Source organism: Sphaerodactylus townsendi, linkage group LG06, assembly GCF_021028975.2.
Source record: "Sphaerodactylus townsendi isolate TG3544 linkage group LG06, MPM_Stown_v2.3, whole genome shotgun sequence".
In the NCBI taxonomy this organism is placed as follows: Eukaryota; Metazoa; Chordata; class Lepidosauria; order Squamata; family Sphaerodactylidae; genus Sphaerodactylus; species Sphaerodactylus townsendi.
Window position 1 is genome coordinate 41,547,256 of NC_059430.1, and position 144,179 is coordinate 41,691,434.

Here is a 144,179-nt window from a genome sequence, read left to right on the forward strand (position 1 = left end):
TCCCTAAGAAGATTCCCTCTAAGGACATGACTATGCTGGGGGAAGAAATATCTATCTACAGTATATGGATCCCTAAGGATTGTCATATGGCATATTTCTAATGCCTGTGGGGCACTTTAAACAGATGTACAGCATTTAATGTAATGAAACACATTAAAATGGTGAAATGGAGGATATTCCAATGGAAGAGAACTGCAGGGGGAAAAGAGACAAGCAGGGAATACAAAGTTTAATGCGAACACAGGTATTTGGAGAGCATAGATGCAGAGTCAGTAAAGTTATGGACATAAAAGAAGTTATAGAAATTCAAATGCAGTTGAGCAAAAAGAAGAAGCCAGTGAACTGAGTGCTATAAAGGAGTGATATCATATACCTGGTAAAGAGAAAATGTAAGATGGGGTCAGAAAATAAGAGATTGAGGATTAAGACTAGAAGTAAGAAGAACAACAGTACAATTTAGGGGGTTGGGGCAGCAACAGTCCAGATGAGCCGCCTGTTAAGTGGTTTGCTGTGCCATGACCAGCTCTGGGATAGCAGAGCAAAAGCCAGCCTATGGGCCTGGAATAGAGGTGCAGCAGCACTTGTGTGGAGGGGGTGTGCCAGGGGCCTTGATGTTCAAAACAGCTGCCATCTGCCAGGGGTGATGGATGACATGAGACATGAAAACGTTGCAGTTGTGTGCACAGCAACTTTATTCATCTTCAAACCATTGCCTTCTCTTGGCTGCTGACCATTCTTGCTCCACTCCAGAAGTGTACAGCATGGTTGGTGCATGTTGGCAGCGGCTGCAGGCTCATCCAGTACCAGCCACAGTGGCTCCCTCATGTGCTAGATGCATCTGCAGTGGGCCTAGTTGCTTAGCTTTGCAAATGGTGATGGGTGTCAGCTGCAGCCCGAGACTGCCCGCTGGACGCTTGCATCAAGCAACAGTACATCATGTGGTCTGGCATGGCTGCCTTGGGATCCAGGTCAGTGGCACTGGCACCACATGCCCAGTCCCTATATGGGATCCAGATAGCCCTGACTCCTGGACATCTTGCAACTGTTCCTTTCAATCTGTGCAGCCATGACTTTTCCTTTCCCATTGCTCCATTGGGGGGGGGGGGGGGCTCCCCTGCAATGAGATGACTCAGCCCTTAGAGGGGCAAGAGTTAGTCTGAATAGACCAGGGTCCCCCCAACACAGGAGTGGCCTGGTTGTGGCAGTCATGTGTTCTGGCAGAGAGGCCACTGGCTGCTGTTCAGGGGGCTGAGCTGGCTTCTGCCGCCTCATTGGCCAGCCACTTGGTCAGCTTCCAGAGCTGACTGCGGCCATGGAAGTGGGCCTGTGTCAATGGGGGGGTCCAGTAACAGCAAGGTCAGCTGCTGTCTGTAATGTAAACAAGTGCTTCTGGGTTTGGTCAGTAAACTCACACTGTTTTAAAAAGGAAACAGCTTTATTAAAGAAATTTAGAAGGATATTTATAATCAGAGTAGTTTAGCATTGACAGGATACACAGAAAATTAAAAAGCTAACTTTTTACATATTTACTGAAGTACCACACAGCATATTTGTTTTTGAGGCCTTAGGTTTTAAACCATAAAACAAGTTTCTCTCTGGCAGCAAAGGTAGGGGAAGGGAATAAGGAAGTGTGAAGGGATAACTAACTTGCGTTGAATACTCTTAGGGAAACACTGGCCATACTCTGATGGCCACTTTCAATCAATCTTGGGGCTGCCCTCAGCAAATTGATCAGATTACCCCTCCCAACTGGAAGTTCTCAGCTACTACAAACGATTTAATTAAATTGACCAGGGAACTTGTCCTTGAGATAAGCAGTAACTGAAAATATGGATTCTGTTCCTGGCAGAAGTTTACAGATGGCTGGAACTGGAAGATTCTTCTAAGATGGACACTTTTCACCTGGCCTTTTCCACCGTCCGATAATGCAGTTCTATGGGCTACGCCATGTTTTTTGCTGATGTAATTTTGGGCTAGAAAAAGTGGTTGCTCCTGTTATAAAAGGGCCCAAATTGCCGACTAACATCAGCCATGCTTCTAGAAACATCCCCTTTGGTGCTGGCGTGAGTCCCTGTGCTGGAGCTGCGCCACTGCAATAACTGTGCTGGTATTCCTGCGTCACGCTCCCATGCTGCTCCCTGACACTGACATATGTGCCCCAGTGCTGTCATAAATGTCCCTTATTCCATACAAGTGGCATTTATGCCAGGATCACATGCTTCGAATTGCAGTTCTTACGGAAAAATAATAAGAAATAAAATAGAGAATTCTAGTTTTATCGACCAACTGGGAGTAGTGAGTCTTGGCAAGAATGGACACATGGAGAACAGAGAAGTGAAGAATTGAAGAGGATTCCAAGAGTCTAAGCTTGAGGAAAACAAATAATATTATTAAGGACAAGAGAAAGTAATGAAAAAGAAGCAGAAAAGAAAAGAAGCAGAAAACTCAAGTTTTGGCAGAATTAAGTTATAGAAAATGGGCTTTCGTCTATTGAGAAATGATAATATAATAATACTGTAGGGCACATGGTATTTAGTAATTAGAACCCCATCGTGCCAGGGAGAGAGAAAAACAACAGATGGGGTTCCTTGTTCAAACTATGAGGTTGCATTTGGGGATGTATTTTCTTGCCAGAATCATTGCCCTTGGATACTTTTCATATGGCTGCCAACCAATTAAATAATGCAGTTCATTAGTCACACTTTAATTGGTTAATTAAATTAATTGAATTTAAATACGTTTGCCTTTTTTGAGGTAAAAAAGGGTGAGAGCATTTATAATGTCAAAAATGAAAATATCTCTAATGTTTGGGGTGGGGAATATATTTTCAACATTTTCATTCTGATGATGGTGAACAAAACACTAGCTGACAATGTCATTGTTTTAATTTAAACTAACGGGTGAACATTCAGGCAACGAGCTGAAGGTTTATCTTGGACCCTGTTTTTTGAAAAGCAGGTAAGAGGGGCTGCTGCCTTTTTCATCTGTGTTTGGTGTGTAGGCTTTCGTCCCTTCTATATTGGTTTGACCTTGCTATGATAGTTCAGACTTATATTGGCTACTGAAATGTGCTGTGCCCAGGACTGCCCTCGAGAACAGATCAGAAACTGTATAGAATACGTCTTCCTGTTTTATTTTATTCCAGTTTTCGCTAGTTACCTGCTTCCTCCTGATCTTTACTCAGAGTGCTGATTCTAATCTTTGAAGGCTTCCAGCGGACCCTGAAGTAACTTCTCTCTGCAATAAGGCCACTGTTCAACCTTAGTTCTGAATGGCTGGCTCCTTTGGTGATCTTATTGATACACCTGGTGAGAATTACGGTAGGGAGGACATGGCATTTTATCCCCTTAAGTAAGTGTGAGAAGCCATTTATTTTCTAATTTTCCAAAAGTGGTACATCTTAAAATCCTGCTGGACATTTCGTGAATGAATTTGTTGGATTTTAAAATTTGTTCTGATGTTGGTTTTCAATTGGATATTTTATATTTAGAACAGTTTATATTTTAAACATCTTTGGCTTCCAGAAAAGCCAACTATATATTTTTCAAATTAATTCTCATTTGCTGTATAATTAAACACCAGATTTTTCTGGGAAGATCATATTCAGAGCAGGTGTGAGTACTCTGGTCAGAATGGTGTGGATTTCCATATCTCTAAATCTAACACCATTTTCTTTATTGCCTTGTGCCTATTTCTCCCTTGTCATACTTTTAACTAGTTTTTTGAAATGTATGGTAATGTTTATATTGCTATAATCTCAGTTGTGTTATACCTACTACAGATTTTTTTTTAAGCTTTAAAAGCACTTGGTGGTGGGTGGGAGGGGAGGAATGAGAGGCCAGGGAAATATCACAGAGTACTGTACATTTGAATGTGCAGGGGCAATGAGAGCAATATGGATGTGGAGTCGGACCCATTATCCATGAGGAGCTTACTATGATCTGAAGTAGCATTCACTGTGCAGCCTTTGTTTCGGGGCATGTTTGCTGTTGTCACCCATTACCTTGTTTCCCCAACGCTTCTCGCCCTGTCTGCAGTGGAGCAGACATTACCCATTACGCTGGGGCTCAGCGTTTCTTGTTGCAAGGCTGAGTGGCATCATGTTCATTGCATTGGCAGCTCTGCCCTGTCAAACCCAGTCCAGCCACATGTGTGTGTTCCTAATGGATGTGATTCGACATCCCCTCCCTCCCCGGAAAAAAGCCTCATTTTACTAGTTCAATGACTATAAAAATTCAAATATCATATGCAGCATAAATTGCAATTTATTACTCCTTGGAGATTTCAGGGATGAGTGTTCTTTTTACTGGGGAAGCTGGAATGCAAGTGCTTATGCAACTGTAGCTGGAGAAATAACCTTGCAATCATATTGGTGCTTTTTTGGTGGGAAGGGGGGAGAAAAAAATCCAGTTTGAAAATATACAAAAAAGCATCTTTTTATGTTATTATATTGCAAACATTTAAATAATAAATCTGGAAAAGATTCCTTGCCTGCCACCTGACCACTGTTGCATGAGGGAGTGAAAAGGATGAAGCAAGGTAGGCTGGCAGTGGGTGGAGGGAAGATATTGGGGCAAAGCTGTGCTCACTGGCAAATCTGCACTCTGGTAGCAAAGTAAATTAGTCATGGTTAAAGTGGTGTTGCTTCGGATGGGGAGAATGGAATTGAAAGCAGGGCTCAGAGAAACATATCCATACAAAAAATCTTGCCCCAACGGACACTCACCCCTGCAGTGTGGCAGACACCTTGTGCATAATTGGCCTGGGTCTGCTATAAATTACATGAGTAAGTCACAATATTGTGAGCTCCGTATTACATATATTATGTGTCGTCCTACCAGTTGTTAAGTAATTGGGAAAAAATTGCTAAACAGAACACTGCAGCTATTTTGTCATGCAGTGTTAAACTGGGTGCTGTGTTTGTGTTAACTCCTGATCGGATGACAGAATAATCCACTTATGATGTCTCTTATCACAGTGCCTTTGTAGTCTTTCTCATATAATGCTGGATTTGTTTTGAATGAATTGTATTAACTGATTCACTAGATGGTAAGTTATGTCCCAATAATGTGGGATCAGGTTGCCTGACACATTGTGGCCTCCTCTGAGAATAGGTTGCTAACTAGGTTGCAAAATTCCTGGAGTTTTGGAGGTGGATCTGAGGAGAGGGTGAGGATTTGGGGAGAGATGGGACCTTAGCAGGGTATAATTCCAGAGTCTACCCTTCAAAGCATCCATGTTCTGTGCCAATTTATATTATACTGGTGTTCAGTTTTTTAAAGTATTGATTGGCAAGCATCTTTAGGCTGGCATAGAATTATTAAGATGACAGGCTGTTGTGGGTTTTCTGGGCAGTGTGGTCATGCTCTGGTAGTTTTTGCTTTTTGTATTTTGCTCGCATCTATGGCTGACATCTTCAGAGGCATGTCATGGTGAGATATGTTTCTCTCTGTGGCACAGTGTGGAGTGATTGTGTGGTGGGGTATATGTTTTGTCCACCTTGCAGGGAGGTAAGGCATATTTGCATGTTTCTGGGTGGAGTTAATTTTTAGTTGCATTTGTAATAATTCACAATTGCATTTGCAATCGTATTTACATTTGTAATTGCACTTGCAACTGCATTTGCATTTGCAATTGCCTATGTCTGGGTGGAGTTAATTTCTAGTTGTCTCACTAAATCTGGTTTTTGGTTTTGTTGTTTAGTATTCATAGCCAGGTTTTGCTGATTTTCAGACTCTTCCTTTTTGTTGAAATTGTCCCAGTGTTTGGGGATTTCAGTGGTTTTCCTGTGACATATAAGCTGTTGGAGTAATCCAGAATTTCTGTGTTTTCAGATAAGATCCTATGTCCAACTTGGTTTAGAGCGTGTTCAGGTACTGCTGACTTCTCAGGCTGAATTAGTTGGCAGTGCCTTTCAAGTTCTTGGGACATTAAGAGGCAACTGCAAATGCACTCCACCCAGACACATACAAACATACCTCACTCCCATGTGAGGTGGACAAAATATATCCCCCACCACACAGTCACTCTACACTGTGCCACGGAAACACATGCTTCGGAAGGTGCCGGTTATCGATGCAGATTAAATGTTAGGAGCAAAAACTACCAGCCCAGCCCCATGGCATTGCCACACAGCCCAGAAAACCCACAACAGCCCGTTCATTTCAGCCATGAAAGCCTTCAGCAACGTATTAAGGAAATGTTTTGTCCTCTCCCTCAACCACCATGTCTGCTATAAACTCAGAATATCTATGTTTTCAGGCTGAGTGAATAATGACTATAAAACACATGGGCAGCACGACCCTACGCATGCTTATATGGAGATGAGGGCTGGTGAATTCAATAAGATAAGTGCAAATTAAAGAAAAAACCCAATCCCAACCGTAACTTACGAGCTGCGGTAAATTAAATCTCAGCATTTCCTTCTGAGCGACCGTTTGTGATTTAAAGCCTCCCTAATTTCCCCAAAATTGGCTGCAAACTACAACGCAGGGAGTTCTGGGAAACCCCTCGAGGAAGTGACACGTTAGTGCGGTGCATGCTGGTTTGCTGATAGTAAGGCAGGTCAGGCAGAGGAAGGTACCGGGGAAAGGAAGAGTCGCCGCAGCATGACAGCCGCGCCAGTGTGGACCGCTCCGCTGGTGGCTGCAGAGTCTTGATGCCTTCTCAGCAGGTGAGGCGCCTTTTCCAGGATCTAGCGAGGCTGGTGGGGTAACAGGTCTCTCCTCCTTACGCACGATCCTTCTCGGCTCACATGGTACCGAACCGTCGGTTAGAGTTCTTGAATTGCACGGTAAGCGGCAGCAAAAGGGCTAGATAGTTTTCCAGCCGCTGGCTGCAAAAGGGATCAGAGCCGGAGACGGTGATAGAGGGGCCAGGCCCGAAGGAGACGTTCGCACGGGGGAATCCAGTGGATCTCCGAGGATCTGGCGACGAGTCGAACTTCGCCGGCTGTTTTTGCTGCCACTGAGGGGGAGGGCGGCTGCGGCCTGCCCGGTGCCGCCGCCGCTCGCGCTGCGGGAGTCGGCGGCGCCGGGCAGCCACTCTCTCTAGCTAAGGGCTTGGCAGCCGTTTACGGCCGCTGGTTTTGAAGGGCAGTTCCCAGCAGCGCGTTCTTGGATGGTCAAGAAAGACCGCGAGGCGCGAGCCTTTGGTTTTGCGAACGTAAATGGGGATGAGACGCGTGGTCCTGTTCATGGGAGAAGAGAAACTGGGCTTCCAACTTTGTGGGTTCTGTGGGAAAAGTAGAGATTGAGGCCCTCAGTATAAGGTTTATGCTGACAAAAGCGTGTGAGATTCTTTCTCCCCCTCCTCCCAATAAAGGAAGGCACAAAAAGACCGCGGCATACCATAGAGATAACATTTCAAACAAATAGATGCAGTTATAGCAATTGGGTGTCACTAAAGGTGGAGGTGTTGGGGCCTGGTTCTATCATGCTGGCTTTTAAAAACGTATCCTTCCTCTTAAAAATGCTGGGTGGTGTAAGTGGTTAGCTTCTCCATTTTATTTTGAGTGGGTTAGGCTGGGGCAGAGAAATACTGGCTCAAGGGCATCCACTGAGCTTTGTAGCTTTGGTTGGATGCTCTAACCCTACACCACACTGACCATCTTGTGCCTTGTGCACCTATTTGTTTCTTTCGAAAACCCACAGTGTAGTTCTGAGAACTACATCTTCTAAGGCCCTTAATTTCAGTCGTCTTGGAAGAATGTAATTCTGTTTTGGACTACATTGAAAATGCTTTTTTGCTTTGTGTGTGAGTTGGGATGGGTGGACAGCAGGTGCCTTTTTCAGTATTCATTTTTTCCAGCACCTTCCTATATTCCAAGCAAGAAAAAAGGATGGCAACTAATGCTGCTTTTGAATAAGCAGGGACTGAAGACAGTTTTATCACTTCTCTTTAGAATGGTTGCGTTAGTACACTTCCCTGGGGAGAAAATATTAAGGATCTTTTCAAGAGAAGCAAATTCAGGCACAAATAATTGCCTAACTGTCGCTCCCATCTCTGCCATGAGTATTGGGGCTAGGGATTTTCATTTTAGAGCATTTTGTTGTATGAGTCTCTCTTGCATACTATAATCAAGTGAACGGAAACCTCAGAGGCACCAAGCCCTAGCTGTGCCTGTATTGTGCTGAGGCAGACTGTCATCTTGTTGAACTGCTATAACATTTTTCCAAGTGGTGGTACTGAATTTAATTAAATGAAATAGATGTATTTTGTACAACATCAGACACAGTGCCCAATTGGTCTAGACTGTGAAAGCAACTCAATTGAGAGGGATCAGAAAGAGGGATATATCCTGCTCTTGTAGTTCATTTGAGTATATTCATGGGGGCTCAGAGCTGGGTAAGTATACAAGAGATTGAAGCCTTATTTTTTATTATAATGTCACTACAATCCCCGAGGAAGACAGCACAAGACAGTATTACACAATACTCTTAATACTGAACTTGTCCCTTGTGCCTCCAGCTCCCTGCTGCACATTTCACTTGACCCTGAAGCTTTGCCTTAAGAGACAAATTAAACACTTAAGTTCAGTGGTTCCATGATGATCTGTAGCAGAACCAACCATTGGGCTGTCATCTCTTAATGGCTGGATTCTGTTTCTACTGACCCCAGGAACTGCTTCTATTCTTCCTGGTATCTCATTATGCAGAGCCAATGGGATTTGTTTGTGGCATCAAATGTCTTTTTTGAGAGCTAATCTGGGAGTCTTGGGGTCAGAATATTACAAGATAAAGATATAATGGACAAAGAGTTTTGATGAGACAATGGTGGTCTTCAGCGCTCTTAAGAATTGTGATATATTCTATCCTAGTCTCAAGACTGACCAAGAGTGTTGTCATTTTCAGACAATACACTGCTGGCAAACAGATTAGGCATTGTCGAAGGCTTTCACAGCCGGATTCAACTGGTTCTGGTGGGTTTTCCGGGCTGAGTGGCCGTGGTCTGGTGGATCTTGTTCCTAACATTTCGCCTGCATCTGTGGCTGGCATCTTCAGAGGTGTATCACCCTGGGACATGGACAATATATACCCCAAACATTTCCTTCTCTCTGAACACAGTTTGTAACAGACTTCCCTCTGTGATACACCTCTGAAGATGCCAGCCACAGATGCAGGCGAAATGTGAGGAACAAGATCCACCAGACCACGGCCACACAGCCCGGAAAACCCACCAGAACCAGACTAGGCATTCTTATCAATTCCCCTACAGTGATACATTCTTTTTTTCTTGGAAATTTGCCAAAGTTATCTTACCAAGGATATCTTTTGAAACATTATGAGAATGTGTTCATTTGTTTTAGTTTATATTGAATTGCACTAAGGCTATACAAGGCTGTGCATTTATTTATCTGTCATATTTCCGTTATGCCTACAAAACAATTGCTTCTTCAGCCTTTGAGATTACGAGCTGTACCAATGCACAATAGTCTAGCTGATGCTACAGGAGCTTGTTGCTGAATTCTGCAGAAACGTAGAATTCATAAGCATTCTTGCAGTGACTCAGTTTCATCTTTAATGTTTAAGAATCATGCTTGAAAAAGAAAGCCCTGGATAATCTTGCAGTCTGCTCTAATAAATGTTCTCAAACATCTTCACATTCTTCCCAGACTGCCTTGTGAATGTGTTGCTGCTGCTATAATTGAGTATTCAATCTTTTTGTACCATTCAGATGTCTTGCTCTTGCCTAGGTTCTCACAAATTCCTCACATCTTCGGGGAGTATTTATAAGCCCCCCCCCCCCCCCAAGAAACACTGTAGTGTTAATTTTTTCTTTTCTGCTTTTCTCACATTCTTTGCTTTTGTGCTGAAAAACAGACTGCAAGATGAGGCCATTCAGTGGTGCTTTCTGTGATTTTTCATCACCTACATTCTGACAGGTTTATGTCCTACTTGTGTGGTTACTGCTGCTTTGGAATTGTAGGAACAGCAGAATGCAAATGGTAATCCGACAGTTGAGCTTTTTAGAATGCCGCTTGGGTAATATCAATATGTTGGATGTTCACCCTCTCAGCTCCAGGAGAGGGTTTCAGGTTTGTTTAAATGAAAAATGTTGCTCTTCTAGTTCTAACACACATGTGCACACGTACACACACAAGCTTTTTAAATAGAAGTCCTGTGGCACCTTATTCCAGTATAAGCTATTGTGAGCTTCATGCATCTGAAAAAGTGTACATCCATAAAATCTGATAAAAACTCATAAAAGTTCATGCAGAAATAAATTGTGTTATTTTTCAAGACGCCCCTAGATTTTTGTTTGATTTTGCTTCAGCAGACTAACTTGGCTTCTTAGTGTGCTGATGAATTCAGGTGCATGAAGTGCTTCACAATTCTTGACTTCTTAACAATTCTTTGTGGAAAGTCAGGCTGAGGGAAGGGTGGTGGGTCCAAAGGCCATCCAATGACCTTCATGGCCAAATGGGGATTTGAACCTGCATTTCCCACGTCTAAGCACAGGTCCATGACATCCTGGAGTTGCCAAAATTTATATTGGAAATAGTACCTATTTGTTGAAAAGACAATGTGCCTCTGCCCTGCTGCTCCCATAGTTCTCCCTATAGGAAGCAGAATTCTAGTATTGCCTTATAGCAGGTGGAAGAGAAGTATAGGTGAAGATAGCAAAAGAGAAGTGAGATTAGGAATAAAGAGTCTATATTGAGTGACCAATACAATTCTGAAGAGAGCATCTTGACTTCTGGTGTGAGATTTGGCTGCCCGAACTGCTTCAGAGCACAAGTTGATGAGACATAGTTGCTTTGCAATGGGAACTCCTGACAGTTTTAATTTTATTTACAGTCATGCTTCAGGAGAGGGGATTGGACCAGGGATAAAATGCTGGAGGACTGTTTTTCCAAACTAAATTCATATTTTAACTTCTCTAAAGCTACTACTTCTACTTGTAGCTGTTAAGATGCTGGTTTCATCTTTGATCTGGGAACAAGGGACAGCTGGGTGGCCAGAAAGCCCCCCCCCCCCAGTTATTTGCTTCTACCCTTTTCATTCCAATTGCCCATTTAAGAAGAAGGTCTTGTGCCAGAGGGACAAACAGTGATGTAAACTGGCGGAGGGAGAGGTATGGCTATTATCCTCTGTGAGTCCAGCCCTAACTTCCTGCAGACTTCAGTACAATGAAGCAGCCGCAAAGGATGAAGCCCGGCACTGAGGCTGCACCTCAGGTGGAATGCTCTCAAATGGCTTCTACATTTTCTACTATTTCCTGCAATTTACAACGCCGAATTTCATACTCCACGAGACCTTCTGCGCTTACAAAAAAAAGAATTAGAGAGCGTTTCCTTAAGGAGTGGCTCTCTGCAACTTTACCCTATCTGTCTTTACAACCACGGAGGGAATTTCAGCACAGAAGGAGGCAGCCATTTCCCGGCAACAACAGGATCTTTACAACCAGGAATTTCAGCACAGGAGGCAGGCTTTGTATTTCCGGCAACAACGAGATCAGCAAAAAAACTAAGCACAGAAGTGACGAGAGGCAGAAGAGGTAAAGGCGGGAATTTTAAATAGACTAAGGAATAAGGGAATTAAAAAAACCCAGCTCCTTCAAATGCTTTCTTACACCAATTTATGCTCACTTTGCCAACAAGATAGAGTGAGAATACTTCTTTTAAACAGATGCAAATTCTGATTTTTACAAACGCATCTGCCCTATGCTTTACTGAAACGCCTGGCTAAATGAGAGCATTGGAAGTGATAATATGCTGCGTGCATACCCGGGGTTTCAGATATTTACGAATTGCGAACAGGATTGCAGGAATTATCAGGGAAGAAAAAAGGAGGAGGATTATGTATATACGCATCAACAAAAGCTGGTGATCAGGACATAACAATGCAATTCAAAAGATTCTGTGATGAAAACTTGGAGGTCCTTACTTATTAATTGCAAACCCTTTTATTCCCCTCGAGAGATAAATTCAGTTGGTTCTGTTCTTTTTTGGTTTTACGTTCATCCACAAGCGTCTGTAAAAAAAAGGCATTAAGAGACTCCCATAGCCGATCCAGATTATGGAATGGCTGAAGCCAAAATACCCTGATTCACTGGTTATTATGACACTTTGCGGAGATTTCAACAAAGCAAACTTAAGGGAAGAGCTGCCAAAATACGTTAAGCATGTCAACTGTCCCCACCAGAGGCAAGAATATCTTAGACCACTGCTATACAACACTGAAAGATGCTTATCGGTCTTTACCACGAGCAGCTGTAGGCGATTCTGATCATTGCGCTTGATTCACCTTGTAACGCCTGCTTACAAACAAAAGATTTAAAAAACCACAAAACGGCAATAACTAAATCGGTGAGAACTTGGACTGAAGGAGGCAAAGTTAAAGCTGCAGAGCTTGCCTTGACTGTACTAGACTGGAATATTTTTAAAGACACCTCTTTTGCAGATTTGGATGAACTCACCAGAATGCTGTAATATCATATGTGCTCAGCTTCTGCAGCAGAAGATCTTTGTATACCAACCAGGAACTGGCGTATATATAGTAACAACAAACCTTGGTTCACAGCTAAACTTAAAGCAGTTGAAGCCGTTCCAAAGAAGAGGCCTACAGAAGGGTGATAGGAAATATGCAACTGTATAATCAGGCCAGAAATGTATTAACAAAGGAGATCAGAGCAGCAAAACGAAAACTACTCTGAAAAGCTAAAAAATCAGTTTTTTCACCAAACCGGAAACAGCAAACATGTGGAAAACTCTCAAAAAATATCACCTGCGGTTACAGCAAACCACCTTTTCCCAAGCTGAAGGAAATCAGCAATTGGCGAGCTGACCTGAATGTGTTTCTACTGTAGGTTTGAAAACAATCTCACAGTCACCTTTCTCTACAACTTACTCTATCTCCAGAAGCACCAACAATAGCCAAACTTCCTACAACTGAACCCATTTCATTGGGTTTACAACCCCTGGTGATCTCAGAAGGAAGTGCAAAGATCTATTTCCACAGACAACAGAAGCCTGGAAGAAAAGCACCAGGCCCAGACAAGATAACACCTTCTTGCTGTACGCCAAAGTCTGTTGCTGTCCAATGTGGAAACTACCCATTTTCACCCAAATCTTCAACAAAGCGTCACTGAGAGATGTGCTATGTTCCTTCCGCCATTCAAACACTCCCACTATTGCGTCCCAGTGCCGGAAAGAAGCCTTCCATCAAGGAACTGAAGCGACTACAGACCAGTTATCTAACATCTGTAGTTATGAAAACTTTTGAAGGCTAGTGATAGCGTACCATTTGAAAACCATCCATAGGATCCCAATTTGCATACCGGAGCAAAGCAGATGTCGACAGGCGATGCTGTTAATATGGCTTTGCACTATATCCACCACAGCATCTTGAATCGCCAAAGACTAGCTACACTGCAAGGGTCCTCTTTGTTACGACTTTAGTTCAGCATTCAATACTATCGGGCCTTGGGGACATTCTTCTAACCAAACTAAATCAGCTAGCAGTACCTGGTGAGCACATATTTAGCCTTAGGAAGTGGATCACAAGCTTCCTAACAGATAGGGAAACAGCAGGTGAAGCTAAGAAGGGAAAAAATTACATCAGAACACCTGTAAAATGAGCGCAGGGGGGGCCCCCAAGGCTGTGTACTTTCACCACTTCTCTTCTCTCTGTATACCAATGACTGCACATCTCAAGCGATCCATCTGGTAAAATACAGCAATTTGCAGATGATACAACACTGATTGGTCTCATTGGAGAACAACGATCGAGGCATACAGGCGGGAGGTTGAACAACTACAGCACTGCGATGGTGAACACCCACTGGAACAATCTAGAACTGAACACACTTAAGAGCCGGTAGAAATGGTACGGGTAGATTTCAGGAGAAACCACTCCATCCTACCTCCTCTCACAATGCCTAGGCAACACAAGTCATCAACAGTAGAGACCTTTAAGCATTTCTAGGCTCCATCATATCTCATGACCTAAAATACCGGTCACCTAATAGCTCAAAAAATGTCATCAAAAAGCACAACAAAGAATGTTAACACCTTTAGCCAACTCAGGAAGCTTCAAAGCTGCCCAAGGGGCTGCTGATACAGTTCTACTGAAGGAATCATTGGAGTCTGTCATCTGCACCTCTATAACTGTGTGGTTTGGTTACCTGCAATATACCAACAAGATCGACACCAGACTTCAGAGAATAATCAGAACTGCAGAAAAAACAATTGCTGCTAACCTGCTGCTTCCATTGAGGACCTGTATACTGCTGCTGGGTCCAAAAAAAAAAGGGCTGTGAAAATATTTACTGACCCCTCGCATCCCTGGACATAAACTGTTTCAACTCTTACACCCTCTACTTGATCGCTACAGAGCACTGCACGCCAAGACAACTAGACATAAGAACAGTTTTTTTTCCCGAGATGCCATCACTCTATTCCAGGCGAGCAACAAATAATTCCCTGCGATAATGTTAAACTATTTATTTATTATACTTTATTATATAAATTACTGCACTACTTTTTTTTTCATCATTCCCATATTACACCCATCTCCTCCCACTTATGACTGTATGACTATAGCCTGTGCTGACATTTTATTTTATTTTATTTTATTTTATTTTATTTTATGATTTTACATTTTATGTTTTCATTACTACTGATTGTTTCCTGATTGCTTACTAGACCTATATGACAATCATTAAGTGCTGTACCTTATGATTAAGTGCTGTACCTTATGATTCTTGACAAATGTATTTTTCTTTTATGTACACTGAGAGCATATGCACCGGAGACAAATTCCTTGTGTGTCCAATCACACTTGGCCAATAAAGATTCTATTCTATTCTATTCTATTCTATTCTATTCTATTCTATTCTATTCTATTCTATTCTACAAACTATCGCTGGCGTTGACTGTGTGCTCCTTACACTGTTAACTAGATGGTTAGCCTGTCAGGGAGTTAGTACTGCTTTGTAATTCTCAAATTGTCCATTGGATTTTTGACCTTTCTTTGTAAAAAAAGGGGGGGAGAGGTCTTTCATTTTTCTGTCCTTAATTGTTATGCTTCAATAAAACTTCCCCCAAATCTCAATCACAAAAACATCAACGATTGGGAAAAATGGTTTCCTAGAGGATTGTTAAAATTGGTTGTTAAAAGCAAATACAGTACAAAACTCAATACAGTTTTAACTGCCTTTGAGTCTTTTTTGAGGGCAAAGATTAAATTTAATAATATAACTGTAAATAAATTGCCATCCATAGTCATACATTGGCCTTAAATCTTGCAAAGGATACACAAAAATGTTTAAATATTAAAACTCTTAAATTATTCTACTGATTACAGTGGAACTTGGATGCATGGTATAAAACTAATGCACAGATTCATACTAGCTTTTGACAAGAAGTAACAAATCTAGATACTACAAATCCTGCATGTTTTCCCAAGTAGGATAAATAGTATTTACTTAATTACTTACATTATTTAAAACTCAACTTTCTCACTGGCATAATTTTATAATAGGATTCCTTGTTAAAATAGGATTCCTTGTTAAAATAATTCATATTACATAGTTATGAAAAAGTTCCATATACTATACCCTTTCTCAGGGAAAGATGTGTGGAGATGTAGCTCAAACCGCTATATATTCCTGTCTCCCCCTCCTCCCTGAGATTCTCTTTAGATTAAAGTTTGCATTGTTAAACTTTGGTAAAAGATCATGTATAATGCTCCAGACTGCTGTATAGCAGCACTTCTGTTCTGGCCACCATTTTGCGGGCTCCATGCTGCCACGGGAAACAAAATGGTGGATGCAACTGTAGAAAACTACAGCAATGGTAAACATAGCGCCTTAATCGCGTGATAATAGTTTCGACGAAGCTGGCGCGTAAGTAAGCTTCTTTAATCTTTAACGAGAATCTGCCCTACTTTACAATGCAATCGTGCGCTGCTGCAACTTTCTGTGAAGCATGCACGACTGCATTATCATCTTTCCCTGAGAACAGGTATAGATAGTGTTAAGATGCTTACAGAGTAGTTTGTCATTGTCTTCCCCAGTTATCTACAGTTAATCCTCAGCAAGCTCGGTACTCATTTTACCAGCCTTAGAAGGATGAAAGGCTGAATCAACCTTGAGCCAGCTACCCGAAACCAACTTCTGTTGAGTTTGAACTCATGTCGTGAGTTTGCCACTCTGTGCCATGGTGAGATAAGGGCAGCAAGATTTTTAGTTGCCCGGCACTTACTTTTCAAACAAAGTAAGACTTTCTACTGTTTTTCTGTATATTTGTTTGGGCTATGTCCTTGCGGATGACCAAAGCATAGAAACCTATATATTCTTACCTTAACTGTTCTGGACAAAAGTCCGAAGGATTGTATTCAGTCCTGACTCCTCGATTTTTGTCTTAGTGGTGAACACATTTTGCTGCGTTGAATTTCGAAGGCTAATACGCTTCTCCTAGCCTAAGTTCGTTATTACATTTTTCAGGGCTTTTGGTATGTGATGTGTGCAATGCAACCAGTTCAACTATTATATAATTATCTTTTATTCGTGATTCTTGCTGAAAGAGGAGTCAAATGAGGGAGGAGTAGACTTTCCTTTTCAAGAGAAATGTTTATGCCTGCCTGTTCCTGAACATTTTGAATTCTAGAATTCTTGGATTCTTTCCTTCACTTCTCTTCAAGCTGCTGCCCTACCCCAGCAAGTATGACTACTTCTTCTCTGGCATAATTTATGTTTCGTAATATCTACTTTTCATTGTTGTTGCTAATATCTCTGGGGCTTGTGTTACATTTTCAGATCAAGGTTGTGTAGTTGGGATCTCTAAAGAGTGTTTAAGGCACGATTGATCAATGTTAAGTGATCTTGCATATGTGTGAAAGCTTGTGCTGGAATTTTGCCATTGGAGTTCTGCTTTGCTTTGCATAAGCATATTTTCTTATGAACATATTATTTTTCAAGATTAATCCAAGGTCCATGGGTCCAGGATTCTTTCCAAGAATTCCAGTTATCAGGAAGTTTGAATAATCTGCTGGAAGTTTGCCACCAGATAACTGTTCCTAAGACATATGATTTATAAAAAGCTGTGATCTACTCTTCCCTCCCCTAATGGTAGAGGAAATAAGAACTCTTGAATATCTTCATATCACTTCACCAAATGTAATCCTTCTTGAATGGGAAAAATTAGGAACCAGCTCCTGTAATGTGAAGAGCGTGCAAGAGAAGACTTCGTTCCAAATGATCTATGCAGTCCTTAAAATGGATTTCTTGCATTTGTATACATTTTGTATTTTTTGCTCATTTTCAACTGCTACACCTTGCTTTGTTTTTGCTAGAATAAAGAGCTTTAGAGTACTCATTATTTCCTCATTGTAAAATTTGTCTTACATACAGCATAATCATTGCTTAATGGCATCTCTTCACAGTCTGGACTTACAGACTCCCAATGGTCCAACAGATCTTCTCTCACTAGCCAGCGCCATCTGTTTTGCAGTTTCCTTTGTGCCTCAGCAGTAGTGCATGCTTCTTCTGCTTCAGCATGGAGGATTGAGTGAAGTGCTTCCACCTCCTACTAACCAATATATTTTTATTTTGACTTTTAAGGCCTTACACGGCCTGGGACCCTCGTACCTTCAGGACCGCATTACCCCATATGTCCCTACTCGGCCTCTGCGTTTAGCAGAGGCCAATTTGCTGGTGGTCCCCGGCCCCTCAATGATGTGGCTGGCCTCCACTTGGGCCAGGGCCTTTACGCCCCTGGCCCCTGCCTGGTGGAACACTCTTCCTCCAGCTGTCCGGGCCCTGTGGGATCTTAGTGAGTTCCGTAGGGCCTGTAAGACTGAGTTGTTCCACTGGGCTTTTGGAGTGTCCAGCTGCTGATAGGTGCCCCCTTTACTCTCCCATGGGGTCCCTTTGCCATCTAAGGGCCCTAACTTTCTTTCCCCCTCTTTGGGAGGGTTTTAAAATGGGATTTTATTGCTGGACGCTGTTTTATTCTGACCACTGGGTTTTAATTTAATGGGTTTTTATTGTGTGTTTTATGAAGTTATGTTGTTCACCGCCCAAAGCCCTTCGGGGGTAGGGCAGTATAGAAAACCCATAAATAAATAAATAAATAAATAAATAACTAACTAAATAAATAAAAAAATAATCTCTGCATGAGGCACTGGACCTCCATAGAACTGGGGGGGGGGGGGATTAAAATTCCTATGTGGCAACCTTACGTTTTTAGGAATTTTGACAACTAGGAGTTCATGATTGCATCTACCCATGATTACTTGCTGAATTCCATATTAGATGCTTACTTGCCTCAACTCTTGAGACAGTTGGGCCTTACCGTATGGAAGTCAACACTTACTGGTCCGCATTTCTGAGGAATTGTTGGGAACTTCAGATGAAATCTCTGGCAAAGCATCAGATCCTCTCCCCAAGGATGAGTTTGGACAGTCTTCGGAGATTTCAATTGTAGCGGGTTTCAGATGCTCATTACCATTCAATGGCTTTTGGGGGTTGATGGCCTTCACCACAGCAGTGGTCGTACATGGCAGACTGGGAATGCGGACACTGCAGAATTGGTTTCTGCATAAATTCCACCCAGTTCGAGACCACCAATTCCTATATCTCTCAGATCTTGGTTGTGATGGTGTACTCAATGTAATTTTTGAAAGGGGTTCACCTTAGGGCCCCCACATATGGCCTGAAGCTATTTACTGATGCTTCACTACTTGGCTGGTTCGCTCATGTGGTGACTGTTCCATGCAGGAAATTTGGTCTCACTCTGATTTTCTGTTGCACATCTACTCTCATAAGGCTTCCATGAGAAAATCTTATGGAAGCAAGTGAAACGGTTTTTCCCTGTGGGCTGTTGAAATGGAAGGTTGATCTTTGTAAATTTACTGTTGGTCTTTGATAGTAAATTACTGTGTGGTCTTCTGTGCATCCCTCCTTCCCTGCTGTGGACTCTTCCTTCACCACTCTGACACTGGTAGGGGTTAACTTACCTGTCTGAAGAACTTGGTCTGAGGCAGCAGTTGAAGAACAGAGAGGATGGCTCCCTCCCCTTCAGCCCTTGTGACCATTTTGGTGGCCGTTACCATTTTGTGACCATTTTGGCTCCCACCCACGGCTCAAGAGGGAGGGAGCTTTTTGGAGATTGCAGGAACTCAGAGAAAAGCTTGTCACTCTTCTCTGTGGCAGGCCTGTGCATGCATGGTCACTATGTATGCCTGCACAAAAGACCACTTGATGGACAACAGTTACAGGTAAGTGCAATGCTGTTTTGCTGCATTAGGTCTCTTGTGGTCTTGGTACTTTGGAATCCATTTTAGTTAATTGGCCATACTATGAATCATATGTTTTGGTTTCATGCACAACCCTTTTATAGCAATAGAGAACTGTAGATAAACCCTCTTAGCTACCATAACTAGAAAACAGATTGTGTGGTTGATATGGCTGGGGGGCAGGAGTTAAAGTCTAATAACAGCGATGCATACATGTAAAATTATCCTTTGGGGTATGACCTGGAGCCCAGGACGCATGTATGTGTTCTCCTGAATCATGAAAATGATCAGCATATTTGTCATTCATTCCCTTCTTTTCTGTCTATTCTAGGACTTCAACAATGGATTGTATTCAAGTTTGCACTTTTCTCTTGATGCTGATATTATCTAGAGATATCACAGCTGAAAATCAAAACCCAGATTCAGGATTAGAAATCTGTATCCTTTTCTTGTTGTCTGAGTTGTGGCTTTTGAAGGGAGGATATAGGTATGAATGAGTGTGTGTTAATTCAGCAGGATCTCATTTATGATCAATAGGGAAGGGAGAAGAAACTATATTAGATTTGGAAAATATAGATTTATATTTATGTGTGCATATATTGTCAGTGTACACTGATTTTTTTCTTTAATGAGCACATGAACAAATTATATAAGATTGTAAGTACAGACTTTTGACAGCATCCAGAAGTTCATGTTTTCCACTGATTCCACCAGTAACCTTTGAAAAACGTCTGTGTCTAATCCTAAATAAGGCATTAACTGTATTTCCAGGTCTTTCTGTCTAAAGTACAAATGGATAGAAGTGGTTGCCATTAAAGAGGTATTGTTAAGAGCCTGCTTTTCCAAGGTAAGCTACATTCTGTATGATCAGTTCTCTGTTCTTGAGACATCTCTCTTCATGGATCCAAATATCAAATGAGTTTCCCTGTGTTCTCCACTGAGATAGGAAGACATCTTGAAGGCGGGTGATTCCCAATAGGGAGGCAGAAGAAAATGTTCTTAATCTTCCTGTTGGGCGTCACCCCCCTTCAATTCTTTTCCTTCCTCAGATAGGGAGAGCAGGGCTAAAGCTAGGCTCTAACTCTCTGCTGTTTATCTTATCTTTTTTCTCTATTCCTTTAACCTTTCTACATTTACTTTTATCTTTGTTCCCTATTTTCTCATAATCCTACCTCCATTTTTCTCTCTGCTCACCAGAAGACTTAGGGAAGACTTTTATACTGGCCCTTTAAGGCCATGCCAAGGAAAAACATGGGAAACAGAGGTGATTTCCCCACTGAGAAATTAAAGCTGGATACAACCAGGTTTCAAAAGAAACAGCACCTTTTCATTGTGGTTTCTCCCTCCATACCTTGCTGTCTAGCACGGTTTCGAGCAATGCAACACTTCCCACGATTGCGCGATCGAATGCGTGATCTGCTCAGTGGCTCCGTTCTTCCTCATCCTGATTGGCTGTGGCGCTGTGTTGGGGCAGGAATTTTTAAAAAAACTTTTTTTTTGTGCCGCTACATCACCACGCACATACGTAGATAGAATTTCTCTACCTGTGTGGGGAGCAGCTTTCTTCTGATTGGCTATTGTGTTGGAGCGGGAATGATAGCTGTTTTTAGCACTAAGTGGCTTCGACTTTTTTGGCACTCTTTACCCATGCAGCTGCGCTGGCATGAAAGTCTAATTTTAGTGTACAGTTGGCACAGAAATCATATTCCATGCAGCCATGTTTCAACGTGCACAATGCATGCGCAGCCCTTTTTTTGTTTCACGCTGGAGGCGGCTGCCTCCGGCGTGAAACAAAAAAAAGGGCTGCGCATGCATTGTGCACAGCCCACTGCACTCTGCGCTCTGATTGGCTGGAAGGCTTCCCCCTATGGTGGGAAAATAAACCTAGGTTCTGTCCCCTGATCCTCCCCACTGATCCGGCTTCAGCACATGTTTTTTTTGAAAAGGTGCACTTCCATGCAGGTTCTTAAAAAACACATAAGGGGGAGAAGGAGTGCCAGAACCAGGATGAATCCTTACTTGGCAGTTAAGCGGGTGTGTGTGTGTTTCTTGCTGAAACCTTGATATTTCACATGAGCATCACGTGATTAATTGACCATGGGGAATCGACCAGAGCCTTCACTACAGGCAGAAGAGCCTCCCCGCTGTCTTCTGCTCTGAGGAAAAGTGAGCCACCAAGGAGCACTCACTGCCTGGTTACCACTGGCTTGGTCAACCCGCAGGTGGCAACAGCATGGCCCCAAAGGCAAGAGAGGCAGAGAACCCGTGCCAAAAAGAAGCGCTGCATGTCTCCCATGCAGGGAGAAATGACAGGAGCCATCTTGCTGCCTAATACATCGACTTGCACTATTTTAGACCAGGACCACAAGGTGCCATCTTCTTCCAGAAGATCCTGCAGTCCTGCTCCTACTCCTGAGCTTACCAGAGGGACACTGCATGACTTTCTACTCATGACCCTGGGAACGTTACTCAGAGGATCAGAGAGAGCTTATAAGGCAGACCCTGTGGGAAGAGATGGTGGCTGTCTGTCCTAGAGATAGTATATAATCCAGACTTAATGGTAGGTCATCCCCTGTCCCTCCTCTTCTCCCCCTCTACTAATCCCCCAGTGAGAGACCCACAGGGAGGCTGATACCCACAGGGAGAAGCCATCCAGAAGTCTGGGGAAAGATAAACACCTCAGAACTGAAGTGCCATCTGACACTGAGACTGACCTTAGTGAAGGCAATGGAGGGTGGAGGGAGAGTTCATATCGAATGAAGAGACTGCACCTGTTGAATTTCCAGAACAGTCCCTCAATATTTCAAACAGGAAGACCTGCAGGATCTCCTGGTCAAAACCTTAACCACTTTAGACCTGCTGGAAAGGACCCCAAACTAGGAACCCTCCTCTTCCTAACCCCACATTAACAGGCATATTAGAGGGGAATAAAGAGTTCTTCCCCATTTTTGAGGGTTCTGAAAATTTGTTTCCATTTCCTATATTTTTTGAAAAAAACTGAAATGGGCTAAACCCACAACCATTGAGCATTTCCCACCCTTTGTAAAAAAGATGTATGCCTTGCCTGAGTTTGCAAACAGGCTGCTCAAGGCACTCATGATGCATGCTCCAGTAGCTGCCATACAGTCAGGGGGATTAGTCTCAGAAGATGGCAAAGGCTACCTCAGGGACTGAAAAAAGATCTGAATTTGCCCTAAAGAGTGCCCTATAGCTATGTCATAGCTATGGCAGTTGAAGCATTCACTACTGCTTCTATAGTGTCCAGGGTGGCCATAGTCTGGGCACACAAATTACTTCAGCTACTCCCTGACTCCCTGATGCCTTATTGAGGTACTAACCACATTCTGAAAGCCTCTTCTTTTGCAGCTAATGCTAGGCTTGATGCTTTAGTTCTTTTGTTGCGAGCCATGGCATGTTCCCCTGGCACACAGAAATCTGTGGCTGGGGGCTTGGCAAGCGGTTCTTTGTTCGAAAGCCTTTGTGGCTGCTTATCTTTTTCAGGGTGATAGGTTATGGAGCATCATTAGACCAGGTCCTTGTGGAGCCTTGAGATAAAATGAAGGCTATGTCCAAGTACATCTACAGATCTGAGAAGAAGTCTTCCTCTGGCACAAGGGTCAGCAACCTGTGGCTCTCCAGATGTTCATGGACTACAATTCCCATCAGCCCCTGCCAGTATGGCCAATTGAACATCTGGAGAGGTTGCAGACCTCTGCTCTGGCAGTATCTACTCCATGTTCTTCACCTGCCAAAGTGATTGGAGAGCCATTCTGGGTCTGAAAGTCCTGAACAACCTCTGCAAAATGAAGTCTTCATAGCAGTTTTGTAACATGTGGTACTTCTTGTAGTTTTCTGAAGTGACCTATAATGATATATAACAAAAAAGGATAAAATAAATCTACAAACCACACACAATCCAACACAAACTGGAAAAGGTTGAGGAAAAAAGGTAAAAATGTACAAATTAAATCTTGATCATTATACCATTGTATTCGTTTATTGGAAGATTAAATGTATTTTGACTGCTGTCTTGGTCAATAGTCATTTTAACAAAATTCTCTAAATGTATTTGTAGATTAAACTATCTTTAACACAAACCATGTAATAGTTTGCAGTTCCCATGTAGTAGTTTTTGAATGCGATTTTTGGTAAAAAGAACAACACGAGACCTTCTGAGTTCAAGCCATTGGTATGTCCTTGTGAAACTTGATGCAGTGATTAAAAGCCATTGCTGAAGTTACTTTTGGGAATGCATATTTTTGGAGGTACGCAATGTGAAAGGAAAACAACTTGAGAGGATTGTGTTAGGTTGAGAGGTAGGATTTTGGATATTCTGCATGTGTATCCTTAACCCAGGTTGCAGATAAGAAGCTGTTTGAAGTGAAGCGCAAAGACCAGATGAATGCGCTAAAGAACCTCATTGAACTCAACGATGTCAACCAGCAGTACAAGATCATAGACATCATGCTCAAGGGCCTATTCAAAGTAAGCCTTTTCACAACTGAGCAGGATGTTTACTGCTGGAAGTTAACTGAGTAGCCCCCAAAACACTGCTGTGAAGTTAATAGCAATAGTCAGAGCTATCTGGATTAGAGCAGATAGCCCTAACTATGGGACAGGGTGATTCCAGAAAGTTCTGATAGCGGCAGATTTAGGACCCAATACTTTCTCCACACAGCCCTCTTGCATCTGGGTTGGTGGTAGGAGGAATTGGGAAATTGAGAATCTGCCAGTTAGCAATTCCCTAGTGTTTAGTGTATGTTCTGAAGATTAGTGTGGGCCTTACAAAACCATAGGGCAGGGGTGTCCAACTCTGGGGTTTGAGATGTTCATGGACTACAATTCCCATCAACCCTGCTGGCATGGTTGGTCTGTGCTTAAAATTCACTGCAAGTGCTGCCTTACCAATGCTATCTGTGCATAATAGTATGTGGGAGGCTGCTTACATTGTCTGTTTCATAAAGGAGGGCCATTCTCTAAAAATTTGCTAGGGAATGGATCTGAGGGGTCCCGTCCCCCCCTGAAGTGACAGTGAGTGTTTTTTGTTTAGACTAAAGTTGGGTGTCTGAGTTTAAGCAAATAAAGAAGGTATTGAGCTGGCATTTGACAGGTTTGTAAATTAAGAGCTATATACCATGCTAGCACAGCTGGAACTTTGGTTGGATTGTGTTATGGTGGACTTAGCATCATAAGAAGAAGGTAATCAAGGCTATTTTCATTTGCCAGTTTTCTTTGGCCCCTGTCTGCTTGGTCAACAAGTTCAGTTTCCAGGATCATTTGCTTGGGAAACCCCCCCCCCCAAACAAACAAACAAACAAAACAAAACAACAACAACCCCAAGAGGAGTGCTGGAGGGGACTGAAAAGGAGGATTTTTGGCACTGGAGTTGGGGGGAAGGTGCTTTTGGCAGGAGCAGAAGTAAGCTGGAATTACTTTGTTTTGCAATGTGCAGGTACTTGAAGATTCACGGGCAATACTTATCGCAGCAGACATCCCGCCAGATGGGCCTTTCCCTCAGGATGAGAAGCTGAAGGATGGTGGGTTTTTTTCCTTCTAAAGCCTAGTTTCCCCTTCCATCATTATGTATCCCTTTAAGCCTGCAACTGTGAGCAGCTATTGCATTACAGCTCCCTTGCCTTTTTAGCTCCTTTTCCTCAGCCACCCCTGTCACTTCTGTTCTTGTGTGTCATCATTTCTGATATTTGTAAAGGTCTTGAGATGGGAATGGAGCCAAGTGGGGCTGCATAGCATATGGTACATGAAGCAGAACAGAATCTGGCTATTCCTCCTGTTAATGCAATGGAAAATTATTGCTTTTGGACTGGGCTAGTATTGTTGATTAGGGAGGGTGTGGGTTGCATGAGCCTGGTACCTTGGTGTTCGGATCCTGATAAAAATCTCTATGCCACATGCTGCAGGGATGTCAGCACTGTATGCTATATGCATGAAGATGTCAACCTCAGAAGAAAATGAGCAGATTTGTAAACTGAAAGGCAGATACTTAAAGGCTCTTTTAATGATGGTAAAAATAAGCAGTAGCTAAGGAAGTCCATATTGTTCAGCCACAAAACTGTGGTGCCATTTACCCATGAAAGCATTTTAAAAAGCAACATGCTAAAAATCCTTTAAAAATGAACAAGCCCTCAAATAGTGGCTCTATAAAGTGTGCCCTTCCCACAAAAGACTTTTAAAAAACTGCAATAAGGAAAGGAGAAAATTTGTGTTTTTTATGGCAGGCAGATGTGGAGTTATGATGAGTGGCAATAGTTGCATTTATTCTCATGGTAATATAGCCCCCCCCCCTTTTTTTTAAAAAGCAAGTTTCAGGCCTCTTGACTGAAGAAACAAACATTCCACTTATTTTTGTGCATGACATTTGTCTGCCTGTTTCCATGTCACAGAAAGTGTTTGTGATCATTACAGATTTTTTTAAAAGGAACTCCTTATTTTCAATATTTATTAGAGATGTTGCTATTAACTGAAGTATGGAAACTAGTAACTGGTCTCTCCCCTTGCTCCCCATTCCATTTCTCAAGTTATTTTTATCATCCATGAGACCTTTAGAGACCCTTAAATACCACTTCTGGTTCCGAGACAAATATTGACTGTAGCCACATACAGTCAATTTATCCTGTAATGCAAGAAATTTTAACTTTTAAAACTTTGTCCTTTGAACAAATAAATGCAAAAATAGTGTTTGCTTGAATAAGATTGCTGGTTTCCAGCCTAACTTTTTTCCCCCGCCTGTGACATATAACTCACCAGTTTGGGATGTGAGCATTTGAAATAGTTTCGCTAAGACTTCTCTTTTCAAATGTTATCTACACAAGATTGCACTCTCTTACTTGGGGTAGCTTAATCTGGAGTAGTTAAAATATGCTAACAGAACTTTTCCACACGTGACAATGTATGGAAGTCCTTGTATTATTGTGGCTGCCAATACAGGGTGGGGACACATGGGCTTCCAGATAGAGGGTTTTTCTATATTCTTCCTCATCTAGTTTTCATGGTGCCCTTGCATGTCACTTTTCCAAGGTTGGTTTTTTTAAAGGTAATTGATATGCCGATAATTGATAATAGTATCTTGGTATGACAATTACCAATTGTTAAAATAAAACTTTCAAAAAGGGTCCCTGGGATGGTGTGGGAGAGGCTTCTGTGATGACCAGGGAAAAGAAAATGGCTGTTGTGTGGGAAGGACCTAGAAAATCTGGTATTTCATGCCCACATAACTGCCAGCCTGGGTTTATTTCTACCTTTTCCAAAACATTGAGCAAAACAGGTTTGGCAAAGACTGCAGATAAGTCGAGGAAAACAGAAGTGGGGCATGAAAGCACCATGTTGCTGGGGGGAAACACCTGCTTCCAAGTAGCATCCAAGCCAAAGAATGCATGGGCAAGTGACCACAGTTGCTACTGTAGATTAAAATCCCTATTGTTGCTCCTACAAGTGCAGGGTACAGGAAAATGTTTAATTAATTCCTGAAGAGAGAAAAAAGGTTACTTAAAGTCTTTTTTGTGCCGTCAAGTCACAGCTGACTTATGGTGACCCTATGGGGATTTCAAGGCAAGAGACGTTCAGAGGAGGTTTGCTATTGCCTGCCTCAGCATAGAAACCCAGGACTTCCTTGGTGGTCTCCCATCCAAATACTAAGAAGGGCTGACCCTCCTTAGTTTCTAAGATCTGATGAGATCAGGCTAGTCTTGGGCTATCCAGGTCAGGGGATTTAAAATCTGCTAAAAAGTCAATCATCTGCTCTGAAATTTTGGGTTCCAGGAGACAAGGGACTGGTTTGATGTCTACCAGTGAGAGTGTGTTCTTATTTTTTCTCTCATTTATTCTTTCTCTTAGCATATTCCCATGTGGTAGAGAACACAGCTTTTTTTGGTGATGTAGTCCTGCGCTTTCCCAAGATAGTACACCATTACTTTGACCGCAACTCCAACTGGAACAACCTGATCCGCTGGGGAATTGGCTTTTGCAACCAGTCAGGTGTATTTGATCAAGGTGCCCACTCACAAGTACTAGGACTGGTAAGGCAGTGTGGTGGGTGGGTTTCTTTTGTCTATCATTTATTCTGTTAGGATGGATAGCAAGTAGGAGCTACTGGAAGTGAGCATAGATCCTGGCTTGCAGAAATTACCATATATACTCGTGTATAAGCTGACCCGTGTATAAGCAGAGGCACCTAATTTTACTGATCAAACCTGGGAAAACTTATTGACTCAGGTATAAGCTGAGGGTGAGGAAGGGAGAGGGCGCTCCTTATTTGGGCAGTGACATCAGGGGGAGTCACTGCCCAAATATGGAGCTCCCTCTGCCTGCCGGCTAGCTGGGCTTTGTCAAACCCAGGGGCAGGCAGAGGGAGCTCCTTATTTGGGCAGTGACTTCCCCTGATGTCACTGCCCAAATAAGGAGCTCCCTCTACCACCCCGGGTTTGACAAAGCCCAGCTAGCCAGGGTGCCTCGGGGTTCCCCCTTCACCCTCCAAAAGGGCAGCAACAAGCAGCTTCCAGGCGGCAGGGAGGTTGTCCCGCCCCGCCCCCAGCCTCCTTGTGATGGATAGAAAATGGTGACTCGTGTATAAGCCGAGGGGGCTTTTCTCAGCCTTTAAACAGGGCTGAAAAACTTGGCTTATATGCGAGTATATACGGTAGACAAAGGAATATGAGTGGAGGAGAATAAAGACTCAAATGCTACTTCCAATATTCTGGAATTCGTACATGGAAAAAACACAGCAGTGGCGTAGTGGTTAAGAGCAGGTGCACTCTAATCTGGAGAACCGGGTTTGATTCCCCACTCTGCCACTTGAGCTGTGGAGGCTTATCTGGGGAACTCAATTAGCCTGTGCACTCCAACACCCACCAGTTGGGTTACCTTGGGTTTGTCACAGTTCTTTGGAGCTCTCTCAGCCCCACCCATCTATGTGCTGATCATACAAATGCCTGAATTTTGTGGGTGTAGCCTCTGTTTGTCCCTGATAATATATTCAGCTGGTGGTTAAATCGCAGAGTAGTGTGAGAGAGTAGTGTGAGTGTAACCCCTTCGCCACATGGGATCATGCAAAATCTTGATTTGGAGGGAAGGGATAGCATTTCTCACATTTTGGGGGTTTGCACTGATGCACCAAATTAAGATTGCAGGACACTTAAAGGATTAAAGGTCTGGGAAGAAGAAGATTATATAGATAGGAATGAAATTGATCTTTGGTATTTTGATTTACTTTCCTCTGCAGATGGCTCAGGAACTGGGAATTAGTGAGAAATCTCCAGACTACCGGAACCCCTTTAAAACAGACCATTCTGAAGTAAGAATATAAACTAAGAGTCAGTTATTACATTTTTCTTTTTCTGATTACCTAGTTTTGGGAAATAAACGTTTGAGAATGCCAGAAAAATGCCAGATCCAGTACAGCATTTCCATGAGTGCAAATATTTCCACATGCAAAGCATGACTTTTCCAGTTTCCTTCTCCTGCAGCAGCCTGAAATGCCTCCCAAAATATTGTTCCTAAAGTAAAGGGGCTACTGCAGGTGGAGGAAGTCACAGAAGTCATTCTCTGAAAGCAGAAGGCTTTGTGTTTTTGGTAACACTGTACGGGATCCAATGCAACATACCAACCCTGCGCAACCAGCTAAATGCATGGTCCCTTCCATGTTCAGCTGGACTGGGATTGTCCCATCCAAAGAGGAACCTTCAAAGGAAAGCATTGTGACTATAATCTGTGTATTTGTTCCTTCAGACTTGACAATCCACCATTGCTTCTGAATACAAGAAGTCACTGCATGCTCAGCTTAGCTTCATAGTGTCATCTCATCTGAATCTATTGTCAGGGGCCCAGTTAGTTTATTTTCTTATTGGATGGGTGCTGCGTGCTGTGTTTTGGCAAATACATATGCCACTTTCAGTCTTCAGCAGATGGCTGTAGAAACCTAGTTTTGAAGCATTCAGTCAGCATTTGTTCTGTTAGGGCACGTTTGAGATAAGGGGTTGTAATTTATCATCCTCTTGCAGAGAAGCAGCTGAGGTATTTGGCCAAAGTTGTACAGATGCTCTGTGACAGGATAAAATGTTGGTGGCAGAATCTCAGGCTGTATTTTATTATATGCCCTGTTGAGTGGCTCTTTTTCACCTAAAGCTCCTTTTCACCTAAAGTTTTCCCCTCATGTCCCTGAGTCAGTTTTTCTACCCAGATGATATTAACACACATGCTTGGTTTTGCAGTTCTCAAAAGTGTGCATTTTTGTCTGCAGAGATAACATGCTTCTTCTGCACAGTAAAAATGTCATCTTAACCAGAAAACTATCTTTAGATAGATTTTTCCTCAAAAAGCATTTTATGTCCATTTTTTGTCTTGAACTGAAAGAAACATGAAGAAAGCAAGAGGTATTTTCATACGCAGGCGTAGTGCTGTATTTGTGCCTCCTGGAGGTCACAAAAATGATGGAGCTATAAACTAGTCCAGGCTACTATAACTTTGCACAAAGCTGGAGGGAAAAAATGATCTCCATGCCCATCTGACCGGACTGAGTTTCATTCCTTTCGTTCTCAGTTTTTCCCCAGCGCAGACACATTCCAGAAGGCTCTCCGGGAGGAAGAGAAGCGAAGAAAAAAAGAGGAGAAGCGCAAGGAGATCCGCAAGGGCCCCCGCATCTCACGCTCACAGTCTGAACTATAATGCTGCTTGCCTGTCTTTGCTGTTGTGCCCGTCCTGGCAGGAATCAGAGCAGCCAAAAAAGGAACCTCCCAGCCCCTTTGAGACCTCAGGAAAATGTTTGGAAAGTGGATGACTTTGCTCGTCAGGTTTTGGAGGTTTCTTCTTTTAAACAGCTGTTTTGACAACTACTGAGTTCAGCCCTGAGACATGCCCAGATGAAGAGGATGGTCTTTGAGCACATGCTTCTTTGGTGGAAAAACTTTTCCTAGTAACAGGAATTATAGGTTTGTCAGAGACCATTCCTAGTGTCTCTGTGCATCTTTGTTCCCTGTGGCTTTACTGTCGGTAATGCTAAAAATGCTTTGGGGAGGGGTATGGGAGCAAGGAATTTTTTTTAATGGTACATGCCATTTTTGGCATTCATAGCACAGAATGTTGTGTATTATTATGCAGTCAGGAGGGCAGTGTGACTTGTGTAGCTACACCAGATGTTTCTCTGGAAAGCAAATTTACCAGAAGGAGCTAAGAATTCTGGTAGAATTGCAGATTTCTTGGGAATTGTTATTTACTGGTACTTTATTAAATTCTCATCCTTTGAATGTCAGAAATGTAACAGGGAAACATCAAAGAGGTGCTGCTTCTTCAATGTCTGTCTTCAGATTCCTCCTGGTTCTATGAAATCTCTTTCTTGCCAAAGCCTTCCTTGGCTGATAGTCACAAGACTATTAAACCATAAACCTGAAAAGGAAAAGAATGTTAATTTATCTTGAGAAACTGGGCATCCTGCACATGTTCAAGGGAACAAAGCACTGCGATTAAGTGCTTATAGCCTGTGGGTTTGTACAAGCTGGTTCAGTTGATACTGAGTCTCAACACAGCCACTAGTACTCCCACCTTTTAATAAACCATATTATTGTCAGTGCACAATAAAAAAAAATCATTGCCAATTATTTCATTTCCCTTTCTTATGGCAAAGGGAAGCTTGTGTCTCTGTATGTGAGACACAAAGCAAAACAGAGAGCATTGGCTATTTTAAATTGCTGGGAGATTTCTTCCGTTGCTGTTGTTTAGTGGTTAAAGAATGGACGCTACTCTTTCTCGACTGCTTGTTCGCTTCTTTCTACTAGATTCCCTTCCCACTGTTTTTTGATAGTTTTGATGAGATGGTGTTGGCCATTATTTTGAGTTGCTACATGAAGAAATACCAGCGTTCTAACATAGCTGGGATGGGGGTGGGGTGGGGCAGAAAGACTGATAATGTGATGTTGACCCTTTTAAAGCTTTCCTTCTCTTCCTCCAGTGGTAAGAACCTTGCCACAGTGGCATCTTTATCACATGATCAGTGAAGAATTTGGAAGGCATCTCTTCACAAGTGTACTGCCTTATTTCTCCACAGGAACAAGCTGCCTTTTCTCTCTTTGATCTTTTTAAGCATTCTGTGGAGGCTTGTACCTAGAGCCAAGATTGTTTCAGACTCAAGTATTCTTGTTGGTTTTACAGTATATGTCAGCTGGCATTGTCAGGGTTCATGGTCAATGTTCTTCTTCCAAACCATATTTTAGTAAATGTCGGACCACATTATGGTTTCACACACAGGCACAAAGTAGGCATTCAGCACAGAACCACAGCACTTTTTGTGCGGTTTGGCACAAAAAGTAGCTTTTGTTCAGCATTGGGATTGATTCATACCAGCAGCTCTTGCTCTCACTGTCTCTGAATAGCTCGATGGAGTATTGTATTTCACCTAGTTATGATGTCTCCTTGATGTTATGAGAAGCAGTAGAACTTGGCATGTTAATTGCATCAGTTAATAATGGTTTTGGAGTTTTTTTCAACCTTTGACTAAATTTCACAGTTCTGCAGTGTGGCTTGTTCTTGCCTGTGGAAGATTATTTTATGTGGGAGAGGAGGTTTTATTTCTAGGGGACATTGTAGTTAGATTTGCTGCCTCCAGTCCGGTTTACAGTGCCAGGAAATGAGAAGATCTCTATTTTCTAACCAGAGAACCAGTTATGCTTGATTTGTTCTCGTATATGTACTTAAAGAGAAATAGGACCTTGCTTTTCTTGAATAAAACTAAAGTTTGAAAGAAGCCATAATATCTCTGTCACTTAATCATGAAATGTTTGGGTACTTAATTGTGGATGATTCCACACTTTTTCACAATCAAGTCATTGTTCTGGCAGGAGCAGCATGTGGAATAACAGAGGTAGTGCCACATGTTGGTGTATATTGTGCTTTTGAAATAATTTATTTTCTAGATTTTTCCATTCCCAAAGGCAGTTCTATTCTGCTTAGTTACTTATAGCACAATCTAGTTTGGCTGTGTCCGGACTGGGCGTTGCCATCACCAGGAAATTCAAGAGAACATATGAACAATACAAGCTATTACACACCAGTTCAGGTAAACATCATTTGAGAGATAGTGATAAAAAAGCAATCAATTGCTCCTCAGTCATTTCTTCTTTCTTTTTTTCTCATCAAGCCATAGCTGACTTATGGCAGCCCTGTGGAGTTTTCAAGGCAAGAGATGTACAGATCTGCATCATGACCCTGGACTTTCTTGGTGGTCTCCCATCCAAATCCAACAAGAGCTGACCCTGGTTAGCTCATGAGATCTGACAAGGTTGGGTAGCCTGGGTTATTCAGGTCAAGGCAATCATTATGTTCAGTTCATATTGCTTCCCATCCCTCTTGAATGTTGCAGTTCCCTCTCTTTTGCAATCGACTGGAAGTGTAACGTTTACCTGGATAGTTGATTAGTGAGCAGTGGTGAAAGCGGACAAGAAAACCCTGAGAGATGCATAGTGCCAGTTTAGATTTCAGCTCATTATACACGGAACACTTAACTTTGGGGCTTTTCACTGCATAATAGTCTGTAGTGAGATCTCCTCGCGTTTCTCCGTACACATGAGGAGGCATCCCATAGCCTGCAGTTCAGTTTGTCTGCTGAACTCTACTGGGCCTCTACTTCTCCTGGTTCTCTTAATTCTGCCCATTAATAGCCTTAAAGGTACAGATCTCATCACACTCAGTAGACCTAAGATTAGAACTGTCATCTCCCCCTCCCTTCTTCATACTCTCTCTTTTTCTCTCTCACTGCCGCTGTCAGAAGAGAGATAAAATAAAAGCTTGTTGGAAACAAAGTTTTAAAAAGCTCTCCCAATCATCAGGGAGGGTGGAAGTAGTGAGGGAGATGAGCCGAAAAGAGCCCCCACTTGTACTGTCAACTCTCAATATATTGACATATCGATATGAGCATTTAGGGAAGCAGGAAGGAGCGGGCAACATCCATTGGAACAGGGATGAGGGGGAAGGCGTGGACGGAAGTGCAAGGGAGCAAGAAGACTGGCCATAGACAAAGGGAAGATGAATGGGGCAAAGCTGTGTTCACTGGCAAATCTGCCTGCTCTGGCAGTGAATCTAGACTAAATGCTGACCTCATAATGAAACTTCAAGACTCATTAAACTGAATGGTGCTAAGAAACACAACTTGTTACAATGAAATGGAATAATCAAAAGGAACTGCACTCTGCTAGCTTGACTCCTGCTTCTCTCAAAGTCAAGCTAGCAGAGCGCAGTCCCTTTTGATTATCCCATTTCATTGTAACAAGTTGAGTTTCTTAGCACCATTCAGTGTAATAGTCTTGAAGTTTCATTACGAGGTTGGCATTGAGTCTAGATTTCCAACTAGCTTGTTCTTTTATAGATGGCTGGTTTGTTACATACTTGTAAACTTGTGTACATTTCCATTTAGGTTTGTAATGAAGTATATAAGTAAAAAGTCTGTTATTGCACTCCAGCTGGAGGTTTTATTTTGTCAGCATTAAGCCACAGCCTTGTAGTACAATTTTGTCCTTTACTACCTTGTGGTTGTGTACCACCCCTTTTGCTCATTATGGTGCTCTGGCAGTGAGGCAAATTAAAAGGAGAGAACAGAAAGTGAAAGCAGGGCTCCAGAAAATAGCTAAATACCAGAAATATTGCTGTGACAGACATTTGCCCCCATTGTGCACTATACACCTTGTGCATAATCAGCCTTCATCATGAACTTAATGTTTCTGAAAAGCAGGTAATCCCCTTATCATTATTGGCAGGGAAAAAAGATTAGGAGCTATTTTCACAGCCACGGTTAATATCAGAAAAGCAAACTGAGCTGATGCATATTTTAGATGCTCAGGAAAGTCTGTCTTACTTTTCCCCCCTTCCAAGGTAGGAAGAAAATGGTTGATTCCACACAGCCTAATAATACGGTTTGCAATGATTATTTTTGAATTTGAGTCCATTTTTTCCTTCGCATGGGTGCCTGTTTTCCATGAAGAAATTGAGTTGAGGTGAGGCGGGGCAGGGCAGGGGGACAATCAGTTTTCTTTCTATCCTTTTGCATGAACTCACTATTTTTTAAAAAATCCATATGTAGCTATGCAGGTGCAAACATTCTGTTTTTCTGGCATTCTGATTGGCTATTCCATCACCACAGCCCCCCTTCCACCCGTTCCTGCCAACTGCTAATGGTGTCAAACTCGCATGATGCTGGCAGGGGATGATGGTAACTGTAGTCAACATCCGGAGGGCCGTGAGTTTGACACCTGTGTGCTAAGGGAACACTTCTGACTGGTGGAGAAACTACAGACTAGTACAGTTGCTAGTTTGCAACTGTGGCACACCTGAAAAATGGCCTTTAACTCTACCTGCATGTCAATCATGACTGTTGCCTTGGTGCCACAACATAACCAAGTTTACTTCTGGAGCAACACCGATCATGAAAAAAAAGGCTTTACTGAAGAAATGCAAGAAAACAAGGCATATAGTGAAATGTACAAAAATAACTAAATTGACTAGCTATCTTACTGGAGTCCGAATACAGTTGGTTCTTAAAGAAAAGAATGCCAGAGCATGATACAACTATATTTTTGGCAGTAAGGAAGGAAAGGGGGAAGGAACAATGAAGAGTTTTATTTCTACTGGTAGAAAACGCTGGCCAGAACTTCCTCAAGCAATCACTGGGCAGTAACCATTGTATTTTCCCAGCTGAGAGTGAGCGCGCCCCCCCCCCCCCCCTTCACTGCTGAATTGTGAGAAGAGGCCCTGACTAATAACGGTGGGGTGGGGTGGCTAACAACACCTGCGGAAAACTTCAGAACAGTAAATTTGGCTAGGACTAAACTGAAGAATTCCTTCTGTCTTGGTACTGTCTTGGCACCTTCCAACCCCCACCCCTCCCCGGATCCCTTGAATTTCCCCTGTTCCGGTGGGGAGAAGGAGGCTTCTGAAGCCTTTTCCAAGCATGCCGCAGCAGGTATCCGAGTCGTTTCCCCATAAGAATCCACGTCAACCGCGCTTTTGCAGAACAGCAGGTCCTGAACACCCCCCCGCCGCCCCTTCCCAACGTGGACACTCCTTAATGTGTAAATTGGTCCCCCGTGCACGCGTGATGTAACGCTTGTAGAGTTTTTTCGCGTGTTAACGGGAGAGGGGAGAGTGTCTTAAAACGCGGCGGATGACTAAACGGTTACCTTTCCAGTGTTTCTCTAGTGATTGACTATCAAATTATGGGAGGGATCTGCGTGTTGACTACACGAACGTACAATCAACCCACTTTCACTGCGGCCAGGAAAAGTCCCGCGCGTGTTTATAAGTGCGCTCTTGACTGCTGAATAATTCATATTATCCCCGCCTTCTTTTGAATATTCAAATAGGAAAAAAGGAAACAGTCGTGTGTGTGTGGCGGGGGGGATTGCCCAGCACGCTAGCAATAGCTGCTGATCGCTGACGCACCATCACACCACGAGCCGCTCTGCGCGCCGATTGGCCGGCGGGGACCTGGTCTCATTGACAACACGGCGAGAGAAGCGCGCCGCGGTGGTTTCTCTCAGGTGGGAGGGAGCAGGAGGAAGGCGAGAAGCCGAAACCAAGATGGCGCCGCCTGGGGCTGGGGGCGCTGCCGGGAGCCTCGGGTGACTCGAGCCGTGGCGCCGCCGCCCAGCTGCGCAAGAGTTAAGGCGCCGGGTGTCACCGCGGCCGCTCCCTCTGACGGACTGGCCGAGTCGCCGGCTGGCTGTGGCGGAGGCGGGCGCGCTTCTCCTGGGATGGAGACCGGAGAGTTGAGCAGCATGGAGACCATGGAGACCCTGACGGAGCTCGGGGACGAGCTCACCCTGGGCGACATCGACGGTGAGTGAGGCCTGCTCGAGTGGAGTGGCTGCGGGGCGGAGGCCATACCTGGCCCTGAGAGCGGAATGGATTGGCACCTGCTGGTAGCATAGTAGCTCTGGCTTCCCTTTCCGCTCCGGTCTCTCTTCCCCCAGGAAAAATCATAGCCCTGGACGTGAGAACGGGAATGTGTGAGGTGCACGCCACTGCCGTCTTCTCTTAAACGGCACGGCCGTCTTTCATATTTGGACCAGGCTCAGACGTTTCCCGATGGACCGAATTCTCTTGCGATCTGAAAGTGATGTGATCAGCTCATTTCAATTAAATAGTAGATGTCATTAAACCACATGAAACTCTTCCTTGTGTCTTCTGACAGGTGTACCGCATCTGATATATGATAAAGGCATGTGTTGTGCATGGGTACAAACATGTGAGTAGGTAGCTGGGAAAGGATGCTATAAAAGAGGAGCGTGTTATCACGCTGTACAAGTTTGTCTTCCAAATGACAAACTTGCAGAAAATGAGATAACTTAGTTTGTCCTTTCTTTTTCAAAACTCACCATTTGGAGCGGAACTGTGCAGTGTGTGATGTGTTCTTTTGGGTGTAGTAGCCATAGAGTTGACTTGTGTCTAAGGTATGATGCATCTGTAACATGAGAACTGGGGTTTGGCCCTTGGTTTCGCCTGGGAATACCGGTAGTTGTTGACTGATACTCATAATTTTTGAGTTTGTGCCTCGATTTTGGGAGTGCCATCTAGTACTCTGTTCGTAAGCACATCTGTTTGGAAATAAAGCTGACTGAACTAAGCCTTACTGCTGTTTTAACTATTGAGTTTGATTCGTAGCCCAGTTTATAATAGGCTCAGACCAGGGAACACACTTTAAAGAGTTCAATAGCTAGTTTTGAGTTAAAAGGAATTTTAAAAAATAATGCAGCAGATGATTGTCAAAAGATAATGATTGTCAAAAAAACACTTTCAGCTTTTCTGCCTCAAGTTTTTTGCTATAAATTTGGTTCTTTGGGAAGTATTCCATAACTCTGTTGAATAGTCTTCTACAAAAAAGTAAAAAACCCCAAACCTTTAGATTTCCAAAGTAATATTCTTACAATAAACAAACATTAATAAAGACTATTAGGGTTTATAAGTAGGGTTGCCTGTTCAGCAGCATTAAAGATTGTCAACAAAGTCTGGTAGTATAGTTATCTTTAGAAGAAGGCCAAAACATTTCTGGTACTATATTCAGCTTGATAAATGATATTAATGGGAACTTTAGAAGTCGATAATTGTTTTTCACATCAGATGAAGTGGCTGTCAACTCAGCTGCTGCCTTCTGAAAGTGATTGGGGTGGAGAATTTGCATTGATACTTGTTTTTTAAGGTGCAGTTGAGTGATGATAGATTCCTGGTCACTGAGTGCTCTACTCTTTGATATCATTGCACTGAAGCCGGTGAAGTATTCAAGAATATGCATAGGATCCTTTTCCTACCTCAAGATGGCTGTGAAATTGGATATTTTATGTATCTGTATGAGAAAAGAATGCCCACGATGTTTATGTAACACACTGCTGTTAGGTTATGGGAAGAATTTTAGTTATTTTTGTCCCAGTATTTTGTGAGGAACCAGTGATCAACAGGCATTTTTTTCCTAATTGTGTGTGTGTGTGTGTGTGTGTGTGTGTAAAGTTCTACTAAATTGCAGCTGACTTGTGTAGGATTTTCAAGGCAAGAAACTAACATAACTGACTTGCCATTGCCTTTCTCTGAATAAATAACCTGGAATTCCTTAGTGGTCTCCCATTCAAATATTAACTGGGCCCAGTCCTGCTTAGCTTCTGAGACCTGATGTGCTTCAGCTTGCCTGGGCCATCCAGGTCAGGGCTTAATCTAACTAATCCTAAATATTTCCCTATAATGTGAAGGGGTATTTATAAAAAACTCTTGGCTTATAGATCTGCAGACTTAAATGAAGCTGAAGAATTTATCAATATCAAGCTACTTAAGAAATTTGCTTTTCTCTCTCTCACCCACTGAGGTTAACCTGGTGCCTCCCTTGCTTTCTTTCAGGCACTGGTCGAAAAATTTCTTTTTCCCAGGCTTTTGGTTAAGGGGTTACTTTATAGTTGTTTTAGGATCTGCTTCTGTCCTGTTCCTGAGTGTCATTTGAAGCTTCTCTGTTTGTTTTGTGTGCTTTGATGCCCTCCCCTTTTAATTGGCAAGGGAGATCTATGGCTGCCTAAGATGGCGTTGGATAGTGTGTGACTGGCCCTGAGGCACAGCATTTCCTCCTTCATTGCCCTCTGTATTAGGTGGGAAAGATCCCAGAGACAAGATGGCCACCCTATCTCTAATTGGGGAGGGGGTGCTGATACTCCCAGGAGGTGATCCAGTGCTCCCCATCACGGATCTGGGGATCGTGCAGACCATCATCGCCCTTCAGGGCTGAACTAGTTGCTCTGGAAGAGGTTCTTGCCACCATAGCTTTTTACACCTTGTTTTATCCTGCACTCTTTCTGGCTTTCACGGTTCGTATTGTCACGTTTCCTGCTTTGCTAGCTTGGAAGCTGCACTCTAGCTTCACCTGCAGCAAACCTGGGTTTGCGTCCTCCCCTGAGAGAAATGCCTCTTTGGGGCTTTCAGCCCTCGTACACTGCTGTTCCTTGCTGCCTGGCTCCGTGGGAGAAATGGTGGAGGCAGGCAGGAGATTTAAGGAATGAAAAACTAATAAGAAAGGACAGATCTTTTAAAAATAAGATTAGGTATAGAAGTAAGTAAATATTAGAAGGGGGAAAAGCAGAACGAAAAGTGGAAGAGAAAGATTAACTAGAGGCTGGTGAGTCCTCACTGGACCACTCTCCCTAAGTGAGGCAGTAAACTAAACTGGCTAGCAACAGCCCAACAGGAGGATAAAAGCAGAAGCTTAGTCCTGCCTAACTAAGTGACCAATGGGAATATACCAGGTTTGTTTGTTTGTTTATTTATTACATTTTTAAACCGCCCTCCCCGGAGGCTCAGGGCGGTTTACAACATTTTCGTATCAATAATACAATAAAACCAATATAAAACAATGGATTAAAATTCCCAGCTCAACAATTGCACACAAGTATGGCGACGTCATTCTCCCAACCCCAACCTCACCCACGGGAGGCCTAGATGATATGGGGTTCTGAGGGTTATCCCAGGTGGCCAGAAGCCTGGTTTGAAGATACTCTCCTCCTCAGAGCAAGAATTGGCAAGTGCCCCATGACTCAAAGTGGTAAGCTGCAGTACTGCAGTCAAAGCTCTGCTCACAACCTGAGTTCAGTCCTGACCGAAGGGTTTCAGGTAGCTAGCTCAAGGTTTGTTAAAGATGCCCTCCCTTCCAAAGAGCAGATGGACCTTCATGGTAAATAATCAAGGTTTGTTTTCTCTATTGCATGATTGTTAAAGATATGAGGACCTTATCTCATTTCACCTGTTACCATTACAGAAACCCTGCTGGAAGTTACAATTGAATGCATCTTCAATCTTATGTACCATGTTCATTAGATTGTTCTTTATACATGTATGGAATAATTTTTGTGTTACATTCAGTGCATATTCATCTAAACATGTGATTGAAACTGCACACTTATCCAGGTACTGGTTCCCAGTTTTATTTGTAAAATGAACGCACCTTGGCTTTTTCTTACGAACAGATGTATGCGCATAATGTGTGTTCACTGTAACATGTAAACATGGCTAGAGAGGAAAAGAATAATAGTTCTATATGGTATAAAAGTGGGTTCTGTGATGTGTGTTGGGTGAAAAGGTAGTATTTGGGTCTGAAAGGGTTCAAGGTCACTGGCGAAGCATGAGTATACTTTGTACCAACATGAACTTCTGAGCCCTGGTTTGTGGCAGGTTTAACTCCTCCCATCAAGTTTGCAAGATTCTTTATATTAAGGAAGGTGCCACAAAAGAGCTTTATCTTACAAAATAGTGCCCATTTACTCAATGTATGATGGTTCTCAGTACACAAGAACCAGTTTTGATGTGATGGCTAGGGTGCCATACTAGAATCTGGGAGATTCCGGTTTGAAACACTTATCTGCCATAGAAACTTTCTGAGTGACCTTGGACCAGTCATAGATTATTAGTATAATATATGTTACAGGGTGGTTATTAGAATAAAATGATAGAATAATTTAAAGTTCTCCGGGTCACCAATGGAAAGGTGTAGTTCAAATAAAATAAATAAATCAGGGGCAGAATGGGCAAGTTCAGTGACAGTTTGTAAACTGAGTTCAAATGTCTACCTGTACCTGATTTCATACTGTTTGTAAAAGTTCTGTAATAGGAACTTGATGATAACCATGTTTGTCTAAAAAAATCACAATTGTGTGGAACCTTGAATGGAGTTATTCTTTGCATGAATGTTACACCTGTTTGTATGGGTGGATAGAATTGGCTGAGATATATTTTTTTATATGAAACCCGTTAGAAGAAAGTTTCAGAGCAAAGGCAGGCAAGTCAGTGTTCTTTATTTTGCAACGAAGAACATGTATGGAGTGTCCATGAATTAAATGCAGGAATGACTTCGTCTTTCAAAGTGTGGAATGGAATTACCAGAGTACTTGTACATTTGCACTCAATGTCCATGCTGAGCCAGCTACAGTGCAGAATGATGTAGTCCTTGCCCTGATAGTTTACATTTCTGATTTCTTTCTCCCTCATGGTTTTTTGCTGTTGGATATGAGTTTCGGAACTGCTTGTGGGTGGTAGCTGTGGAACCAGATGCTGAGGCAAGGTCATCCTGCAGAATGCAGAAGCAAGTCCTGCAAAGCCCAATAGGGATTAAAGCTTCTGTTATCCCTCTAAAATATATGTGACCAAATACATACATTTGCATTCCAGGGTTATTTAAGACCACTTCCATCAATCTGCATACATATCAATTTAAGCATGCTGAATGTTGATGTGTATGATAGCATTTTGAAACACGTGTTTTCTTTTTATTGTGTTATTGTAGAGATGCTGCAGTTCGTTAGCAACCAGGTTGGGGAGTTTCCGGATCTCTTTTCTGAACAGTTGTGTGGCACCTTCCAGAACAGCAGTGCATGCAATGGAAATGGAGTGGCAGATCTCTCATCTCAGAGGACCTTCAGCCAGGGACAGCTTCAGTCTTTCCCACCTAGTGCAGCTTCTCCCCAGCTTCAGGCTGCGCAAGCAAAAGTGTCCCAGTCGGTTGCTGCGACGGCTGCCCCACAGCGGGCTGCCCCCCCTCTTCAGCCTCGTCCCCAGGTTCAGCCTCAGCCTCGGCTCCAACAACAGACTGTGATGATTACGCCAACTTTCAGCTCTGCTCCTCAGACACGGTTCATTCAGCAGCCTGTAATCTATCAAAATGCAGCCACAAGTTTCCAAGGTAGGATCTTAAGGGTCTCAGAATAATAGACACTGTATTGTAGGAACCTTTTGAAGACAAGTATATGAAATACAAGAGCTAAACATAGTTGGACAAAAAGTAATATTTAGAGGCATTGTTCCTGTTGTCATGTGGCTTTTAATAGAGCCTGAATGATAGTAAATGCGAGCAGATTTGGATTTGGTAGGCTTATTCAAGAACCTTAACGTTTGCAAAGGGAATACCAGAGCCAAGATCAGGAAGATGAGTTTCAATTATGTGCCTAGAGGAGTGTCTGTGTTAATCTTTTGCTAGGAAAAAAGCGAGGGGGGATGACTTGGTGCACCTTAAAAGATTAATACAATTTTATTCCAGTTCAACCTTTGGTGGATTAGAGTCTGCTTCACTTGCAATACATGGATTCATACTGTGATGTAATTGTCTGTAGGAAGTAAGGGAAAAAAAACATAGGTAACACTATCAGAAATGTTTGTGCCAGTCAAGATTTCAAGCACTATCCAGCAGTTGCTTCTGAGAAGGCTCCACCATATATTCCCTAGTGCTTAGGGAGGGTCATATATGAGGAAGCATTCCCTGAAGGTGTCTGTGGAAAAGGCTAAGTCACTCTCTCTCCCAGGAAAGTCTTGTTTAGAATCTGGGAGACCCTACCAGTTATCTGGACTGACTGCGTGACTAAACTGTGGAAAGTTGTAGTAGTGGTCCCAGCCCCTAAATGAGAGTAATTTAGATGACTTCTTTTACCTTTCATCTATTTTTCCTTCTGTATATATTCATGGCTATAAATCAGGGCTTTGCGCAATTGTAGTTTGCTTTTCAAAACAATAGAAGATACATTCACAGATTTTCCAGTGTTTTATCCAATTTAACTGTATTTAGAATTGGCTATAGGCTGCACCCTGTTTCCAAGCTAATGGTGACATTGTAAAGAGCTTCTTCAAATAAGCAGTATAGACCTACAATTCTTTCATTGAAGGTTGTAGTTTTTTACAGATGTCTTTTCCAGGGGTTATGCCACTAAGGAAGGAGGTACACTGGGGAAAATTCTATGGCAGCTTATGAATGTATGTCTGGTAGTGAATGAAACATGAGCAATTACGACTTTCTGTGTAAATGAGAACCATACCTGTTGTTCCACGTGACCCTGCGTAGGTTATTTCTCAGATTCTTCTTATTTTTCCTTTTAGTGCTGCAGCCTCAGGTACAAAGCTTGGTGACTTCCTCCCAAGTTCAGCCAGTCACAATCCAGCAACAGGTGCAAACAGTGCAAGCCCAGAGGGTCCTCACACAGGCTGCCAATGGAACCATCCAGACACTAACCCCAGCCACAGTCCAGACAGTAGCTGCCCCTCAGGTCCAGCAGGTCCCAGTAAGTAATTTTGTGTTGTGGCACTGGCATCTGAACTTTCTGAGATGTATATATTTACATCTCCCTTTGTTCCAAGTCTGGAAATAAACGTTTAGTTGGAGATAGCCTGACCTTCCTGGTGGTGAACCTTCCCAGGTGTATGAAGTTGGTAATTCATGGGAGTATTCAGCTATGGGGAAATGAACAATATTCACTGATATCGGAAGAGAGTCAGTGGAGAGTCAGTGGAGGAATGTGAGAAATGGCCAGTTTTTTCAAATGTCTACATGGGTAGTTATTGAGCTATGGTAGAGTTATATTTTGGAATGTATTGACTATCTTGCCAACCTGGATGGGCCAAGCTAGCCTGGTCTTTCTGATCTTGTCAGCTCGTGGATCTTGTCTTCTGATCTTGTCAGCTCTTGACCCTGGTTAGTACTTGGATGGGACACCAAGGAAGCCTAGGGTTGCTAAACAGAGGCAGGGAACAGCAGACCACCTCTGAAGTCTCTTACCTTGGAAACCCCGTGAGGGGTTGCCATTAGTTGGATGTGACTTAATGGCACTTTCCACACCACCATTGACTATCATCAGTTTAGAAATCAAGGGGGAAAGTGTTAGAGACATGGCAGTTCTGAAAGCTTTTAGAAGTTGGAAGTATACCCTTAAAAATGATCTTGTCAATCATGGGGGCTAAAACTTTTTTTTTTTTTTGAAAATGGAAATTGATGCACTGGTGGATGCTGCTCCAAAAGCTATGCTCTGTGGCCCTGTGATAGCTAACATACTTAAGATCTAGTTGCAGAACTGAGCAGATTGGCTCACAGACAAGTTCATACTTATTTGGTGTGCACAGCAAGGAGGCGCATGGGGCACAGATATTACAGTAACAGTTACTGGCTTTTATTGCACAGTGGAACTTCATGCAATCAGAACTTGTCTGTTAAGCAAGAACTTTCCACTTCCTGTAGTAGGATGCAACAGTTCTGTGTTGACTTTCTTTGCTTCACCAGGCTTTCATCGGTGTTTTATCCCCAGGTCCTTGTCCAGCCACAGATCATCAAAACAGACTCTCTGGTTTTAACAACATTGAAAGCTGATGGCAGCCCTGTAATGGCTGCTGTTCAGAATCCCGCCATCACAGCATTGACTACTCCTATTCAGACAACAGCCCTGCAGGTATCTGGGTGATCTTTGTATTAATCTCTGGATTCTTTCTCTTAATTTTGAGTTCCTTTACACTTGTTTGCACAACATACTTTAAAAGGGAATATAAGAATTACATTACATGCACTTGTTTTGGCAGGGAGAACCTCCTAAGGCCGTGGTGGCGAACCTTTGGCACTCCAGATGTTATGGACTACAATTCCCATCAGCCCCTACTAGCATGGCCAATTGGCCATGCTGGCAGGGGCTGCTGTGAATTGTAGTCCATAACATCTGGAGTGCCAAAGGTTCGCCACCACTGTCCTAAGGCATAAGAGACTATCACGTTCAGGGATTATTTTTTACAGACAAGAATCTGTCTAGATAAGTTCATATATATTGCATAATTCATTAATTTTATTCAGTACGACTCGCTAGAATTAACATATATCTTTAAAGGCAGAAGATAAAAACTGTACAGTGCACATTTATTGAGAAGGAGATCCTGTGACTTCAATAAATTGTGTATCTGAGATTCAAAACTTCCTTTGGTTCCATCAAGGCTAACTAGGCAATTTTCACTTTCTTGGCAGTCTGGAGAATTGCAACTCTAGGGTATAGAACTGGGCGTCTTTCTTAAACCTTTGCAAGATGTGGATGTAATCTTGTAATATCTCCTTTTATCTCTGTGGATCAAAGTGTAATTAAAATTTAAAGGTGGCAGATAAAAAAAAAATCTGAGGAATGTGTATCATGTACCATTTGAATACCAATACAGTCAGGTAAATAATATAGCATGAAGTTATGTAACTTTGTGACCCAAATTCTAAACAACTTGCACCGTCTACTTGTGATTATATTGGGGTGCTGGGAAAGAGAAGGTTTGACTGTGTCTGCAAGGAAGGGAGTGGGTTGTACTTAACCCCAGACCACCTCTGGAACAATCTGAACTTTAGTGATGCTGCCAGCATCTTGGTCTCACCTTCATCCATCAGATGGAGAGCACTGCCTGGCACTGAGAAAATAGTCTGATTTGCTGCTGTCAGCATGTGTGCTGGGGGTTGCCTGAAGCAGCACAAAAGTGAGCTGACATGCTTGTAAGCAGTCTTTGCAAGTGACAGTGCATGAATAGCAGTCTTTGGAGAAATCCATTATTCTCCTTGGTAAAAACTGATCCTTTCATTAAGGAAAAGGTTAATTACATTGGAAGGATAGTTTCTATGGAAATAATTAAAATGTCGGTTTAATGCGATAGAAAATGGCACATTTGACACTGCTGAAACACTTGGGTTGTTATATTTGTTTCCTTTTCCATCTCTTATGAATATTTTATTTCAAAGATATCTTTGAATCAGGAAAAGCCTTTCTCTCTTGTTTCCTTTTAACCTGAAAAAGCAAACATTCCTCTTGAACATATCATAGGCTTAATCCTGGAAGCAAAAGCCTCTATCAATCCTCCTTAATACCTGTTGGTAGGGGCAAGAGCAATGCAAATGTCAGCTATTTTTGCAACATTATTAATCCAGGAGAATATGTGGTAATTATGGGTCATTGTTTCACTCCATAAAATCCTTTGGAATATCTGACTTAATTGACTTAATTATTTGGACCGTTGTTTTCATCTTGCTCAGCATTATCTACTCTGGCTGGCAGCGGTTTTCTAAGGTCAAGGATATTTCTCAGCTTTTCAGCATGCAGGAATTGATTATGGGACCTTATGGGTGCAAAGCATGTGTTCTAACTACAATTTAAGGTTATTTACATTATTAAAAATACTTGTATAATAAATCCTTTTAGTTGATGATGTAATGCATCCTTTTAATTTCTTGATTGGCTTGGATTCTCTACATGGATCATTGCTGTTGTATTTTTAGACCTTAGTTGGTAGCAATGGGACCATCTTGACCACAATGCCCATGATGATGGGAGGGCAAGAGAAGATGCCAATCAAGCAGGTGCCCGGTGGTGCCAAGCAACCAGAACCACCAAAGGAAGGAGAGAGACGAACAACCCATAACATTATTGAGAAGCGATATCGATCATCCATAAATGACAAGATCATTGAACTGAAGGATCTCGTCATGGGGACAGATGCCAAGGTAAGAGTTGGCTAATTATGAAACATCAGGAAGGCAGCAGTATTTCCATGTCCGTTCTTTCACTTGGCAACCTCATTGCTTGGCAGATAATCCCAACTCATCGGAATGCAGAATTTTAGTCTTGTGATGCATGCCAGAAATGTTTGAAATTAAATTTATGGTGCATTTTTCTCATAATTGGGAGAGTCTTTACCACCTAGCTATAGAGCTGCATGTTGATGATTTGCTTTCTTAAATGCTGTCAGGCCTGAGCCTGACTGTTGGGGGTGGTGGGCATTTGCAAGGGAACTGTAATGCTTCCTCCTCTGCAGGTGTCCGGTTATCGGGCTCCCACTGTCTGCGGCCTTGGAGCCAGGAAGAGCAGCCCTTGTCAAGTGTGAAATGTTCCCAGTTCTTTTATGCTTTGTTCTAGGGCAGTGGTGGCGAACCTATGGCACGGGTGCCAGGGGTGGCACTCAGAGCCCTCTCTGTGGACATGCACAAACAGAGTGCGCCCCCCCCCCCCCCACGCATCTAGGCTTGCCTGGGCTGCTGGGTTCGATTATTAGCATTAAACCTAAGACCTAGTTTTGGGGAAGCAGTGTAGGTAACCCTGTTAAGCGCTGTTAAACACCACTGATTTTCATGCGAAGAACTAAAGTACGATCCTTTACCTGGGAGTAAGCTCGGTTGCTGGCAGTGGGGCTTGCTTCTGAGTAAACCCTCCTAGGGTCGGTATTCACCCGTGGGAAGAGTTTCGTTGTTGCTTCAAAGCAAAGCCACCGACTACCACCAAGCTTACTCCCGAGTAACACACGCCTCGGAGCCAACCGCTTTTTCTAAACTAAAACCTCAGTATTCAGGTTAAATTGCTGCGTTGGCACTTTGCGATTAATAAGTGGGTCTTGGGTTGCCATTTGGGCACTCGGTCTCAAAAAGGTTTGCCATCACTGTTCTAGGGGTAGAGTGTACTGTTTGGTTACAGGGGGGCGGGGAGCTTTGAGGGATATAGGCAGATGATTTGCACAGGATCTTCAGAATCGTCTTTGCTGATGTTTTTCCTTTCAACTCGAAATAAAAACTTTAAGAGCAAATCTATAGTTTCTATTATTTTTGGGCCTGGGGGTCTGACAATGCATATAAATTCTTTGCAGATGCACAAATCCGGGGTACTGAGAAAGGCCATTGACTACATTAAATACCTACAACAAGTCAACCACAAGCTGCGACAGGAGAACATGGTCCTGAAACTGGCTAACCAGAAGAACAGTAAGTGTTTAGAAGAGGCGTTGGCTAAATGGTTCTTGAGGTGTTTTTTTGCTCTCTTTCTACTTATTAATTAAATTTATTAACTAGTTTTCTGTTGGCAAATGTAGAACTGAGCAGGGAGAGAGTGAAGATGGAAAGGTAAGCAGCATTGTGACTACAAATAGTTGATCATGGCAATCTGTGGTCTTCATACAGAGCTGTTGAAGGGCTTCGACCTAAGCAGTCTGGTGGATAATGATGCGGACCTGAAGATGGATGACTTCAACCAAAATGCTCTGCTGATGTCCCCTCCAGCTTCAGATTCAGGGTCACAAGCAGGATTTTCTCCTTATTCAATTGACTCAGAGCCAGGAAGCCCATTGCTGGATGATGCAAAGGTAGATAATATTCCTTAAACAGCCTGCAGTGTGATAAGTGCTTCTGGAGGTTGCTGGTCACTTGAGATTAAAAGTTTGGGGGTGGAGTGAAGGTTGGCTGAGATGGACACCTGTTGTGTATCTGGCATTAAAATGCTATAGTGGTCTGAGGCTCTAGGACAGGGGTAGGGAACCTGCGGCTCTCCAGATGTTCAGGAACTACAATTCCCATCAGCCCCTACCAGCATGGCCAATTGGCCATGCTGACAGCGGCTGATGGGAATTGTAGTTCCTGAACATCTGGAGAGCCGCAGGTTCCCTACCCCTGCTCTAGGAAGATTAAGAGCCAGAAGTCAAAGGTAAATTCAGATCAGGGTCCTGCCACAACCTCCAGGCTGGGCTCTGATTCTGCTGGATCCTGTACCAAGATCTAATTTTAAAAATTGTCCCATAACCATTTTAATTTTAAAAGACATGAGCGTGAGCTTACTTGTTCATCTCTTTCCTGCCCCAATTTCTTTTGTACAACAAGAGAATGAAGGATGTATGCCAGTGGTGGCGAACCTTTGGCACTTCAGCTGTTATGGACTACAATTCCCATCAGCCCCTGCCAGCATGGCTAATTGGCCATGCTGGCAGGGGCTGATGGGAATTGTAGTCCATAACATCTGGAGTGCCAAAGGTTCGCCACCACGGATGTATGCTATTTAGAGTCCTAGTGAAGCTTTAGCAGTACCACTAGCTCACAAGCTGTTTGCAATATTGTTAAATTGTGACCATATAAATTCACTCATGTAATGGAATAGAAGCAAAGCAACCAATTGCTTAAATTGGAAAAATTAACAGCGCCATTCTGTAGTGTATCTACTGCCATTTTATCTACGTGGATTCATTTTTAAAAATGAAACCAAAGAGACACTGCTGGAAATTTTTCACCCTGTTTTGAGTCCACTGTTTAAAATCATTGCCGATCTGGGAATAATTTGTCCCCCTGCCTTTCTATTACCATAGCACTCAAAATAGCTAACCAGAAAAAGTTTTGAAAACTATTACAAACAAAAAACTAACAAATAGCACAAAAATAAATACAGTGAACAATGTATTTGTATTTATCTGCCATTAATGCAGTAATCAACAGTAAAAACAAGAAAGAGCAAGGGGACAAACTGTATACGAAGAGATCGTTTCAGTCAACCACAACATGTCTTAAGTAAAACAATTTTAACAAATCTCCAAAAGCAAGGAGGAAAATCTCCAAAAGCAAGGAGTGTGTAACAGACTTCCCTCTGTGATACACCTCTGAAGATGCCAGCCACAGATGCAGGCGAAATGTTAGGAACAAGATCCTCCTGACCACGGCCACACAGCCCGGAAAACGCACCACAACCAGTTGAATCCGGCCGTGAAAGTCTTTGACAATACATAGAACAATACTAATTAGACAGGCTTGCATTATCTTCACTGTTGTTTCAACAGCGCACTCCAGAATTATCTTCTTTTCTCAAAAGTCCCTTCCTCTCTATCCCTCATTCTAACCATTTAGGTTAAAGACGAACCTGACTCTCCTGCTGTTGCCCTTGGAATGGTTGACCGTTCACGAATGCTACTTTGTGCTCTCACCTTCCTCTGCTTATCCTTCAATCCTCTAACATCTCTCCTAGAAGGCCAAAGGACAGCTGACTCTGACAGTTCTGTACGTCACGGCTCTGGGAGAAGCATATTGACAATAGGTTCAGGTACTGTCAGAAGTGTGTTGGTGTACTTGCCTGGATTTGTGTTAATTTCAGTGTTGCTTGCGTTAAGTGTTGGGTGTGCTTTAAAAATTAAACACAACAGTGGAAAATATCTTAGGAGTATCAATGAAAGAAACATTAGGGTGGGGGCATGACACTTTATATTTTCAGTGGGGTGTTGAGAAGGCTGAGTGCCGCAGTAATTAGATCTTTGTCATGACTTCTGTTAGGGCTTTTAATCTGTTATGAGCTTTATTATAGTGTCCTTAAAAGTCAGTTTTCTTTTAACACTTCTGTAATTCAGAGGAGCTAAAAAATTGAGTTCCTATTAGAATAGTTTGGCTATTTAGTAAGCTGATTTTAGTGGATCTTCGGCAATCTGAGCAAAAAACTATTCATCTGAGGACCGCCATCATAGTGTTATGTTGCACACAGGCAACTTCTTTATCAACATTCTCACTTAATAGTGTTCAATCTTAATGTTACCTACTTTTGTATGTTTCCTTCTAAATGAGGATGCGTTGTATGTTTGTTGCTGTGACACACACACAAACTAACAATAACTAGGTAGTCAAAGCCCTGTCCCAAGGTCAGCACTGATAGTTCTCACAAGCGTCAAATCCAAAAGGTTCACACAACTGACACAAATCCAGCAGTCCAGGGCAAGATCAGAACAAAGTAGACGCTATATGCAAATGTGGCTAGGGCAGCAGCAAACAGACTTGTTGCTTTCATGCGCCTCCCAGTTTCTTTTAACAGGACATTGTTCAAGCCGCTGGCGATGGCCTGCACCTGGCAGTCATGTCAGCGCTTCTCCTGCAAGCATACCTCTGCTGTTGAGGCTGGGGTGGTGTAGGACTGCCAAGCATGCACTATTCCTCCTGCCCTGCAGGGTGGTCTGCAGGGCTTGTGGGGAGAGCAAGCTAGACTTCCTGCTGCTGGCCCAGTGCCATGAGGCTGAGGAGCTTTTGAAGGTCCCTGGTTGTGACTTGGTCCTAAGTCTGCAGATCCTTTGCTGCCAGCTGAGAGTGCAATGCTGTGTTGCCACCGTATGTTTGAAGAGTCCTTTGAATCTCTGGGATCAATTGAGCCTTGCTGGAGCATGATAGTTGCCCTTCCTGAGAAGGTAGGGGAAAAATACTCAAAGCTGACAAAAATACATGAAATCCACAATAATTATTTAACAGTGGTAGGCACTTTTGGGCTCTGGGTTTAAAGGTGATATGATATGAGGGAGAGGGTTGTTAGTTGCTATCCACTTGTTTGCTTTAAGTGTGGTGATGTTGGGGTCATCTTCTTTCCCTCTTGTCCATCTTCATCTGGCACTGAGTGTCATTTGTCTAGTTTGTCCTCTGATTTGCACTTCTCTTGGCATCTCCACTTCTCCCCTGTGCATTAGGTTCTGGTGGCTGGTTTGGCTGGATGATGCCTACTCTGATTCTGTGGCTTGTGAATGGTGTAATTGTCCTAAGTGTGTTCATAAAATTGCTAGTGCATGGAGAGCCAGTGACCCGGCTACACTCCCGTTCCTCTGTGACCTTTTGGAGACATCGGAAACAGGCAGACTTGGACTTGGCCAAGGTAAGGCAGCTCTGTACTTCTGATGGCAACATCTTAATCTCTGCACAGTTAATCTTCCGGAATGGCATTAGACACAACCATGCAAATACGTTCTAGAGGTCCCCATAATGCTGGATATGCTTTGAGAGCTGCCATGCAGTGGTACCATACCTAGTTATGCTACTGCTGGAATAATTAGTAATGGATCTTGGAAATCAGATTGGCTGCGTCAGTGAAGAAGGCATCAGTTCCTCTTCAGTATAGTTCTTTGGTCACCCTTCCTCCCTCCAGAAAGCCTAACAATCTTCTTGAATTGAGTAATACTATGAATGTGCAACATGCTCCTCTTTTATGAAACATTGTTTCTTGGATCTCCTTTTTGTTGGACAGCCCTTTTTTCTAATAAATGTAGAATCTCTTTTAACATGATTGGAACCTGTCATTTGGAATTGGCCTCTACTCCAGATCTTCAAAACAAAATTAGCTTGCAGTGTTCTTGGGATATTGTTGGTTTCTGCAGCAAAAATGATCTTGTCAGAATGGGCAGGTCCTACCAGTTTTTTAAATTTACCTTCATCTTTGTGCAGATATTTTATTAACTTGACGAAGATGGTTATCTCAATTGAACCTTCAACTTTTCTGGGGGGTTTTCTCCCTCCTTTAGGGTGACTTTGCTGCAGCTGCATCAAATTTGCAGATGTGCCTGTCTGCCCTAGGCCGGGCACTGCCTGCCTCTCGTTTAGATTTGGCCTGTGGCTTGTCCTGGAATGTGATCCGCTACAGTCTCCAAAAGCTAGGATTGGTGCGGTGGTTGTTGAAAAGGACGTCACGGCAGAGGCGAACAACGGAGGCTCCTGTGGGTTTTGAGGATGAAGCCAAAACAAGTGCACGTGATGCAGCTCTAGCATATCATAAGCTCCATCAGCTCCATATCACAGGTAAGGGAGGAGGGTAGAAGGAGACTTGGGAAAAGGAGCTGCTGGGGGGCACTTTTGGTGTTAAGTGGCCTCAGATTGCCTGTTTACTTTGTCTTCAGTTGATATCTTAAAATACTGAAACCTGCAGAGTGCTCTTCTGTCTATTTCGATACATGTGCAGTGAGATGGAGCTTAATTTCTCACCAGGTCTGAATGAGAGTGCCTGATATGCAGATCTTGGAAACTTCTTGCCACAATAAGTTCAGAAACTGGTTTGTGGCTCTGAATCCAGGTTTTGTATAGCACGTCATCGTGAATTGCACAGCAAGAGCCTGGGCGCAATACAGGTAGTAATAGTAAGGAGATGACTGATTTTTCCTTCTTTGCTCTTCTGGCTCAGGTAAGCTTCCATCCAGCTCCGCCTACTCAGGACTGCACATGGCACTCTGTGCTGTTAATCTGGCTGAATGTGCTGAGGAGAAGATTCCACCGAGCACATTGGCAGAGATCCACCTGACTGCTGCAGTTGGCCTGAAGACCCGCTGTGGTGGCAAGCTGGGTTTCTTGGCGGTGAGTTAATCTCTTAGCACATCCTAGCAGAATTGGGTAAAATAAATACTATGGTGTATTTAACTAAACTTTTGGTACTGCGTATAAATAGAAGTATCTCTAGTTTTACCAATTATTACTAAAATAGTTTTACCAATTATTACTGTTGGCTCTGAATGACACACTGAAATGACTTTCCACAGCAGCATTTTTATCATGGCCATTGCTTTCTTCCCAGAGTTATTTCCTAAGTCAGGCTCAGAGCTTGTGCAGTTCTGAGCGCAGTGCCATCCCTGACTCCCTCCGCTGGCTGTGTCATCCATTGGGACAAAAGTTTTTTGTAGAGAGGAGCTGGACAGTGAAAGCGGCTGCCAAGGAGAGTCTGTATTGTGCACAGAGGAATTCAGGTGAGAGCCAGAGATGGTTTGTGGATGCATCATCCTGGATCTTCTCTTTGAAGATCTTTGATGTATATTATGCAGCCCTCCTACTTACGTGCACATTCTGTGCAGTCAACTTTGAAAACTGTTGAAACTGAGACCTTGCCATGTGCCTTACCATTTACATCCTCCAAAGTCATTTGAAATGTCCTGATGTGAGTTTCCTGAGACAAGGTCTTGCCTTTAGATCCTGCTCCCTTCTACTGTTATCTCTGCTTTATTTTTGGGGATGTTAAAAAAGAAAAGAAAAAGAAGCTGTTTTTTCTGTCATCTGCAGCGGATCCAATTGCCCAGGTACACCAAGCGTTCTGTGAGAACCTGCTGGAGAAAGCTGTTGAATCCCTTGTGAAGCCGCCTGTTCCCAATGGGCCGGCAGGCCAAGATGATGAGGAGCCCTGGTAAGATTCTGACCTGTCCAGCTGGCACTGTTCTCAGGAGTGAACTGGAGGTTCTGGACAGTAATTTTTGTCTGCACTGCTGGTTTCTGTGGGCCCAGCAACAGAGGAAAATTGTGGTATAGATTCCATTTCTTCAGTGAGAAGCAGCATGTTGTGGAACACCCCTGTTCTTGATGCCATTAGTGGCAATGCGGAGGCACCAGGGTCATATCCATCTGCAGTACTGCTTGTATATGTTCTAGAGCACTTTCCATGTGCAATTTAAAATTGACTTGCGGATAACGTTCTAAGCAAGTACATTTTGAAGTATTAATGATTTGTATCAATTACCAGGACTACTGTGAGCAGCAAAGTCCACCAGTTAATTCCGTTGGAGGAAAAGGAGTTAGGGAAATACTAGCATGGAGCTGGATGGGTGAGGTTTCCATGTTAAAGGACATTTCATCCACCAGAACTTTAATGTGGTTGTTATGGTTATTTTAAAAGTACTGTAAGAAAAGGGCTTGCTGAAATCTTTAGACCTGTTACCTGTACTAAACTGATAAGCTGCAGAGCGTGTGGCATTGGCTTTACTAGCAGATGTTTGTCTTCTGATTGTGCTTGCAGTGAATTTGCTAATGCTTTGGAATACCTGAAGTTACTTGGCTCCTTCATGGACTCTTTGGGAAGCGGTACACTGCCTTTCACAGGAAACTCTGTATTGAGGTCTGCCCCAGGTAAGTGTCTTAGATTAATACTGCATCCTTTGTTTCATCCTGGAGATTAAATAGTTGCAATGGGGTTATGGTGTCACTGCTTATATTACATTTCTTTTTGTTAAAATTCAATATAACAAAATTAAACTGTATCATTAAAATGCAATTTCAAGCATGTTCATTTTGTGATGTCACTGTTTATTAAAAGTTCATCAAACAAGATTTAATTAACTATAAAATTTCATCCTTCCAATGTCAGTATTTATAAAAAATAAAATTTTCCCATGATCTTGCTTCTTAGGCTTGCAATATGGCAAATATTAAAACTTTAGCAGGAGTTTAAGGTGCAAGGAATATGTTGTGGTGCCTGCTTGTTAATATTGCTGCAGTACTTGTTATGTGCTATTATAATCATCACAGTTCTTGCTAGAAAGAGCTCTTTAAGAGTTCTCCCCAAAGTGTAAAAAAGTGGTATGAGGTGGACAGGCGTGATATCCAGTGACAGACTGCAGAGGGTCTGTGTTTGTCTTTTGGGACATAGAGTGTCTTGTCACATTTCAGTGTGGACCATGTTATTAGTACATACATGATTAAGTCTGAGAAACAGTCAGGTGGAGACCTTTAGGGGGAATTAGACCCTTTAGCTAGTGGTATGTCAGTAGATGTTAATTTCTCTGTAGAGACAGGCTGTAAATGGGACTGTCTTTTTGGACTAAATCTTAAAGAATGCTCTAACCACTTGTCAACTGATGAGGCTTTCCCACACATGTTATTTCATCACTTGTGTGCCCATGCTACATTTTTGTGTGTGTACATATTTTGCTCCCTCTAATGGTTGCTTTGATATTTAATTGCTGTATCACTGGTTTGTTTCTGAGCAATTAGTGCACTGAGCTACTGTGGTACTGTGGTAAAATATCAAAGTGGTCACTAGGGAGCAAAACATACATGGAAAAACCCGAACACAGTACATTATGACATTAAGAAGTACAGAAAAGCCCAAGGTCTTAACAGAATGTTCTGTGAGAGATGGCAATCGAACCAAAAGTTTGAAGAACCTTGTGAACTCTGTTCCCAGGCCTGAGCCAGTGAGTAGCCTTAGTTTGGCCCCTTCCACACATGCAGAATAATGCACTTTTAATCCACTTTCAATGCACTTTGCAGCTGGATTTTACTGTGCGAAATAGCAAAATCCACTTGCAAATTGTGAAAGTGGATTGAAAGTGCAGTATTCTGCATGTGCGGAAGGGGCCTTAGTGTTGTCTGTCCCTTCTCCACTATGGAAACAGGATAAAAGTTTCTTGGTCAAGATTCTTGTTTCCACCTTTACCATCAGCCAGCCTGGGCTTCAACCGATGCTTTCCTTTGTTGCCTTGCTCTTGAGGATGAAATCTGCTAATGTGTTCCAAGATAACCTCGTCAAAGCAAAGAGGTTGATTTGGAGTTGCCTTCAGCCCAGCACATCCTGCTCTCTTACATGCAGGCTCTGAAGAGTTGTTTCATTTCCTTTTTCTTCACAATTGCTTTTGTCCTCTTGACAGACCTTTCATCTCTTCCTTATCACAATTAGGGAGCTTTGTGAGAGATGATCAGCACACGGTGGTGTTATTATATAGTTGCTTCAGCTGCTAGGCCTCTTTGCTTTGCTTGCTCTTCCAAATCAATCTGTTGACCTTCCAAAGACTCAAGTCTGTGCAAGAATAGATGTGCCGGAGCCAGACACTTACTTGCACATTTCTGATCTTTTTGTAAGGATCTTATTATCAGGAAACTTCCTTGCTATCTCTGCTTCTGGAAACAGCTGAATAAAACAGAATAGTTGAAAATTACTGCGTTACACGCTCGCACATTATCATTTGTTCCTTCAGCTTTTGCTTAACTGAGCGTATTGTTTATGTCTGCTGGGCAAACTACACATCCCATGCAAGTGTGTGTATCTGAGCCACCAGTTCTGTTTGCTTCAGTGTTCATTTTGAAGAAGAGTTTTGAGGAAGGGGAAGATAAGTGTCTGCTTACTCCTTTTCCAACTCATCATTTCCAAGTGCCCATCTCTGGGGGTATCAAATCCATGTGGAGCTTTACAAAGGGGGGTGGGTGGGTGGCTTGCTGGGCATTTAGAGGAAAGAAAAAATCAAATCACTTCCTTTCACCTCGACTTCCATCTAAATTCCTGTCCCTGAAGCTGCTTTTCATTTAAAATGAATGGTATTGGAATGTAAGTTCCTCCTGAAACGAATAGTTGATCCCTAAGTCTGCCTTGTTTTTGTCTTTGTGTTCCTAGGGCCTGATGTGGTCTGCAGGTGGTGGTCATCAGCCATCACTATGACAATCAGCTGGCTGAAGGGTGATGATGTTGCTGTGAGATCACAGTTCACCAATGTGGAGCGCATTCCTAAATGTCTAGAGATGACTGAGTTTGTGGACTTCTTTTTTTTGTATTTACAACTTTGCCTTTCCAGATCTGAATGGCAAAGGACACACAAAAACAGAGTTCTTTGAGCCTGGCACCTATTTATAGCAGGTCATAATCATGTGGGGTAGATTCATTTGATGCCACTTCCTTCCGTGGCTCCAAATGCAGGCCTGTCACAAGTTTGCAGACAAAACAGGAGTTTTTCCAGTGCTGTGTGATGGTAAAACACTTGATAACACTCCTTGGGGGGATGGATTCAATGGTCTTGTCCTCAATTAATGCTTGCCAATGCACGTTATGTGTTCTTAAGAGATAGGTTCCCTTATGTCCTGCCATTTTCCACTGGAGTATATTGGAGACTGGTGCCCTTGTGATTTTAGAGCCTGTGGGGTATAGTGGTTAAGAGCAGTGAACTCTAATCTGTAGAACCAGGTTTGGTTCCCTACTCTTCCACATGAAGCCTGCTGGGTGATCTTGATAACTATTTAACTACTATTGGCAGTATGCTCTGAACTGCTTCACATGTTACATTTTAAATGTGGGTATAAAACAAAACATCTGAACAGTTTGGATTCATTGTAGCATTCCGTCATTCCATTACTGCCACATCAAGCATGAAATGACTTTGTATTCGGGTGGGAGTTGTGGAGTTGCAGTGACTTGTTCGTTCTTTCAGACTTTTCTCTTTCCACCCTTACCAAATAGATGCCTCTCCCTGGGTGTAGGGGGCATAGTGGAGCTGTTGAGGAGAGAGTTGGAGATGAAGTCACTGCTGTGGGTTCTTTGAGAGTATTTTAAGTCCTTGTTGGTGGGAGTCCTGATATAGTAAAGAAGTGAAAGGCATTCTGTCTCTTTAAAAGCATTGCTGTTCATAGCCCCAGTGCTTGAAGATGCTGATCTTCTTCCTGGTTGTGCTTCTTCCCCCTTTCTTCCTAGGAGTGCCCTTGTGAAAGCCGTCTTTCATGTGTGCAAAGCCATGAACGCCTCCTTGTCGAGTAAGGCAGATGGGCAGCAGAGCTCCTTTGGCCACTGTGAAAGGGCCAGCACTAATCTTTGGAACAGTCTTAACATGAGCAGTGGAGTCTCAAGCACAGGTCTCAACAATGTAAGAGCCATTTGCTGTCCAGCATTTATGTCTTTCTCTGTCTTAGTGTATCCAACATTAGTGGGTAGACATTTAGTCATTTGGGCACAGGGCCTCTTGCCTCTTGGGGCATGCCCTCATTTCCCAAAAATGACAGCTGGAGAAGGGCAAGATTTCTTCTCTTGCTCCCCTTACATGCACCTGAGATTGCAATGTTCCCTTTCCAGAGGCAGTGCTTAAGAAATGCATCCTTTTCTCTTGCTTTAGCTTTGCTCATTTTTTCTTATTCTCGCTGTTCCTTTTCCTGTTCTGTTGACAATGCCTCCTGGGTGAGTTGTTCCAACACAAGATGCCATGTCAGGTCTGCTGTGGGGGACAGCAGTAGTGTTATATCCCTGCACTTTAACCAGTGGTGGGATTCAAGTAATTTAACAACCAGTTACGGTGGTGAGATTCAAATAATTTAACAACTGGTTGATTACAAGCACCATTTTAACAACCGGTTCTACTGAAGTGGTGCAAACTTGTTGAATCCCACCACTGACCTTCCGTGCCTTAGCATCACAAAGTAACATGAAGCGTGGGCTTTCCAAGTTCTCTGAATATGAGATTTAACATTAATATCTCTCATCACTGTTGGGGGGTGGCTGTAGTGCATTGTAGTTGCATTGCATGTTCTGCTGGTACTCGTGCAATGTTTCCGCAGTGCAATGCAGAGGCTCACCTCACCTCTGCAGCACAGATGGGATCTCCTGGACTTGCCTGCATTTAAATGATGCAGTCTGGAATTTAGTGGTGTAGACCTTTAATTAAAGTTAAAATTGGAACGACTCAGAAGGCCATTTAGTCCAGTTAATCTTTGCAAAGGCAGGATTTATTCATCCACCAGCCCCTCACAGATTAACTTGCAAAATCCAGGCAGCAGTGTGTGGCAGGCAGAGAGCAGAGAGTTTATGCTCACATACAGAAGTAAGGCAAACCAAGTATGTCAGGGAGAAAGCAAAGAAGTCCATTGTGGCTCCTTAGTTTGCTTATTAGTTGTGGTTTGAAGTGAGCCAGTTGAGTTGATTGAATTTCTTTCTGTGGTTTGACATAATAATAAAACACTTTTCTACCACCAGAGGGCACTTTAAGTTCATATTCTTGTGCCTATTGATATCTTATGGCAGGGGTGTCCAACTCTGGTGCTTCAGATGTTCACAGACTACAATTCCTATCAGCCCCTGCTGGCATGGCCAGATGGGAATTGTAGTCCATGAACTTCTGAAGTGCCAGAGTTGGACACCCCGTCTTATGGTGTGTTTTTGTTCTGAGAATGAATTCTCATCACAGTTATGTATTCTGTGGCAGTTCTCCCTACCCCCAAGCTAATATTTTGCTTTAAAATGTATTCTTGAAGTCACTTAAACACATTGAACTTCTGCTGTTTTGTACTCTGTCAAAGAGGCCAAACAGTATTAAAAGCAAACTGGGGCTGTATCTCCCACCTTCCCCATTTAGTGGGGTTTGTTGATGTTCTCCCCTCATTCTTCAGTTCCCAGTTAATATAAAGCCTCATTTGAGTGAAATGTTCATATATTCTTGGAGAATAAGACTAAATTCACACAAATCACCTGGTAATTACTTTTTAGCTAGAAAGTGTGGGGCCAGATCCGCGTCTCTGGTCCTACACAGCAAGATTAGTTTTAAGAAAAACTAAGTTAGAAATAAAAGCAAAAGACTTCTGATATTAGAAAACAAACAGACAGTTTTACTTAGCAGAATATAGAACAGTTTACAGAATACAGATAAGTTACAGAAGGTGACCTCTCCCGACGGAGAGGCACGCCCTTGTGCTCTCAATTGAGAGTCACGGAATTTAGAACGTTACAGAAGGTGACCTCTCCCAAGGGAGAGGCACCGCCAGTATAGGAAGACCTTAGTTTTTGTAGATGCAAAGACGTCACACAGTCCTCCCCTTTTGTTCCACGTATTATAATTCATGAATGTTCAAACCCCATTGGCTTAGAACTGGTCACATCAAGACAGCCTATATTCCTACGTATTCGCTTCTTTCTGTAATTCAAACACTGCCAGCTGTTAGCGCATGCCCTCTACCCATATGCAAAGGACTGCCATAAAAGCTAGCTTGTTGTCTTCAAGAAAAACCCGTTTGCTTAGTTTGGCTCCCAGAGAGAGATGCCTTAGGCAGTGCAGGCTTAAGCTATGCAGCATTCTGACTCTACATACTTTTAGATCATAAACTTCTCTTTACCAGCATGAAATGTTAAAACATGATTCTAACAATTATACAATGATTCTAAGACAATAGAATTATGATCAAATGCTAATACAAGTAAATGTGAATCACTTATTTATCATTTGTGTTCATTTAACTATATAGAACAGGGGTAGGGAACCTGCGGCTCTCCAGATGTTCAGGAACTACAATTCCCATCAGCCCCTACCAGCATGGCCAATTGGCCATGCTGACAGAGGCTGATGGGAATTGTAGTTCCTGAACATCTGGAGAGCCGCAGGTTCCCTACCCCTGATATAGAAGAACACTTTTGCCTTTAACTAATCACATTCATTTCTAACCCAAAAACCAAATAATAAAATTCATTTGTCTTCTGTCACGTAGGCCCTCAGTGCCAAGATGTCAAAGATGTTATCTGTAGTTGCCTGCATCTCTGCTAGCAAGCTGGTAACATGGCTTTTTGACCTTTTGCAAACATGCAGGCTTGCTGGTCACTATACAGAAGCTCCATTTTGATTCTTTGCAAATCCTTGGTTCTATAACTTAATCAAATACAAATTTATACACATTCTGGCCTGTTCCCACAAAAGTTATGCAGGGCTTAATTTATTAGGTAATATGAAGATATGATGAATCTTCTGGAATTAATTTCAGGGGTAAAGAGGAAAGAATCTTCAAAGTTACAATCTCTGACAGCCTGGAAATTAATCTTTATTACAGAACATCTTTATCTCCTTGTACAAATATTAACTGAAATCACTGAGAAGTATTTTTGGAAAGTCTTTTGCAATTTTATGTACTGATTATTGAGTATCTTTTGATCCACTAGTAGTGCTGATTGGTTACGTAAAAACATATTAATAACAACTGTTAGGAACTTGTACGTATGCTTACCATTGCTAAAAAAATGTTATAGTGACTAAAATAATGCTTATAAAAAGACACTGTGACTTAAGTTATGGCTTATTAAGATATGGGATGCGGCAGAAATGTCAAGCTTGACTATGTTCAGCTGAGAAATGGTGGGAAAATCAACACAGACTTCTTTGGTATTCTTGGAAAACTTGGGAGTGGGCCTGTTATGATGATCTGTGCTGAGAGGCTGATGTCTCTTTGAGTTTTCCAGTCAGTAGCGTTGGGACTCCTGTCACTGATCAATTTGTGCAATGCAGAGATGGCCCAGTTAGTGAACATGATTGCTCTGAAGCACAATTTCCCTTTTCCACTTTCAGAATGCCCCGTAATTTACTGAGGGACTTGGGACAATGAAACAGGTTCCATCTTTCTAGGCTGCTTTTTGTGGTCTTCTTCTAGCCCGAGGATGGTTTTTATGTCAGCTTTTAATAGCTGTTTTGTAATCGTGACTTTTATACTTTAATGTTTATAGTTTTATTATACTGTTGAGCCACATTGAACTGGTCTCCTTGTATATGCAAACTGAGCTGTTTGAACACAAGAGGGAGGAGGGAGACGACCTCCCCCAGTTCCTCGTCCTCTTTACTGCAGCATCCTGATCCAAGTACTCAGTTCATCATCTGACAATTTCTTACTGATTTTGCCATGTAACTGCTGCCTTTAGACAAATACCTAAGTGTTCTGTCTGCGTCAAATCTCTGCCTTCTGAGAGAAAAGTAGATTTGGTAACAAAACTGTCAACCTGCTAATTTTCAGCAGCCTCAAATGGCTTTGTAAAAAGGTGAATGATTAATTCAATGCTTGTGGGTAGCTCAGAGAAGTATTCGACTACTGCATGTTGCTGTACCCTGGTACTGGTGGCAACGGATAATTTCATTGCCCTTATCTAGGGTTGCCAACTCCTGCTTGGGAAACACCTGGAGACTTTGGGGATACAGCCTAAGAAGAGCAGGGTTTGGGAAGCAGCGGGGATCTCAGCAGGGCATGATGCCATAGAGTTGATCCTCAGAAGCAGCCATTTTCCTCAGGAGAACTGATCTCTGTCACCTGGAGCTCGGTTGTAGTCCTGGGAAGTTGCCACGCTCCACTTGGAGGTTGGCATCCTTACCCTTGTCACTGATTGGGGTTATCTTTTTGTAGATGATCCAGCTGCTGACCTGTGACCTGCTCCTGTCTCTTCGTACCACTCTGTGGCAGAAACAGATGAACACCAGCCAGGCTGTGGGAGAAACCTATCATGCTTCTGCTTCTGAGCTTACTGGATTCCAGCGTGATCTTGGCAGCCTGCGAAAGCTGGCCCATGGTTTTAGACCTGCTTATCGGAAGGTAAAACCCATGCCTTTTTTACTGAATGCATCTGAGGAAGCATGTCGTAAGGCTACAGTTTCTCAGGGAACTAGAAGCTGTAGCTATCCCTCCAGTTCTGGCATTCCATTTTAAGTCGAAGGAACAAATGTCCTAAGAATTGTTTTGCGTAGAATCTTTATCAGAGTGTTTGTAATAGCTATATACTGTGGCTGACTTCTTGACACGTCCTCATTCGGAAGTGGAATAACAGCTCAGGTAGAAGGTAGGCCTTTTCAGATTATATGAAGTAACTGTTATCAATCCAAATCAATAAAACATGCCAGAAGTTTTAAAAAAGATTAGCAATAGAGCAGTTCACTTGGCTGTGTATTTAATTTTGTGTGTATGTATAAATTTTGGATTAAAGTGACATGTATCTTAAATATGTGTTCAGTTCATATAACAGAAGTAAAAACTCAAAGGAGACCAGGAGATAATAATTAGATAGACCAGGCCCATCCTTTTAATATTAGCTATGTAGACTGGTTTTGACCTGAATTCCACACCTAACTGTTGTAGGCTTTGGCTTTAGAACATAAGAAGCATAAGTAGAGCTTTCTGGATCATACCAGTAGTCTATCTAGTCCAGCATATTTTTCACTGGTATCCAGCTGTCAGCTGCCTCTGTAGATGGAGACTTCCTTTAGTTACCCTGGTTGGTCACTTAACCCCCCATGAATCTGTCTAACCCCCTTTTTAAAGCAATATGTGTTTGTGGCCACCACTGCCTCCACTGGCAGTGAACTCAGTGTAATCACTCATTGAGTAAAGTATTCCTTTTTGTCTGTCCAAAATCTGTTTCTCTGTAACTTTATTGGGTACTCTTGAGTTCTAATATGAGAGAGGGAGAAAACGCTCTTTCTTAACCAGCAGGATTTAAGTATTTTCTGTTTGTTTGGATCTTGAAGTCGCATTTATAGTGCTGTTTGACTTCCAGCATCCTCCTTATAAGTCTCTCTAATCTTAATTCTACCGCCCCCCACTGAGGCTACCTGTTTTTCCATCTTGGTTGGGCCCTGATTCCATCTCGGGCCCTGCCTACCCCCTCCCCTTTTGGCCTTTAGATCGGGTGCCTGTTTTTAACAACTTCTGTTGTTTTAATTTGTATTTATTCCTAGTAATTGCTGCTTAAGTTTTTAATGGTTTTAAGTTATATTTTTGTATTGATTTGCTGTCTTGGAGAACAGCCATATTGTGAGCCGCCTTGAGCCCTTCGGGGGTGAGGCGGCCTATAAGTCCAATAAATAAATAAATAAATAAATAAATATAACTCTGCAATGCGACAGCTGTATTATCAACATATTGTAGGCAAAAGGAGGGATTGAGAAAACAGTGATTTGCCTGATTCCACGTGGAGGGGAGAGATTTGGACTGGAATCTTCCTGATCATGACTCTTAACTACGCCACCACCAGTACATGAAAAAGACCATGAAAAAATGGTTCTGGGGTGGAGTGTGACTGCTTCTCTCCTAGTCAGGAATAGTTGTGTGGTGTGTCCTTTTTAAAGGGCACAACCTCCATACTCCTTACTCTGTGCACATCAGTATAGGATTGTTGACAGGAAGAAGGAATAGCTAAATCAAGTAGAACAGCAGTAACTGCTGCAAGCCTAAAGCGTGTATCCAAATCCACAGCAATACAAAGGTGTGATGTAAGACTGTTGAAATGTTGAGGCCATGAGTTGCCTTATGTGTACCCCTTCCTTCCAGGTGTTCCTGCATGAAGCCACTGTGCGCTTGATGGCAGGGGCCAGCCCCACACGCACTCATCAACTGCTGGAGCACAGTCTCAGGCGCCGAACCCCCCAGAGCAGCAAGCAAGGTCAGTAAGTTCTTTTCCTTCTTGCCCAACCACCAGCCCTGGAAACTGTGTTTTAAAAGCCAAGGCCAGCTGTATTGCTTTGTGTGCACAGCTCTCTGCAAGGGCTGTCCCTCTAAACTGCATGATGGGGGGAAAGTGAAGCTGGAGGTAAGCGAAAACTGCACTTCTGGAGGGAGATTGTGATCTGAAGCATAGTAGAAATGGTTTTGCTTTGCAACGGCTGTCAGCTTTCTTGATTTACTTTCATGTAGCTGCTGAGACCTAGGAAGCTTGAGAATTTCAGTTTTGCAGTGAAAATCTTGCTGAGTTTTGTCAACTTTGAGCTAGAACATTTACAAGGCAGCCTTGAGAGCTGATGGCTGGCTGTGGCTAGTTGCTGGTGTAACCATAGCAGCTCTAGTCTGCTCCCTGAAGGGATTCATTAGTGAGCGGCCAGCAGGAAAAAGAGCATGTTGCTTGGTTTTTGGAAGTTGTGACTGCACCACAGGGTCCCATCTGGATATTGTGTTGTGATGACAGGCCCATTACAGAGAGAACAGGCAGAAACAGTGGGGCTGGTGGTGGGAGGGACCTGCTTCTGTGCATGTCACAGCTGAGTGGCAGGAAGGGCCAGGGATCAAGTTTCTGTCTCTGTGGCATACCCCACCCACCCCCCGCCAAAGGGACTGGGCCTTGCTGTCAGTCCCTGAGCAGCTAACAGAATTGGACAGCCCCAGTAATCTCTCTCCCGCGGAAACTCCAAGCAGGCCCTCGGCTGAAGCTATGCAAAGGCTGCCGTCACCTTCAAAGATGCATGGGGACACGACAAGGAGAGTCTGTCCAGTGACAGCTGTCTTCCTCCCTCTGGTGGGCACACTTCCCAGCAGCCCAACCACCCTTGCCAGTAGTGGAACAAAAGAGGGGTCCACTGGGATGGGCTAATATGTAGTGGCACCCAGCACTACCTTCAGATCCCTCAATAGCCTTATCAAAGGGGCAAAAGTAGTTTGGGACTGACATGATTGTCATTCTACTCTCTGTTAAATCTCTCTGTTCTCAAAGACTGTCATTCAAAATCCATTTTGCATTCATTGTAACTTTCGTGAGCACTAATGTATTGCAATGGAATCCATGTAAGTTGTTGGCATTTCTGACCACCAATATGTCCACTGGGCATTCTAGCATCTCCTATTGTTCCCAGTGGAAAATCCTGTAAACCATTTCAGCACATCCCTCTCAGTGCACTTCTGGCTGTCCCCAGTGTCCCTTGGAACATCAGTAGCTTCTCCAGGTGTCTGCCAAGTATAAAGACAGAAGCAGTCAACCTTTCCATATCTGAGGAGGAACCATCTCTCCCTTGTAGCTGGACTCTTAACTGTTGCTGCTCAGTTGCCAACCCAGGGCCCCAGCAAGGGCACTGGCTCCCCTGCTTCAGCATCCAGGGCCTGACTCAGCTGCCCATCTCCCCTACCAGGGTCCTTCCCGTGTGAGGTTGCTAATTTTACAGAAAAGGAAGCTTAGAATGAAGAGATTTGGCTTTGGTCACCTGAGGAAGTGTCATCACTGTTATCAGGACAAGGCTTTAGCTAAGTCTGGGATGCTGGCCAGGTCTCAGCTTGGGACATCCTAGCCTGCAGAATAAATTGTTGCCTAGAGCTTGAGTAGATGTGTTGGTTGTATTTCTGGCATTCAACTTCATTGCATCATACAGCAGTTTGCAGATTTTGCATTTTGTTAAACAACCATGAAACATTTACCCTTACCCATATATTGGAATAACATTGATGTTGGGACTTTATTCTAACTTCTCTTCTTTTCGCAACTAGGTCAACTGGATGCTCTTCCTGGTCAGAGAGAGCGAGCAACAGCAATTCTCTTGGCCTGTCGCCACCTGCCCCTCTCCTTTCTGTCATCCCCAGGCCAGCGAGCTGTTCTACTGGCGGAAGCGGCCCGTACTCTGGAGAAGGTTGGGGACAAACGTTCCTGCAATGACTGTCAGCAGATGATTGTGAAGCTGAGTGGGGGGACAGCCATTGCTGCCTCTTAACCCTGGTAGAAAGAGGGGCATATTGAAGCTTCCCATGGAACTGGATCCCCTCCTCTTTATATCCCCTTTTCTTTTTTGAACACTGTTCTAGGAGGTTTGGAATATGGAAATTTCACTATGCTAGACATGGTAGGATCTTGGAATAAGCTACCTTTTTGTGGCTAGTGAAGTCCTCCAGGTACAATGGGATGGCTGTATTGAAGAGTGCTTTTTCTTACTGACATAAAGAGCCTGTAGCACTTTAGAATAGAGAAGCACCCCTTTCCCATTTCAGGAGGGGTTGGGTTCAGGATGCTGCCTTTTCTTTCCTTTTCCAAAACAGTTTGTGACCTGGACATGTATGGAAGTATGTGCTGTGGAGGCTGTAAAGATGTGTCCTAAATCTTTTCCCAGCATTTGGAGAATATGAAGGTTAAATCCAATGTTTTTAGCAGGCCCAGATTGGATCTAGCTATGATAACCTTTTCTGGTCCTCCCCGGGTTATTATTTTTTAAAAATCAGTCTTTCTATAGATTTTTTTGTTTCTCGGAGTTATCCTAACTCTCCTGGAGAAATGTATCACAGTTTTTATGCAATTTGGGGGTTTTATAGCAATGTTTTGTGGTTTTACAAGCTATAGGGATAATAATTAGGTTTTTTAAAATCTCCTTCCTCTTACCCCTCACTTTGTGTGTGTCTCCTGTTGATCTGCAGAGCTATAACTAGGCTAGGGACTGAGCCTTTTTCCTATGTGTTGCCTCATGTATAACGGAAAGGAAAAGGCAAAATATGGACTAACTAAAAATATACTGGGAATTTTCTCGCGTATTCATTTCAGTGACATTTTGTTCCATGTAAGCGTGTTTCGTGCACAGCTGTCAAAGACAGACGTGGAGCATGCCTTGCATTACCATCTTAAGTGGGGATAACCCTGTTGCCATTTTCCAGGATGATTTGGGGGAAGCTGTGACAGTTAAAGATATTTAAAGATGGTTTTATATGTATAGGGAGAAAATAATGTGGTTGCAGCTGTACCTTTTGTTGAGAGAACAGTTTTTTAAAAATAGATTCTATATTTCATGGAGTCTGTTCCATAAACCCTTTTTGCCTCCCACCACCCAGCTATTTCTCTTTCTGTATCCTTGCTGGGTGTCTCAGTTCTGCCCTCCCACCCCACCCCCCCAATCAATAGTAATTCCGCTGTTTTCGACAACAAAAGTATCAACTGAAGTCTAATCTTGGGAACATTTTTTTCTTTTGAGAATGCCATAAATGTGCATATTGCATTAGACCCTGATCTTGTTCTGTGTACTGCTGCCTGTCCCTTGTAAATACAGCTGGACATTGTTGTGGAAATGGGACTCACAATTAAATTTTCCTCTGCAAGCCTTCAGCCAATAATGTTCAATTCAAATAAATGCCCTACATCCTGAAATGCACAGAAAACTGGCACGCGTGTGGACTGGATTTTTATATGTTGCAGCAGTTATAGAATTGCAGGAATGTTGTCCAAAATCACGCTGATAAGGAATGCCTATCTTATGATATCAAATTTAAAATTCCATTCATGGAATGAGCATGAATCTAATACCGTAATAAAATGTCATCTTCCTTTGTATGGTGAAGTCTATGATGAAGTGAAGTCTATGCCTTTTCTCAGTAGTCTTGCATTTTTTGGAACAAAGAAGAAGTGTATTTTCTTGAATGAAAGTTCTTTTTACCCATGTGTGGGTGTATGTGTAAAACATTCCATTTATAACTCCTGCCTTGTTCTGTCCTCAGAAGCTCACAGTGAAAGCGAGCTTTCTCTTGGCTAATTAGAAGCACTGGCTGACAAATGGGTTTGGCTCCTTGAGTTTCATTGCATTCTGATATAGATAATCTTGGATTCTTCTTCCGTAAACTGTTACCTTCCATGGCAAAAGCTGTTCCTTGGTAAATGCAAGGCAGTTCAGTATAGTGCACACTTGCTAGGCTGAAATCCTGTTCCTTTGTTAACTAAGAGCAATTCCCACTGGCTGCTTTCCTTAGTAATGGTTGCACCAAATGAGAAGGGTGACTGAAACTACCTCAACGAAAGGTACCTCCAGCACAGGGAGATTTATCTGGATCTGTGCCCCCAAAGCAGATCCTTCTGATCTGTTTACAGTAGCAGCAGTCAGGGATTGGCACAGACCTTGTGTAGGTTGTGAGTGCCTGGCATTCTATTTGCCCACCCTTGAAAACTTCTCCACCTTGAAGATTTTTGAAACAAGCAATTAACTTGCATTGTTAACTTTCTAAGTTTCCAAACAAGGTAACGTGTCTCTGAACACCTCTCCCATTGATCTCATGGAATTCTGTGGTCATCTCACAGTTCCATAGATTTAAAGCCAAGTGAGCCATTTATGCTGACAAGCAGGAGCGAATGCTGCAGCCAAGGTGGGGCATTGCAATTGAGATCAAAGTTAAATGCGAGAAAAAAGTCTCTGAGAACAGGATCGAGCTTGTGGAATGACACAGGCAACCTTAGTGTAGGCAGGACTTCCAACTCCACCAGGGCTGAGTTTCCGCATATTTTTGGCATTTCTGTCTATTCTCTCCACGCCCCTGTCCGTGCAAGCTGCATCCCTCACATGCCTTTTTATACAACTTGTTTATTTATGGTTCTGTTGTCCTTTAGTTTATCCCTATATTGTTTTTATGTATATAATGTAATTTATATATATATGATGTGAAAAAGTGTCTATTTATCCCAATAAAATAAGGTATATGGATACTTTGCTGTAAGATGATGTTGCTGGTGACAGTGTATGTTCCAGTTGTGCATCCTGTCCTGGGGTTGATTGTGTAACTGTTGGCTAATAAAGACAAATAGTACTCAAGGTCTGATGTTCTCATTAATGAAGCTTCCTGCAAATTTGTGTTTTGGCTGAAGTGATGAATATCTAAAACTCACCCCATACAATCTGTGTTTTCCAGATGTTATGGTGCTAAAGGAAAACTAGAATTCCACAGTATTCTGATGCAGTAGTAAGCGATTTAGGTTTTATTCTGAGATCATAATTGATGTTTGGGTATTAAACCATAGGTGTGGTCTAGTATCCCTTTTGCCCCAGTGGCCAACCAGGTGGCTCTTAGAAGCCCACAAGTGTGGTATTCACAGAGCCTTCCATTGTGGTCCTGCTACAACTTTTGTTCAAAGAGACGCTGCACTTGACCGTGGGTTCCATTTCGACATCATGGCTGACAGCCATAGGTAGATTTGAGATCTGCGAATGTGTCTAATTCCCTTTCAAAGCCATCCAAGTTTGTGTCATCTTGTAGCAGTGAATTTCTCAAGATAATTGTGTAGTATGAAGAAGTACTAACTGGCCGATAATGTTTGCTGCGTGGTGGAGGTAAAGGTCCACTGTGGCAAGATTGCTTGTACAGACGTATTCCTCTACTCCTGCTTTCACGTCCCACTCTCTCCACAGCAAACAAATCCATTTATAGCATGATTTTAATTTCTGTTTCACTGCCAGAGTAGGACAGATTTGCCCCGGCCTCTTCCCTCCGCCTGCAGCCAGCCTGCCTGGTTATACCCTCCTACTCCTTCGTGCTGCTTTGCATGCTCCCCTTTTGCCCTCCTCCCTGTTGCCAACTACTTCCCTGCCATATAATTTATATTGTCCATGGCCTCCCTGCTCTCGCATATCTTTTGATAAAAAAAATTAAAAACCATATTGATAAATTGATATTGACACTAAAAATGTTAAATAAGAAAAGGTAGTCAATCATAAGAACATAAGAACTAGCCTGCTGGATCAGACCAGAGTCCATCTAGTCCAGCATCCTGCTTCTCGCAGTGGCCCACCAGGTGCCTTTGGGAGCTCACATGCAGGATGTGAAAGCAATGGCCTTCTGCTGCTGCTGCTCCTGAGCACCTGGTCTGCTAAGGCATTTGCAATCTCAGATCAAGGAGGATCAAGATTGGTAGCCATAGATCGACTTCTCCTCCATAAATCTGTCCAAGCCCCTTTTAAAGTTATCCAGGTTAGTGGCCATAACCACCTCCTGTGGCAGCATATTCCAAACACCAATCACACGTTGTGTGAAGAAGTGTTTCCTTTTATTAGTCCTAATTCTTCCCTGCAGCATTTTCAATGAATGCCCCCTGGTTCTAGTATTGTGAGAAAGAGAAAAATTTGTCAACATTTTCTACCCCATGCATAATTTTATAGACTACAATCATATCCCCCCTCAGACGTCTCCTCTCCAAACTAAAGAGTCCCAAACTCTGCAGCCTCTCCTCATTTCAATTCAAACACCCGATTTGCCCCTGGATTTGATCAACGAACCGGGACATCTCCAGCCTCATAGTTTTATACACAAGAAATCAATTATTGCAGACTACACCGGGAAGAGCCTGTCGGTTGATAGATGATAGTTCACATTGTCCCTTTGTGGTTTTGCACTGGCTTTGTATAGTTAGTGGTTTTTGACATGACCAGTGGTATCTGGGACCTTTTTCTGGCACGGGGTGTGGTCTGGGAACTGTCCCCTTCACTTCATGCTGTGTGACCTTGTCTGCAAATCAGGAGGAAGTATCAGCCAAAACTGCCCCTGTTCTAGCACTGCTGAATGCAAGAAACCTCGGGTAAGTCCAAATTTCTTTATTTCCCCTGCTAACAAATGAGCAAGTACAGTCACTACTCCATTCTTGTTTTTCCCTGGATGTTGAGACCCCAAGTAGAGTATGGGGAAATCGTGAGAGTTTTACTAAGGGGAATAGTTTGCACATTAAAGTATTCAGGCTAACATCAGGCATATAACAGCACAATGTTGGTGGTAGAATACCCATTTTAAGATGCGAAATGCAGGGGCTTGTGTGTGCGCCACCCTACAAATGGGCAAGATCAGCAGCTGCCCTCTGCGCATGTGCATTGTTCCTGGTGAAATGGCCTGCCTGAGGTGGTCAGGGAAGGCTCTCACGCATGACTTTTTACAAAGTTTGTAAAGCAGAACTGTCCTCAAGGTTACCTGTATAAAGAACGGTAACAAGTCTAGAATGCAACATTTTAATAAAGGGTAATAAGACTAAACGGAGATGGGGTAGGCTAATGACTCGGCTGGAAACTATTAAGAGGGACATGGGCATGAACGCCAACCAATTGAAAAGTTGTGGCAAACGGAAGCATGGAGGGGACTGGTTTACAGAGTATCCCAGAGTTGGACACGACTAAATGGATGGAGAAGAAGACTAAATATAAATAAAAGCTCTGACTTATAATAATATAATAAAATAATATAATAAAAGGAGGCAGGACTGAATTATACCACTTTGTACAACATGCCGATCTTTTTGTTTTATTATGATCCATCTTATGAGCCACTATTGAATAGTGGTTAAAGTGTCAGACCCTCTTGCCATGGAAGCTTGTTGGGTGACCTTGGACCAATCACACACTCTCTCAACCCTGATCTTGGCTAATGTTTCGATGAAAGACCTCCAAGGAATGCCAGGGCTGAGAGGTGAAAGCAGGCAATGGTAATGGCAAACCATCTCCAAGTCTCTTGGCTTGAAAACCCTACATGGTCTCCATAAATTATCTGTGATTTGATGGCAAAAAAAAAGTATTCCACTCGCTGCTTTGTCCTTATGCTTACATAATACCATCGTTTAATACTTCATGCCTTTATCCAGGTTGCTGCAATTTTGTATGGTTGCATTTATTATGCTATGTAATCTGCATTGAGTCTCTCTAAAGTGGACTATGAATAAATATACAGACTAATGACCAGCAGAGGGCAGCAGCAACTGAGCAAAGTTTTACAAGAAGAGTTTGGATTTATGCCCTGCCTTTCTCTCCTGTAAGGAGACTCAAGGCGGCTTACAAACTGCTTTCTCTTCATCACCCACAACAAATGCCTTGTGAGGTAGGTGTTCTGAGTTAGGTGTGACTAGCCCAGGGTCGCCCAGCAGGAATGCAGGAGAGCGGAGGCAAATCCAGTTCACCAGATAAGAGTCCACTGCTCGTGTGCAGGAGTGGGGAATCAAACCTGGTTCTCCAGATTAGAGTCCACCTGCTCTTAAATACTACACACGACAAAACCTCTCAAAATTGGAGCTCTTTGCAGAGGTTATTACTTTTCATAGCACCCAAACTGGAATCATGAATATGTATCCTAAAAGCACTCAAGCTTTTACATGTGAGGTGGGAATCTGTGGCAGCATCTTTCTGCCTGGGCCAATAGCTCTTGATACAGTACTTCATTTTCATTGTTTTCTTATTGGTTTAAATGAAATATACATGCTTATATAACTTGGAATACTTGCTCCTAATCACCCCTTTCTCAAAAGCAAAAGGAAAGCTTTAAAAATCCCGCTGACAGCATCCAAAGATGGTAAAACTAAAAAAAAATGGGAGTCCTTCCCTTTCTTTTTGAAGAAATGCTCTCTCTCTCTGTGGATTAGTTTGTGAAGTGTATGAACATGGGACATAACACACTTTAAAACAAGGCAAACAATAATAGGGAGCAGGGAGAAGCCAGAAAGAGGGACAATCTGAGTGGGGGCGGGTTAATATAAAAGACAGCTTAGCCTAGCAGTTCCTTCGGTTTGATAAAAGACACCCAGAAAAGATTCAGTGAGTAACTTCTGTCTTGAAGAACTCAAGAAAATGTTTCTGTTGGTGTTAGGATGTGTTATAGACCGCATTATCTACTGGTTTATGCTTAGCTGCATATTGCAGGAAAACCCACTGGTGCAGTCCCAGAGGGTCCCCCATCTGCCCTAATCTTTGCAGTACAGTAGGGTTTTAGCCCATTGATATGAACCCTGTGACATACATGGATTGTAGCTAAAGGAGGAAAAGATGTTGTTACTAATTTTCATAGGCCAATTCATCGAGTAATAAGCAAACTGTAGAATTATCACTGCTTACATCAAGACAGCTCATCCCCCACACCTACAAAATCTTAGGGGGTTAGACTGTTGCTGGAACAGTGTGACCTGTAACCTGCCTTCTCCCAGATGGCTACATTTCCATGGCAGTGGAAGGAATCTTTTCTCTGCGTTTCAGGGACTGATTTTTCTTTTCAAATTGGCCTGTCGCCACACCCTTCTTCTCCCTTTTCCTCCCACACACTACTTTCTGGAAGCAAAATAAGGTTGGCAGATACTTTTTGTTTGGAGGGCCTGTTCCTTTTCTGCTATTAAAGATTAATACTCCTCTGGGATTCTCAGCTTAAGATGCTAGAATGAGGCCATCCTGCTTGGGGCATCTACACAAGTTCTTTGTTTCTCTTCTGATAGTGCCAGTGTTTCTGTGACAGCGAAATCATTTTACAGCTTCTCACTTTCAGAAAACACCAACTGTGGCAGCAGTTCTGTAGGAGCAGATAGAATTAGGAACTTGTTTAGCCTTTAAGCCAACTTTTGTCACTATTAGGCTATCAGTTGCAAGGGGGGGGGGGATTTAGATAGATTATTTTCACTCCACCAACCTGTTCTTTCTGAAATAGACCAGGAAAGTGTTTTCTCCCATATTTGATAATGAGATTTTATGTTGCTGAGAGGACAAATGCCATGAAAAGGCTAAACTTAAACCATATTTAAGAGCCATGATCAAGATCTCCTTTTTATTTTTTAAAATTAAACTCTGTTGTGGAGAAGGGGTTGAACAAAATCAGGGTGATAACATTGGAGGGGGGAGACTTAACTGCTGTTTCTGGATTTCAATTGTCCCCTTTGCCCAAGTTAGTATTTGCCTCATGAGGGAAAGCATAAAGGAATATGATCACTAGGTGGGAGGATGACGTACCTCTTTAATACAAAGCATGTATCAATACACCTTCCATGTAAAATCAGTAAGAAAAGTGAAATGCTTTCAGCCTTCTGCTCTTGGAGACCTAGTGTGGTATAGTGGTTAAGAGTGTCAGACTTGTTTCTGGGAGACCTTGGCTCAAATGCTCACTATTGAAACTCCCTGGGTGGCCTTGTTGTGTCACCTCAGAATTAGATTTTAGGCTTCATTATTTTCCTACTTTTGCATGAGTTTACACATCTTTGTACCACTCAGTATTATGCTTATTAGTTAGTTGCTTATATATTAGACTAGGCTATGCCTTATATACTCCCTGTAAGTTCATTGTGTCTGTCACTTGCGTTACGGTTGTATTAGTAGTTTTGATTCTGCTTTGTATTAGAAAGTTCTGTCTGTGCCAGGAGCCTGTGCTAGGGAGCCCAGATTCTCCTTTTAAATCCATCTTCAAGGGAGAATCTGGGGTCCCCAGTTAAAACTACATTGAAAGTGATGCTGTTTTGGTGTGGATTCTCCAGGTTAAACTGAGGACCTCAGATTCTCCCTTTAAATCCATGCCAAAGGGGGTGGATTTAAAAGGAGAATCTGGGGAAATTTGGGGGATGCCTGCTGTCAGGAGTGCAATTGTTAAGCTAGCAGCACCAACATTTCAGAGTATCTTTAGGAGACACTCCTGATGACACCACCCAGATTTGGTGAAGTTTGGTTCAGAGGGTCCAAAGTTATGGACCCTCAAAAGTGTAGCCCCATCTGCTATTAACTCCCATTGGAAACAATGGGGGATGGGGGCACGCCCTTTAGGAGTCCATAACTTTGAACCAAACCTCACCTAACTTGGATGATATCATCAGGAGAGTCTCCAAAAAACTCCTTGAAATTTTGGTGCTGCTAGCCTAAAAGCTGTGCCCCCTGCAGGCCAAAAACAGAAAAAACACTAAAAATACAAAACCCCCACAAATGAACCTGATTTTTTTGCACCCTCCAGGCGTGCGCCCGGTGCAACGCGCACGCCCCCTCCCCCTGGTAGCTTCACCTCTGACATACAGTTATTATTAAAGGCTGTTCAGTAGCACAGAGACTGTGTGAGTCGGGCTATGCCTCCCCAGACTTTAACCTGGCCCTCTTTTCAATGTCAGAGCTTAGCCCAAGAATATTGAAATTAGCTATACAAGGAAAGAGTCATATGCAGAGTGTGTTTTCATTACCAGTAGGGACTATTGACCAACACCTTGGATTACAGAAGCTGTAGTTCAGTGGAAGAGCATCTGCGTTTCATGCAGAAGGTCTCGGGCTCAATCCATAGCATCTTCAGTTTAAAGAATCCACAAGTAGGTGATGTGAAGGAACCTGGGGTGCCATTTCCAGGTAGTCAGTAGTACTAACCATGACAGATGTAGCATAAGACAGCTTCATGTGGAACACAGGAGAGATGGTGGCTGCTAAACAGGGATTTCTAGTAGGGGTCTTGGGTTTTGACAGTTGCAAAGCAGAAACCTAAACTGCTTGTAGGTACAGGTTTTTTTTTTCCCAAGCAGGTTTTTGTCTGGGCATTTCTTAAAAACAAGACACGGCTCCCCTAAAAAATGGTGCCTGAGAGGGTTTCCTTGGCCACTCTTCTTCCCTCAGGGCAGTTTTCAGATATCATCCTGGGGGCATGCAGCGAGGGCAGCTATTTTTGTTGGCTGAAGGATGGGGCAGGAAGCAGGGCAAGTGATCTGTGCTCTTCTTGATAGTCTTTGAAGAGGAAACTGAAAGATGATGATGTTAGACTGCACAAAGTGGTAAATCTTATCACCCTACCTTTCTTTCTCCAGTGTACTTTGTCAGTTAGTGAAAACAAAAAGGAGTCTTAATGGCTCTTGACAGACTTTTTGCTTGATCAGTGAAAAATAGTCCTGTGGCTTTTCAACTTTTAAAATACTTTGTTTTAATTTGAAAATGTCAGATCCTGGAGAGAGCAATACCACGTTTGCAGCTGCTCTCTCAAATGCCACACTGCCTTCTTTACCTGAATTCCAGCTGAGAGTCATTAATCCTCAACTGAGATGCCTGTGAGGTAACCTCTAGCATCTGCGCAGAATTACATCTTCTGTAAGGAATTTTTTTTACCTCACATTGGCCAAAAGGGTTGCTGATCCTAGTTTCAAATCCAGCTAGCATTTGGTGTGGATTTTGGTACTTCTACTCCATCATTTTATTTTATTTTATTATATGTATACCCTGCCTATTCCTGGCCAACAGAATAGTCACATGGCTTAGAATCACCAGTGCCCAGTGGTGTGCGTGAATTCCAGTTAGCATAAATATCTATAAATATATGTACACTAGTAATACATAGGAAAGACACAATTTTGTAGAACTGAATCACTGCATGTTACACTGGCACTTAGCACAACTGTGGTACAAACCAAGCCCTTGTCAAAAGGAATGGTCAAAAGACAGGAAAGGACTGGTAGAATGCCTTCAATCTTCAGCAGAAAAGGTGAATACATTTAAAAGAGATGACAGCAGAAGGAATTCCTGTACAGTTGCATACATGTGTCATCCCTAAAAACAGTTTGCTAAAAGGAAAACAGTTGGCTCCTATGCTAGATGCCAGTCCCATGCTTTACATGTTCATAGATTCCTCACCACAGCTACATTTTTTAAAAGGTGGCTCCTCTCCATAGTGGATGGTGATGAAAGAAAGCAGAGCTACAATGCCTACTTCATTTTGGACAAAGCATCAGAAGGAAGACTCGGTGACAGATTGACCGTGAGCTTCCCATGAAAACCTGCATGCATGCTTTCCTCAAAGTAGTAATCTTTTGGGTGCTGTGTGGTTTCCGGGCTGTAGTAATCTTTTGCTTTCTTGCCCACATACACACACACACACGTTTTCGATTTTAGACCAATTCTGTATTAAGCTGACTTTTCAACTTGTAGCTTAAGTTTTTACAAGAAGCCACCATGGAGTAGGTAACAAATGAGATATACAAATCCAATTTATATTCTCTTCCCCCTCCCCCCACCAACAATTATTGGCAGTGCTCCAATGTCTTCATGCCAGGGATTTGGCGCAAGCCTTTTCACACTTGAGGGAAGTATCCCAACAAACAGTACTCCAACATTTGCTCAGTGTGCAGTGATCAGTGGAAGACAAACATGCCAGTGGCACAAAAGATTTATATGCAAGAAGAGACAATAACAAATGGGCCTTAAACCAGAAAGTCTACAGGAGAAGGACAAGAATCAAACAAAGAATGAAGGAAACTTTAAAGTTTTCTTCCAGCCCTTGTCAAGCTCCCTGTTGTACAGTGTGTTTCTACTTTCAGTATTGTTATCCCCCCTCCCCCCAATTGCCACATTTTTTGCATTTACTGAAGCACAGTCAAGAAGGAATGTAATACTGGGCAAATGTGCAAACACAATGTAGCGGTTGGTTGATTATTGCAAGAGTTTTGTCTTGTTGTTAGTCTCAATCCTGATAGTCTTTCTTCCTGCAATGGCAGGTCAGGTCAGAAGCATATTTGTTTTCACTTTTATCGCAACAGTGGGGGTCCCTTAGGTTTCCTGTTGACTCTGACCATTTTGCTGTGTATGTATGCTGTAATGAAGAGGTGAACAAGAAAGAACGGTCATGCATCAAATCACAGAGCAACATGCATGCTGGTTTCCCCATGCATGTTGACCAAGTTCAGTCAGAACACAGAAAACAGAGGGCCACACCAAAAGTTCTGGCAGGAGCTATGGATAGCTTAGAAGTACTGCTGACCACTCTTTTCTTTACATTTCCCTTGCTCCCTCACAAAACCTGGCAGTGCCAGTGGGGAGTTACGCTGATATGTCACAACAAGTGTTCTAGTTTGGCAAGAACATCCCCACCTCCCAGGCGGCTAGAATATTTCAAAGTAATGGGGAAACACAATAATAAAAAGCAGTTCTGTTCTAGACAGTGACCTCGGTCTTGCTGTTGGTGGGAAAGGATCGCTGTTGCTGGCCATAGTGAGTAGGTGTCTGGTTGAATGCCTCAGGCAGCTTCTCAACGCTGAATTGACGCTTGGTGGTGTAGGCCTGTCTCCGATGGTCAGGATGGCTGTGATCCCAGCCACCTTTAAAGGCTGGGCTGCTTGCTAGAATGTGGGCATTAGATTTCATCACTTTGGCCTTCTGCCCTGGTGTTGCCATGCCGATCAAGCCACAGCCATCTTGGAGAGGTGGGATGTCTTTCTGATGTAGTGTCAACGGAGGAAAGGACAGAGTGCCTGAAGGATGCATGTCTACCATGGGGAAGTGCTTGTAGAATTCTTCAGGAGCACTTTCTAGAACAGAAAATGAAGTCACAATAAGTTTTGCCTCTTTTGGTCCTTTCAACATGTCCCATTAGTACTGCTTAGCATTACTCCTCTGTTACCTGCTAGAAGCTGAACTATAACAGTAGTTTGACATCAGCCTTAATATATCATCATATTCCCATAACAATCCTGTCATGCTTGTCTCTATAGTAAAAACTAGAGCTGCACCCTTAGTCAGATTCAAAGTACATTTATTCAGTTGTCTCATTCTTTCAGTGGAGCTGACTCCTTAGAAAGCAGGCTTAAGCTGCAATTCTGGTTGGTAGGTTTAGCCTGGTAGCTTCTTTTATTTGCTTAATTTTACTGCTGCAAACCGACAAGAATGAATGAAAATATGATTGCCATCTTTTTGCTAATGAGGGCATCACACAATTTAAATTAGGGTGATTAAAAATCAATGGGGTTTTTTAAAATTGATTTTTAAAATTTAAAGTGGATTTTTTTTAAAGTAAAATGCTTTTTGTGGAAAAATCTATAGTTTAAATAGTTTTTTTAAATTTAAGATACATTTAAGTCCAAAGGTTATTCATTATGAAATGATTAGTTTTTAATTATGTAGCATGAGACAGAATATTCATACAGTGTTTACATTTTTTGGTAAAATAATTCCATTCACAATGTCATGCTCTTCCAGAAGTTTTGATAAGATTATTTTGGGCAGTTTTTCCATCTTGAAGATATTATCACAGATGCTTGGTTTTGCAATTCTCAAAACAGTGAATTTGTGTCTGCAGTGATAATTGCCTCTTCTTCAAGGTAAAAATGTTATAACATAAACATTCAGAGCTGAGAAAAAGATTTTAATCCTGTGGTTACTTTGCAAATCTATATACACAGAATATACACAGAATCAACCCTTTCCCTCTTAAGTGTGAAGTTTCAAGAAGTTCAATTAATAGAAGATTGTTTGGAGTGGAATAGACTTGCACAAGGAGCTAAGTGTGAGGAGGGCAGGGGCGGAGCAAGGGGGAACTGCTCCTGGGGCATGTGAGCGCCCTGTGCCCCTGCCACAGTGCCACCCGCCCTTGCCCTAGACGCCCCGGAACACCCCTGCCACGTACCTGCTGCGCCCCCACTGCGCCCCTGCCCGGGGTGTCATGCCCCCTGTCCCGTTGGCACTAATGCCACTGGAGGAGGGAGAGGCAAGCAGTAAAAATGAAAGTGAAATCTCTTAAGCAGCATACTCCACAAATCTTGGGATCTGGCCTGTGGTTTATCATATTATTCTCTCTCTGATCTTTTCCTGATCTGCATAGGGCAGGGAGTTATACAGTTATACTCCCTGCCCTATGCAAACCAGGTAGTAAAAAGATAAAAACAGCCCTTAGGCTTGCTTCAGAGATGTACTGCTCCTGATAACCATAAGCTGGATATGTAGGCATCCTTCTTTCCACAAATGCCACAGCCAGCTACTGCTGTGCCATGTTGGCAAACCATTATTTAATTCTTTTAAATTCAAAATATTAAAATAGCTTTAAAATAGCTGTAGAAATAGTATGTAAAAGGATGATTAATGTGTGTTAAAGGGCAACTTCTCCATGCAAGTTATTTTTATACACAGTTCTGTATTCAACACCAACTACGCTGCCCTCCATTTGTGTCTCATTCTTTCTCAGATTGCTGTATTTTTAAGCCCTTCTGTCTGCATTCCCCACTCCTTTCCCTATAATCATGGCTGTCCCATTTCCTTCCCACCTTATCCCTACTCCTATGGGATTAATGAAATCATAATACCTACAACTCAGCAGTGTGGGATGTTAACAACAAAGGGGTGATGTCACCCAGTGTGCCAGAAGGGTGTGTGTGGGAGTATATGGGGAGGGAAGCAGAGCATCTCAAGGCAAGCAAAGCTTTGGAGCAATCCAACAATACAGCCCACTCACTAAAGACAACATGCAGTCCCGGGGAACCTACCTACAGCCTTGAGAGTCGCGTATTTGGCATAGTCAGGTGCCTTGTGTGGCATAGTGCTGGCCATTTGCAACCAGTTGTTGTGTGAATGTGGCAGTCCAATCTGCGTGGCAGTGGTGGGATTAACCACAGCATTGTTCAGGTGATTCTTGTCTGAAAGTGTAAAGAGACGGCAGGAGATGACTTAAGGCATAGAAAGAGGGGGGGAATTTCAAACCTGCAACCACCCCAAAAGCAAAGCAAAGCAAATAATAAAAATGTCAGGGAAATAAATCACACATAAAAGAAAAACAAACTTGCTATTTAGAAACCAATGAAATCCACTCCAAATAAAATATGCACAAAATATACCAAAATAATCATAACATCTGGAAAAGTCCTGTAGACAGTCATGGGACAACAGACCAAATATGTCTAGACCATACTGTCTAACAAATATACAGTGTGTTCAAGATGCAGTTTTCTCCACAGGAGATCATTGGGCCTTTCCCCACTCTCTTCCACCCCCCCTATGCCGCACACTGCTCTCAGCGCGCTGCATCCCAGGCACGCGCCCGGGCTCTGCGTGGGGTCATCAAAAGGCGCCCTTAAGAAGAGCGCCTGGGATGCCGCGCGCTGAGGGGGCTCAACAGCTGTCGCCGCCCCTGTCGTGGGGAGTGCCGGGGGACCCCGTGCTACTCTCGTCAAGTAGCGTGGTGCTTAAGGTAAGTGGGGAAAGGCCCACTGATGAAGACAGTGATGTGAAAACACATTTTGCTTTTGCCCTATAATTGACAACATGAATGTTTTGTTATGATTATTTGGTTGTATTTTTTACAGTACATTTATTGGATATTGATCTTACTGGTTTCTAAATAGCAGGTGTGTTTTCATTCTAGAAATAAACTCAAATGCCATCAACCACTCTTCTTAGTCTCTCTGCAGTGGTTGCTCTGTCCTCGAGGCACCTGTGCCATCCCAAATGTTTGCCTGCACAGAAGACTCTCGATGAGTAACAGTTAAAGGTAAGTGCAACCCTGACTATAGCCTGGAGCCATTTTAATGTTTCCCCTTGACAAAACTGTTCCAAAGGTTAGTTTAGAGCAGTAATTCTTCACTGTTCCTACCTTATATCCTATCAATCGAATATCTTGGGTCCCACCACAATAGTGACAATCTGCTTTTTCTGAGAAGGACATTTATATGTTTACAGACATTCTGTTATTTATCATTTATGGTAAGTTTAAAAAATTGCTATCAGCAAGTAGTGACACGCCTAAGACTGAAGTGGGCAGAGGAATGGGGGATTAAGAGAAACGCCAAGTATCCAAGAAGAAGAGCTGGTTTTTATACACCACTTTTCTTTACTGTAAGGAGTCTCAAAGGAAACTATAATGCCCTCCTGTGAGGTACGTGGGGCTGAGAGGTTCTGAGAGAACTGTAACTAGCCCAAAGTCATCCAGCAGGCTTCACGCAGAGGCTATCCATATGCTTAGTATCACAGGCGCCAACTGAGGCAATAGAAGTCCTAAACTGGTATTTGATATGGTAGTGATGAACAGCAGGAAAAAGGAAAGACCAGTGTGGACAAGAAAGTGATTTTAATGGTGGGCGACTCTTGCTCTCTGGAAATTACTAAAAATATGTCTGTTTTGTAACAAGCTTTTGGAAAATGAGGCTGACTACTGGGTTTGGAGGATCTTTTTATCTGTGGCTATATGTCAAATGCTTTATCGAGTCTAATTGTAAAATTTGTGATGCTGCACTTTAGATCTATTGATGTTCTTTTAATTAACCACATGGTGGGATGGTCAGACAGGCAGATTTCAGCAGTGTCCACATAGCAACTTGTCATTGCAATTATAAAACAGGAGGAAAGTATGCCGAAGAAGACAATGCCTCACAAAAGTTATGAAGCTCTGTTTCGGAAAGTTCTTTGGACCTGAAGTGGGTTTGCTCTTGATAGAATGCTGCGGTGTTCTGGGGGCGGGGGTGTGGATGGGAGTAAATAAGGTTGTGCAACCAGATACAGGAACAGCAAAAAGCCTTATGAATGCTAGCAGCTCAATGTCCTGATTTTCTGCTTGCTTTTTAAGCTCTCCCATGTCCCCTGTTGTCAATCTCTCATGTCGGCCCACTGCAAACAATTTGGAGCCAACGCTTGCATCTTTGGAAAATGCATACCATAAGACCACAATAAGATCACAATTAGAAGGCTGAAAGGAACTTATCACCATCAGGGATAGGGAGAGGAACTGATTTAGGTTGATTTATTTATTTTGTTGATTTTCTGTATTGTTTTTAATTGAATGTAAGCCACCCTGAGCCTGGCTATGGCCAGGGATGGGCGGGGTACAACTTTAATGAAACAAAATAAAATTCTCCCAGCCCTAGTTAAGAATTTGGGACACCACCACATTAGACGTAAACAATAATAATACTAGTGGCACAAGCTGCCCATGTGCTTATAGCTCAGATTTCATTCTCCAGGGCCTCAAGCAAGTGACACTCATCAGCTCTCACTTCAGTTAAACAATGTTCAAAGGTGATGGGGAGGAGGGAGAGAGGAGAGAGAATTTGTATTTAAATTGGGACAAGTGTCATTATGGGCAAAGGAGAGAGGAGGAGATAGCGCAGTCTCTCTCTCTCTCTGCCCAAGGCAGAACTGAGTCACAGCACAAAGGAAACAGGAGAAGCCGCTGCAAATCTCTCTCCCACTCCTATTCTGCATACAATAAACCAGAGCAGAGAATGGCCCCTTGCCCACCTCCCCTGCTGATTGACAAGGTGGAAGTTTTGGACATGGAAGAGTCGGAATCAGATTGCGTGCTTTTGTGTATATAATCTGTCCTTAAGGTTGAGAAGTCTAATAGATAAATATATTAAAATACATTTTATTGCACGGTGCTTTACTCCTAATAATAAGAAGCTGTACATAAAAATCTAAATAGAAAATACACATCCATATCAAAAAACACATAAAATATCACAGACAGTATCACAAAATATAACACAACCACAAAGCCTAAACTATTAGGATCATACATAAAATATCCCAACACATAGCACAGAAAGACCTGACGCATTTCGATCTCCCTGGATCTTCTTCAGAGGTCAATAAGTAACCCACACAAACATAGAATTAATATTGTGGTATTTTATGTGGTTTTTTTTAATGGATGTATATTTTCTATTTAGATTTTTATGTGTAACTTTCTATTATTAAGAGTAAAGCACAGTGCAATAAAAGGTATATTTAATATGTTTTTAATAGACAACTATTAGGCTTCTCAACCTTTTTGGTTCCTAGCGTTTTTTTTCAGATTGGGTTTGGATTTTTTTCCTCTTTTCTTTGGCTGCCATGTAATCTGTCCTTCTCACTGCTACAGTGATATTATTGTCACAGTGGGACTGACCTTGCCAGAGGTCATTCATCAACATGACTAGCTGCATCTCTGCAGGGAAATCCCAGAACCTCCTGCTTAAATGATGCAGAAATGGAAAAGATGTAGGAAAACACACCAATTTAAATATTTTTTTTGTTTTAAGCATACTTAAAAATACACCATAAAAGCATTCAATGACAATTAATGGAAAAAGAAGGAAAAGTTACTTGCTAGCTTTATTAGCATTTATTAGTCCCACCCCATCCCCACCCTCAAAATCTAATGCCTTATTAGTATCAAAGAGCATTTAGACAAATTATTTCCCTAATGCCAACTTGGCAAAATGGTAGCTAAAGTTAGGAATGCAATTCACCTCACTTCTTCGGTAACCTCCTTTAGAGGGAGCATGGATAGAGAATTCCCACATGGCCCCATGGGAGGGGTTCAAGTCCCATTTGAGAGCAATACTGCTGTGGAAAGTAGCACATGGTTTACAAGCAGAAGGTCCCAGGTTCAGACCTTGGCATCTCTAAGTAAAGGACCTCAAGAGGCAGGTGCTGGGAAAGACCTATGACTCTGGGATCTCAGCCTTGTTTCCAGTAAGCACAGACAATATTGAGTGAGATGAGCTGATGGTTTAACAGTATTAGCAGGGGTAGATTATGGGCACTGAAACAACTCCTAGGAGTCAGGCCAGTCTTGAACCAGAAGGGCTCCACCTGCCTGGTACATGCAGCTTGGCATGGTGCAGGATGGGGGAGATAGTGGCATCCAGCCAGCATGGAGCAAAGGAAGTGGCCCCCTGCACCCAAACCCTGGATGAGGTGAGGGAGGTGGGGCCTGGCCAATTGGGAAGGCAGATTGCATCTTCCTTGTTCCCTTCCTCCTTTTCCTGGTGGGAGCAGTGTGTGTGTGTGGCAAAGATAGAATAGGTGGGGGACGAGGCTGTAAAATATATTTCTGATAGTTGCCACATAATAGTCAAATGGTTTTTTTGTTGAGCAGTCAGACAACGCATGATCCTGAGAAAGGCAGGGTTAGTACAGGACTGATTCCAAGATGGATGCCTGACTGGTACTGTGTTTATTGCAGTCCTAATAAAGCAAAGATATATCCTTCATCTGCTGGTATAGACTGCAAACACTACAGAGGCCTTTTTCAGGGGTGATTTTCACTTCCAGTCCATCTTTGACTGTAAGGCAGGTTTCCACAGTCGCAGACAGAGCAAGGGACCCAGCTCCTACTCCACCAGACCATGTGTGACCAGACTTCAGATTTAGCTAATCAAAGTAGCTGACTGTATCCCCACTTCAAATCTAAAATGGCATCCCTGCACAATTGTAGCCTTCATACGTGCTCCTCTAGCTTTAACAGGCAGGTGGCAGGGAGACGTTCAGCAAGTGCAGCATTTTTTCATCCCTGCCTTTGCTGCCAAATCTTTGCCCAGTACATAGTAATTAAAAGTGCAGGAGACCTCTATGGGTTGGACCTCTTCTGTGACAACTGCACCAGTAAATAAGATTTGGAAGTGCAGTAAGAGGAACAAAGTGTAGTCACAGAGTTCCAGGGAAAATCTTCATAGGAACTTGATAGCACTCTGTTCAGGTAAGCTGACCTGTGCTCTGATTGACAGAACAACCAGCTGACTAATAGAGACAGGAAGTATCTCTATGAGATGGAAAAGATTGGGGATCTTTTGGATTTGGATTCCCGCATGTTAACATCAAATTCCTTAACTGTGTGGAAAATCTACTCTGAGAGGATTTCAGTCAGAGAATGAATCGGATCTGATATATGGTATGTCAGTGTATGCTGACAGCAGAAAATGCCCGGACAAGTCCTGAAAATTTATGTAGTAGTCAAGGCTGAAGTGGAACAGTGAGAGGCTTTCCACAGTGACCGTAAATAAAGGGTGAAGGGAATATATCTTTTGGAAGACAGAAGAATTTCTAAGCCAGTTAGGAAGTAAATTACACTCATAGTAGGATTCCATGTCTGTTGTAGTAGTGATCTACTTAAGTTACCTCATGAAGGAGATTCCTGGGGAATTGGTGCCTAACAGTAGAAAGACTGTGTGTACTGAGAGAAAGGGTACTAGCCTGTTAGAACTCAGTCTTTTTCAATCTGTAAGTCAGTAACATCTAAGACAAAACACTACCCTCATCAGAAATATTACCTCTAAGAAACTGAGAAACTTAGAAAGCTTGACTAAATCCTGTGCCTGTGACAGAAACCAAAGCGTATATATAGTTTACTCCTGCCTGATTTCCATCCATTGAAATATCTCCTCTCATTCCATCTTTGTGTTCAATAAATCTTTGCTTTTGTTCGATGAACTTGCCTCAGTTCTCTAGTGCCTTGAAAAGGGGGACTTTGTTTTAAATAAAACGGCTCTCTTCACTTTCTGGAATTCCTTGGGCTGAGCAGATAAATTAAAAACCCTCACAGCCTGGCTACCTGGAAGGCAGCTCAGTCTCAATAAAGGTGGGAAAACCTGCATCCACACTGTGAGAAGGGTGGTGGGGTGCCACAACTGCTGTTGACACACCCTTCAAAAATATCAGTCTGTCTCCATCGGCATTTTCAGATGCTGTCATTTATTTTGAGTGGGAGGGAGGTGGGCAGCCATTAAGGAAGTAGCCAGATAATGTTGCTCCAGCAGGTGAATTCTGAATTGTCTCCAAGACCGTCTCTATTGTCTGCAGCACGGAAGAAAGTGGGACTCACCTTTGCTACTCCTGGGAGATCCTCGAGAATGCCCATCACCAATCTGTACCTGCACGCTGCCAATGTGGCCATCAGGCAAGAGATCAGATGTGCTGTGACCTGGCTGCTTCAGCAGATCAGTAAGGGTTCTAGAAAAAGATTTGGAGGACAATTAAATAAAACTTGGCAAGTGACAATGATCACCTTCTATTGCTGTGGAAACTTCCTTTACCATTTGTGTCTGCTTACCTTTCTAAAGGTGTTCTATTTAGTGGCACCTATTAACCCACACAAGTGAAAAAAGTGAATCAACATGCAATTGACATAAGCCATAACATAAAAGAAGACAAAGAAACACACATGCGCAAGCCAGCTGGCAAGCGCAAAAAAATCCTTGAAAAATTCTTGGAAGATAAGACAACGCAAAAATCCTGGCAGAGCAGTCTCAAAAACAGTCTCAAGATGTCCTAGGTGTTCTCATATGTGAGTTGAAGCAGGTAAGTCCCAGGTAAATAATAGATGAGAAAATCTGGAGTTCACCCAAAAGTGGCAAAGAGCATCTAATAGAACTTCAAGTGAGCTGGTTTACATCTATAATGTGCAGGCAATATATTGTACCACTGCTTTTGAATTTACAATTTTTAGGGCTATCTTACAAAGTTTAAAATAATAATGGAATGCTTAGATTGGATACACTTGCTAGTCAATAATTTCTATAGGATAAGCACATTTAGTTTTCACATGTGTTATTGTTGGCCAACTGGGCTGATATCACTGATGTTTGATCCTGATGTAGTTTTCCTCTTTCTCCTGGATTACCATCATGTGCTATATTTGGGGCTGCCTTTGACAATGCTGCAGCCCATTTACATTTTCAGCCAGAAGATCTTGGCTTAACAAGTGATGATGTTGACCTGAACAGCCTGAGCCCAGGATACCTCAAGGACTGTTGAACATCAACTTCTTTGAACAAACCAGTGCCTGAGAGACAGCCATTCTCTTTGGGAACATGCCTTAGGATCAGACTAAGTAGGCAGCAGCTGCCTTCTACTGAGCTACTACGTCTTAATAGTGAATTCTGTAACCTGCAGAATTGTGTGAAGCTTTCCGACAAAGGCCTTTTCTGGCCTGCTGCTTTCACTGGAGATACCAAAATCAAAACAGCTAATTTCCTTCCCTGTTACAATTTCTTAAAAATTAAGGAGAGGTTAGTTGCAGAATAGCTTAATACATGGCCAAGTGTTAAAATGGAAACACATAAAAACTGTGGAGATCATGGAGAATACTTTTCGGGCGGGGGGGCGGGGGGGGACCAAAATGATCCAACCAAATCCAACCATTCTTGGATTATCCTGCCTCTCTTCACAATTAATTTGATCTATTTTGCATGTATGCCAAGTTCTTTTAAGTAAGAAACATTTGTAATAGTTTTCAAAGTTGTATTTGAAGTTCTGAGAACTCCCCTGCCTTTCCTAAGAGCTTTTTGGTCAAGGCATTTGCTCCTATAATAGTGCTGCTCCAGAGGGGTTTTTTTTACAGCAGGCCCCTTCCGCACACGCAAAATAATGCATTTTCAAACCACTTTCACAACTGTTTGCAAGTGGATTTTGCTATTCCGCACAGCTTCAAAGAGCACTGAAAGCAGTTTGAAAGTGCATTATTCTGCATGTGCGAAATGAGCCATAGATAGCTTGGATGGTATTAGCTTCTTGGCATATGATTCCTGAGGGAAATGGACATCGCCCATCACTCATTGCTGCTAATGTGCTTTCCCCAACACAAATTGTTATGGTGAATAAAGTAGTCCTAAAAATCAGAACCATCAATTATGTATTTGTTTCTTGTTTAAGGTTAAGGTTAAAGTTTCAACCGTACCATGTGACCATACCCATACCCAAGTGCAGTTTTCTGCTCCTGTTAAAGATCAGGTTGGATGAAACTGAACCTATGGTATCTTCCTAAAGAGGAATATGTTATTGCTTACATAAATGCATGGACTGTTCTGTGACTTGACTAAGTCCAATTTCTAGGTGTGTGGATGGATTCAAGAAGTGGAATATAAATTTGCTGTCTCTCACTATTGCAAAGGTCAGCTGAGGTAAGGCATGGAGAAAACTGAGATCGTCATTGTTTATGACCTGCCTGCAGATCTGCAACATGGTAAAAGGACAAAATGCAAAAAGGAAGATCCCACATTCAGTTCCCAGTTCAGTGCTTAGGTGTTTCCAGAACTATCCACCAACACCAATGAGTAGGCATGTAATAATACACTGACAGGTGTACATCTTTCTTTCTATCTCTCCTATATGTGAAACTGCACATTAGGACACAAAACTGGGATTCCCCACCCTGAGTTGTACTTATACAAATGTCTGGGTCAGGCAGATAGAGACATTCAGGGGTGACAAGCAAGAAGGTGGAAAAGGACTCCTCAACTTTTTCCTTACCCTCCAGTTCTGCCTTGAGAGGGTCTGGCATGGCTGCTTTTAATTCAGTTGTCCTCAGTGAGGCTCAGTTTGCTAATTTTCCTTATTGTCTGTTTCCAGACAAGAGGAGGGTATGTGACCCCATCCCCATCCCTTTCTTGGCAAACTTGTATTTGGGAGCTCACATTTCATGGGGGTGACCTGAAACTCTGCGTTTAAAAAGTCCCATAATCTGTGCATGCACGGAAAGAAGATATTTTCCTCACCAATCCCTCCTTTCTTCTGTGGAAAGCTGTTTCACATCTTGAGAATGTTGTCTTTTAGAGGTCTACCAACTTCCAGGTAGGGCCTAGAAAACTCTTGGAATTATAGATGATCTTCAGGTGACAGACATCAATTCCTCTGCAGAAAACAACAGCTTTAAAGGGTGGACTCTATGGCATTATATCCTGCTGAGATCTTTCCCCAAATCCTACTCACTCCAAGCTCCATCTAAAAATCTCCAGGAATTTCTCAACCTAAAGTTGGCAACCATACTTTATATGCAATTATACACAAATAACTCTACAGATGTATGTATTTCATTGAAGGCTGCCAGCTTCTGGTTGGGAAATTCTGGGAGATTTGGGGTGGAGTTTCTGAAGAATGAGGTTTGGAGAAGGGAGAAAGCTCAATGGGGATGTAATACTATAGAGTCCACCTCCAAAGTGGCCATTTTCTCTGAGGGAACTGATCTCTGTCATCTGGAGATTAATTCTGAGAGATCTCCCGACCCCAACTGGAGGCTGGCATCCTTAACTCCAGTATCAGCAGAAACTCTTGCAGGAAGCAGCCACTGTATACAGATAAAGCTATTTGTTATGAGCCCTAGATGAATCAGTCAGTGAGTACAGGCAAAAGGCCAAACAATCATCCTCTTCCCTCTAAGAGGAAACGGGTGTGAGCATCGTATGGTTATCAAGCTTGTGAAAACAAGCCTGTACATGCACGGCTCAGTGCTCACACAGGGCCTTGCGGTAAAAAAGCAGCATGAGCATTGTGTCACAGCCCTGTATCACTGTGCAGGGATATGCAAACAAAGGGACCTATCATATTCGTCAGGAAGATTATATGGGAACCTTAAGAGGCACACTGGAAATTTGTAATCCTACTACATTTCAGGAAAACAGATTTTTCCGCATAAGTGTTGCCTCGAAGTAAACTGTTCAAGTGAGGCAGAGAGGTGTTGTCTGTCTCTGTGTGAACATATTTTCCAAATAAACATAAGTATAATGGCCACTTGCTGCCAAATAAAGCTCCTTCTCTCTCAGAGGTGGATTCTGCACAGCATAAATATAACATCTTTAGGACATTATAAAAAGCGTTTTGGGGAAGAACTTCACACAGCTCTCTTCCCCAAACCAAGTTCAGCCCATTATATTCCTCTCAACCCGAGTTTTTCAAAAATTGCTATATTACGATGTTTCCCCCAACAACCTGGGTTGAAGACGTGTCCTGCCGGCTGTTCCACCGCTTGAATCCACCATCTTGTGTGCTGCAGCAGATTCTCTGTGAAGATTCCCCACAGATATTTCCTTGCTTGCAGCTCATTCGCACACAATTTCTCTGTAAAAAGTAGATGAATAAAGTTTGTTTTGTCTAGCAATCCTGTGCATGTGTCATTTTTCCTTTTTTTTTGTTTACTGTGAGGAGGATGTCTACAAAGTTATGGAAACACAGTTAAAGAAGCTGCAATATGCGCATATTTGTGTTGCTGTAGCTTGCAGACATCTCCCTTAAAACAAAACAAAAAGGAAAAACAACAGGTTCACAGGATTGCTAGGCAAAACAAACTTTATTCATCTACTGTTTACAGTGAAATTGCACACAGCTGAGCTGCAAGCACAGGAGACCTCTGGGGAATCTTCCCAGAGAATCTGCTGCAGCACACAAAATGGCGGACGCAACTGTGAATCAGACAAGAGTTCCGTGCATCAGGTGAGAAAAAAAGATCCATTTTGACTGGCAACACTTGTGTTCTCCCATGCTGTGGGAACACAAAATGCCAAAATGGATCTGTTTAACACATCCTAAAGACATTACATTAATGCTGTGCAGAATTTACCAGAGACTCATTCCATCACCCAAGCTGTTAGGGCAATTGTTATCTCCTCTTGCCCCAGAACTGAGGGAGAAGGGGAAATGGAGGCATTCATGAAGTAGCTTTGTTGACTGTAAGAAGGGTGTGCCCAATTTCAGTAAGAACAAGTCCCAGGCAACTTCATAAATATCATCTGAAACCTGCTTTCTGTAATGTGTAGAACAGGGGTTCCCAATCTCATTGAGCCTGGAGAAATTTTTAGAGTTTAAAGAAAATATAGTGGGCATCACCACAAAAAGTCTACTGTGGGGGGAGGGGGGGAAGAGTGACTGCCACTGGGGCAGGCTATCACAAAATGGTTGTTGTTGGGATAGCAATCAACTCTTCATTTTATTTCAGTTTCTGAGTGAGGGTCTGATTTGCTCCCTAGGTAGCTACAGAATTTGCCAAACCAAAGGACATAGGAGTCAATGCAGGAGTAGAGGGATGGGAATGACGGCTGCCGGCTGGGAGTTGGGAGCCGGGAGCCTGGAGGGGGGGCAAGGCTTGGGGTGGTGGTGTCCTCGGGCTTCCTTGGCCCTGCCCATATTGATAATGACATGAGCGGCACCAAAGGCACCTGAAAACAACAAGGCAGCAGGAAGTCTGTCTTCCTGGTCACATGGGGGGCTGATTTTGCTCCCCCTCGTGACCAGATTAGTGGCGCCTGGGGAGAGAGGTTTACCCCCCTGTCCCTAGGCAGATACGCTACTGTTTCCAATGATCATAGTTTTGCCCTGGACATGTTCCCTCGGCCAACAGCCAGCCTACCAAGCTCCACCCTTCCCAATCCTTCGCACTGCCATCCATGCCTTCCCCCTCACCCTCTTCTGTGTTGCCTGTTACCTGTTCCTTTCTGCTTCTGTAAATGCTCATATTGAGATATTGATATAATAATAATAACAGTGCTTTTCCAAGGAACAGTACAAGCAGCATCTCTTTTTGGCTCCACCTCATTCACTCGTTCTATTTCTGCCCTCCCTGATGACCAGGAAGGCTTTTAAAAACTTTATTTCAAACATACCTTTATTTTAAAAGAAACCTCTCTCTTCTCCTGTGGCAGCAGCAGGGGCAGGAAGTTGGGGGGGGAGGGGGAGAGTTCCCTTCTTCAGCAGAGTGTGGTCCAGGGTATTGCTTTACCTTTTTCATTGTTGGGGTTATTTTTGGAAAGGGGCTATAATATCACTAGAACGACAATCACAGCTATATTGATATAATTGCAATTTAAATGGCTTTATCTTGCAACTACTGGGTGTGATGAGATCTGTGCCTTTAAGGAGGAGTTGATTGATGGAGTTAAGAGAACCAGGAGATAAAGAGCTTCAGGAAAGTTCTCTGCAGAAAACCTGCATGGCAGGAGTGAGTGTCTCCTCGCCTGTAAACAGAGAAATGCGAGGAGACCATACTACAAGCCCGCTGTGCAGTGAAAAGCCCAGAGGAAAGCATTCCATGTATAATAGGCCATTGTGTGAGAGTCAGTTTGTGGTGGCTTTTAGACATTGGAACATGCACTGAGTCCCATCACAGGGCCAGGACTCAATTACTAGAGGGATGGCAATGTATCCACTTCATAAACTCATAGTGGTGAAAGGAAAAGATGAGCCTTGGACAGAGAAGGTGTGGGGGGTCCTCGTCTGTTTTTGGTTTGGCACTTGGATCCCCATATATAAACACTTTAAACATTGCCCCTCAAACCACATCCATAGAACTGGGCAATCATGCAGGTACCTCTTTCCAAGTAAACTTCACAGACAAATGCAATCATTATCAATCAGTTCCCCACCCTCACCTACTCCACAATTTTTTCCCCAAAATATAATAAATGCTTCCAAAGAAACAACATATGACCTGAGTCTTTTCATAGATTTGAATGGGAGCTGGGGGGGTGGAGCTAATAATTGACTTGGCCAAGTGTGGCCTGAAAACTTTTCAGGGGTTGCTTTAGGTTTCATTGTGCCCTTTCCACCCTGTCAATTGTGCCCCGTCAACAGTGGTGGTGGGCTGCTGATGTAGAGATGGTTTGCAAAGAGAAGAGCAATGCAAGGTGTTTGGGATACGGAGATTCTGCTTGACAGTGGGAAAGGAGATGAGCACTGGACAGACAATCTGGAATTTCCAGCAGACTCAGTTTAGTTCCTGCCATCTACTATTCCATCTGTGGTTTGTTCAACAAACCATGGTTTCTTATATTAAAATGCAGTCACAATTACTTTTAAGGGTGACTGTGGGATTTGAAACTGGGACCTTTCCCACATATTGGAGTTACTCCTGATTTTCTTTTGAGTCAATCCACAAACGTTGGAATTGCCTTGGATATGATTCTTCTGCATGTCTGCCCTGCTGAGCATTTTTCCAGTTGTGGAGTCAGTTTATTTTTTCCCACTTATGGCTTAAATGATGAGGATTTTCAAGGAAGGATGTGGTTGGCATCTGTGTCATTATTGGTAGTGTCAGAGCACCACTCTTTTTAAAAAAAGTGGTTGTAAAATAGTTATTTGAATTCCCAGCTTTCATTTTTTTAAAGTCACTATCCCCTCCCCTCATGGAGATATGCCTTTTCCCCTATACCTGCACAAAGGAAGGGAGCAGAGACTGTCAGGAAATTCCTCTAAGCCAAGGGAAACTCCCTGTTACAAAAATTCCAGCCCTGCCCCAAAGCTGGGAACAAAGCAGCCAATCAGCCCTGTAAGGTAGGTTCAATTGGTAGTGTGGTATCTGCTTAATTAGTAGTGTGGTATCTGAGGGCACCCAGGGAAAGCATGTATCCCCCCCCCCCCCATGAAGCACAAAATGCACTCTTCTTAGCCTGCTCCTTCCTCAGCCAAAGGGCTTTGGCAGTGGCTGGCCCCTCAGCTGGGCCACCATACACCATACATAAAAGTCTTTTCTAGAAGTCTTCTACCCCTTCGAGAGGGGTAGTTCACCCCTCAAAACTTGGAGCAGTAGCAAGGGCTGGTCTGTTCTGGTCCACCATCCATTCCCGCTGACTTTCACTTTCCCTTCCTTTCTCCCACCATGCTCCCTTTCCAGGGGATACCCTCATGTGCAGAGGAAGAGGGGGGAGGCAGCTGAGGGGTGCCCTCCTGGCTCTCTTTCCAAGCAAGCCTGGAAGGGTGGGGTTCTCCCCCCAGGTGTGCACTCCAAAACAGAATGCAGGAACTTGGCCCTTCTTGTGTCAGGAGGAGAATGGCCAGCCCAGGAGGAGACTGGGAGGGGGACAAGGTCAGGGGGAGCAGTGGCCTGTGCCCTCCCCCACATCCGGCCACTGGAGCCTAGGGTGAGAGAATTCAGAGAGTCTGCTTAGACTATAATTGCAACCCTACAAAATTATATCCATATTTGCTACACCCACTGAATTGGCCCCCGTTCCTTTGTCTTTGTTTATGTTATTGGGGTGTTTATCTCTTATTTGCTGTCTTGTACAGCACTTAGTGCAATGAGTCTCTTCTCCAGCCCCTGTTCCTGGGGGTACTACATATGTGATGGAATTGTTCACTAGCACAGTGCCTCTCCCACATGCTGCAAAACATCATTTTAAGCTAGTTGGAGCTTCTCTAATAGACATCACTCAACTGGCCAATCAGGCCCATTCCCTGAGGCAACTGTTCTGATGATTTACACACAACCTGTAATATTAGGACAGATACAAAGAGACAAGAAGGAAATTAACTGTCATTAATGTTATGGAGGAAGGGCAGCACGTAGTTCTTCCTTTGTGAAAGCAGGTTCTTTTCTGAGATGGAGAACTGTTATTTGTACTCACATGTATGTCCACTGTATATTCATTAAGGTGGCAGTTCTAAGCTTAAACAAAGCTAAGTTTTAATGGAAACTATTTCCATATAAATATACTTAGGATCAAGGTAGGAGTTAATGCAGCTGTGGAAACAATAATGATGGCCGAATTGTGCCCATTAACTTGGATTTAAGTCCACCAAAATCAGTAGAGCTTGATTCCAAGTAAACAGATTTAGAATGCAGCTTTCAGGGTGTACAAAAATGAGGGAAGTAGAACTAGATTTTCCCCATCAGTACCTTCAATATTAGGTGCCTGAAGATACTGCACTAGAATTTCTTTCAATGCTAATATTTCATCTGTGCCACAGACTTAAACCAGTCTGGCTGTTAACAGTTTATCCACAAAGAACATTGGGCATCGGCAAGGCAAAAACCAGTGGACTCCAAGAGAATCCATGAAATATAGGTGATTTCCCCACTGGCGATTAATCTCGGGACAGTCACCTGAAATATTCAGATTCCCTCGAGATCTCCTCACAGCTGAACCATGGAACACAGATCAGTCCCATTTCTGGCGCTCCTCCCCCCCCCCCAAAAAAAATCATGGGATTTTCCTGGACCTGCTTGTATATGCACCTTTTTGGAAAAAAAAAACACTCCAATGTGAGCTAATAGGAGATGGGGGCTACACATTTGAGGGTCCATAACTTTGGCCCCCATGAACCAAACTTCACCAAACCTGTGTGGTATCATCAGGAGGCTTAACAATTGTACCCCTTACAGCAGGCACCCCCCCCCAAAGGGGCAGGCCTAGATGTCTTCATTAGAAACATGCTGCAGTTAGGATGTTGGAACCTGAATGAAAAGGTGCTGATTCTTTTGAAACTTGGTTGTATCTAGATTAAATTTCCAGTGGGAATTCGGCCTTAAATAACTATCAAACTGGTTATAAGATTGTGTAGGTGACCCACTGGAACTGCTGATTTCAATTCATGTACCATCAGCTGATTCAACCCTCATGCCCGGGAATGGTATCATTTCTGGTACTCATGCTTTGAGTTTTAAGTAAACCTGTATAAGTACAACTGTTTTAAATAAAACAAATATTTCAGAAAACTTGGGAATGCTTCTCATAAGTGAAACGTTCTGTCTCGTGTTACATTAAGGATACAGAGACATGTCTTGTTTGGGCCCAATAACACTAATATGGAAGAATTTACATTTCTGAAAATCTCCAATTTGTATAAAAGAATCCTGTTGAGGAATAAATCAATCATGTGAAACTTGTAATGTCAATCTCACTGTAGGTTTAACAGTATTGCCAAAACTGAATCTTAAAAATGATCTATGTATCTTTAGTCAGTGGTAGTTAAGATTATATACATTTGCACATTATTTACCTTTCAAAGTTCCAGTACTGCAAGTGATATTTTTCAGTCTTTTCTTCATGGTCTGGGAAAATGCTGGAAGGACATCCAGAAATTCAAGTTCATGTTGAAAAGTCCTGTAGCAAAGTATGGTTGTTTGTGGCCCCAAATCTCTAACCTTTTCCATTTATGAGCAGCCCTCCTATCTTAACATCTTAGGACAGGTCCATCTTGGTCCAAATCAGAGCGTATACGTTCAAGGAGACAGGTAGGAATGGACTGAGTTTGGATGATTACCGGTAATTGTTATTCATGGACGATACTAGTTGGCTAGTTTGGACATGGAAAAGTGCAGCTGTGGTGCAAAAGGGCAAACCTACAGAGTTGACTCTGGAACAGTGAGACTTGTTACTTATTATTGTAAGATACTTCGTCATTCAATCAAAATAGAGGACCCTGTTGTCTGGCCTTGACTTAGCCTTACATAAAAGACATCTGGCGATCTCAACTGGTAACGTAAAGGAGCTATTCCAGATGACGAAATCTTTCTTTTTTCAGCTTCCCCTTTTGTACCTCCCACCTGCCTTGTGTTTCCCCCTTCCAGCCCAATCCAGAGGTTTACTTCTGACATGCTCACCTCCTTCCAACCCAGCCAAAAGTAAAAAAACCCACTCTTTTGTTGCTGTTATCAGTGCTAATAACAAGAGCTTCCCCTCAGGCCTCTGATGTACACTGAGCTCAGCTGTACACTCTGGGTCTTGGACCCACTTGTCATTTTCAGTCCTGTTTCATGTGTTCCCCCTTCTGGATTCCTGCCTAGATTCCTGTGTGACACTGACCATTTGTGCATGATGCATTACACGCCCTGTGGCTGTTTGCTTTGCAGTGGGGTTTTCCTGAGGTTTTTTGTTTACACAAGGGTTTTCCTCCTGCAAAATGTTCTTAGTCAAGCTAATCTGCCACTCTCCCCACAGGCCGCTTAATTTCCCTCCCCATGCAATCCCCATTTGGGGAGGTTGCCTGCCGTCTCCTGCCCCCTCCATCTTTGGTCTAGTGTTACTTCACTAGACCATGTCAATTTCATGTCAGTTTCACAGGGTATCACATCAGGAATAGAGCTTTGGTGGTAAAAAAAAGAAAAGAAAGCCTTTCTGATTGTTCTGAAATGGTGACCCAAAGAGTGGGAAAAACTACTGTTGTGTGGGTGGGGAAAAGGAAGGGAGGAGTGACAAAATCCCGAGAAAGCTTAATGCACAGTGATCTTCTCTGTGAAAGGAGATAAAAAGTCACACTTTAACAGTTTTCAGAAACTGGGGATTCTCTTCAGAAGAGGTGAAAAAGTATGTGTAACTGAGAAGGGAATACACGCTCAATGGAAAGGAGGTGACAAGTTTGTAAATGACCATTGTTTCCAGTCTTGCACAAAAGCCATCTCAGAGAAAGGGACAGATCTCTCCTGCCATGTATCTCTTCTTGCCTACCTGTCTTTACTCTTTAAAATACATTTTGCATGATGTGGATAAGCAGTGAGTGTAATATACATATATTTTGGGGTTTTATTTAGTATTTAGATGCCCTAAGCTTTGTCAAATATTACTTTGGCTGCTTTTTGTAGTTTGGTTCCTTGCAGTAAACACAGTCTGATTATCCACCAAACTTCGGTGCATCCTTGAACTGGAGCCTCATACTGGAGCCTCCTCACTTTGCCAAAGAGATCTTTAAAACAGGCCACATAATCTTAAGTGCAGGTTTGGGGCATAGTACCTTCTAGCTCAGTGGTTTTCAACCTGGGGGTTGCGACCCCTTTGGGGGTCAAACGACCCTTTCACAGGGGTCGCCTAAGTCTCTCTGCATCAGCGTTCTCCATCTGTAAAATGGATAAATGTTAGGGTTGGGGTCATCACAACATAAGGAACTGTATTAAAAGGTCGCGGCATTAGGAAGGTTGAGAACTGCTGTTCTAGCTGGATGTTAAAATTCAGATATGACCAGACTTGTGGAGAGATCTCTCTCCTGTACCTGAGTGACTCTGATTCCAATTTTGGGAAGTTAGTAGGCTCCTTCCTACAAGACCCCACAAAGTGACTGTACCACAAAAACAAGATTTGAGTTCAGTAGCACCTAAGAGACCAACAAGATTTGGGGGGAAGGGAAGGGTAATAAGCTTTCAAGAGTCAAAGCTAACTTTGTCAGATACCAGGGCTTTGACTCTTGAAAGCTTATACCCTCAAAATCCTGTTGGTCTCTAAGGAACACTACTGGACTTGAATTTAGCTCTTCCACTGTGGATCAATATGGCTACCCCCTGAAATTATACCATGAGAGCAGTACTAGATTTAACATCCCTGGCTAAATGGATGTCACCTCCAAAGGTACTTTTTTCCTGCCTTCCCATGGGGATGTCTGACCATATTCTGCAGTATGATTTTGTTGTCAGATTTGTCACTTATGATGCCAGCTTTAGCCACAACTAGAAATACCATAAAAATTGGTTGAGTCATATGATTATTTCTCTACCGCTGCTATGAATTTTTGGCACTCTTATTGTATTGTTATTCATAAAGAACTTAGATCAAGTGAATGACTCCTATGCATGTCAGTCTCTTTGGTCACCCACCACAGGATGGCAAGCCTGATTTTGTTCTGGAGACTGTGATTCCTCACACAACCCCATCCGCAATGCGCTGTTACCCACTGAACAGATATCCCACAATCTGTCTGAAAGCCCAGGCCATATGTTTGGGGACTGATTACTATCCCTGCCACCTTTGCTGCTGGGCGTCTTGGCACTGCATTATGAGGCCATCTGGTCTGGTCACAGCTCCTCCGTCCTTCTGTATTGCTGCTAGCCACCCCACACTTCTGCCTCTGAACACAAGACCCCAGCGCACCGCAAAGCAGGGGACACAACAGCTGCTCCATGACAAAAAACATATTTAACAGCTTCTTTTCTCCTTCACTTCTAATCATGAAATCTCAAGGCAGCAGTCCATTGGCTAGCATCGACAAGTTAATTTCTGAAATGAAATGTGCATAAGACAAAATTTTGGGGGAAGTTGCTGGTTTCCAGATCTAGAAATGATGTTTTTATTTTTCATTGCTGGGAGAAATGCAGCTCTGCAAGTGCTTATAAGCTGTCCATTTTGAATGTTTGGTCAGAACCTAGGTGGTTCTGGGGTTGAGCCCAGAGGCCTGCATGTATGGTATTATTTTGGTGTGTATACTGGTTGGGAATTGAGTTCTTTACTGCGTGTCAGATCTAGCATTTCTTATTTTTATCTTTTATTTCACAGCATGATCACCTCATAGAAAATTTCTGATCTTTCTAGCTCCATAACATTGCCTTTATAATTGCATCGATTTGACAATGCCATAAACATCTCCAGGGACTGTACAGTCACAGCACAATATTTGGAAGCTGTTTTATCACAAAAAAGTACTGAGAAGGCCTGTGAGGATTAAGGTGTTTCTTCCAAACCATCCAGCATTGTTTGGAAATATACCTACATTATATCTTCCTCAGCCACTGCTGGAACTTGTGCCTAGATAATACTAAGCTTCACTCTTGAAGCACAAAATTGTACCCTGACTGTATGTCCACTTTCATTCTGATATTGCTCCCTTTTAAACAGTTCTTGTCACATTTTCTTTCCCCTCTGAAAATTAGTGTAGAAGCTGAGTTTGTGTGTGTATTTGAACCTCAAATGTGCAACTGTCTCATATACAGGCATGTCAGATTTCATTTTGAAATCACAGGGAGGTAGTGTATTTCAGACAGACAGTCCAGTTAAATCAAAAGCCTCAGTTCGTTGACCAACAAGGTCTCTCATATTGATTTAGAAACAATGAAATCTGGAAACACAACTAATGGCTCCCTGTGACAGCCAGGCTAATACATTGGAACATTTTGTATAAAAAAACTCTGAGTTGATTGGAACTTTTCATCATAAATGGGAATGATTTTCTATAGCAGACATCTTGGGCAGAATACACATTTTTTTTGTTAGCCAAGGCTTCCTCTGCTGCATTTGAAGTGTAAAGTGAGATATCAACTAATCGATGATTCTCCTAATTAATTGCCACTTCTAGTCTCTCCAGAAATTTCCTGAACATTGAAGAAAAATGTTATATGTTCACTGGGGCTGATTTATATAATTGGTTCTCCCAAGATGGGTCCCATGTTTTTTAGTCTGCATCTTTTATTACACAATCCCCTTGCCGCCCCCGCCCCCCTGCTTCCATCCATCCAAGATCCCACCATACCCATTTTTCTAACTGCTGCTCCAGTAAAGCATCAGGCTTGGCAAAACAAACTGACCAGGAGCCAAAACAAACTTAGTAAGCAGAGCATTTTCTTAGAAATGTAAACTCTTCCTCCTATCTCAGCATGCACAAGAATACACATGCTTCCCACCATTGTTCTGCTATCCATCTATCTCACAAGAAAATACATATTTAAAAGGAAAAGATCTTCCAAGGAGAATAATCCAAGGTGGAAGATGAATAGAAATTCAGCCCAAGAACAGGTTGGTTTAACTACAGCTGTAGGTATCTTTCAAAAGAAGATCATGAAGATGGAATGTGGGAAGGCTCAGGGACTTGAATGAGAGGGCACTTTAACTCTGTGCGGATGGTCATACTGGGGGAAAAACTTTATGCATGTCCTTTCATACAAGTATAATTTCTCCACAGGACTCTTTGTATTGTCTCTGAATGCTGAATGCATGAACTGTACCCCACCCTCTGCTAGGGCTGTGGGCTACTGTGGGTTACTGCAGGGGCGTAACAAGGCAAACTGTAGCCCTGGGCAAAACCTGAGTTGGATGCCCCCCCGCCCCCCATGGGCGGCCACTACACCACAACCAAATGTTTTTGCACCAGGACATTGGTGCGTGCAGGGGGTGCATTTTTAAACATATCAGCATCAAAAGTTCAGCGTATCATCAGGAGACTGTCCTTATGCTACCCCCCAAGTTTGGTGAGGTTTGGTTCAAGGAGTCCAAAGTTATGGACTCGCAAAGGGGGTGCCCCATTCCCCATTGTTTCCAATGGGAGCTAATCCCCAAATTCATGTCTCTATGCAGCCCTTGTCTCAAGTTAGGGTCAAACTCCTTTAAATCAGCTGCTTACAGCTGAGGGCTTTCAGATTCTGGCTGCAAATTCATTTTCTTTCTCGACTTTGTAATTCTGGTCCACCTGGGCCTGCTAACACCCATTCCAACCCCCTGGTTTTCCTCTATAATTGAAGAAAAATGGCCTCTATTGGACTGTCAGTGGATTCACTTTGCCCTTTGTCCTATTCAGAAGCTTATAGAAAATTAAAAGGTCAACTATTGGATAGAGAGTTCTCTACCCTAATCACCACAGCCAAGAAAACATGCTCCCCCCCCTGTTGTATTTTTTCTCTTCCATTTGGAACGGGGGCCACTTGGCACACTACCTGGTATTGCTTAATAAACCCTGCTCAAAGGAAAGTTTCAGTAATGCTTGCCAGGTTTAATGTTATGCCTTCTGGGTCTTGTTACATGGCAGATTTAATAAGCAAGAAAAAGGCTAAAAGATTGGGCCCATGTAATGATGGCTCAGTTGGAATCTCTCTGGCCCACCAATTACTACACTGTCTCAGATTCAAGGAAATCACATCCAAGTATGTGAATCTTACTCCTTTACATTTACCCGATCTCCCTGATTTAATTAGATTACACTACTTGTTGGAAAATCCTGATCCTCCTCTCTGTATGATAGTGGCAGACTTTCTCCTGGAAATTACTAAACGCCAGTAGATTTCCTTCGACCTAACATTTATTTCCTGTATTGCATATGCTTTTTAATCCATTTTTATTATTGTTGTACTGTTGTCTATGCCAATAAAGGCTTGCAATGGGAGCTAATAGGAGAAGGGGGCTACAGTTTGAGGGTCCATAACTTTGGCCCCCCTGAACCAAACTGCACCAAACCTGTAGGGTAATCATCAGGGGCAGTTCTTCTCTGATGAGACCCTGAAAGCTTTGAGACTGTGACTTCAGAAATTTGTTCTTCACCAGCTCGTGTAATTCCTTTTGATTAGTAATACAGAAAACTTCAATTAGAACAAAGATTCTTGGCAATTTCTGAGATGTTCCTTCAGGGGGCGCGAGCTTTTTTGATTTATCACCATTCAAAATGTCACATAATCTTGGAAACTGTCCTGATGGGACTTCTCTCTGTTTGGTGTATTTTGGTTTAGGGGGTCCACAGTTATGGACCCTCAAAGAGGCTGCCTCATCCCCCATTCTTTGCTAAGGAGATGTTAGGGCTACCCTTTTGAGGGTCCAGGCAACTTTGGACCCCCTAAACCAGTAAAATGCACCAAACCTTGGGGTTGCCATCATGATACAGTCTCCAGCTGATACCCTTGAAATCTTTGGTGCTGATACGTCCAAGAATGCCCTCCCTGCAAGAACATCCCTAAATTTTGCCCTGCTAAGAATCTTTGTTTCCATTGAGTTTTCTGCATTGCTGTCAATGGGGGTTTCAGGCTGCGGGGGGCACATTTCTGAAGTCACAGTCTCAAAGCTTTCAGGTTCTTTTCATTTAGGAGACTGTCGATATTCTCTAGGTGCAGTTTGGTTCAGGGGGGCCAAAGTTATGGACCCTCAAAACTGTAGCCCCCCATCTCCTATTAGCTCCCATTGGAAACAATGGGGGATGGGGCACCCCCTTTGGGAGTCCATAACTTTGGACTCCTTGAACCAAACTTCACCAAACCTGGGGGGTAGCATAAGGACAGTCTCCTGATGATACACTAAAATTTTGGTGTTGCTAGCCTAAAAACTGCATCCCCTGTAGGCCAAAAATGGAAAACCACCAAAATACCCTAAAACAAATCCAGCATTTTGATGCTCCCCCCACAAGGTGATGCCCTGGGCAGTTGCCCACCTTGCCCAATGGGCATTATGCCAGTGGGCTACTGTGGGCTACTTCACAGATCATGAGTCTGCACAAAGGCAAATAGGTCTCTGTCAAAAAGCCATAGTCAAAAAGCTATGGAGTGAAACCAGTATGCATGATGCTCATTCGACTAAACTGCATTTACATTTCTATCTCGCTTGATCATCTGCACAAATTTGTCTTCAACATAGGCAGATTAAGAATAAATGGAACAAAATACTCAAAAGTTATCAACTAGCCCATAGCTAGCATAAAAGATCGCCTGCTTTTTAGTCCTGATTACTTGACGTTCAAGGTAACAATAAGCTTCCTAATTCTGCTTTGATTAGAAGTGTGGATTCTTATCACCATTCCCCAGGAATTAAAGTGTTTTTTTCCACCTTGCCCTCCTTGGGGAGGAGAATATAAGATATTATGAAACATGTTATTTTTAGTAAGATATAGATCTTAAATATATTTTAAAAAATAAAAATGCCAGGAAGTAGCAAATATCAGAGTAAATCAGAACTCCTTGCCAGGTTGTCCAGTGAAGAATTCTGTCCACTTCTTCTGATGTATCTGACCTAACAAAGGCAGAGGGACCAGGGGTGCGCTACAGACCTGGTAAGCAAGTAGCCTGCCTCGCAAAAAATCAGGTTTGTGTTTTTTGTATTTTTTAGTGTTTTTTCAGTTTTTGGCCTGCAGGGAGCGTAGTTTTTAGGCTAGCAGCACCAAAATATCAGGGTATCTTTAGGAAACTCTCCTGATGATACCACACAGGTTTGGTGAGGTTTGGTTCAGGGGGTCCAAAGTTATGGACTCCCAAAAGAGGTGCCCCCATTCCCGATTATTTCCAATAGGAGCTAATAGGAGATGGGGCTACACCTTTGAGGGACCATAACTTTGGACCCCCTGAACCAAACTTTACCAAACCTGGATAGTATCACCAGGAGTGTCTCCTAAATATACCCTGAAACTTTGGTGCTGCTAGCCTAAAAACTGCACCCCCTGCATGTCACAAACTGAAAAAACACTAAAAATACAAAAACACCAACGAACATGGGGTGGGGGCGGGGCGCAAAACTCAGATTTCCCATTTTCCCTAGTTACGCCTCTGAGCAAAGGGTATGTTGATCTGAAGTCCCCCTCCCCTTTTTTGCATTTTCAAACATCAAATTAAGAAGTGATCTGTATCAAATATTCACAGAAACTGCTATCACATTTATATAAGGACACTCTGTCACTTATCTGGCACCCCCCCTCCCACTAATGTCTCTACCGTCTCATGAGGAATTAGAATAATAGAATCATAAGGTTGGAAGAGACCCTGTCATGCACAAATACACAATCAAAGCATTCTTGATAGATGGCCATCCAGTCTCTGTTTAAAAACTTCCCAAGAAGGAGATGCCAACACACTCTGAGGATTCCACGAACAGCCCTTACCATTAGGAAGTTCTTCCTAATGTTCAAGTGGAATCTCATTTCCTGCACTTTGAATCAATTACTCCATGTTCTAGTCTCTGGAGCAGCAGAAAACAAGCTTGTTCCATCTTCAACATGACATCCCTTCAAATATTTAAACATGGCTATCATGTCACCCCTTAATCTTCTCTAGGCTAAACATACCTAGCTCCCTAAGCTGCTCCTCAAACGGCACGGAATCCAGACCTTTTACCATTTTGTTTGCCCTCCTCTGGACCCATTCCAGCTTGTCCATTTCCTTCTTGAATTCAGGTGTGCGGAACTGGATACAATATTCTGGGTGAGGTCTGACCCATGCAGAATAAGTGGTACCGGTATTATTACGTCCCTCAATCTAGACACTATACTCCTATTGTTGCAGTCCAGAATTGCATTGACTTTCTTGGCTGCCACATCATACTGCTGACTCATGTTCAGTTTGTGGTCTACTAAGACTCCCAGATCCCTTTCACATGTACTGTGGTCAAGCCAGCTGTTGCCCATATTATATCTGCGCATTTCATTTTTTCTGCCTAAGTGTAATATCTTACATTTATCTCTGTTGAAATTCATTATGTTAGTTTTGGTCCAGCTCTCCAATTTTGAATTCTGACCCTGTTCTCTGGGGCATTAGCTACAGCTCCTAATTTGGATTAAATTATATGGAAGCCATTCCGGCAATGAAATAGTCAAGTGGTATAGCCAAGGTAGGGATTTACATAAATGTAAATCACCAACAAAGATATGTAGGTGTGCTTTCAAATGTTTAATTTACCCAAGTGTACCAATATGTCCAACCCAAACTGATCCAGACACAAACAAAGACTGAGGTGGATTCTGCATGGACCAAAAACAGTGGTGTGAAAATGGTATAAAAGGGTTTAAAGCAGTGTAAAAGAGTTTACGCCGTTTTCACACTGCTGTTTTTGGCCCTTGCAGAATCTGCCTGAGAATATTTTACTGACGATCCAGAATGCGTACATCTCCTTAGTTCACTGGCTAATATATTCTGGACCTATGTGCCCTTGTTTAACTAGTTTCTTAGCTTACCTCTAAAGCAGCGGTCCCCAAACTTTTTAAACAGGGGGCCAGTTCACTGTCCCTCAGACTGTTGGAGGGCCGGACTAAAAAAACTATGAACAAATCCCTATGCACAAATGATTGTAAAATGTTTGATTTCACCTTTCAGCCTTTCTGTCATGGTCTATTTTTAGAACAGTGACCAAAGTATGTCAAGTACAGGGTGGGCTCCAAATATTGTTGGGGAGGCTGTGGAATACCTTCCCCTGTAAAAAAAAAAGCAGAACTTTCCCAATGAAGCATTCCATCTAACCCAGGATCAGGTATCTTCCTGGGTTCTTTCCTCCCTAGCAGCCAGCGATCGATTCGCCAGCCTGGCTGATGCCAATGGGAGTGAGGCGGAACAGAAAGCCTGAGAGCAGCACATGGAGGGCGGAGCAGGCATTGCCACATGTAAGGTTTCCAACTCTGGGTCAGAAAATTCATGGAGATTTGGGGGTGCCATCATGTAATTGAAATCAACAGCCGTTGGGGCCGGTTCCTCCTCTCCCTTGAGCCCCCACTGCACATGAATGGAGCCATTGCCGCCATGCCTGGCGGGCCGGATAAATGCCTTCAGGGGGCCACATTTGGCCCCCGGGCCATAGTTTGGGGACCCCTGCTCTAAAGGTAAGCAGTCAGATAAGCAAGACGAAGACTCCACTTTTGTTCGGTGCTTTTACCAGTGTTCATAATATCACTAATCGCAAGGTTAGTCTGCCTACGTTTTTGTTAGAAAACTTATGGCACAATTTACCAGCAAGCTGTAGTCAGTGGTACAAGAGAACAGACACAGAGTGCCAACAAAAACATATGGTGGCTTGATGAAACATGGCATCTGCACTCATCACCGACTTGACAGCAAACTATGTGCATTTGTGCGAATGACAAGCCCAAAATATACTTTTAAGGCTGAGCTGTTCAAGGTATAATCAAGGCTGCTCCTCAAACATCTCTCTCTCTGCTCTGGGAAATCACTTGTTCAGACTTTATAATTCCATTCAATTTCTTAATAGTAATTCCCTCCCACCATAAAGTACAATCATGACCAAATTGTGCCTCTCAGCTGATAGTTCACAAACTAGAACAGGCATTTTATTGATCATAAAGGCAGACGTGGACCTCCAAATTTCCTTCATTTCCCAGCACATCTTTTTGCTTCGTTATGAGTCTGGAAGTGTCGAGAGCCTAGTGCAAAATGTCTTCACTGTTGGAAGAGAAGGACTTTAGTCCTGCCTCAATGACAGAGGGTTTTTTACTAGTAAGCCAGATGCTAGATAGGGACCTGGGGACTGTCACCTTTATCATACTGGTACTATCCCTCTGATGTTAGACTGATACTCTTAGGGACTTCCTTCCGTTCTCTCACTTTCCATCTTGATTTCCAACTATCTACAGCACCATGTGCGTAGAGGGGATGGATGCTCCATGCATCCATCCCCATCCAGCTAGATTTGAATGGAATATCAAACTTATCTATCTACCTTTCTATCCAGAATGGAGTTCACTAATAAATACTCTTTTTATTAGATTAGAAACTACAAACTAATCCATCCTTTTTTTGTACCTAAGCTCACACACATGTTTTGGGATCCGCTCCGTTGTGCTAAGCCACAGTGTACTCTGCTTGTTGTGAAACGGTTAATCTCTACAAGGAGATTATCCAACATTCACCAACTCACAGGACTAGAGTTACTGAATTCAGAAGGTCGAGCACTCTTGAGTAAACAAAGGACAAGGTTCTTACTATTTTTTGCTACTTTCATTGCAATGCATATTGTTGGATAACACTGAGAGTGCCTTTGAAATTGCATATCAATATCAATTTTGTCACTTAAAGTACGGTGGTACATATTGTTAAGTTTCATATTTATGAATATATAATCATAACACACTTTCCCCAAATGTTGCAATTGATGCATTACAGGTGAGCCTACATTCAGTGCAAATTCTTTTTCCTGCTACTTGTGTATCAACCCCCAGGAGGCTTAGGAGGTTAAGAGCTCGTATATCTAATCTGGAGGAACCGAGTTTGATTCCCAGCTCTGCTGCTTGAGCTGTGGAGGCTTATCTTGGGAATTCAGATTAGCCTGTACACTCCCACACATGCCAGCTGGGTGACCTTGGGCTAGTTGCAGCTTCTCGGAGCTTTCTCAGCCCCACCTACCTCACAGGGTGGTTGTTGTGAGGGGGGAAGGGCAAGGAGATTGTAAGCCCCTTTGAGTCTCCTGCAGGAGAGAAAGGGGGGGATATAAATCCAAACTCTTCTTCCTGTAGCGGAGGATCTAGGCTGCTGCTTAGTGTGGGAATGTTAGATCCAGCAAAACCCTTCTGGAGCGTACCTATTTGTTTACTTTGATGCAATACACTAAAACCCTGAATCTGATTATTGGGAGGAGGCTGGAGGGTTGGACAACAACTCTGGGAAATGTAAAGCTAATTGAAGTGACGCACACGGCATTAGCACAGATAGGTTGGGGTGCAGGGTAGAGATGACTGAAGTTTCTAACCCTGCAAGTAACACACTGAAATCTTTACATGGCCAAAGTGAACAAGAAGACATAAATCTCCCATTGATACCATCTTTGCTGCTCCATTCTGCAGAATAATTACCTCATAGCAGAAAGGATCTCATGATCCCTTCAATTGTCTCTGATGGAAACTTTGCTGTTACTGTTTCTTGCTTCCGACTCATATCTATTTCTTCTTCTTCACCTCCCAGTGTCCTCCAGGGATAATATGTGACTAGAAGAAGTGAAGTAGGGAAGACTCCAGCAGCTATCCAGTGCATATGGATTTTTTTTATTTTAACTTCTAATTCTATTCTTAAATCCTAACTCAGGCAAATTATAACAGTTGACTGAGGCTTACTTAGACTGAGGCATACTGTGGTTTGATCATATTACTGACTGGAAGGTTAAGCAGTCAGTTTGTTCTGGAGGTAGTCATCCTCCCTCCTAAAGGAGCAGGTTGGTAGCTTCAGGATGCTGTTAGATCCATAGCTACAGATGAAGGTAAAGGTATGTTCTGAAGCTGTTGCCCAGCCTCAGCTGGTGTGCTAACTGCAGTCATTCTTAGAAAAGTATGATCCGGCTATAGTTCTCCAGGTTCTGACCACATCTAGACTGGAATAAGTGGGGTTGGCTTTGAAGATTACTTGGAAACTACAATTCTGGTGAAAGGCATAAACTATCAGCATAAATTATTGGGAGGACATCTTTGGCACAATTCAAAGTGCTAAGTGTTACCTTCTGGCACATAAATGATCTACGACGAGGGAACCTGCTCTCACATGTACTTGTCCAACAATTTGGCCCTTCTCTGTGGGCCACCATCTTTGTGAAGTGAAGTGCTTCTTGTTTTCAGAATATACTTTACTTGATGGGCTGGACAATTGTTTTGGCTTATTTAATTTGAAGAAGAAAAGTTGGTTTTTATACCCTGCTTTTCTCTCCTGTAAGGAGTCTCAAAGCGGTTTACAACTGCCTTTTCTCCCCCTCCCCACAACAGATACCTTGTAAGGAAGGCGGGACTGAGAGAGTTTGAACCCCATGGTCATATAACAGGCTTCTGGTAGAGCTGGGAAAACAAACTGGCTCACCAGATAAGAATTCACACTCATGTAGAGGAGTAGGGAATCAAACCCAGTTCTCCAGATTGGAATCCACTGCTCTTAACCACTATAACATGCTGGTTCTCCCTCTTCCTCTCTCCCCTTTGCATCATAGATACATAGTTTTTTGTACAGATTTTATGGCTGACATTCCACTACATTGTCATAAATTGAAATTGTTTTAATTGACTATATTGATATAAATGTATGTCTGAGAGGGAATTGATAGCAGGCGCCATCTTGAGCTAACATTAATATTAATTTTATAAGCTGCATTTTAATGGGGTAGGGTTTATTTTTATTAGAGCCATCTTAATTCATATTTATTGTATTTTAAATTGATTGTGCTCTATCTGTACTGTACACCGCCCTGAGCCCTCCGGGGGAGGGCGGTCTATAAACCCAATAATAATAATAATAACAACAATAATAACAATAATAACAATAACAATAATAACAACAACAATAATAACAACAACAATAACAATAACAATAACAATAACAATAACAATAATAATAATAATAATAATAATAATAATAATAATAATAATAATAATAATAATAATAATAATAATAATAATAATAATAATAATAATAATAATAAATTGATGTCGGTTGCTGTGAGAAGCTTGAGATGTGGCATATAAACCCCTAAAATAAATCAAGGAACTTTAAAATCCTGCTTGCGTTCCTGGCTTTTTTTGACTTTCAATAGAAGCTGCCCATGGCTTACTAGCCACAGTTGAGGTCTCTCTAATGTAAAGGATCTTTCCTCAAAACTGGGTTTTCCATTCCATGACTTTCCTGTGGATCCTTTCCATCTCCCTGCTTGACCAGGGTTTTGATGGGGGAAGGCATCTCTAAACAGCTTGTGACAGTGAACAGGTTTCCTGTAGCACTCAGAACACATTATTTCTTAATTAATATGAGGCGATAACAATCCATTTTAGCTGTCAGACACAAGTTTACTGGTGAAATTGTGTCACGGTAAATGTACACTTATGGAATTCACTACTGAAAGACATGGTGATCGCTGTTAGCTTAAACGGCTTTCAAGCAGTTTGACAAAACTATGGCAAATATGTCTACAAATACAGATCCAGTTCCAGATTCTGGGGGCCCTGTGCAGAGAAGGTCAAAGGGGCCCATTTGCCTATCACCAGACTCCCTTCTTGCCCCCAACTGCTTGTGTGTCCTTCCCTTGCCTTCTTGCAAGTTCTCCCCCTTCCTGTATTCACAGCCACCCATGTAACCTCCACTCCTGGGCCCTGGCAGCTGCTACACCTCAGGATATCCTAATACTGCCCATGTGCTAGCCATGATAGCTGTGTCATGAGCTCTGTGTTCAGAGGCACACCTGAGCACCAGGTGTTTCATATAGGATTAACGCTTGCACTTCCTTCTTGCATGGGCTTTCTGGAAGCATCTGCCTGACAGGATGTAGAATGCTAGACTAGATGAACCCTTGGATCCAACAGGTCTCTTTTTTACATTCTTATGTGAATGCTGTAATTAAAACACTCCACTATTATACACTGCCAGCATTACCAGGAAAAGAAAATAGAAGTCTGGGAAAATCTTACTTGGAGTTTTGGCAAGCTAGAATTAGGGGCTTCTCATTTAATAAACAACCCACTGCTCAGTTTCACAACATACTCAATTCTGTCTTTCTGGAATTTGACTTTTTGACCAGCTACAGAAATGTCTAAGTGTGCGCAGGCGTGTGTGTGTGTGCGTGTGTGTGTGTGTGAGTGCTGCTTCCAAAGGCTCACACGCTTTGCTAAAAAAAAAACACAGTTCACAGCACAAGGGTACAGGCTAAACAGCCAGAATGGCCCATTAAAGTAAGTGTCTCAGTCTGTCTGAAGTGAGCAGTTTGTTGCCCTGGCTGGAGACCCTTTCTATGGGTGGAATGTTGAACAGGCCATTGTCACTGCAGTTTCTGAGGCACAGAGGGTGAGACCTACATTACAGCCTTGGGTCTGGTGTTATAACCTAGCTAGAACTCTTCAGCTGCCTTCTGTTTGCTTGTTGCTCTGTAGGAGTCAGTGGAGCAGCTGGCCAGAAGATTCAGACTGAGTGAGATGTCCCAGGGCCATCTGCACTGGATGCCTTGGCAGTCTTCTTAAGCCCATCAGAGAGTGACACACTGTCACCTCGACACCTTTCTAGATGCCAAAGCACTAGAAGAGTCTCTTTGACTAGGCAAACAACCCTGCAGGCTATGCCACATTGTCTTCTCTACGGTTGCCACAAAACATCAGGTGACTCTCCTGTGTCCTAACACTGGCACAGAACCAGATGGAACACGAGTGTTCCAAAGAGCTGGCTGGCATGAGTACTGCAAAGAGCTCCCTCCCTGCTTCCTCCTCCCTCCCCACTCTTCCACATTCCATTTAATCATGCCCAAGCCCCCACATTCCCTTCCCACAACAACTGATGAAACTATTGAGCATGTTGCTAAGCATGTTGTGGGAGCCACTGATCGTGATCTACGAGCGCTACATAACCTTGAGTGGTACAACTTTGCCTTGGATGGTGAGATTATCCTCTTATGGCTGCAGGAGGAGATGTAGCTTGATGGCGGAAAGAGCTGACGGGAGGGTCAAAGCAAAGCCACAGGATGGGGGTGGGGGAGAAAATCACGGTGTTTGTAATGCCACAGAAAAGAGTGTGGAGAATGGCACTGAAATCTCAACAGGAGATGAGGTTAGCAATATAATAGACAACATAGCATGCAAGCAGACAGATAAGTTACACAGATGGGAACCACAGGACGGTCTACAATTGGTTGGCAAGTTAACTCAACAGAGCTTGTTGTGCTTCAGAGAAAGCAAAGCAGGAGAAAGCCCCATTCCAAAGGCCCTTCACTGGCACTTCTGGCTTCCAAACTCACTCACTCGTCCTCCTCCCATACCTTGATAACTACCTTCACCATCCAGGTCTGCCACTCCTTAAGTGTGGCAAAGCTGGGGAGGAGAAGCGCCCTTTCTGAACTTCTTCTCTATGTGGGGTCATTTTACAGTGTTTTCAGCCTGCCTGGTTCAGTAACCTCCTGGATGACAAGAGACTGTCATGGCATCTGTGAAACACAAATATGCCTGATCTGTTTAAGGCGTTCAAACATATGAGTCTTAACGCATACACGTGCCAACTTCTCACCAGCACACAGCCCCAGGTAAAAAACAACAACCAACCCCATGAAATGTCTTAATCTTGTTTGGACAATCAGAATGTTTGGAGAAGAAAAATACAAAATACTTTTGAACTCTAAAATACATCTATCAGGCATATCTTATCCATGAGGAACATCCAGTTAATTTGCCAACTTTACTTCCAGGAAGCTGTGAATTTCTGACCTAGTTGCGTCCCAGAACTGGTTGATTCAGGTTTGTTGCATTCACTTTATCTACAGTTTATAGAAAACAGAGCATTCCAAAGACCGATGTTTAAACACTCTCAGTGTCAAGAAGAATACACTGCTAAGCTTTCCCTCCTTTAACTCTCACTTCCATCCCCTCACCTGATTCTTTTATTCACCACTTCTTAACTACTCCCTATCCTTTGTCTTATCTTCTGAAATCAGAAGGCAAGGCAAGTGTTAGGGTCAGTGAGCAGGAAGAGAGACCAAGCTTATTGTATTGACTTTGGTCTGGAAAGAAACATTGAGCCACAAAAGGCAGTTAAGGGAAATCAATTAACCATTGCAGGGGAAAAGAAAAGAAAAGATGGGGAGAAGCAGAAGAGTAGAGGAAGAAAGATGGAGACAATTTTTGGTGTTTTACCTGGATATGGTCATCTCTGCCTGAGGGGTCTGTGATTTTTCTAGTCCCAGTCTGGTGAAGATGCCCACCAGAACCATGATGGCCACCACACCACATATAATGTATACAATCATGTTGGTCTTGTCCCTGGTTGGATTCACAGGGGTCTCATCCACTCGATGGGGTGGTTGGTCTATGCTGATCCATTGTGGTGTATCGTAATTGGAACAGCCACTTTGGTCCAGTCGCCCTGTTGTGAATTGGCAGCAAAACCGGTACCCACAGGTCCCACAGCAGAAGTTGTAGATTCCTGAATTGCAATTAAATGGAGGATCCCACTGACCCATTACATCATAATAACCACGGCACTGATCACCTCCAGGAATGGCCTCAGTGGGGTTCATAGCAGCGTCCTCTGAGGTAGGAACTGAGCTGGTACTGTCATTCACCTGCATTTGCATTTCCAACTCAGGTTTCTGGGTCTTGGGAGCTCCAGTCCAAACCTGTCCTGGATCCAACAGAACCAGGCAACAGAATCCAAAAATATAACCTCGATCCATGCGTATTCCACCCTGGCTCACCATTGAAACTTCTTTTGCTTCAGAGATCAACTTCCACAATGGAGAAGAATCTTATTTTGTCCAGCAATGCAACAAAAGAGGGATTCAAAAATTCCCAATTCAAAGCTAGGACTCACAACATGTCTTCATCTATCACTTCCAGAGGAGAAGGCAGAGTTCAGCCCCTCCTCACTAAACTGTTTTCTCCTTAGCAAATCTCACAATTAATGCAAGCCTTCCAGCCAAGTAAAAGATGTGGAATGAAAGGGAGGGAGGGAAAGGAAATGGGAGTAATAAGTTAAAAAGACAAAAAAAAAACACCCCAGAAAAAAAAGACAATCCAAAAGATGTGTAGCACAATCTAAGTCCAAAGACTGCCTCTGAATTTTCTGAGTGAATTCAGGAAGCTGAAGGCACACGATCCACTTTTAAAGAAGTAATTCTAATTTCATTTGAAAAGCTGAGCTGAAAATACCATGGACTACATTCTCCTCTTGGCTCGAAAAAAATCCTGGAGGCAGCCGGTCTCTTTCTCTCTCTTCCCCTTCTTCAGAGACACTGTGCTTTCTGGAAAAAAAATCCTTTGCACCAGTGAGAAAGGGAGGGATCATCAAGAGGGAAAGAAAGAAAAAGGGAGGGGAGTGAGAGACAAAATAGGAGGAGTGAATCAGTCTTTACTCCTCCTGAAAGCCAACCCCACAATTGCCTGTCAGTTCCCAAAGCAAACTGGAATAGAACCTTTGCCAACCCTTCTAGTGCACTTCATGTCCTCTGTGCAGAGTTCTGGCTAACAGCCAAGGTTGTCATGCAGCCAGGGTAGATGCAAGGGGACACCAACGACTTCTTAGCGACATCCTCCACAGGCACAAATACCCTATGTGAGGCACAGGTGGTGCACTTCTTGGCAGAGGGAAGAACAGGCAAAGACAATATTGGAGTTCCCAAGGATCCCTTCTTCTATTTCACATGTATGTGGTCATTCTTCCTTATCTTTCAGTGAAATCACACACACACACACACACACACACACACACACACACACACACACACACACACACACACACACACACACACACACACACACTCACACACATACTCACTCTCTCTCTCTCTCTCTCTCTCTCTCTCTCTCCAATGATAACCTTTGTGTGGCAGTATCAGTACTGCAGTGCTGCATTTGGAAACAGCACCCCCCCTCCAATTAGCCCAGTTACCAAGGTGTTGAACATTTATGAACCTGACAGTTGCTCATGTTTGAAAAACTATCTCCACACAAGGTCTAGGGACAGATGGGAAGACGTTTAGCAGAGATAGGAGTGGGCCACATTATTGATAAGTTAGTCAAATGTTAGACTGTTGGTATGTGAACAGTGCTTGTTTCTGAGAGGTATGTTGAATACTGTCAGGGAAAGAGTGTGCCCATGTCAACAGGAAAGTATGAGAGAGAGTGAAAAGAGAACGGAGGCATTGCATGCACCCCCATCTCTGAATTTTGAATTTAAATAGTCTTCCATTTTTATGATACTCAAGGTGGATTGCACAGTTCACAATCAACAGGAGGAAGAGTAATCTCTCTTCACTTAATACCTATATCTTTAGGGTTGGAAAAAAGGGCAAGGGAAAGGTGGTCTTCTTGTATTATAATGCTATGTTGACACAAAAGATTATGTCTACTCAATCCTTCCACTTTTCTAAGCTGTGTACAAGGAGCTAATAAAGCTATGGAAGATTCACTCAGGCTAGGAGATAATACTAACATCCTTTGTCAGTTGTGGGGAAATTTCAGAACTCAAAATGAAACCTAAACAGATGATTTCATTATATTACAGAAAGGAGAAAAACAGAGTGAACTGGCATTCACTCTCATCCTATATCCATCACATTTTGTATCATATCCTCCACTAAAGGTGTTCAGGGCAACACACATGACTTTCTCCTCTATTTTATCCACACATCAAGCTCTGTAAGGTAGTGATCTAGGCTGTGAGAGGCTGGTTCGCCTCAGATCACCCCTTCCACACATGCAAAATAATGCACTTTCAATCCACTTTCAATGCACTTTGCAGCTGGATTTTCCTGTGCGAAATAGCAAAATCCACTTGCAAACAATTGTAACAGTGGATTGTAAGTGCATTATTCTGCATGTGCAGAAGGGGCCTCAATGAACTTCCAAGCAACATGAGAGGTTGAACTGTCTCCCCTGCCCTAAGCTGACATTTTAGGCCCTACATAAGTCTGACTCTTTTCCTCTTGAGAAGTTTTATCAGGACCCTGCCTCCCAATAACAAAGTCTGAGGAGAAGTATTCTTTGTACCATCATACTAATTCTGACAAGGCTACCTATTAATTTTAGGAGGTAAGCTTCACCTGAGTACAAAATGAAGGTATATTCATGAGCAAAGACTCAGAGCAAACAAGAAGAAAGCCCTTAATTCATGCAACAAATAATTAAATTATAAAATTAATTGCAGCATGAAGATGTGATGACTTTAATGGAGTACAGGACAATCAGGAGAAAAGCTCAACTACACTCCTGGCCTGTCTTGCTGACAAGGCCACAACTAATATTAAAATATTCTGCTTGAAATAATCCCACTGGGTTTGTTCAGTAGGAAATTTAACTGTGGAAATGGCCCCTAAACAATCAATTTATTAGGAAAAAAAAGCAAGAGGGTGAACAACTTGCTCTCAAAAGACCCAGTGAGGTGATAATATCACATGTGGAGCTTGAAAGGGTTTGCTCAAGACACCACCCCTTACTGAGAGCAACAGACTTCTCCCTCCAGTGAATAATGGAAATCAGTGGCTGTTAGTGAACACGAGCCTGAATTAATGTGACAGGGTGAGCAAATGTCTACGCCTGGAGAGCACATCTGGCAGGGACATTTCCGGAAGTGGCTCTCAGGTGGCCCGTGGCAGGGTACAGAAAGATCCATAAGTTATATGTATTCTGACAGCTTATTGCGTACAATCGGCTTATAAACTGTAACTCATCTGGTCGCCAAGAACTGCAATGCAACAGAAGTTGTGTAACAGTCCCACAAATCTAAGGCTTTAACTGTTTTCCCAAGCAAGGGAGCTGTCCAGCTTGGAGCTGTCTATCCGCCTCATTCTAGACCTGGGGTAGGGAACCTGCGGCTCTCCAGATGTTCAGGAACTACAATTCCCATCAGCCCCTGCCAGCATGGCCAATTGGCCATGCTGAAAGGGGCTGATGGGAATTGTAGTTCCTGAACATCTGGAGAGCCGCAGGTTCCCTACCCTTGTTCTAGACCTAGAGCTCTATAGAATCTGCTCTGCCATTCTTCCTGGTCCCATGGACACCACTGCTTGCTTTCCGCTGGAGGGAATATTTTATTAGGCTTCCTGGTAGGGTGACTGAATTGCTAACAGGCCTCCTGGGAATGGCTGGTATGAACTGTCTCTATGTTTCAGATTTGCACCCACACTTTCCAGGAGGACAGTTTGAAAGATGAATGTGCATGGACTCTGAATGATCTCCGTCTCCTAACTAGGGATGCATTCAAGACAAAGGAGAGGAGGCTCAGTCAATGTAAAGTGATGCACAATGAGTTTTAAAAAAAGAATCCTAATTTCACATTGGTACTGGTGGCCTCCAACCTGGTCATGACTGACCGAGAATGACATCTTAGAGTCATGATGAGTAGTTCAGTGAACACTTTGACTTAATGTACAGAAGCAGTAAAAGGTGTGTATGAGAGAGAAATCCCACACTGGAGGTTATTTGTAAAGGATTAGAGTTATAACAACCAGTAATGTAGTGGCTTTGTATACATTGATGGCACAACCGTTTTTGGAAGATTGAGCACAGTTCTGTGCACATACCTCATCACTAAGAAGATATTGTTGTCTGATTCCTATGAATTAGCTTGGTTTAAAGAGAGATACCTATGGCAAAGGAATGTCAACATTTCCATGCAGGTACTAGAAGATGGTCTTCTTCTAGCTCTGACAACTTGGAGGTGGTGACCATTTCCATCTAAGAGAAGTGATCAGGTGTGTGTGTGTGTGAACAGCAAGCTTGAGCTTGAAACAGAGAGAGGGGTGCAGACAAAGAGATCTGTCAGTTGGCTGAAGCACCTTAGGATGCAGGATCTCTCTTTCTGGTAATCAGATGTGAGATCATAGATCTGCTGACCTGTAAGGGTGCCTTTTGGCTCACTTGTCCATTTGCCTCCATTTGTCCAGCTGAAAATAAAGCAAATGTAACACAAACACCATACATCTCCAGTGCTCTTTTGGTCCAAGCGGAACCAGCCAAAATTGTGCTGACCCTGACATTTTATACCGCTTGGAAAAATGGAAAATGTGTTATACTAGCATAGAAATAGATAAGGTGTAGAAAAGGAGGAGAATTTGGATTTATACCTACCTTTCTCAGTCATACACTTAGATAGCTAAATCCACGTTCCAGGTCAGTGTAACTCCAAATATCAGTTGCTGAAGCAAAGGAGGGCGATTGCCTGCATACAGCCTATTGGTTTCCAGGAGGTATCTAGTTAGGGACTCTGGTGGTTTCTGAACTGCACAGCAATAACATGTGTAACACATTATTAATGAACCTGGTTTCCCCTGTTTACCTTCACGCTGGAGATTTCACCTCTTCAGGAAGCGACTGCAAACAGTCCAGGTTGCTGTGTCTCCTTTGGTTTCTCCAAAAAGATTGCTAGTTTAGCATTTTTTGTAATACCTAAGGGAAATATAACAGACTGAACAGGGGAAGAGCCCTGTCCGAAGTTCTTCCCCTCAACTGGATAAATAGCTTTCTCAGCCTGTTATATTTGGGCTGTGCAGAAACCACGTCCGTAAAACAAATTGTTGCACTAGATAGATTTTTGGTTGGAACCAACAGGGCTGTTATTACACTATGTTTCCACAACACTAGTAAAAATTTGTAAGACAGCCATAACCTTTCAGGAGTGTATGAAACCTTTTTCTCAGTCATCCAAATTGTCTGTTCTATTAAAATAATATGCACAGCAGAAGAGAAGAACAATGGCTATTTAATCCCTAGATGTCTTTTACCAGAGTATATCTATGAACCTAGACCCTTCCTACCTAAATCTATACCTTTTAAGGAGCTCCTGTGTCAGCCATCTGTTTGGTGGCAGATAATTGTTGCTGTTCTGAGATACTCAAAGAAACAAAAGCAAACAAAATACCATACACTTGAGATCCACTTTTTCCTGGCGAGTACGGACTTAAAAAAAAATCAAACTGTAATTATGTGAGGTGGAAATGGGGATCAAGAAAGCAGAAATATCAGGAGAAATCCTTGCTCCCTGTCTCCTTGAGCTGTGGAAAGATCCAGGAGCAGTGCCTGTCATTTCCTTTTGACTTTAAGAGGACCAAAGACTTATTTATTTTATTAAATATCTACACCGCTCCTCCTTTTTGTATTTGCAGAATGAAAGAAGAGACAAAGTCACTCCTAGAGCAGGCAGAATATCCCCCAGAGAGCAACTGGGGCAGCCCCTCAAGGTTGCACCCCACCTTTCAGGTAACTCCAGATAGAAACTCTCAGTTCTCTTCCTTTCTCTGTATCCATTTCAACCACAAACCATTGTTTCTCACACACAACCTGCCAAGTTCTCATCTCAGACAAACTTCCCCCACAAGTGAACTGGCAATCCTCCTCCTTGCATGTAGAAATTCAGCTTGTCATGGAGAACGGTTCAGCCAAATTTTCTTGATATTCTGTTATTCTTTGTGCTGCGGGGAGTTTGGATGAACATATAAACATACATCCTCACCTCCACTTGTTGCCTGAAGTGGTACAGCCCTGGGAAAGTCCCCCTCCCCTTTCTTCTAATCCCCTTTCCCCCTCCCTCCCCCCTTTTATTCCCTTATTTCCTTTCCCCCTACTTCTTGTTTCCTAACTCTATCTTATGCTCACCCATTAAGACCTTATAGCTCCCCATGCTGGGTACACGTGATTTCTCTGAAACTGGAAACGATAGCATCGAGAGCCATAATCAGGGCATAATTATTGTTGGGTAATAATTTAATAATTTTTTCTTTATTTTTATGATATTTATGATTTTAATTGTAATTCTGTGTTGCTAGCCACTCTGAGCCGGGCTTTAGTTAGGAAGGGAGGGATAAAAATATTAATACTACTAACAACAATAACAAAAGCAGTGATCACTTGTTTCTACTGACTGTATAAACTAGCCACTTACCCACTCTGAAGCTGCACCAGAGCACGATACCTGAGGATAATTGGACAGGTTCAACCCCTCATTCCACTACCTTCATCGTGTAACCAAACTCAAAAGATTACAATTGGTGACCAAAGCCAGAGCCAGTAAAAAGTCATCCTCTTTATTCTTCTGTGACCCTAGTTTCCAGTATCATGGATCTCCTGCCACATCCTGACCCTGTCTCTCATAAGGGAAAAAACCAGTGCTAAGAAGTAGCCAATCCCACCACTAATCAATAAGTGGAAAGCCCCCTTGGACCCTCAGCGCAGGACTTCCTTATGCCTTATTTTGATTATAAGTTTCCTTTCTGCCTGAAGGCACCTGAAATGACCTTCAAAAACAACAATGCAAATGAGTTAAAGAAGAAAATAATAAACCCACCTTTTTATAATGGCAGCGCCCGTTACAGCAAAAGGATCCAAAGGCTAGTGGTCCTCAGTGTTATTTCTAATGAGGAAAAGGACATCCTAATGTCATCTAACCAGACCCTGCTCCTCCACCCATCACATTGCCCTCCTACTTCTGTGGCAACTGAATACGCACAGAGATAAATCATGAGAATTTTTGTCCATTGACTTCTGAAAACAGTGCAGAGGAAAGGGCCCCAAATTAATTTCGTAACATGTTCAAACCTTTAAACCAAAGTTGTTTAGAAAATGTTAAATGTTCAGGAACCAACCATACACTGAATGTGATATTGAATTTTAATTATGACAATGAGGTTTACTTAGGTATATTAGTTTTGTCTGATTGCAAAAGGCCTAGCTATATGAATTATATATTTCAGTATTCAGTTTTACTCTCTGTTCATGTTATAACAAGATATTGGCAGGTACTTCTCTTTTTTTGTCCTTTATAAGGGGTGGACAAAATAGCAACCACAGAGATGACCTTCAAGGAAAAACTTTTAGCTACCAAGCCGGGTGTCATTTAAAATAGCCGTCTGTATGCGTGATATAAATGTGGTACATTTTGCTGAACAGAAAAGCCCATCTTCATTTATTGCAATGGTTATGATTTTAAAGACTTAAAAGCCAGGAAGTGCTCTTTTGGGAAATAATTAAGATTTGAGTTATTATTGTGCAGCATTAGAACAACTGCAATAAGCATCCTGAAATTTACTCTGGATTTACAACAGTATGTATCAGATCAGATACTTGCATCAGCAGCTACTGTAACTATTGCTGGAAAACTAGGACCTCCTCTTGCCTGCAGATACATCTCTGCAGTTCCACAGCTGGAACTTATTGTGCTGATTGTGGAAGCCAGAATGCGACTTGCTGCACATTTGACTTAATGTTTAGTGGTACAGTCTGGGATCTGAAATATTCCAAAGATGACATATGCATGACAAGAGAGGATCAGGGCTGCTCTAGATTTAAATGGAAAGCTCTTGAAGGTGGGAAGGCAGCTTTAAAATTCAACGATTGCCAAAGTGTCATGTAAACCCCTTCCAGTCACTCAAGGTAAATCAGAGTTGGCATGGACTGGAAGGAAAGCGAGAGGAATGCAAATAGGTTCATAAGTTTGCGCACTGACCTTTATGCTTGTACCGCAGAGGCACACCGGCACCTAAGGCTGGATTGCAGAGATGTATCTTGCTCTCTCCCCCTCTCCCCCGGAAGAATATCTTAATGCTCTCAAGTAAGCAAAATAAAAATACCCAATCCCCTTCATACTTATGAGTTCTATCTGTGGCACAGATTGTCTTTAAAAAATAGCAACTCTAGCATATTTTCCTGTGTTCAAAACCATTACACGCCATCAAGTAGAGACCAACAATATTTGGTACCCTGGTGAGAGTAAATTGCAAGTTTGTCCCCACTCCTAAAGAAAGCAATCTGCTCATTGGCTCTCCATTCAACCCCTCTTGCTTTCCAGTTATACACATCTCATTTAAGGTAGAGGGAACTAGAACGTTTAATTAAATAACAAAGGGAAATGTCAGTCAAAGGCTCTTACATTTCACTTACCAGAGCACAGCAGGGAGAGGCTCAGGCCACACAGAATAATGCATTTTCAAACCACTTTCACAACTGTTTGCAAGTGGATTTTGCTATTCCACACAGCTTCAAAGAGCATTGAAAGCAGTTTGAAAGTGCATTATTCTGCATGTGTGGAAGGAGTCATAGAGAAATACTCCACACTGAATTAGATAGTTGAACTTGAAACATGGCCACATTACTCTAATTCCTCAAAGATGTCTCCTGCCTGACAAGCAGGAAAATAATAGGTTGAACAGGGATCTGAGCCAGACAATGAAAATCAAGACCTAACCCCTCTTCAAATTGGTAGAGTCCTTCCACATATGTACCAGTAAGGAAGAAGCTCCTCATCTAAGTCTATACAGTTATGTCACTCCCTCGGGTCAGTAAAAAGATATCCAAGTCCCAGATGGGCAGGATCTTACATCTTGTACTGTACAGGTGGCAGAAGGCATTTTCTGTCACATCTAGCTGAACGGGTGAATGAATTTTTGCTCAGACTTCCTAGAAAAATAAATCACTTTGGAAACATTGGGGAAAAGTCACTGAATATTTTTTTGGGGGAAATTTTACAGTTAAGTATGTTTGGAGAGGATAGGGTAAGACAAAGAGTGGTAGAGATGAAAACAGTGAACTGAGACTATACCTAGTTATTGGAACCCATTTCTATTCAAAGGAGTGAGAGTAGTGCAAATCCATTAGCTCATGTAGAAGAAGAAGAAGAGTTTGGATTTATATCCCCCCTTTCTCTCCTGCAGGAGACTCAAAGGGGCTTACAATCTCCTTGCCCTTCCCCCCTCACAACAAACACCCTGTGAGGTCGGTGGGGCTGAGAGAGCTCAGACGAGCTGTGACTAGCCCAAGGTCACCCAGCTGGCATGTGTGGGAGTGTACAGACTAATCTGAATTCCCCAGATAAGTCTCCACAGCTCAGGCAGCAGAGCTGGGAATCAAACCTGGTTCCTCCAGATTAGATACATGAGCTCTTAACCTCCTATGCCACTGCTCCTCCTGTGAATGAAAGACCAACATTTCCATGGTCTGTTATGAAGGATGTTTTATGCCACATTGCTTATTTTCACAATTTTATTTTTAAGGGCTGAAAAAGTCTCTTCTTTAAGAGGCACACAAGCTGAGACGGGAGGTTCCACTGTGCAGTTGTGAGGTAAAGGAGCAAGTTTTCAGTAAGGAACCTATTCCATTGATGAGTATATCTTTAACAAAACCATGAAAGGCCTCATGGTCCCATGACAGATTCTGAAAGCCCAAGTTTCATTCTCTCCTGAGGATGCTGGCAGGTAGCAGCCTCTTTTGTCTATGTGTAAAGTTGGAACATTCATAATGTTTACTACGGGCAGGCTCCTTAGGTGGGAGTGATCATGTTCTCCTGGAGTTTGTTATACAGAGAAAGGGGATGCCAAGCACAGTTAGACACACTTTCTAGACCAGGGGTAGGGAACCTTTAACACTCAAAGAGCCATTTGGACCCGTTTTCCACAGGAAAAGAAAACACTTGGAGCCGCAAATAATTTTTGACATTTAAAATAAAGATAACACTGTATATATTAGGGTTTTTTTACCTTTTACTCCACTCATTCTAAGAAGCGCATGGATGCCGCCTCGCCATTTCTGCCGCCCCCACTCACTGCAGCCGACAGCTTGCTTGCCCCCGCCAGCCCCACTCCCTTGCTCACCCCGCCCTTGCCCGCCCGCTTACCTGCTTGGCTTGCCCGCCTGCTCACTTGCCCGCCCACTTACCTTGCCCGCCCGCTTACCTGCTTGGCTTGCCCCCCACTCACTTGCCCGCCCGCTTACCTGCTTGCCTTGCCCCCCGCTCACTTGCCCGCCCGCTTACCTGCTTGCCTTGCCCCCCAATCACTTGCCCGCCCGCTTACCTGCTTGCCTTGCCCCCTGATCACTTGCCCACCTGCTTGCCTTGCCCGCCCGCTCACTTGCCTGCCCGCCAACGCCTGCTTTCACCCGCTCACTTGCCCGCCCGCTTACCTGCTTGCCTTGCCCCCCCCCGATCACTTGCCCCCCCGCTTACCTGCTTGCCCCTGATCACTTGCCCGTCTTACCTGCTTGCCCTACCCGCCAGCTCCGCCCGCCCGCCCGGCCTGCTTCTGCCTTGCCAGCCCACTCACTTGTCCCGCCAGCTCACCTGCTTATTGCCTGCCCGCCCCGCTCACTTGCCCGCCCGCTTGCCTGCTTGCCTTGCCAGCCACTCACTTGCCCGCCGGCTTGCCTGCTTGCCCTGCCAGCCCACTCCACTTGCCCGTAGCCCGCTTACCTGCTTGCCCTGCCCGCCCGCTCACTTGCCCGCCCGCTTACCTGCTTGCCCTGCCGCCTCAGCTCACTTGCCGCCCGGCCACCTGCTTGCCTTACACCCGGCCACTTGCCCGTAGCTTACCTGCCTGCCTTGCCATCGCTCACTTGCCCGCCCGCTCACTTGCCCGCCCGCTTACCTGCTTGCCTTGCCCGCCCGCTCACTTGCTCGCGAGCTTACCCGCTTGCCTTGCCTGATCACTTGCCAGCCCGGCTTACCACATCTGCTTGCCCTGCCCGGCCTACCACTCCACTTGCCCGCCCGGCTTACCTGCTTGCGCCTGCCAGCCGCTACCACTTGTTCACCAGCCTGTTTCACCGCGCCTTGCCTCAGCCCGGGCCTCCTTGCCCGTAAACGCAGCCACGCGCGCGCGCTGATCACTTGCCAGCTTACCTGCTTGCCCTGCCCGCCCACTCCACTTTGCCAGCCCGGCTTACCTGTCTTACGCCAGCTCACTTGCCCGTAACACCTGCTTGCCCTGCCGCCCGTACTTGCCATCCGGCTTACCTGCTTGCCTTGCCCCCCGCTCACTTGCCCGCTCGCTTACCTGCTTGCCTTGCCCCCTGCTCCGCTTGCCCGCCAGCTCCCATCGCCTGCCGCCCCGGCTCACTTGCCCTCTGCCCTTCGGCGCTGCGCCTCGCTCCGCTTGCCCGGCTCCACTTACCCACCTGCCTGCTGCGGCCCTAAACGTTGGCCCCATCCTTCGCCCGCTCACCCCAGCCCCCATTCGGCGCCTGCTTACCTGCTTGCCTCGCTTGCCCGTCCGCCCCCGCTCAGTTGCCTGCCTGCCGCTCGGCTCCCCGCCTTTCGCTCGCTTCTCGCCCCGCTCTGCTGCTCATGCCACCTCGTTGCCTTTAATTTCTGCGGGCTTGCCGGAAGGGGCAGCCAACAGAGGAGCCTCCGCGAGAAGCCAGAGAGCCAGCATCGCGGCTCAGCGAGGAGCCTTATCTTGACTCGCGGAGCCAGTTCCGACCCTGTTCTGGAACTTTAAAAAAGCTGATTTCAGTGAACTTAGGAAACTACTGTTTGTGATCCCATGGCTAAGAATACTATAAATACTAAATATAAGAATACTAAAAATACTAACAATTGTGAAAGTGAGGACACGGCAATCTTGTTGCATGTACACAGCTGATGGTGTGGCAAAAACTGACATGCTTTTACAGATTCTTAAATTTAGTAAAGCACTTGAAATAGTTGGGCTCAATTGAAATGAGCAGTTGGAGCTTTTAACATAGCTCTTGTTTGTAAAATCAGTTTTTTCTCTTTTAAATTTTAAACTGTATTAGATATTTAATTTAATTTTAAACTGTATTATTTATTTTAATTGATTTCATATTTCTATATTGTTAGCTTCTCTGAGCCTGACTTCGGTTGGGGAAGGGCAGGAAAGAAATCTAATCAAATAAATAAATAAAATAAATAAAAGAGAAGGGAGTGCTCGATGGAGGGGAGTTTCTTAAAAGTAAGATTTTGAAGGCACAGGCCGTTTCCGCACGAATGTGGAAGCGGCCGAACCGACGACGCTGGGACCGTCCATAGGGGCGGTCCCTGAAAAAACGGGCAGCCGGCGGCTGTGGGCTGGTAACCAGCCGGCATGTCCCAGACCTCCGGTAGCGTCGCCCGAGGCCTGGGGACAACCAGCCCTGTGCGCCTGCTCCAGCGGGCGCAGGCGGTGTCCCCAGGCACCGGCGATCGCGGAGGCCTGGGGACAAGGTAAGTGCCGGGTGGGGGAGGCGTCTCGAAGCCGCTGCCGTTTGCTTGGCAGCGGCTTCGAGGCAGCGTTTCCCCAACAAGAGCGCTTCTGAGCGCTCTGGGGAAACGCCGGCTTCGCGGCGGTCGGGCGGTGTGAGGGCGGCGCGGCTGCGATGCAGCTGCGCCCCCTGTGCGAATGGCGGCCCGGAGACGGCATTTTTGCCGTCTCCAGGCCGCCATTAAATGCCCATGCGGAAACGGCCACAGTTTCAAACAGTTCCAATGACTGCCCAGGAAATCCAGATTCATGGCACAGAGACAGGCAAGGGCAAACCACCTCTGAACATATCTTGCCTTGAAAACCTTATAGAGTCACCATAAATTGGCTGCGACTTGACAACACTTTACACACACACATAAATGCAGAATTCCATTCCAGCTTCAGCCCTCATTTACAATCAGGCTCTTTGGCAGTCTTTGGTTCCTGTCAATGTCAATTTCACTTCCCATTGGGTCAGGAAACAGTCAGGCCAATTACAGTACCATGAGAGTCAGAATAACAGTAGAATCAATTGGTTTATTGTCTGCAATACAAAGGCAACAGGTCTCAAGCAGATTTGGAATTGTTCCAATCCCATCATCTAGCCATGTGACCTGCATCTCTTTTGCTAAAGGCTTTCCATCTTGCAATTGGCCTTAAAGCAATAATCCTAACATGCTATGTTTACTGTGTCTCGAACAGTTGATCTTCATTTGGCTCTAGGTGGATTCCAAATTACTTTTATTACCTTGTGGTGGCTGCTTGAAGCTGGCTGCAGGGTTTGTGCAACCACAGGAGGAGCCAGATGGTAATCTGGAGCTCTCTGCTGTGTACAAAGGCAAATTGTATTCACCTGAACATGCTTCCTACTTGCAAGATTATAACAAGAAGGAATAACTCCCCTTCAGTGTGACCACAACACACCACTTATTTTTATAGAATGTGCTAAAACACTGCTCTAAATTTCAACAGCTAGTGCTGTTAAGAAACACTGTATAATGTAGAGCAAGTGAATTCAATATATGAGTAGAAGAAAGGGAGAAATGAAGTATCATCACACAACTCAGGAGAACTAAGGAAATGAATGACTGCTATCACTGGTAGGCTCAGGTGAGCACTGAGGTAGGGTTTCTTGGAGATTTGTTATATATCAGGCAAGGGCAGCAATTGTTTTTCAGGGCCTTAGACATTTTGCAGTTGTGAGGTACCAATCTGAGGGGTTCATCCCATCCTAAGTCTGAAATCACATATGCTATAAGGGTTTTTACTTAATATGTTAGAATCTTCCTGACTTGCAGTGAATGCAGAATGTCACCATTCCAAATTTGTATTCTCCCCTTGTTATATGCTAACCAGTCCATATTTTGTCTAGTTTCTGCACGAATAACCTCAATACCACCTGTTGCTTCACCTTGGTGCCGACCCCAGCTGCCCAGTGGCTACACTTGGATGCAAATCTCAGGGGTATTCTTTAATTCCCATCCTACCAAACGGACAAGTTGAGGGGGCAGTACCATCAGTCAGTTCTATTAAATACTTTGCCCCCCCCCCCCCGCCCTTTTTTTGAAGGAAGTATTGTTACTGTTCATGTGAGCCTTAAGAAGGAGAAAAAACCTTTTTTCTCAAGTCTTTGGGGCAGAAATTACAATGGGAGGCAGGGAAAGGGGATGGGGGGAGTAAAAATTTCCCAACCTTAGTGAAACTGACAAGAATTTTCAATTTTGTTTTTAACCAGAGAGCCAGGGGAGTCAGTTTTCTCTTTAAACTTTTTACCAGTGAGTGGAGAAGGCTAATGGTAAAGGAAATCTGTGTAAATGAAACCCACAAGGTTTATCCCTGCACACTTTCATTAGGGAGGGAGGTATGAGGTTAAAATGTGAAGAAGTCATTCCAGAGTGAGTACAACATTAAATAATACACAGTGGGTGAAGAATTAAAAATGGTGACATTCCAAATTGGGCAAATCTGTTCACAAAAAGCAAGAAAGTTAAGATGTGATCACAAATCTGCCTTCCTATATAGCCATAAATTGATTTAACAGCTCGATGCAACTGCATTTAAACAACTCTGCTTACTATCAACATGCAGACCAACAGTGGCAGAAAAGGATAAGAATTTTAAACAATATAGTGAAATACATACATCTAAAATGTATGTTTCAGTCAAAAAACTTATATTAATCTGTTTTCCATTCAACATATGCTCAGTTATACCTTGTATCATAATTTGAACTTCTCAGCAAAGGCATGTTAATATTTTGAACTGCTTGTCATTTTTCCTTGGCAAACCTATAAACTTCTGTAAGGGAGCCAGAATTCCTCTTGAATCTCTTGACAGAATTTTAAACAGTAGGTCTTCTTTTTATCAAGGCAATCATCTTTCACATTAACCAGTAACCTATTTTGGTTATTAATATACCAAGCTGCGTATATTTCCTGCTCCATAGTTAGAAATATAGATGTCAGTTCCTGTGACCTTGCCAAATTTTAGTTGAACTATTAAACATAGGTTCTGATTTGGTCCCATGGCCCATTAGTTTTGTTACCATGTCTTTTTCCCTTTTAGGTTCTGAAGTTTTAGTGGAAGGAACAGGCATTTCACTGTACGATACTATACCACAGGGGCACATTTCTTTCTGATTCCAGCTGGTAATCAGTATATACCCCAAAGCATGGGGATTAATAGTTCTTGTTTCATTACATTCTGCTGACCTAACATTCTCCAGCCAGTTTTAAATGAAAGATGTTATTCTTCACTTCCCCTAGCTAGGAAAGCTGTTGTGTAGCATTGATAGTGCAATGCAGAATACTGGTTTATGAATAATCTCACTGATCTGTATCATGTGCTAAGATGAGCTCAAATTTGTCAGTCTAGTGATCTGTTGTTTGTTTCTTTGAGCGCGCTCCCAAACCTGCAAGTTATCTTCTGCCTTGCTGAATATTTATCTCCCTGTCTCTAAATGTCCCCTCTTTGTCTTCTTGATCCAGAGGTTACTTCAGTTTTTCCTCCTTCAGTACCATCATATTTAGGTGGTGCCACATTGCCTTTCTAAGCTTCAGTATTTTTGGGGTTAAAATACTATGAATATGAGAACTTTTAAAAAAAAAACGCAATTTTTAAACAGAAGGTTTTCTCACCACACAGTATGGTTTTGTTGAAATCAAACCTCTGCCAGTTCTAACAAAACAATCTGTTCCCCTTGTAGGGCAATTTTAACAGCAATGACAGCTATTTCTGTAGTATTTTGATTAACTCTCTCTATTAAATGAGACAGAACAGCATGCATTGCCACCCTTGAAACTGGTATCAAAGTCACTCATGTCAGCATAAACAAACAGGAGTTTTGTGGCACCTTAAAGCTTTTATTCCAGCATAAGCTCTCTTGGGCTACAGCCCATGCCTTCAGTTGTCAGAGTGTTTTGAGGTTCTTAAATAAGAAAATTTTGAATGTCCTATTCATCAGTCTCTTTGGGTAGTAGGATAACATTTTGCTCCACTTTGTAACAGTAATTAAAACCAAAATGCTGGCAGGTGCTATGAATGATATTAATACACAGTTGTCCAAACAACACTTAAAAGGGCAGCAAACTTCAGCTGGCTTAATTGGCAGCTTCAGCAGCTGCTAGAACTGCTACCTGATTAATCCAATGAGGTCTATGTTAAACAGAGAAGGCAAATTTCAACGTGCACCTGAAAGCTAAGAGCACACTTGTTAATTATTTGAGGCCAATTGGTCGTGGTGTGTTACTGTAGCTGGGGGAGCCAGGCTCCCCAAATGTCCAATGTCCAGCAGGCATTTTATTATGCAACTCTCTATCTCTTTCCCCTGCCCAGAAAAACATTTTACAGAAAAAAGATTAAATCAGAGTGTGGGGTGATGTAGACTATTAGGTTTTGGGTCTAGGACCCCTATAGAAATAGCTGTATATGTATTTTTGAGCTGTATATGTATTTTTAATCTGGTTAAAAAGTAGATGATCAATCAACTTTAAAAACCTCTAATCAGTGGATAGGCTTAATAATTAAATGTAATAACTTACTCTGAAGGTTTAGAGACAGATCGATTCTTTTATCTCCATATGGAATATGTGAGTGAATCCCCCCCCCTTTGACCACGAATCTAGTGAAGGACTGAGCTTTGTACTTGCAAATAAATTTCACTTGTAATTAACAATATGGATGCCCTTTCAGAGGGTTTGTTATTGTTCTCTGGTAAATGTCTGGGTCACAAGACAATCTATGCCTTGCTCTGGGACTGGCAATAGCTGCCCTTGCGATGAAATGTATGTCATTTGGACATTTCTTTGCCAGTTTGTGTCTGTCTGAATAGGCTGTTGAACAAAGGCCATATGGCTTGGATCATGATGTGGTGTGCCTGCTCTGTGGGAGACCGGCAGCAGCAACCGATGCTTCTCTTCAGGAGAAAAGGCAGTGCCAAGCTCATTCGGCTTCATTGTGTTCATGGCCACATTGGCACAGAATTAGCTTCCAGTGAAATTGACTCATTAAGCATGAACATGTTAATGGAGTATGGTGGCTTTATAATAACACTCAACACGCTTTCAAACAGAAATTTATAAGAGATAGTATGAGATAAAATTTTTTTTGGTGGGTGGATTTCAGTAAAATGTGCAGCAGATAAAAGTAGTTGATTCTTCTCTAGATACAGAAAGGTTACCTAGTGCTGACTTTAATGCAGCCAGTTACAAACTGGATGCCACATAGTGGTGTGATTTGCAAGAGCAACCTGTATGCTGTAAGAAATCAATTAAGGCCCTGAGAATGATTTGTGAGGCTTTGGTTGGAAGAAGACAGGTGATTATGCTGAGTCTGCCTTGGGAATGATTGAGAGTCATCAAGAGATACACAGGATCACTCATTCAGAAGAAGACGATGACTTTGGATTTATACCCTGCTTTATCTCAATTGTAAGGAGTCTCAAAGTGGCTTACAAACTCCTTTTCCCCTTCCTCTCCCCATAACCTTGTGAGTTAAGTGGGATTAAGAGAGTTCTGAAAAACTGTGACTAGCTCAAGGACACCCATCAGGCTTCATGTCAGGAGCACGGAAATAAATCCAGTTCACCAGATAAGAGTCTGCCACTCATGTGGAAGAATGGGGAATCAAACCCAGTTCTTCATATTAGAGTCCACCTGCTCTTAAACACTACACCACGCTGGTGTAATTGTTTGTCTCTCTATGTACTTTGTTTCTCTATGCATGCCCCTTTACAGCTTGCACTCAGGGTTAAGTATGCCTCCAATTACAATCCATAAAAAAATAACATGCCACAGTAATCAGAAGTTTGGGGGACACTACTTTGGTATTTCAGAAGCTCTGCTGAATTGTGGACAAAGATTCAAGATAATTTCAGTCAGATTCAGATTAGAGTCCAGGTACAGCATCTATTCTAAATTTCTATGTCTGTAGGGAGACTGTTTGGAGAGGAAAGGTACAGGCAGAAAGGAGCAAACACCTCCCCACCAACTCCGTTTCTACTGCCATGTAGGCTGGCTCATTAGTAAAACTGAAAGCAAATAATAATACTGTGAGGGGAAATCCTGATCACAAACCTTTTGTGGTATGTTGAGGTTTTGGCTTTCCAGATGTAGTCTAAGGCAAGTCTCTGGTCTCTGACTAATCCAGCATTCAGTGGCAATCCAAACACTCCTAGGAAATTTATAGGAAGAATGTCAGGGGGACAATAGCTTTTCCTTGTTGTTTGTCCTTCCAGGGGCTTAATGGTTCTGGTTCCTGGTTGTTCCACTTATTTGCCTTCATAAAGGAAGCTAGAGCGGAGAAGATAAAAGGAGCTCAGGGAGGGAAGAACAGAGGGACAATATAGTAGGGCGTGGGTTGGCAGGATTGGTGGGATGTATAGCAGCACACTCACTAGTTCCCCCTGGCAGAGATGGCATAGAATCCAGATGGTTAGAGTTGTTTTCCCATGAAAGAAACTGTATGGGACTGCTGATAGGGTCTCAGGACACCTATATTTTTGAGAATGAAGATAGGGAAGAGAGGCATATGAAAGGGGAATCATCAAAGGTCAAGAAGGGATTAAAGGTGGGTGAGGAGACAAGTGTGAGTATCAGGGTTTAAGGAATTCAAATCACAACTTTTATTTGTAGATTACTCTGTACCCTCTTGCCTTGATATATTAGATATTGTAATCTCACCCAGAGAAGCAGAAATCAAGTAGTAATTTTTGTGCAAGAAGCAACAGATAAGTCTTGTGTTGTTTTCCAGCACAACAGGCTCCCAATAACTGAGTGAAAGTAGACCTCAGAATCCTTTATGACATGTCTAAGTAAGTAACTGGTTGTTTGGTGCCAATAAAGATCCCATGGCATTGTTTGCAAATAGACGGAGATAGATAGATAGATAGATAGATAGATAGATAGATAGATAGATAGATAGATAGATAGATAGATAGATAGATAGATAGATAGATAGATAGATAGATAGATAGATAGATAGATAGATAGATAGATAGATAGATAATGTACCATTATGTATAATGTTTCACAACTGACTCATGGCCCCCTCTCATAAAGGAGTAGGGGGAGTTGAGCATAGCTGTTTTGCCATTGCCTTCCTCTGCATAGGAACCCAGACTTCCTTGATGGTCTCTCATATAAGTACTAACCATGACCAACCATGCTTGGTTTCTAAGCTCTGGCAAACACAGGCTAATCTGGGCTGTTCATCTCTCCTTCTGGGTATTAATCTGACATACATTCATACTGTACATCTGCAAATCTATCTGGTTTCAAGAAGGAACAAAATATTGCAATAGGTGCTAGCAACATTCTGTCATGATGAACTGTGGTTGGTTTCAGAGGCAGACAAGGCTGAACTGATTGTTAAATTATTCCTGAAACATACAACCTATTTGAAGCATATTGGGTAAAGCATTTCAGTTTAGCAAAATGCTTTCTGTCACCAATGAGCAGAAGAGAGGCAAAAATCAGTAGAAGATACGTGTGCTAAAGAGATTTACTGGCAAAATGAGATTCAAAGTACAGCATAATTTAATCATTTAAGACTTGATACAGAAAAAAAACCTGGCAGCGGGGGGAGGGGGAAGTGAAGGGAGAACACAGTTAGCACTTTGTTTCTGTATTGGGAACTGCGCCACCTCAATATCTTCTCTCACCTGAGGTAGCGGGGTTGTGGTTGCTGCCCTCTTACCTTGATGCCATTACCTGTCTGCCTTGCTGCTGCTGCTGCTACCACTCCAGGAGGGGGTAATCTTTGATACTCCAGCCCTCTTTAGAAGTAGTGCAGCAAGATGTACATGCTTAGCCCAATAGATCTAACTGAATACTTGCAAGACAGCATCTCCTTGAAAGAGTTCAACCAGCCAGGGGTGTACCGCCCAGGGGAACATATGGGGTGGGGGTGGGGTGGAAAATTGCCCCCCACACCCCTCCTCCTTCCCCCTGGCTCCATACACTGACTTCAAGACAAGATATTTGAAGACACCACAGCTCCAGCATGCATGTGAATTGGGACATGTTCTATAATGTGATGGTGACTTTGAGATGACCTGGTGCAAAAAAAGTTGTTTGGTCGTGGTGGAGGAAAGCCGCCCATATGGGGTGGGGGTGGTGGGAAACTCAGAGTTTGTACCAGGCTACATTTTCCCTAGATACGCCTCTGCAACCAGCACTTTGGTTACCCTGCATACAGGCAACCAGAAATGCTGGCTGACCTCATATGAGAGGAATGAATCTCCACAAGTTTGGGAACTGGTTTGCACATCTTGCCTTGTTTTTTTTTAGCAAAAGAGAAGAAGCCTGAGGAACAAGGATGCAGTCATCTGGCTGTTGAGTGGGGGTAGCAGTTGGGTGAGCAATAGTAGGAGTAGGCAGGTAGGTAACAGGAGGCTGGCAGTGGGAAGATTGGGAGGGTGCCATCTTTCAAAATGTGCCGACTGAAGCTGCCACCTCAGCTTGCCTCCTTGTACAGCTGGATCTGCTTGGCAGAAGTCAGATATTTACACCAAGTATATAATCTTCCATAGCTAATCATATACACAAATACTGGATCTATGTCAGAAAGCTGGAATGCAGGATAATGCTTTGGAATCCTCGTTTCTGAAGCTGGAGCACATCAGGTCACCGGCAAGGGTGAAGGACACCCAGATCAGCTGATGCAGTAATTTAATGTAAATATTTCTGCTGTGTGTCCATGAAGGGCAATTTTCAGTCTTAATTTCTTATTGTTCTCTCCTGAACGCTTTTCATGAAACTAAGTGCGTTAATCTGACTTGTTAATTAGTGCTGCTGTCTAGTTCTGGGGGGAAAATATCCCTTATCCTTCAACACTACTTAGATGGCAGGAATATTCAATATGATAATTGTTAAAACTGAGGAAGAGATTTAAATATGTGCTTTGAAGTGAAAACCATTTCTAAAATTAGTGAGTAGTGTAAGAATTTCACATGGGTGGGGTGGGGAGGAGATGTTCTCCCCACTATTTGCCTAGTTCTTTTATCATTTCTGAAACTGTGAACACCAGCTCTCATGACAGAAAGGGTCCAAGCAAAATGTGTGTATGTGGATATGAATTTGAAAGTTCAACCTTCCTGACCCAAGCTAAGAACTTATTTGGAATTAATAGTACCAGTTGGGTCTAAATTTAAAATTATATGGATGTGGAATTCTCAAATACAGCTTGAGCTTCTTACTGCTTTGGGGGTTTAGCAAAAAGAAGCAATAAGTAAGGTGCAAAAGGTAAGAAGCAGATTTTCACAGAGAATAAACAGCATGGCCTGTCATCAGACCTTGGAGGTTAAGCAAGGTTGGCACTTGGATGGGAGATCACCAAGGAAGACACTGCAGAGGAAGGCCATGGCAAATCACCCCTGCTTTTAAGTTGCCTTGAAAGCCCCTTGCTGGGATCAGCAATAACTGGTCATCGCTTGACAGCTCTTTCATATGTAAGGATATTTACAATGTATTTATGTGGGTATTTACAGGGCAATCTCTCTAAGTAACCCTGCATAAGACTGCACTTTTAAGACATCAAAAAGAGCTACCATCCTGCACTGCTTTTCCTGCTCTTGCCTTCCCTTGGGGCTATATATTATCTCTCTAGAACACTTCTACCCAGCTCTTCCTCCCAAAATCAGAGCTTTTAACAATATGAATTAAAACAACAATCACAATTCAGAAAAAAATAGAACAATGTTAACTAAAGCTTACCCATCATAAACACATAATCTATGTATCAGACTTGCAATATACCAGTTTTACTGCTCATACGTGCACCATCTGAGTGACCAGACAGTTGTCAGCAACTGGTTGTCCCATTTTTCAAGCCATTCTGAACCCCAGAAGGATTAGGATTTGGTGATACCATTCCTGAGTCCAGGGGCAGCTACAGAAAACACCTGGTCTCTCATTGAGGCCTGTTGTACTGCCTGAGGAGAAGGGATGGCCAGGAGACACTGTTGGGCTGACATAAGGGTGTGCATTATATTCTGGGAATGATGGTCCCTTTGCAGCAGGAGCTCAAATATGTTCATAGCAAGAAGGATTCATAGTTTTTTTACACAAATGCTGATTAAGCAGCTGAATTTGCTTGGCTTTTGCGAGTTGGTCAATTGTGGGTTATCTCTTCTAAAGTAAGGAATAAGGATGTAGTCACAAAGTAAGCTACCTAAATTTGGATGGATGTATCTTCTTCTGCACTACGGATAGCCCACTCAGAATCGCCAGTCATGATCAGGAAGTCCATTTATCATTGGGTTGCTTGGCTGCTCGAAGCATGCTTGTTCCTATTCAGCAGGTTTTTATGGCTCAGGAGGATGTGGAGCAATCCTGTTCTGAGTGTTGCAATACTAAAAAAAAAAGGAAAAACTCAGGATGATATGGTAAGTGAATTTGGTTACCAAGTTTTTAAGTAGAAAACTTTTGAAGGGGCACCAAACATTGTAGGCCTTTTTGCATGCATCATGTATTCTTGGCAGATCCATGGAGTAAAAATCACCCTTCTCAGCTTCAGCATGGCACTAACAAACATAAGAACATAAGAACATAAGAACAAGCCAGCTGGATCAGACCAGAGTCCATCTAGTCCAGCTCTCTGCTACTCGCAGTGGCCCACCAGGTGCCTTTGGGAGTTCACATGTAGGATGTGAAAGCAATGGCCTTCTGTGGCTGTTGCTCCCGAGCACCTGGACTGTTAAGGCATTTGCAATCTCAGATCAAAGAGGATCAAGATTGGTAGCCATAAATCGACTTCTCCTCCATAAATCTGTCCAAGCCCCTTTTAAAGCTATCCAGGTTAGTGGCCATCACCACCTCCTGTGGCAGCATATTCCAAACACCAATCACACGTTGCGTGAAGAAGTGTTTCCTTTTTATTAGTTCTAATTCTTCCCCAGCATTTTTCAATATTAATGATACCCCTGGTTCTAATTATTGTGAGAAGAGAAAAAATTTCTCTCTGTCAGCATTTTCTACCCATGCATAATTTTATAGACTTCCAATCATCCCCCTCAGGCGTCTCCTCTCCAAACTAAAGAGTCCCCAAAGCGCTTTGCAGCCTTTTCCTCCTCATAAGGAAGGTGCTGCAGTCCCTCAATCATCCTCGTTAAGCCCCTTCTCTGCACTTTTTCTATCTGCTCCAATATCCTTTTTTTTGAGATGCTTGGCGACCAGAACTGAACACAGTTACTTTCCAAGTTAAGATTAGCACCACAGCTTTATATAAGGGCATGACAATCTTTGCAGTTTTATTCTCAATTCCTTTCCTAATTATCCCCAGCATAGAGTTTGCACTTTTCACAGCTGCCATACATTGAGTTGACATGTCCCATGGAACTATCAACTAAGGCAGCATAATCCCTTTCCTGGTCTGTGACTGAGAGTAGCACTGACCCCTGTAGCATGATATGTGAAGTTTGGATTTTTTGCCCCTATGTGCATCACTTTGCATTTTTTGCTACATTGAACTGCATTTTGCCATTTCTTAGCCCACTCACCTAGATTTATCAAGGTATGCTTGGAGCTCCTCGCAATCCTTTGTGGTTCTCACCACCCTACATAATTTAGTATCATCTGCAAACTTGGCCACCCATGCTACCCACCCCTACTTCCAGGTCATTTATGGAATGGGTTAAAGGCACTGGTCCCCAATCACCCGGATCCTTGAGGGGACACCACTCCCTACATCTCTCCATTTGTGAGAATTTCCCATTTACCCTCTTTGCTTCCCTGTTTCTCAACCAGTTTTTTAATCCATAGGGGAGGACTTCCCCTCTTATTCCCTTCATTGCTGAGTTTTTCTCAATGAGTCTCTGGTGAGGAACTTTGTCAAAACCTTTTAGGAAATCCAAGTAGACAATGTCCACTGGTTCCCCTTATCCACATGCCTGTTTACATCCTCAAAGAACTCTAAGTAGAAGTTTGTAAGACAGGGATTTGCCTCTGCAAAAGCCATGCTGACTCTTTCTCATGCAGAGTCTTGCTTTTTTCTACATGTTTTATAATTTTATCTTTGAATGACAGATTCTACCTAATTTACCAGGAACAGATGTCAAACTGAGCTGGCCTGTAATTTCAGGGTCCCCCCTAGATCCCTTTCTTAAAGATTGTGGTGTGACATTAGCCATCTTCAGTCTTGCTTCAGGGATGGAGCCTGATTTCAAGGATAAGTTGCATATTAAAGTGAGAAGATCAGCAATTTCATGCTTGAGCTCTTTAAGAACTCTTGGGTGAATGCAATCTGGGCCAGGGGATTTGGTAACATTTAGTTTATCAATGGCTGCCAGAACTTCTTCCTTGTCTACCACTATCTTTGTTAGTTCCTCGGATTCGCCTCCTAAGAAGCTTGGTTCAGGTGCAGGAATTTTCCTCACCTCCTCTTGGGTGAAGACAGATGCAAAGAATTCATTCAGCTTTTCTGCAATCTCCCTGTCATCTTTTAGCACACCCTTTGTTCCTTTGTCATCTAACGGGCCTACCGCTTCCCTTGCTGGAGTGTGCCATACATCTCCTCCCTGCCTTCACCCCCAGCAGCTATATTGGCACTTATAGATGTTGGAAAGTCTGGCTTATGGAAAAAAGATGAAAACAGTGAACTGTTCAGATGATAAGTGATGCCAGTGAGCATACAAATATCTGGAGGATGCAAACGTAAAAAATGGAGCATGATTCTTTAATGTGTTACTTGGGATAATTAGGAGGAACTGGTAAATTATCAAAAGGATAACAGAAGAGGAAGAACCATAAACATTTCCTGATGCTGAGATGCATTTGTGATGCAGAATAGGTTGAAAATAGACTGACAAAGTGCTGTGAGGGTGTCGGTGCCCTCATTTCAGGCCCAGGATCTATCGTGGCAACTGTGGCTGTATCAAATCAGATCACCAAACCTTTTCCACACCCTATACCAGATTTTGGCTGCTAAAAGTGATGGTGCTGGCAATCTTGTGTTGGGTTTAATGTATAAATTAAAGTCAGCAATATGTTAAAATGCTTGCTTGAACTCCCATAATGCTTTACTTTTTGTACTATCCCCCATGAACTTTGATTGATTCAAGTATTTGTTCATTGATTTTATCATGGTTATATAAAATGGGTTGCAACCTTTGCAAAAATTATGTAATGCTTTTTTATTAGGATCAACCAAAAAAACCAGCATTGAACAGTGTTCAAGCTTTTGAGTTTCCCCACTCTAATCGAGCTGGAAAGAAAGAAAAACAAACAGCCCAGCACATCCTGGGTGAGTCCTGGATTAATTGGCCTGGCTCATCCAGTGTCATGGACAACAGATCACAGGCTAAGAACCAAGGGACAAAAGTCCTTTGGCTCTTGCCTGTGGGCTCATGCCTCTGTCCACACGCTGTCTATATACCTGAAATCAGAGGAGGAACAGAAGATTAACTGCCCCCTAACTGTCTCATATATCATTTACTTCTGGAATTTTTCTGGAGACCCAAGTGCTACCTATACTCTCTGGTGAGGTGGGACACCTGGTCTGAATCTAATTTCTGCCTATTGAGTGAGGTTTTTTGAAGGCTCTCATGGCTGAAATCAACTGGCTGTTGTGGGTTTTCCGGGCTGTGTGACCAGGGGCGGAGCGAGGGGAAACTGCGCCTGGGGCACACGCGTGCCCTGCACCCCTGCTGTGGCATTGCCCGCCCCACCGCGGCCCAGAATGCCCCCGCCATGCCCCAGAACCATGCCTCTGCCATGGCTCCACCCGGGGCGTTGTGCCCTCCCTCACCGTTGGCGCTACGCCACTGTGTGTGACCATGGTCTGGTAGTGTTTGCTTCCTACCATTTTGCCTGCATCGATGGCTGGCATCTTCAGAGGCATATCATGATAAGATGTGTATCACTTTGTACCTACTCAGCACCTCCCCCTAGAAGTAATAAGTTTAAGATGCACCCCAGTCCTTCAGACCACCATGCGAAGTATTGCTCCATGCTCCCTAATCCCAGAAGTACCTTGAAATTCTAAGGGTAATGTTGCCTGGGATGGTTTCCTTTAGATGCAAGAGCACTGAAGATGTACTGATTTTTGTTTGTGAAAACTAAAATATAAAAGTAGAGCAAAACAAAGGGATAAGGACAGGGAAGCATATTTGTTACCCCACCTCTGTTCACTTGTTCATTCCAGTGGTGCTCATTTCTGTACCACACACAGACTTTTAATACATTTGTGTGTTTTAAAGCGTTGGAATTCTCCTTTGATAGAACATCTGACACATTTTTGTTTTCTTGTCCTGTGAGTCTTTTCCATGCTTTGCTCTGGGAGCTGTGACGCACCATAGCACTGGCTTGATGTATGCCGATGTGTGCACAGTAACATACTCTTTGGACTCTCATATAATATTCGTATTAACCAAGGGACAGGAAGTCAGAGCAGAACAAATTGTAAAAGAAGTCTTGGTGGGTGAATTGAGGACTGGTCTATATAATGAAGCAATTAATGCTTTTTCTTTAGTCTGCTCAAGGAATGGGGTTAGTTCCTCTGGGAAAGAGTCTTCCACAGTCTAATAAACCTCACACTTCAGAAATGTTTCCTGATATTCAGCCTGAGTTTCACCCCATTACTCCTAATTACCTTCCCTTGGGCCTTTCTGAGCAACTATTTCCTCTTTGCCGACTGGGCACCCTGCAGATGTGACCATAAAGTTGGATGCCTTCTGCTGTGGCTAAGGAAGTGGGAAGTTGCCTATCAAAAATAGCTTTGGGATATTTAAGGGAAAATTTCCCCTATAAATTCAGATTGTGGGGACCAAATGAGGAAACAGAGAATGAAAGGGGTAGGATATTATTAGTATAATTGCCTGATGCTACAGCAGTTCATGTGATAAAAAGGTTAGCTCCAAAAGGGATTTCACTCCTGTTCCCTCTAGGGAGTTCCCAGCTTGAGGCCTCACCTTTCCCTTCAAAGCGAAGACAGAGGAAGAAATAGATTCATAGGACCAGAGGTGGGATCCAACCAGTTCTCACCACTTCTCTAGAAGTGGTTACTAATTTTTTTCTGAGTGCCAAGAAGGGGTTACTAAAGCAACCTCCCTGCCCAATAGGGACAGGAGGTGCGTGTGTGCGGCAGCGCCACTGTTTGAATCCCACCACCATCGGAACCTGTTATTAAAATTTTTGGATCCCACCACTGCATAGGACTGCAGAGAACCATTGTGCACCCCCCCCCCCATCCCGACAAAGATCCTCTCTGGGCCCATCTTACACCATCTATATAAATATCAAATGAAAGCAAATCACATGACTTGCACAAATAAGCCCCTAGGTCAGCCACAGCCCCGGGACCACTCTAGTCCAGTGTCCTCCTTTAGTGGCTCTGACTTTTCCCATGGAGACTGAATGTGTCTGCATGTGCATGCATTCCACTGAACATGTGCATGAAAAGTAGGGTTTCCAGTCATGGGGAGAGAGCTCAATGTGAGTATACTGCACATATAAGATCTCCAAACATCTTGAAGTATGGAGACATCAGAGCAGAGCTTGCTGCCACAGTGTGCTTCTCGCCTGATGTAGATTCTGTCTCCACAGACAGGTTGTGTGAATATGCCATCCGTGTAGTCTGTGGAACCTTGGGGTAATGCGGTTAGCCTTCCTTGCTTTCCTCCTTTTAATTTTTTAAATTTTTATTATATATTTTTTATTAATTGTATATTTACAAATAATGTAATTATAGATATATGCATGCCATGGTCTGAATCAGGCACAGACATACATAGGAATTAAGTTCCCAGCATGCAACTCACATGTCAAAGTCAAAGACCTGTTGTGCACACATTTTTGCCATGTTGGACTTTGTCATGTGTTGACCAGAGACAAAACCACATTAAGGCATGGGTTGTGTTTGAATATATACAGAATTGACTTATTTTTAGTGTAACTACTGGAATGCTTGCCAAAACCACAATTACATTCTCTTGCATTCAGTTAGCATTAATTACTTCTGTAACATTCTGCAGTTTCTTGTTTTCCATTTCTGAAATAATAGGGTGGGGAGGGGGCTCACTTTACAAGCAAAGAATTGGCCTATGATTCCATTATGTCAGGGCATGTAATTGCTGCTTTGGCTAGCATGGCAGAAACTAGTGGGTGAGGGCCCAGCTTGGAGTGGGGATTTGGCTGCCAACCTCCAAGTGGGGCTTAGAGATTTCCAAGAATTATAACTTAATCTCCAGAGTCCAGACCACAGGCAGCACTTCCCCTAGATAAAATGACAGCTTCAGAGGGTTGCCTTCCATCTCTTATGAACAGCCTTCCTTTTCAAAACTCTGCACTCTCCAAAATCTTCCTTCAAATCACCAGGAATTTCCCAAACTGGAGTTGGCAATCCTAGCTGGGGAAAGACAGAGATTTCTACAAAAGGGGAAAGAGCCAAGATGAAGATGGGTCTTGTGGGGGGAGCAAAAATGTCACATGTTGATGAACAGAATGAACCTATTATTTGTCTACCTTAGTAAGGGGTTGGGGTAGTAATACCTGACCTGCATCTCTGCCATTTTGCACTTTGTCGCAAAAGACATTTCCTTATTGCCTTCCTCTCCCAGATATTTGGTATGTTGGGGAAATGAGGCAGCCCAACTTGCTGCAGTACACTTATTCGAGTACAACTCTTGCTCTTCTCATCCTACTAAACTGAACAGACTGGAACTGCTTGAAGGTTCTGAGGCCCTTTCCCAAGTTCTGTTTCTGGCATCCATGCTGCATACAAAATTATGCATATATTTGTATGCATTTCCTTCTTTAGTATGATGTAGGGACAATTTAGACATCTTCTAGCACACCCAACTGTATACCATGGCATGGTGTTTTTTGTGTGTGGGTTTTTTTTGCATTCGGGCGCTTTGTTTTGCAGTATGTTGGACTACATCACAGAATGTGCTGGTGTCATCCGGTGCCCAGAGAAATGTCAGCCTGAGCCCCAGGATATCCTGCTTAGTCATAAAACTGACTTGGACCAGTCTCTCTCTCTCTCTCTCTCTCTCTCTCTCTCTCTCTCTCTCTCTCTCTCTCTCTCTCTCTCCCCCCCCACCCCCGCATCCATCTCAGTCTAACCTACAGCGCAGGATTGTTGTAAGGATAAAATAGAGTAGGGAGAAATTATGTATGCTGTTTTCTGAGCTCCCTGGAGGAACAGTTGGATTAAAAGAATACATTTAATAGAGTGGTAGTGCTTGGAGTGTCTAGTCAAATTTTATTTAGTTAGATATTTAAAGCCCTGGTTTTCTTCCCTGGTTGAAGCCCTGGCGTTTCTGAGGATGGTGAAAACAAATGGGATGAGAAACACCCTGGAATCCCTTTCCTGTATAGGTGGGGAGGGGGGCTTTTATCTTATGATTGTAGCATCTGTTCACACAGCTGGATTATTTTCCCCAATAAATAATGTAAGAAGTTAAGAACATAAAATTAAAGATGATGCAATCCACAGTTCCTGCAGTCTAATTTCTGCTCCCCCCAATGTAGGATTTACACAACAAATAATAGATCTAGAAAAAGTCTCCGATATGCATGGAGGAAAGAAGGATGCATGGAGGAAGAAAAACCTTCCTGCCTCACCTAACCCAGCCAGTTGGACCTATGGCAAAGGCTTTAAAGTCCCATAATCACTATTTAAAGAATAATCTTTCCTTAGTGGTTAGAAGCAGCTTGAGCTGTATAATTAACCTGCAAATTAACTCTCAAAAGCAATTGCTCTAAATTATTCTGGATATGTGTTGCTGCACTGCACACTGTCACACATTTCATCAGGCACTTTCAGCACCAAAGTTATTTCCCCCAAAACACAGCCAGACAAAAAAGGAGGAAGTGAGAAAGAAATGCCAGTGGATAAAAAGAAATGCTTTCTTGCTCATAAACACACGCATGCTGTGGTATTGTACGAATGAGATTATGACCTTAGCTACTCATAGGTAGTATGTTGTAGGTCAGCCTGCATGACTGAGTTGAAAGGAATATTTTCTAGTAGTCAAATTTGGCTGGAATTTCATATTTAACCCCCCCCCCCTCCACACACTGTTGAATGTAGAATTTCAATAGTGAAATTCAGTGTTCATTCCATTCCATGCTGAAGTGGTGAATTGGATGTTTTGGCATCCTTTCAGTGTTTTCATGCTGACATGCAACTGGTGAAATTGCCAAGGATCAGATGAATATTGCTGCACATCAGCTATCAAATACTGTCAGTAATAAAAAATGGAATCAAATGTCACTGGATAGTGAATATACAGCAAATGCTCAAACCCTCAGAGAACTGCTGCTGACATCAGATGTCATGAGGAAGATATTTGGAACAAATTCCTTTGGGCTCTCATGCACCAGCTTTGCAGAAGTGAGACATGGTGCGATCTTGACTGTGCTGTAAATGCAGCTTGGGGACAAGGCTGATATAGAGGATCCTGCCGCAGAGCAGACGCGAACATGCATGTGCATTCATGTGAGGTGAAAGGCATTCTGAAATGTTTGCACATTAATGAGGAAAAGTTTTGGGATGCAGCATAGAACTGCAGGCAGTGTGAACCTGAGGCTAACTTTAGCATGGAGGAAATACATGTTGTAAAAAACGCTGAGTTGAAACTGGCCATTGTGTGAATTTTTCATGGGGGAGCTGTGTGAGCAGAATACGTTGAAAAGAACACCTGAAGGTAGAAAGGAATGAGACGGGGAAGGGTACACATTTTGCTCCTATAAAGTTCATCTTTGTTTCTGCAAGTCAAAAATGTGAGCCAAGAGAGAATGTAAGCCAAGATTCTCAAGGAAATCTTGATAGGATTCCTTGTTTTCTCTGGGCTTGTTATTTGCTACCAAGGAAATGGGTATGTTGTGATGCAGTATGCCAAAAGAAAAGAAAAGAAAAGAAAATTCATGGGGAATGTTAGTTACTGTTGAAGGCTTTCACAGTCAGAATCAACTGGCTGTTGTGGGTTTTCTGGGGTGTGTGGCCATGGTCTGGTAGTTTTTACACTTAACGTTTTTCCTGCATCTATGGCTGGCATCTTCAGAGGCCTGTCATAGTAAGATATGTTCTCTTTGAGGCATAGTGTGGAGTGATTGTGTGGTGGGCTACATGAACTTCACAGTGGGAGTGGGGTATAAGGTGGATTTGCATGTGTCCAGGTGGAGTTCAGTTGCAACAAAACCTGGCTACCAGTACTAAAAACCCCAAAATCAAAACCCATAGACATTCAAATACAACTACAAATGAACTTCACATGGAGACATACTAATGCAATTGCAAATATAACTGCAATTGCACTCCACCCAGACATAAGGAAATGTGGCTCACACAACAGCCAATGTTAGTTACCTCACAACAGATGTGAACCTGTCAGGTCTTCCTTTGCTGCCTTGTTTGTTTGTTTATTTAAAACAATTTTTGTATTTTTAATTTTTTCCCTAAAAACATAACAGTATAAAGCCAGTCAAACACAAAAGAGTGAACACTGAAAATGAACTTTAGCTTGATTACAATTCTAAATATAAATATGAAGAAAGAGCCAGTAAAGTCACACAAATTATGTTCTATAAAGGCACATAAT

At 43.0% G+C, this 144,179-nt stretch overlaps 3 protein-coding genes across 3 annotated transcripts; 2 read left to right on the plus strand and 1 right to left on the minus strand.

Moving 5' to 3' along the window:
- The first annotated feature begins 6,539 nt into the window (after nucleotides 1-6,539).
- CCDC134 (coiled-coil domain containing 134) lies at nucleotides 6,540-31,989 on the plus strand. The gene is made up of 7 exons (XM_048501381.1): nucleotides 6,540-6,673; nucleotides 19,573-19,679; nucleotides 23,605-23,726; nucleotides 24,694-24,778; nucleotides 27,093-27,274; nucleotides 28,477-28,548; nucleotides 29,793-31,989. Exons 2-7 carry the CDS (start codon nucleotides 19,583-19,585, stop codon nucleotides 29,916-29,918), a joined length of 684 nt encoding a protein of 227 aa, XP_048357338.1. The 5' UTR covers nucleotides 6,540-6,673; nucleotides 19,573-19,582; the 3' UTR covers nucleotides 29,919-31,989.
- Nucleotides 31,990-35,630: 3,641 nt separating this feature from the next.
- On the plus strand, nucleotides 35,631-68,612 carry SREBF2 (sterol regulatory element binding transcription factor 2). The gene is made up of 19 exons (XM_048499784.1): nucleotides 35,631-36,071; nucleotides 41,041-41,436; nucleotides 42,621-42,802; nucleotides 43,820-43,960; nucleotides 45,802-46,026; nucleotides 47,160-47,274; nucleotides 47,470-47,651; nucleotides 49,174-49,366; nucleotides 50,763-50,944; nucleotides 51,588-51,861; nucleotides 52,241-52,410; nucleotides 52,628-52,796; nucleotides 53,107-53,227; nucleotides 53,834-53,943; nucleotides 56,204-56,336; nucleotides 57,272-57,440; nucleotides 61,714-61,899; nucleotides 63,631-63,742; nucleotides 65,548-68,612. Exons 1-19 carry the CDS (start codon nucleotides 35,987-35,989, stop codon nucleotides 65,766-65,768), a joined length of 3,366 nt encoding a protein of 1,121 aa, XP_048355741.1. The 5' UTR covers nucleotides 35,631-35,986; the 3' UTR covers nucleotides 65,769-68,612.
- Nucleotides 68,613-76,411: 7,799 nt separating this feature from the next.
- Nucleotides 76,412-113,433, minus strand: SHISA8 (shisa family member 8). The gene is made up of 4 exons (XM_048502254.1): nucleotides 112,332-113,433; nucleotides 85,873-86,000; nucleotides 79,784-79,933; nucleotides 76,412-77,836 (listed from the first exon to the last, which is right to left on the minus strand). The coding sequence occupies exons 1-4, from the start codon at nucleotides 112,892-112,894 to the stop codon at nucleotides 77,463-77,465; spliced, it is 1,215 nt and encodes a 404-aa protein (XP_048358211.1). The 5' UTR covers nucleotides 112,895-113,433; the 3' UTR covers nucleotides 76,412-77,462.
- Nucleotides 113,434-144,179: the final 30,746 nt, after the last annotated feature.

What these genes read in the sequence shown, in the direction of transcription:
- SREBF2 (XM_048499784.1), top strand. Translation starts at nt 35,987, where the DNA reads ATGGAGACCGGAGAGTTGAGCAGCATGGAGACCATGGAGACCCTGACG. An exon ending in CAGACTTGGACTTGGCCAAG is followed by an intron (nt 50,945 to 51,587) that starts GTAAGGCAGCTC and finishes TCCCTCCTTTAG; the next exon opens with GGTGACTTTGCTGCAGCTGC. An exon ending in CCCCCAGAGCAGCAAGCAAG is followed by an intron (nt 63,743 to 65,547) that starts GTCAGTAAGTTC and finishes TTTCGCAACTAG; the next exon opens with GTCAACTGGATGCTCTTCCT.
- SHISA8 (XM_048502254.1), bottom strand. Translation starts at nt 112,894, where the DNA reads ATGGTGAGCCAGGGTGGAATACGCATGGATCGAGGTTATATTTTTGGA. An exon ending in GCAGAGATGACCATATCCAG is followed by an intron (nt 86,001 to 112,331) that starts GTAAAACACCAA and finishes ATCTTTTTCTAG; the next exon opens with AACCCTTACTGATCTGCTGA. An exon ending in ATCTCCCAGGAGTAGCAAAG is followed by an intron (nt 79,934 to 85,872) that starts GTGAGTCCCACT and finishes TTACACTTTCAG; the next exon opens with ACAAGAATCACCTGAACAAT.
- CCDC134 (XM_048501381.1), top strand. Translation starts at nt 19,583, where the DNA reads ATGGATTGTATTCAAGTTTGCACTTTTCTCTTGATGCTGATATTATCT. An exon ending in TGCTCAAGGGCCTATTCAAA is followed by an intron (nt 23,727 to 24,693) that starts GTAAGCCTTTTC and finishes TGCAATGTGCAG; the next exon opens with GTACTTGAAGATTCACGGGC. An exon ending in TTAAAACAGACCATTCTGAA is followed by an intron (nt 28,549 to 29,792) that starts GTAAGAATATAA and finishes TTTCGTTCTCAG; the next exon opens with TTTTTCCCCAGCGCAGACAC.